Source organism: Talpa europaea (assembly GCF_964194135.1).
Source record: "Talpa europaea genome assembly, chromosome: 1".
Lineage (NCBI taxonomy): Eukaryota > Metazoa > Chordata > Mammalia > Eulipotyphla > Talpidae > Talpa > Talpa europaea.
The window spans coordinates 97,819,909-97,964,087 of record NC_140073.1 but is presented as its reverse complement, the minus strand read 5'-3'; positions in this window follow the sequence as shown (position 1 = coordinate 97,964,087).

Here is a 144,179-nt window from a genome sequence, read left to right as displayed (position 1 = left end):
TGTACTATTGCCAGGCTTTCACATTTTAACCAGAAAGTCATTAATTATATGTAGCACGATGCTGCAACTATCCACCAAAGAGGAATATACATTTAAAGTCAGTTCATCACACTCACCTGTTGTATGACCAAACCAGTCTTCCTCACTGAATAGCAGAATGTTCTCCCTCTAGCAAAGTGGTAGTAATAAGCGATAAAATGACCAGGGCTACTGTGAACTTCAAATGGTGTTATTATGTCAAAATAAAGCCAAGATGGAAGAATCCAGAGAAATGACAGATTTTGCCTTGGTGATAATAGTTGATTTTCTATGAAATCAGCTATGAAATCTTTCTATGAAAGCATTGTCATAGGGCTGTTATTATTAACTTAATACTGGAAAAAAGCTGCAGTCTTTTTTCAGATGGGAAAATCCTCACAAGGCACTTACTGAGAATTCTGAAACACAAACATTATTATGACGGGTTTTGTTTTGCATGGATTTTCCAAAACTGAAAATATAGGAAAAATAATAAACTTGCCAGAGTTTCAAAGATAAAGAGACTTAGTTTTACACTTAAATGAAAGTGAATTTACTTTCTGGGAGAACCTTGGTAAATACCCACAATCTTATTTTATTATCAGATATCTAGTTTTCCTTTCTTTTTTAAAGACAAGGCCATAAACTTCTTCAAGACAATGTCCCTTTACATTGACTGATGGTTTTCAAAAGATTAAGAAATCCCAGATATGGAAAATATGACAGAACAAGTCTTTATTTGTTTTTTATTTCCCCACCTACGTGCAGAATAGTGAACAAATAAGTATTAATAATTCTTTGGCGAGTCATGTGAAATTATAAAAGATGCACTTTATGGTGAACAAGAAAGGGCATTTTATAGAGGGAAGGACACAATCCACCATTATTAGACATTTATAAATAAATTGTTTTGAAGATGGTGAGTTCAGTAACTTCCTTTGCCTTTGCTCTCCACCTGGGAACTCTGATATATGGTGCCCAAAAGAAAGTTCTTCATGACTTTTGTCTATTTTATATACAATTCAGAATCACCCAATCACCAGAATGACAGGTTGAAGGCATTTTACTGTCTCTCTCACTTTATAAATTTTTCATTAAATCAGAGAATACTGGAATTAGAAGAGATCTTAATATCCATCTAGCCTTAACTCCTCCTTTTATGTGTGAGTATACTCTAAGGAATGAGGTTCAAGTTCTGTCATCTGGAAAACAAATGAAACCTAGAATCTGAACCTCTGATATCTTAACTAATGCTCTTTGATTTCTCCAAGTCATGTTCATTTGAAGAAATATTTAGTCTATTGAGGAAATACTGGTTTACAACACTGTAACTGTTTTAGGATCATAGGTTCAGACCTCTTCAGCTGCATGTTACCATATCACACACACCCCCACCACCCCATTCTCCCTTTACTCCCACCCTCATTAGCTCCCTCTAGTATCCATAGTACTGCAGTCAGAATAATAGGGTTTGCTTTGGTTTAGTTTTGTCCTTTTGCTTTATTTCTTTATAGTTCACATATGAATGAGATTATCAGTATTTGTCTTTCTTCTTCAGGCTTATTTTACTTATCACTATCCTTTCTAGTTCAATCCACGTTGTACTGAATGGTAAGGTTTCATCTTTCTATGTAAGCTGTGTCGTATGCTGTTGCGTATATATACATCCTTTTTAAAATACTGAAATAATTTTGGTTTATATAACTGAACATGATTCAGAGATATAAGATCACACCAAACAGCAAATTAAGCTGTTTTCATAACTTAGCTCTTGTAAATAGGGCTGCCGTGAACATAGGAATACACATATACCTTCACGTTAGTGCTTTTGGGTTCTTCAGGTCGACAACTAGGGGTAGAATTGCTGGATCATATAGTAGATTATTTTAAGTATTTTGAGAAGCTTCCATACTGTTTTCTATAGGGGCCTAACCACTCTATATTCCCAACTGCGACCACCCTTTTTCTCCACACCCTCACCAACATTTTCTTATCCTTTCAATATTGGTCATTCTCACAGGTGTGAGGTGGTATTTATTTTGCTTTTGATTTATATTTCCTTGATAATAATAGCTAATGGGTGTCTTTTTCATGTGCCTGTTAGCAGCTAATGTCCTTTTTTTTTTTTTTTTGAGAAGTGCCTTGTTAGCTCTTCTGCCCATTTTTTTATTGGGTTATATGTTTGTGCAGAAGGTTTTTAGTTTGATGTAGTCCCATCTCTTTATTTTTGTTTTTGTTTCCCATGTTATTGGAGTCAAGTCCCCAAAAGACATCCCTGAAACCAATGCTGTGGAGTATAAACCACATTTCTTGAGTGTACACTATCTGGAGAGTCATCAGAAGACTTACAACAAAGTAACAAGAAATCACCCACATTATTACTTTTACAGGGCATTTTATGTCCTGACATATGGAGAATGATTCAGCCATAACATCCTCAGTATTTTTTCAGTAAATAAGGACTTATTTTAATGTGAACTTTTATAATTCTAAAAATTATATTGCTGAGAGCCATTATCAATACATGTATATACAAGGGAAATGGTGGAAGTTTGTGCCAGGTAATTAAACAGAATTGGGGGCCATAAGTTTTACTGTCTAAGGAATCCCCAAAGCTTGGGTTGCTTGCTTTTATTTGCATTCTCCTGTGCACTTGATGCCTTCTTTAGGAGAACAAAAGACTTTATGATACCTAAATGGAAGATCTGAAATTGTCTATTAGCAAACACAAAGATCACAAATTCTCATTATGGCAGGATGAGAAGATAGTTCTTTGAGGCTTTTGGAAACAAGGTTAAGATGAGAAACAGTTTCCTATTATTTTGATAATATGACCAATATAGTTTATTTCTCTCTTGCCTAAATAGTTTGTGCAATCTAGACTTTTAATTGAATTTGTTTTATTAGGATTATTTTAAGTAAAAGAAAACTAATTATGTTCTTTTCCTGATTTCTTTAGGCTAATAGTATCCATGCCATTGATTTGAGAAGTGAGACAGTTAAATACACTGAGGATGAAACTGGCAACCATGTGGTTTTACAGTGCAGAATTATGTCATTATAATGATAAAATGTAGTCTGTTCAAAAGAGCACAAATTTATAAACCTCTTATTAAAGATTTTAAATTATATTACATAAATCTCCATTTAGCAGATTAAAAAAATGAAGGCTCAAAAATGCATTATTGCACACAGTTAATTTTTAAAGGGGGAAAATAGATGTCTTTCTTGCATTCTAATGCTTTTATCTTTGTAGCTCTGTAACAATAGGATCATTATTGAATCATAGATTTGACAGCGTTCTTGCATAATTTGTCATGAAATTATATAGGTTCTATGAAACATATCCCCATATGTGGCATCTTTTCTTCTCCGCCCTGACTATATGCCATCCTGAACACCACTAGCTTGGATGATCTCGGTAATCTTATTTTTCCAGTTCATTTTGGGGACAATGATACCTTCATAAAAACAAATAAAGCAAAGAACACTGGACCTGTCATTCCTTTTCTCAATGGCCAACTTTTAATTTACATTTTTCCATCATTGTCACATTCCATTTCTTTCTCTTTGCTCCTGTAAACCTTGGTCATCCTCACAGACAGTCTCACCACTTGGTAAACACAGTGTGTTGTTCTATCAAAACGCCTCACTTAGATGGTTCCTTTTTCCTGGTGTTTCCATCTCTGCCTTTACTTTCAAGGTCATCATTTTGGATCCAATTCAGATATCAAGATCAATCGTTATTTCCATCTCACCACACAGAGGTAGCTACTCTTTCTCTTTCTTTAGATTTCAGTTTCTTTTTCACTCCTGTAAAACAGCACTTGTAATGCTTTGTTATGTTTTAATTTTCTATTTAATATTTGCCTCAACCATAATACAGTTTTATAGTACTTTTTTCTCTCTTGAGCCTAACTTTGAGCAATAATACTGCATTTTTGTTGGCTGGGAGAAAGAAGGGAGAAAAGAGAATAAAGTATATGGGTGTATGTGCTTCTAGAGACTCTGGTAGATAAGGAGCTGAGGGGATAAAACAACTGCCCTAAATGAGTTTTGAACTTTTTTAACCATTACATTGGTCATTGTTCTTTTCAATGGATGATAAAATAAGAAATTAATTGTGAATATGAGCATTTCCTGTTCAAATTATTTAATTCATTAATTTTGAATCTCCAACATGATCCTCTTTAAGCCAAAATACCTTTAAAAATAAAATAATAAAGCCTTTCAAGAAAGTTGTTAACTTTGGTTCTCAAGTTCACTTATATTTTTACATTTAGTCTGTTTCCTGTTTTAGTCTTTGACTTTCAGTGTTTGACAGACTATATATCTTATATTACAAATTTTATGGTCAGAATCCAGGCCCTGGCTTCTTAACAGATATTAATAATCACACTGGAAACATTTTTCTTGGTCCAATGGCAACCTTGTCACTTTGTAACCAGGAATAAATAGAACATTCAATTCAGTCTATGTGCTCATTTGGAAGCTTCCAGAGAATAAATCAGGTTTTTTTTTTTTTTTTATGCGAATAGCTGAGAGGAAGTGGAATGCTTGTGGAAACTAACTTATGGATTCAGCTGTTAATTTATTGCTTTATGATGGTTTCTATTGAATTATCTTTAGATAATAATGACACGAAAAGGATTTTTGTGCATTTTAGGTCATAAGCTTAAAATAAAATCAACAGGCTCTTTTTATATTTTATTTGAAATTTTTTACTGAACTACCATTGATTTTCATCATTGTTAGTACTTTGAAAGTATAAGCTCTCCCATTTCAGGGGCTTAATATCACTTGTGATTGACAAAGATTCAGAGACATAAGACATTCTCCCAATACTGCACCTTTTGTCTTTTTAAAAGGGGGGATAGAACTCTACATAAAACTGGTTCAAAAGGACCAAAAATAGCCATATAACCTCAGTGGATCCTAGTATTAATTCTTGAGGTGTGGTCTTGAAATGATTTTCTTATAGCTCTTCCCATCACACACAGCAAGAAAAAAAAAATACATGTGTGGAATCCTAATATTTAATAAAAACAACACAAGCTGACCTTTAGTGAGAAGCCTGAAGGGTGGTGCCTGCTACTTGTTCATAGTAGGGGTCTTGGAGCACCTTCTATATTCCTGGTGCTCCACACAACACAGATCTCAAACCATAATTCCAGAACTGATCAAAGTTAGGGAGGAAGGCAGAAAACTTTGCCATCAATTTCTAAAAACACATGCTCAGCTCGCCTTCCTCCAGAGATTCTGATTCTTTGCTTCTGGTGTGGCATTGAGACATAGGTTATGAATTCATTCCCCAAGAGACCCTGGACTATTCTCTCCTCTGGCTCCCTAGAACTACTTACTGGTCCTGAAGTTTTTCTCTAAATGCAACCCTTAGACTACATGCATCAGAATCACCAAAAAAAATTCAGGATTTTGTATTTCCTCTTCTACACCTACTAAACTAGTCTCAGGGACTTTCCCCTGTACACGGAGCACTGACAATGAAGAGGAATGTGGACAGATGTCCTTTCTCAGACTTAGGAGTAGGTTAAGCAATGAGTTTTTTTTTTTTTTTTTTTTTTTTTTTTTTACAAAGGGTGTTAGGTCTAAGTCATCTAGAGCCAAAAACATGACATTAAAACTCCCAGGCACATTCAGGACACTTGTCATTGCTCTCCTATCACTCAAAAAGCACAAATGTCACCAGACATAAGCCCTGTACTTTTTAGGAAGGCATGGACCTTTCTACAGTCTGGCCTTTGCCTATCAGAATTATTGGAGCATGGAGGAGGATTCTGCAGTCAAATCCTCTACCACTGAGGCATAATTTCTGAGTATGACTCCCATGGAGGAAGCATAGCACGATGGTGCTAAACTGCAAAGGCAGGTGCAGAATCATGAAGTTGGATGCAAAGCATCCAAGAAAGGCCAGTAACCCTCCTGGTTTCCATTCTCATTTTTTGCCTTGTATCTACTTTAAATTGATTCATATAGGGTAATGACCCTATATGCATTTATGGCCACCAAGGGAAGAATAATTATTAACGAAATTGAGGAAATGAAATCATTTCTCATAAAGATTCTATTTCTTATACTAATATTTTAGTCATGCCACTGTGTTTATATGCACAGATAAAGTTATCACCAGTCATGTGATGCAAGTTTATTGGACAAATTTGGAAACAGAATGTATAAGATAATTTTGTCCAGCAGTGATAACAATGACATCAGTGGCACCACTGCAGAACCATCTTGTAACTAAGAGCATAGAATCTATGCTGGGTTACCTGGCATTGAATGTTGCCTCCAGAAATTATGTGTGACTCTGTGAAAATTACTTCACCTGTGTTTCAGATTTAACTGTTAAGGTGGCAGTGACAATAACCATCCATTAGCTGCCTCATAGGGTTTCTAGGAAGGTAAATTGGTTAATATTTATAAACACCTGAACAGTTCCTAGTCTATATAGATGCTAACGAAGTGTTAAATTATTAAACGTGTGTGAAAACCAGTCTTTGTTCCTATGTGCTAGACACCATCTAATGCTTTGCAAGCATCTCATTATTTAACTCTCCTGATCAATTTATGTAAAGCAAAGCACAGAGACCTTATGAAACTTACCCTGGATGAACTCAAGAAAGTCAGTGGCAAAGTCCAAATGGCATGGCATACACACTTTTAACTTCTGTAATGATTAATATGCTTAAAATTCCAAGTTTTGCTGGCAGAATTCTGATTTGACTCTTCTAGATGATTATTATATATGATTACGGTAAGGGAGGATAAGAGGGGCAGAAAGAAGAGAGACTACTGGGGAAAGAATGATGAAGGCAGTTGTTACTTCTCCAGTCTCCTTTTTCCTATTTCTTATTAACTACATGGGCATTTCAGTATTAAATTTTCCCTATGAATTTTAATTTCTTTAGAAATTATGATTTGGACATATTTCTGCAGTTAGAATTATAATTCCTTTGGTCTTTGTGTTTGTTACCTTTCTTTTTTTTAAGATTTATTTATGCATACAAGAACTGGGGTACAAGCCAGAGATGCGGGGGTGGGAGGATCCACCAGAGACAGAGCCGGGAGCAGAACAGGCAGACTGACTGAAATACACTGCTGAGGGGAACAATGGGAGAGACAGGAGAGGTCTGCTACACCATGTGGGTAGCTCCTGGCTGGCCAGGGATCGAACTCATGCTGCAGAAGCTGCAGACAGCTTCACAGTGCTGTACTTAACCCCTTGCGCCACCAGGGAGGCCCAGTGTTTGTTACCTTTCTATGTAGCAGTTGAGAGGACTCCATGTGATATGATATTCTTACATTCATTCCTTTGCTTTTAGGGGAACACTGTTGGGTGAGTTCCCTGATGCCACTAACTAGAGCCAAGGGGAGACCAAGCTTCCCAGAGGCCAGTTTGACTGAGTGCCATGCTTTGCAGAGGGTTTAGTCCCCCTCCAGTTTCCTCTTTCTCCCATTCCCATGAGCTGAGATATGGCCTCTTGAACAACCTTCCGGGAGAGGCAGACCCAGCCTTCATTTAGCATTAAATGACATTACTTCCTCTCACCCTGTATTAGTCATTTGCTCATCCCCTTCTTTAAAGTGTATGAACAACTCTGTTTGCATCTCCCTGAACTTCAAAAAGATCTTTGTATGCAGAGCTTTACAGAGAGGCCAATGATTGTGGGATCATTTATTTATATTATTATGGCACAATAGAAGTCACTTCGGTCTTTGAATATGTTCCAGTGACTCATGATATTTTTTCCGATGTTTTTTGACCTCTGCTCCTTCCATATTCTCCCATCTCTGATAAATTTGCTTCAAAACCACAGAAAAACCACAGCTGTGTTTGTTGACGAAGTACTCAAAGAATGAAAGTAACTGTGTCCACAAAGAATCTTCAAAGGAGATAAAATTAGTTCTCTGTTGTCTACATGCATCCAGATACTAAGGGATTCCGGATATGAAAGTTGTCATTTCTTGTTTGAAAAATATTTTTGCAGGGTGAAAATTAGAAAAGTTACAGAGACATCACAAAGATCAGCAAAATTATATTTTTTGTTATTAATTAGATTATAGCATTACAAATGAGATGGCACACAAGTCATAATGAAAGCATGGTAGAACATAATAAGAAATTAAATGTATTTAAACATTTAAGAGACAAATATGATTATCATAATATAAAATATTAAATGTCAAAATCAACAAAAAGATGTAGAGTTAACAAAAGAAGACATTGATTTATGGAAGTCATGCAAAGTATTCCAGACCTCCAGAGGGTGCTATTGCATTTATACAGAAATAAATTTAATTATGTACACATTCTCCTGAAATAAAAAATGAGAATTTTGAGCATCTCTAATTTGTTTCATATAAAACAAGGACAGAATAAATAACCATAGCAATAATTTGTCTTCTAAAAGATTGAGGTTTTTCTCACTTGCCAAACCTGTTCTTTTTTTTTTATAACCTAAAGATCATGTTTTGAATAAAAGAATGAAAAAAAATCAGATATTTATATTAACTTTCATTTGAGCAAAATGAACTCTGCGTTAGTCATAGACGTTAAACTGATTGTATGTTCAGAAGTACCTTTAGGAATTTAATGTTTTTAAGTTTTGAGTATCAAAAAATAAATCACAATAAAACTGTTAAGAAAAAGATGCAGATTTTTTAAGTGCAAGTAAGGCTTTAACCTATATCAAATAATTTTGCACTGTCATAACTTAACATTTTATACATACAGTGTGAGTGATATTACCTACAAAGGAAGTTGAGGCAGAGAGGCAATATAAGTAAACAGTTAACTGGTTCTTTACATTATTCCAAAACAATGTGACAACAGTGGATGTATATATCTAACAAGATTTTGAATTTGTATCAAAGGTTTGCAAAACTGTACACTCAACTCTAATCTTCAGATATATTTCAAAAAAAAAACCAGACTCACTTTAAAAGAAGTAAACTTTTTTGAAATATTTTTTGAAAGTCACTGACATTTGTTTTGAGTTTTGATCACTATCATGAATTCTCATCATATTTACAGAATTGAGTTATAATTTTTAGATTTATTAGTTGCTATTAGAATTTTATACAAAATTGCCCCAAAATGCAATAAAGAAAAAAACTTTAATTGTTTCCTATCTTTAGATTTCTTAAATCTGCTTTAAAAATCATTCTGGCTGATAAAAAAAATGACTGATAAAACAATTAGTTTACCAAAAGATGAATTGTTTTCCTCTGAGGTTAAAAAAAAAGTACCAAAAGATGAATTGTTTTCCTCTGAGGTTAAAAAAAAGAAAAGAACTAGCACAAACATTCAACTCCCGGTAACATTAATTAATGACAATAGAACAAGAACAGTTGAGTTATCAAAATGTTCCCAAATTTAAGACATTTTTATCATTAAGAGAAAATAATACATTTGGGGTAAGTGCAGGATTATCTATTATTATACTTAAATTCCAATGTTAATAGGAATCCAGGGCAGCAAATTAAGCAACATGTTCGTTGAAAATTGAGGATATTGCTAGAAAATTTGTGTAACACATAAATAACATTAAATGACAAATGCCATTTTTATAACATCCTTTTCTCTGGAGCACAATCTAGCATAGAATACATTCTCAACATTTCTTGGAGAGTTGAAGATATTAATATCCCCTGTGGATACATGAAAACAAAATAACCAGCACAGGAACAAAAGGAGAACATAGGGAGGCAGATGGGTGGCAGTTTCCCATGTTTGTGGGTGACTGTGAACCCAGATGGACCTGTCAAATGTTTAACTTGAGCTGATCTGGATAACATCAGTAAGGGAAGTTTCAATTAAATAGGCTCATAAGTAGAAAAAGAAAACAAAATATAACTTTCTTTAAGACCCAGGCTCACCGAATATTCTCATTGGAACCTATAAATCATTTGATAGAGAGATCTTGAGATTATGCCATTTAAAGAAAAAATTTAATAATTTAGAGGACAACCAGGGAAAAGGGCCACTGGTACAGGACAGTGGCATGCTAGTGACAAATCACTCATATGAGCTTTTGACCTTCTTACCTTTTTATGTTTTAATATGTCTTTTTGCAGGGTGGGGTGCAGGGAGGAGTATGGCATAACAGCACCTAATTGTGGGTACTGTATTCTTCATGTTACTAAAAAACTGTTAGCACTGCATATTACTTGGGTCTTTAAACTGAAAATAACACTTAAGAATAAAAATAGCAAATAGTATATTTGTTACATTCACGACCTTGAAAAGTCTCCTTGAGCCTCACTTTCCACATTTCCCAAAGAAAAACACCTGTTTAAACATTAAACGTAGTCTAAATGAGCTAATATATTTTAAGTATTTGGGAACTGCGAAGAGCTTAACTATATTAGTCTAATATTGTGGTTTATTTCAGGTGAGATCCCAGACATCTTTTAAAACACTAGATTTTCCTTCGTTTCTCAGAAAAAAGACAAATTAGTAGTTGAAGAAATAGAACAGTTTATTTGAATCTCCTGGATTAAAATCAAGGATGGAGTGAGTCTTGTCTAAGAACTGTTCATTTAGTTTACGTGTGGATGATGAGGAACAGCCGCTCTTTAACAACACCTTGCCTGGAAGAGACACCACAATTCCTAAAATCACCACTGGATATATATGCTGTCTGAACCTAATGTACATTTGACAGTCTGATTGACAATGTTTCATATTAGAATCTTTGTCTACATCTCAAAAATCAGTGCAGGTAGTCTACTTTGTTATGTTATAGGTTCAGCAGGAATGAGTCCAAGACAGAGATATTGTAAAACATCAGCTCTTACCTTTACAACATTGACTTACTGGTTTCAAGTCATCCCCACCTGGAAGAGAATTATCTCCAGAAAAAAAGCATAGATTTCCAAATCCAGTGTTTAAACAAATGTGACCTTAAAAATTATAAAAACATTAAAAATTAAATGATGATATGATCCAGGAAAAACTGTAAGATTGCACCCTAATTTGTTGAGCCTGTTTCCTATGTCTAAAAGAATATAGAAAATCACTGTGACCCTCTTTAGATACAGGAGATGGGAATGCATGTGGGCATAACATACCAAACCAAAAAGTGGACTATTAAAAGACGATAATTTTGAAATGAGAAGAAGGTAGGGGAAAAGATGGTGGTCTCTGAGCCTGAACTTCAAAGTTCTGACCAGTTTTTTCTTAGTGTGGACTGTGGGCAAATATACACCTTTTGTAAACCCCATTTCTTATCTGCTAACTCATGGTGGTGTTAAAATAACATTCTGAAAATTTCTTTACAGCTCTTAAATACTCTGACTCTATGACCCAGGGGTGTGTGTGTCAGGTGCTCTTGGTTTAGAATGAAATGGAAAGCAAGTTGCAGGTTTATAGTAACACAGAAGGCAAAAACTGAGTTATTTAGGGCAATGAAATAGGTTGGCAATGAATTTTATCAAATGATTATTTGAATTCTGTTTTAAGCATGAATATATGCAAACTTATGCAATACCTTTAGCATCCTTTATTAAATAACAAGAATGCATAAATTTTAGTGAGTCTCATGTACTATTTTGTAAAGAGATTTTTTTTTTAAACTTCTAAACTTCTCTATTCAACCATGTACAGATACTGCCTTTCCAACTTCATGTGTGGTGGCTTTGACCAAAGAGTATTATATATAACTTCCTCTGCACAAACTTAAACTATCTATGGCTTAATAATACAATAGCATTGTTTTATATTTTATTGCCACAGATCCCTTTATTTCAGCATGCTGTTTTATTGAAATATATGCTAAACAGTGATTTAAAATATGCATAAAAGTTGCTAGATGAGAAAGTTCCTAAACTTTTCTGTTATATTCAGTGTGTACAAATCTCAGTATAGATTTATACTATTGGTTAAAATATCCCAATCATATCTTAAATCCTATTCATTTATGAGGATTAGCTATTCAACTAATTCAGCGAGGTAGGATTGCAGTAATTGCGCTAGTCCTTTACTGAAGACTGTATCCTCAGGGAAATCTCACAGCAGCTCATCAACTTGTAAACATTAGCAGTCAGTCTGCATCACCCAGTCACATTCTCCAGGCAGATGACACCTTCCCTATGACACTGGAAGTACCTTTATTTCAAGTAGAAAGAATCAGGGTTAATATTTTCTTAATTTATTTTGTTTGGATGATTTTCCCCAACAAAATTCATTGTCCTAATATAATGAATATAGCAGACATGTGTCTCTGCTAAAATGGAACCAATTGGCTTTGCTCGGTCCTCTCCTCTACCTAGATCAGCAACTTCTGAGGCCTAGGGAAAAGAGAATGCATGAGAGGCTACTATTTGATAGGAAAAGGGGAGTTTGGGGGAAAGTAGCATCCTCAGTCTTGCTGCTCCTTTATAGTCTCTGAATTCAATCCTAAAATGATTAGTATAACTAAGGTTGTCTAAACATTGTCTGCCTTCCTTTGTTCTTTTGACAAATTTCTCAATAATGTAATGGCTTCTCTTCCTGTATTACTCTTTCCTTTTCTCTTTTTAACCTAAAAAAATCTAGTTATGACCCTTTCTTGTTTAATAGACATGTCCTAGTCACAGACTAGATGGTCTGTCCTCAGTTCTCAACACTGGCTTTTTTTTTTTTTTTCCGCTTTAGACTTTGTTGGCTATCTGCTGCTAGAATTTTTCTAGATAGGACACTTATCGTCCTGACTTTCTACATCTTTGGTCTCTGATTTTCCATTTTCTTCTCATTTGTTCTTTCTTACTCTCTTACAAGCAGGCATTTCACCACCTCTTCATTCCTATTCCTATATTTTCTCCTTGCTAATTTCACTAATGAATCACCTCTGTGTATGACATTTATCCTCGACTCCCTCCTCTCTCTCTTGCTCTTGCTCTCTCTCCCTTGTTCTCTCTCTCTCATCTGTGTCTTCCTCTTTTTCCTTTTCCTCTTTCTCCTCAGCTTTTGAATTTCCAGTTACATGTTCAACATTTTGACTCAATATTTTACTGACACTTGAAACTTTCACCACCACATCCATCTATAAACTAATCAACTGTCCTAATAAACCTTTCCCTCTTAGTGCCTTAACTTCTATTAAATGGGTTAACCTCTCCTTCCAGTGGTATCATCTTGGCTCCATAGACCACATGTTGGTTTCTGGAGTTGTGCAACCTAACAATATTTTGAAATAAAGTGAAAAATATTGGTTTGTGTCACTTTCATATTGGTTTCTCTGACCAAAAGTTGTAGGATTTTTTTTTAAGCAGTTTTTCAAAGGAGTCAGAGATCCAAAGAAATCTTAAGAGCTATTGGTGCACCACTGAGTGTAAGCATCTGTTTTTCTCCTGTGCCGCCTGTATGTATACACGTATATTAATAAGAACTCACAAATTCATATTTTTACACTCTTTTTTGATCACTTTGTTTATTTCCTGCTATTATAGACCAGGATAAATTATCAGTTGTTGGCTTGATTTGGCTTAATAATGGAGAATTAAACAGAGCTTTTTTTGTTCAGAAAGGAAGCATAGATTACAGATCATGATTTAATATATAGGCTTATAAAGTCACCTCTAAATTTAAACATATATAAAATCTTATTTTTATTTCCAAAATATAATTTAGTTATAAAAACCTGTAATGTTTATGTACAGGGATAGTCTAGTTTTGTATCTATCTCAAATCAGGAACTCCTGTAAAGCTGAAAGGTCAATTTGAAATATCTAATTGTTTGACATCAGATGAATGAGGGGAGATTATATTCTCAACCAATTTAATCGTTTTAATTACCAGGGTAATAATTATAAGGAAATATATTTGAGCCTGTGTTTGAATGAATTAGATTTAACATCAAAAGTTAAATCTGTTCTCTACAATAGATTCTGTTCTCTATGCAGAGACAAATAATGCTCCTATTTGGTGGTTTTGCCTCTTAGATTTGCTCCTGAGGTTTGATGCCACATAGATATAATTGTGATCAGAAAATTAATTACACCATTGAGTTCTTTACTTCCTTTTGTTTTGAGTAATTCTGCTTTGTATTGACACTTAATCTTTATCACTGTATGAAATAAAGGTTATGAATTGGACTTCATCATCTATAAATTAAGGTATTTATTTTTTCTGTGCCAGGGACTGTGTTAGGTGTCATACACAAAAAAGAACAAGAAAATGTTCCTGCTCTTAAGGAACACAGAATCTAACAAATATGTGCACGCCTTACAAAATATTGCTGTATTTGTACTAGTATTATTAGTACTATTCTTCATTTTTAATGATTACTATACCTACTCTCAGCAAAGGGCATTTATAACTTTTTTTATGATAGCAGAGATTACTCTAAAGGAGAAATAGTGTTCTCTAATATAAGCAAAGTTTCCTTTATAAAGGTGGAGAAACGTCAATTTTCTCCTTGAACTTCTACCCCCTTGTAATCAGGAACTAATTAATTAATTAGCTAATATTTCTAAAGTGCATTGAAGATGAGCAGTTTCATACAAATGCTAAGTATTTTAAAGCCATGCGTTGCCTCATATACTAGACAGGATTTCTTAAAGTTTGGAAAGGACAATTTGAACAAATTGCATTTCATCTAGATGAAAAAGCTAGGCATATATTGAAGGCAGGGGGTAGGCGGAAGTAGGAGAAGTTGGAATGGAAAAGTGCAAATGTAATCAAGAGAGGGAGAATGATCCTTTACATTGCTCTCCATTTATCATTATCATAAAATGAAAGGGGTGTGTGCATTCTGCTGATGAAACTCCTGAAAAAACAGAATACAAATTTATTAAAATGATAACACTTTCTTTTCTCATACTTATGAAATTGATGCAATTGTCAAGGCATCCCAATAGAGGTGATCATTTTATAATGCTCTTGGAACTTAATTCCAAAGCCAAAACATCTTATTTGGAACCCACATAATCTAGATCTACACTGACTAAATTCATGAGATAATTATCAACTCCTTCCTTTATCATAGATTTTATATTCTAGGACTAGGGGAAAGGCAAAGAAAAGAGGAATTGAGGGTAATGCCCTGTACTGTTCAAGGTAGAAATCCAAGACAGACCATTTATGCTCTATAATGTCAGTTTTTTAATGTAATAATTTCTCAACCCGATAAATTCCTCAGATCCTTTATTAGGCTGATACTTAGTTTTGTGATTTTTAACCCTGAGTCATACAGGAAATTCATTTCTCCTAGGAATTATATTTGTTTTGCTAGAGTGATGCTGGTTACTTTGGAATCGTTCCTTCTCTTCCTTTTAAACTGATGAGACAGGCATTCCAGAACATGAGAAGTAGAGGTCAGTGAGAAAGCATTACGATTTAACTGTTTCACCATTCAGGTATTAATTTCAGTGTTTTTAGAACATTGCTGGTGTGTGTTTGTTTGTTTTTCTTTTTTTCCCTTGCAAATATCTGAGGAACAAGTCTGACCCACAGAACTTACTTAGCTAAGGGGTTTGTCTTAACTCATTATCAGTCCCGGTGGGCATTGCCAAGTGGGGGGATATTATGTGCCCTTTCACCTTCTCTAGAAGAAGAAATGATGGTATGTGAGTAAAAACAATCATACCTCTCTCTAGCTCACTTGATGTGGAGTAAATATTGTCATTCAATCTTTCTTACCTCATCTGAGACACAGAGAGAGGTGAGTTTGTTTTATTATAACCTATCACATAAACAGGAAACCACAATTAAGCAACATTTCTGGACCAATATTGACCTATTTATAGAATTTTTATAAAGATAAGTTCTCTGCTGGGGACAGACAGCCCCAGATTTTAATGCAGCTTGTCTTGTAGTTTTGTCTATTTCATTTTCCTTCTTGCAAAAAACCAAATAGCCATCAATCCTGAATGAGATATGAGATGAAATTTAACAAGATATCTTTCAAGACACTTGTATACAGGACAACCCTAGGGCCGCCCCCGTGGCACAGTGGGTTGAGCACAGCGCTGTGAAGCTGTCCACAGCCTCTGCAGCGCCGGTTCGATTCCTGGCCGGCCAGGGAGATTCCCACATGGCGGGGCAGATCTCTCCTATCTTGCCCGCTGCTCCCCTCAGCAGTGTCTGGTCTTACTGCCTGTTCTGCTCCCCGCTCTGTCTCTGGTGAATTCTCTCACCCTCCCGCACCTCTGACCTGTACCCCAGTTCTTGTATAAATTAAAAAAAATCTTAAAAAAAAAGGACAACCCTAAATAATTGAGAATGGTATCAGTGGTAAAGGTGATGGGGGAGGGAGGGCAGTATTGTCTTTTTCTCTTCTTGCTGCTTTCACCATAACCAAAATCAGTCATACAAATCAAAATATGAATCTGAATTCAGGGTCTTTAAACTTTCATCACAGGGCTTGAGCTATTCCATTCCAAGATATTTAGCCATCAGTGACAGCATGAGTTAGGCCATGGAGACGAATACTTGTGCACAAACCATCAGAGCAAGTGGGGAGCCCAGTCCCAGAGAAAATCAAAATTCAAATGTCTAGTCTAAATGGTAAACAGAGTGGAAAGAGAAATAACAAGCTTACTTTGGTACCAAGGAAGATCTGTGAAAACGTCAAATTCCTTTGGTCATCCTGTTTCTGGTGTTTGGGTATGGTAGGCTGTCTAAAGGTTCAAGTCTAAGGCAAACAATATTTTCCTGTTCCTGTAGGTGTCCTTCTTCCTCATCCTACAAAGTGGTGGCTTATTTATCTGGGACCTCCTGTAGTTTCATTCCCTTTGGTAATGGCCTTTTCAGGAAGCACCTGCACCTTTTCAGGTTCCTTCACTTGGAATTTAACACTGTAATGACAGCTGGCTCATCAGATCAATTTATCCTGGTATGTTCATGAATGTTCATATGATAGTACATTGTTCCTCTAATGGAAAAGGAATGTTTTGAAGGCAATGCCTAAATACATAAGAACATTATATCCAAATTTTTATATAGATGAGGACTGGGCTGCTCTTATAATCCTCTAACAGAGGATTATACTTAGTAAGAAATTGAAAGAAGCAATGTATCTACAGAGAAGTTGTAAAGGAAGTAGAGTCCTAAAGTCAGTTTTCTTTGGTTTAAACCCTTGCTCTACCACTTAGTAGTCATGTGTCTTTGAGCCAGATGTGCATCCTTTTTAGGATTCAGTTTCTTCATCCATAATGGTTTATATGGTTGTTCTGAAGAATGAATAAGTGATTTAATTACCTGGAACAGTATCAGCTCTATGAGTTCATAATTATTACAGCTAGAGAGGAGGACATATTGATTAAGGACTTTGGCTCTGGCATTAGACATATGTGTGTTCAAATCTAAGTTATGCTCTGCACAGGAGTTTGAAGAAACTACACAAACTCTCTCAGTTTTCTCATCTTTAAAATGGATTATGAGATTAAATCAAATGAGACATATAAAAGATTAATGTTAACAATTGTTTTCCCATATCCCAGTTTGCTCTACTGTTTATCCACATAGTTCTGTTATGTCATGGGCTAATGATATCTGGATGGAAGATGTTTTCATATTCATCATATAAATATGCAGACTGAGAACATTTTGACTAATAGAGCAGCACCAAGTGTTATGTGTGCAACGTTTTTCCTTGATCTCTTTCTTAAGAGTTTTATAGTTAAAAAAGAAATAAATTGAAACAAAAGCTTTTGCTACCTAGATGTAAATTAGTGTACAGTAAGGTTTCTCAGGTAAAGATTTATTCCCATTTGTAGAGATCGCATATTTCTGGAAAGTTTAGGCGTCTGAGCCCTGTGGCATGTTTTTCAGCAGCTCCTGTAAATGTGATTACACTCAATCTTCGTATTGAAGTTCTCTATGCAAATGGAGGAGGCTCTTGCCTTGAGAAAAATCTTTAAAAGTTGCAGAGCTCCCCAGAAGCAGAGGTTGGGAGGGAGGCATGCTTTGTGTCATACACATTAATTCAGTTGGCACATTACAATGTTAAACTAAATGACATTATTACAAAGCTGTGCTAAGAAGTGTTGACAGGTCCATATGGTAATTTTACAATGTATAATGAACACACAGACTCCTTTCTTGCAGAAATTTATAGTTCAAATCTATACCCAGGATATCCAGTTTTATTTCTAGAAACTTAAATTGACTTATTACGATGTAGTGAATGTATAAATTAGTTCCAGTAGTTAAACTGAAACATTTCCCTACAGACTCAATTAGATTCATTAATCTGCTGTGTAGACCTGTAAACGGCCCATTGTTCTTTTCCCCCCAAAATGTCAAAAACTATTTCTTGAACTATAAAATATTTCCTACAAAAACTGTTTTAAATGGTCAGAATTATTGTATATTAGAAACCCAGAACTACAAATTATCTTATTTCACTGGTACTTTTTTTCCAAAGAAAAATAGGGTCTAGCCCTTGCCAAGTAATTTACAGGATACAGTGCTTCATCACACCGAAATGCACTGAAATTAAGAAAAGATCATCTTTTCCCTCATTCTACTGGATAAATCAGCTGGCATGGGGCATTGTGTATGTTCCTAACCCCACAGCTTTTTCATTTGAAAACTTTTGTTTGCGTGCTCCCTCTGCGTGGCATGTGGCAGCTTATCAGTCCATTGCGATGCTCTGTGAAGGCTGAGTAAAAGGTGCAACCTGTTAATGAATTCCATTTCAAAGGATGCACACCTGTGTCTTACCCTTCTCAAAATACCATCCTCCCATCCTCCGTGTGACAGCTAGGGAGGCCACTGCGCAGCAAAGCTTTAAACAGTTTTTTTTTTTTTAAGTTTCTGTTGAGGAATTTAACAACAAGAAGTCCAAAACTTGTTTCACTGATTGATGAAGGTAACTGTTTTTACTTACTGCACGTTACTTTTTGCTTCTGTGATTTATTAAATATTATTTCTTGTTTGATAAACATTGCAGCTCATACCTTTGACTTTTTCATAGCTCAGCTTTAATAATCTTTATAGTCTTGCATTTAATGCTAACTTTGACTATACTTTTGGAGCAGACATGAAACTGTTCCATTTTAAAGATGAGAAGGGGCTGCTTGTGTCTTTCATAGATAGACTCATACTGATGAGGTCAGAAATCGAACTATTTAATACTCATTAGGCAATATATAATAGAAAACAATGCCAGCCTCTTAAGGGGAACAAAAAAAGTCATTTTTTAAAAAGTTATGTGGGTGCCTCATAAGGCAAGAAATGAGAAAGAAATGGTCCTTAGGAGTGATTTGGAAACTGATTCAGATATTGTCTCTCCTCTCTTTATAGCTATTTTATTCTTGTCAGTTACTTCAATATCGCCTTAGCTTTCTCTACTTTTCTGGTTCACGGGGTGGACAGTCTTGCTGAGAGAAGCTTCCAAATTTTTCCACTAAAGAATTGATCTTGTCCCATTTCAATCCCAGTTTTAGAAAAAGAGGTACTGATCGGTCCAGATTGCTTCAGTTCTTACTCCTGTGGTGGTTGAATGTGAGTAGGGCATGGGAGGGAGGAGGGAGGAGTATAGGAGTGTTCCACATTGGACAGGGAGATGTAAAGATAAGTTACACTAATTAGGTGATTGGGAAGAAAGAAAAAGAAAGGCAATTTCCAGGAAATGATGGTGGTGCTACATAGAGGTCACTGTTGGACTGGATAGCTACATGTAATAAATATCCACCTAATTTTAAATGTTCAGCTTAGAAGGTAATTGCATGTCTTCCTGTTATCTCCAGTCCAAGATTATATAGAAAGTTAGAGCAGTAGGTGATCCAAAAGTAGAAATATTGGACTTTTCCTCCAGGATGATATTTCCAGTGAGAAATATAATGTTTTGGAATAATCAGTTTCCTGTTCACAGTCCCATGTTCATCTGCTCACAGGACACACACACTTTTCCTGCCAATGTATAACATAACATTTCCTTTCCCCACCCTTTTCATTTCATTAATATGGAGGTGGGGATGGGGTGTGCCAGATTCTTCTTACAACATATTTCCTCCTAATTTTTCAACTTATCACCTCCCTTCTTGGAATCCTAGCTTTTCATGACAAATTGAAGAGTTCTTGCTTGTGCAAATCTGCTCAATGCTAATATCTGCACCTGCACTTCTGGGTTGCGCAAAGCGACCACACATGCAGAGTGAGGGTGAATTTCCCACATCCAGGAGGGACAGGCAGTCTGAAATCAGCAAAACCAGCTCAAGCATTTCTTTGCCCTTCCGATTTGATCATTGCCTCTGTTCAGGCAGCCTTTCTCATGGCAGAGCACATTGCATTTTAATTGAGATATTTGATGAATGACCTGTATATGTCTGGCACTGTGCTATGTACTTTTAGAGATGCAAAATAAGTAATGAACTGTTTCTGCCCTCAAAGAGACTGCCACCTTGAGGGGTGACAAGCTAGTCTTTCTAAGAATTATGATGTACGAGAAAATGAGATTATGACAAATAAACATGGGAAGAGTAATCAGTAAAGGCTTCTTAAAAATGGATGTGAAGGATGGTTAGGAAATTGATAAAAGAAATATGTGGGAAATCTTAAGTCCACTGGCATCCTTTTATTTAGGGCCTGTTCAAAAAAGAATAATCTTAAGTGGAATATAAGTACCGAAAGTGTAGCAGGAATGTTCGGAAGGCAATTAAAGAGAGGGAAATTTGAGTGAGGGGAAATTTACTCGCATCACAAGGGTCAATGAGGGAAGAAATGAGAAAGGAGTAAAGAAAGGGTAAGTGGAAACAGAACTTAATGTTGAACTGGAGCCCCTGTGTAGTGCTGCTTGTTTTACCGGTAAATTCAAGTAATGTTTCTGAAGGATCAGTCATTTTCCAGGAATTACCAGTGTCTTTCCTGTCCATTGTGGTAAGTTATCTCGAAGGGACTGGTATATAGCATAGCTGGGCATTGAATCTAGCATGCAAGATAGAAAAGATAGAAATGTCCACCAGGACAATTAAAGAAGGAGGTAGGCAAGATCTCATGAACTGACTTTCTTGTGCACTGCTTTGATTCACCCCCTTTCTTCTCTAGAGTCCTTGCCCCACTAGGTAGCTCTAGTTGGCAGGTTAAAATTAAGGACCCTTCTGCCACAGAGATTTGTTGATGATCCCTATAGATTCATCATTATGTCTGACTTAGTTATTCTCTGTTTCTCTGTTTCTCTTGTCACATTTTATGTTCTGTTCCTATCACTAGATATTCCTGCTCAGGCCACTAGCTGACAATATTTCTCTATAGTTCTCCATTCAAACTCTCTATGAGAGATGATATGATTGGACCATGTCTTCATTACCACCTCTATGGCAGGAAGCTTTGAACTAGAAATCTAGACTTTAAACCAGCCTTTGTATAGGATACTGTAGCTCTGGTGCCCACTATGATCCAAAAAGCTGTAACCAAGATAGTTGGGTCATCGAACTTGACCTTCTATTATATAGAAAGAATTGTTTAGAAGTGGCTTGATACAAACAAGGAGAAAATGCTAAAAGAGAGCATTTCAGACATTGAAATCAATGCAACATTTTTCTCAGACTGCCCCCTCCCCAAAAAGCTGAACTCTGAGAATTGTTATCCTTTGTGAAATGAGAGTACATTCCTTAAGCGAAGGCACATTTTTTCTTTGTGTGTTCCATCACAGTAATTGGTCCACAGTGATGCTTGATTATAGCACAGGGATTAAAACACAGACTTTGAGTCACACAGCAGTATGCTTATTCCTAGCTTGGCTGCTTGTTTTCTGTATGACTTTAGTAAGTTATTCATTTTTTTAAATCTCTTTCTTTACTTGTAGAATTGTTGTTAATATTTAAAAGGGGTTTTGTAAGGTCGAATGAAATAATAAGCATATAACAAATGATTGATTTTTAAAATAAGTTGATATTGCCTTAAGATTAATAGATGTGCATGTACAAAATTTACTTGATAGATATTAACAAAGAAATAAAAAAATTATCTGCACAATGATTGTTTCAAAGACACTGAATTTCTTGAAATTTTGCTTTATTAAAAAATTGTGCTGTTCAGCTCCAGAATCAAGGGACCAAGAGAAAAATATGGTTAATACCCTATTTACTTTACAAAGAGGATAATCTAAACAGCTCGTGCTTGAGAAAACATACCTTTTCTATAAAATTTCTAAAAGAGTTTCTATAATTCTTAAAAACTTAATGTGCTAATGACCACATGTAAGGATGAAACTGAATGTTAATGGCATGGTAGGTTGGGCCAAGATTTTATGCATAAATAAATTATAGTGGCACATTTTAAAAATGATTACAAACATTGAAGTGCAAAGTTCATAATACAAATTAATCACAGTTTTATTTGCGTGTTTAAAAAAATGTCATTGATGACCTTTCAAAAGTGAAGATAAGAAAAAGCAGTAATACTTGAATTTGGGGGAAAAACATTAAATATAATCCCTTTCGATACATAAGTACATTTGCATATCCAAAGCCAGCTTCTCAACAGTGCTGGTTTGTTTTTTTTTTTTTGTGAATGATCAACTCTCTAATTAGCCAATTATCATTGCAAATAGAGAAAGGGACAAAAATCACAAACTGTTAGTAACTTAAAATAGAAATCTACATCACTACATCTGAAAGAAGAGTTTAAGTAGAATAAGAGGCGCTCAGGATCAGAATGAAATTGTTTTTAAACCTTTGCTGAGATAAAAATAATGTTTTACAATGTGGTGTCACTTTTCTCTGAGTAATGAGAGCAATTTTTGACATCTGCATGACTGTTAGAAACCAGTGTGTGTTACCATTTGTAAAATAATACAATGTAGCTTTGAAATTTTTCATAACCTTCATTAAAAGTACTCTCAAAATATCCCAAAGCTATTTATGATTGGTTTATTACAAATATTAACTATTTATTACAAATATTAACTGCAGTCAATATATCTGGATCTCCAAATAGTGAATGAGGCACACTGCTAGCATTTGGAAACCAGTTGGAAATATTGCTGCCTCAAAATGTAGCTAAGAAGAATCAACAAAAAATTAATACAATAAGCCATCTGCAGAGTTCATTCACAATAGGAGATGTTTTATAAATAAGTCTGCTTTGTTACCAAATATCGACAGGTGATATCAATCAGAAACAAAAACTGATATACGATAGACTATAATTCTGGAAATTATTCCATGCTGATGGCAATCATAAACACAAATATAGTGTTATGTGTAAGTATAGAAAATACATTTCTGGATAAGAGTTTTGTGAGTATTCCAATGCATTGCTCTAAGACAAGTAGTTGTGGTCTTTTTCTGTCCATTCAGTGGATTATTATCTCCTAAAAGATCTATTGCCTTGGTGGATTGAGGAATGGAGAGTCTTCAAATGACTCTTGGACACTAGCTCTTCCTATTGAGAAACTAACGCCATGTTTGTACAACCAATCTCAGTGATCTGGTCTCTTGAGGTAAATGGGTCTCTTGAGGTAAATGAAAACATTGGCCTTCTAGAATTGGCCATGTTATGTGTTGCATAGTGTGAGTCAGACCCTAGACATATCAGGCCCCGAGTGAATCAACAAAATGCAGCTCCCCCATGTGTATAACTGAAGTCTGGACTCAAGTGAGGAAGATCCATCAAAATACAGTTCACATACAAACTCAAAGCCCTGCAGCAGCACAACCATCTAAGGAAAACATATCACTTGAAATGTATCATTTTTTTTTTTTTAATACTATGGTGGTTTAAGTATCTGGTCTGGTCTGGTTGATTTCCTTTTTTTTTTTTTTTTAAAGATTTATTTATTTATTTATTTATTTATTTATTTATACAAGCACTGGGTACAGTTAGAAGCACGGAGGGTGAGAGAATTCACCAGAGCCAGAGGGGAGAGCAGAGCAGGCAGACTGACAAAGTACACTGCTGAGGGGAGCAGCAGGCGGCAGGAGAGGTCTGCATGCCATGTGGGATACTCGCCCGGCAGCTGGGGATCGAACCGGCGCTGCAGAGGCTGCGGGCAGCCTCGCAACCCAGCGCTCAACCGCTGTGCCACCGGGGAGGCTCACGCAATGTATCATTTTTAATTAAGCATGGAATTATTTACTTTGTGGAAAATGCTTTCTTGCAAAGCAGCTAGTACTGTAAGGATTATTAATTTAAAATACTAGGCAACTAATCAAACAACGTAAAATCTGGACTCCATAAGTGTTTTCTCTGTCTTCTGATAATTTACTTTACAGACACCAAGCATAAACTTTCTCAACTTTCTATAGTATTCACTACAGTTCTGTATTCGCCTTTAAATTGTGATTTTTTGCAGACAGGTGTCAGTCTCCTCTCACAGCCTAGTGTAGTACCTTGCATGTTGTAAGTAGGTACACAAAATTGTTTATTGAATGAATATGTTTTATAATTTGCATGTCTTACTTTGTCAGATGGTTTCCTCTTTTCTATTTACAGCATTTGGAAGCCTAAGAACGGCATTTCCAAGAATCCCTCCCACCATCAGAGTCCTGGTTAAACTCCACAATAAAAGGTACCTGCTCAATCTTTGCTCTAGTGGACAGATATAAGCTTCTGAACATCCTACTGAAAACTGCACAGCTTAGTATTGTAGGTAGTTGTGATCACACTGGATTCTTGCAGACCTCCACTTCCTAATTTCCTGAATTTCTGGAGTGTATTGATTCTAATTTCTTATATCAAATTCCTTTTTGACTAAATTTTCAAGAGTAATTTATGGTTTCTTAAATACTGATTGGTATACTTGAAACTAACTTTTTTCCTTCTGTTTATCATTGCTACTGTGTCCCCATTAAGAAAAAAATATCCTCTGGGCCTCCCTGGTGGCACAAGGGGTTAAGCACAGCACTCCGAAGCAATCCGCAGCCTCTGCAGCACAAGTTCAATTCCCGGCCGTCCAGGGAGCAACCCACATGGCACAGCAGACCTCTCCTGTCTTGCCTGCTGCTCCCCTCAGCAGTGTATTTCCATCAGTTTGCCTGTCCCGTACCTTACTCTGTCTCTGATGAATCCTCTCACCCTCTGCATCTCTGGCCTGTACCCCAGCTCTTGTATGCATAAATAAATAAATCTTTAAAAAAGAAAAATATCCTCAAAAGTTTTGACTATATTCCAGAATGTGACCTGTATTGATAGAAGAAATGTCATCAACCTCAAATTCCAATTATGCATTAGAACTCATTTCCCTTACCTTTTAATCATTTTACTGCATTTTTTTGTTGTCAAGTCTCTGAAAACTATTTAATATGGGAGGACAAATCTGTTAGTCACAATTAATCTATAACAACCAGAAGTGCAAGAATTGAATTTTCTTTGGAGGGGAAAATATCTCCCTTTCTTCCTTCCAGCTTCCTTCCCTCTCTCTTCTCCCTCTTCTCTTTCTCATTCTCTACCTCCTGCTCTTCCACCTCCTCCTCTTCTATCCTCTTTTTCTTTCTCCTCCTTTCCTCTTGCTCTTTCTCCTCCATACCCTGTGATCCTATGTGCTATGTTAAGTGAAAATCAAAACCATAGTTTAATGATTTATTGTGGAATGGAGAGATTTGTGACAATGGAGAGTAATGTGTTTGGTATATTTGTGTCAAAGCTTGTTGCTCCCGGAGCAAAGTTGTTATTGCATACTTAAGAACAATCAAAACTTGGCTGAGACAATGGGGAAGGGGGCACTACTGATTTTTCTCCTGCAATTGAAAATCTGAGAAGCCTGGTTTATGAAACTATGGGAATAGTACTCCTGCAGAGGAAAGCAGGCTGAACTGTTTTGGGCATGGACAAATTCTGTAGACTCCAGAGTTGTGATGCCCAGTGCCTAGTTGAAGCTTTTTCCCTCTGCATTTCAGTCATTTTCTGATCCTCAAGCCTCTGTAGAATTTTTCTTAATTATCACATCTGTTTTTACCTGATTTTCTCCTGGATTAAACTCTGCTCAAGTTGTCATCAGGAGACTCCAGGATTCTAGTTGCACTCAAGCAAAGGTGGTTTATGGTGATCGTATGCCAACTCTCAGGAGTGGAGCAGAGAATTAGAGAATGACTGACTGCGAACATAAAGAAAGGGGAAGGAGCTGGTGGAATATATGTAAGCATTCTCAGGCAGACTTGGTATGGATGGAAAAGGCAGAAAAACATGGCCTTGTATTTGTGGGAGAAAGGGTAGAAGGTCAGTGTTATGTTGATTAAACATCAATTCCCATAGGCTGAAGCATTTGGTATATTTGGAACTCTCTTAAAAAAAAAGTGGTACTAAATGAAGTGCCTTAAGTGTGACTATGTAGAAATAGACAATTCTAAAATACCTGAAAATAACTGGGTCTTCTTCAAACAATTTATAGATTTCCTTATTGTTGCTAAAACAAGTTTATGGCATAATTTTCCTCATTTCCTCATTTCCTCATTAAATTACTTTTATCTGTGATTCATTTTCATAAATTTATAGACTAAATCTGGAATGTTGGTAGGGATTTTTAAATTTATTGTTAGAACATTACATACATTTCGGGTGTGCGTCACTGAATTTCAACATTGTATAGACTCTTTAAGTTCATCATCATAAGTCTAATTCTGTCCTTTATCATATAAATACCCCCTTCCTCCCTATTTAACCACTCCCTCCCCCTCCCCTTCTGGTAACCAATATTGGTATTATATAGACTGAATTTTTTCACAATACCTTCTATATGTGGAGATACTCGGTGAAATAAATACTTAAGATATTATACTTTTTGGTAGCCTTTGTATTCTTTTTTATTAAACACTTATATGAAGTGGTCCATACAAAAATCTCTATAAAATTAATAGTAGATCACCTTTCTGGGCTAGATCCAGTGCAGTCAAGTTTCAAACAATATGAGTTGTTGACTATTTGGGAGCAGAGGCAGAGATGTGAAAAAAAAATCCATCTATGTAGAGGTTATTCAGTTTAAGGGTAATAGTCATTCTTTTTAAGAAATTGTAGATAGGAAGGCTTTCTTTGAGGAATTAAATGACAAATTTTTCTTTTTAAATATTTATTGGATAAATTTCAAGGTCTTATTGCCAGGAAGAGAAAGTAGGAGTCATTCTTTTACGTCCTTTATTAAGCAAAGTAATGTATCTGTTGATAAATCTGCATTAATCCTGGATTTTTATTGAAACTCATCAGATTATATTTAAATTAATGCAAGACAACTCAACAAAGGATAGTTTAAGGATCCAGGCATTTTCCCATAGGTTTATTCAGCTAGTATTTTCTAATTTCCATGATATTTATCCTGATGAATTTGTATTATTTGTTATAACCTTTCTTAAAGTTAATGCACAGGAAGAAATAACTTTTTCTTTAGTAGAGGGATAGATCAGAGGAGCTTGATAAGCTGGCTCATCTCTGGAAGGTTGAGTCCTGAAGAGTGTACTGTTTCCAAAGGAATGACAGGAAGGACACATTGCACATCATTATTTCTTCCACTTGTACTGGGAGTGATTTCCAAAAGTGAAAAAACTTGAACACACGCATAGAAACTTTGAGTCATTGGACATTTTTGCCTTTGACTGCCTACTTAATCCAGGAAGAAAGTGAACATTCATGAGTCAGAGCCCTTAGCTTTGCCGAGTTCACTTAAAAATGACAATGGAATATTGTAGAAAAAGAATTTACATCAAATAATCTGGAAAATATTTGAAATAAACCAGAACTTGGTCATTCCTACTCTCCCTCCATGTGGGTGTGAAAGATAGAATTGTTTCAGTATAATCTATTTTTCTTATATAGGAATGAGCCCAATATCACAGGACACTGAAAACATTCCATAAAATGGGCTATTACAAGATACTGAAGAAGTACTCAAAAGGGAGCCTAACATGCCCAGTAACTAGATAAGTCAGATCAGTATAACAGCAGTACCTTAATGAGATGGTATCCTATGTTAGAGAAATGTGTAGATCCCTTCTTATAGTTCTCTTTATATTTCACCTTTGATTGTGAAGAAGGGTCAAATAGGCTTTATTGTCTATACATTAATATATTTATGCTACAAACATTTTTTTATCTGTGATTAGAATATAATTAGTCTCACCATCATCAAGTGATCCTCTTTAAAACTAAATATTCATTAATCCAATATTCATATAAAATAGCTGTTGAGTACTCTGAAGAGAAAGAACAGAAGCTATGGGAATAGCTAGGAATCATACCTAGACACAGATTAAACAGTCTCTTATGAGGAAATATCTAAAGTCTTAGAAAAATAACTAAGTAAATGTAGAAAAAGTAGAAAGGGCATTAAAGACAGAAGGAACCACGTGTGCAAATGCTTTTTGTGGAGAAATAAAAGATTAATAGTTCAAATGGAAAACAAAGAGTAGAATGGTAGCTATAAACAAAAATTGATCAATAATGAGAGTAAACAGAGTGGTTTGAATTAGTAAAAGAAAGTTTGGCAGGGTACATAAAAAAGCAATAAAGACTAACTATACATTGTTTTCAACCAACACACCTTAAATGTAAGGACATAGGTTAAAAATAAAGGTAGGAAAGCAGCAGATATTACTAGAAATAAATAGGGATTTTTAAAATTATAAAAGGATAGCCATTCAGTAAAGTTAAGTAATTCTAATATTCAATAATCTTGATAAGCTTCTAGGTAAACAGAGCAAAATTGACAGAACTAACCAGAGAAATGGATAATTCCAGAAATACAGAGGTAAAATTTTACCACATCTCTCCTACTATCAATAGTACAAGTAGACCAAAAATGTACTGTTGATATAGAAAATGCAAACATCATTAACCCATAACCTAATTGTATAAATATAACTTTGTCCCCAAGTAGAGAAGAATATACATTCATTTCAAAGCATAAGGAACATTTACTATAATTGACCATATTCTGTGCCATAAAGACAGATTTTTTTTTAAGATTTATTTATTTATTTATTTATTTATACACGCACTGGGTACAGTCAGAGGTGCAGGAGGGTGAGAGAATTTACCAGAGCCAAAGTGGAGAGTAGAACAGGCAGAGTGATGAAGTACACTGCTCAGGGGAGCAGTGGGCAGCAGGGGAGAGCTGCGTGCCATGTGGGACCCTTGCCCCATGGCTGGGGATCGAACCGGTGCTGCAGAGGCTGCGGGCAGCTTCACAACCCAGCGCTCAACTGCTACGCCACCGGGGAGGCCCCATAAAGACAGATTTTTAACAACTTTCAAAGGACTGGCATAATTCAGAGTATGTACACTGACCATAGTGGAATTGGGTAGAATAGCTATCTATTAAAACTATTGACAGCCTTTTTCTTTGTTTACTGCAAGAGGGAATTAAAATTAAAATATTATTGGGTTGTCAGAAAAGTTATGACACATTTTTGCTTGAAAGTTATAGAAGAAATATGTCATGACTTTTTCCAACAACCCAATAGTATAAAAATTCTTTAAGGTAATTTAACCAACAACTACCCTCTAGAGTTACCCTGATAAGCAGTCTCTTCAGCCCCTGGGTAGGTACTATACATATTTTTCTTAATAGCCAGTTGTAAAAGTTGGAGTTATACTGCCAGCTCAATTCAACATTCCTTTCATTGACAAGGAAAAGCAGACCTCCTGAAAACTGAGTAAGTTTATTATTTGAGACATAAAAAAAAAACCTATGAAGGAGACTGCAGCTAAATGAATTTATGTGAAGTATTCCTAACCAAGTAAGAAACATCAAATGAATTGAAAATAGAAATTTCCTGTATGAAATACCTAACCTCTGAACATTCTGATTCATTAAGTCTGTAGTGGAAACCAGGAACTTACATTTATAACAAATGAGTCCTGTGGCTAGGAAAGATGGGAGAAAAATTTGACTATAAAACTGAGCAGCATAGTATTATTGTTTATTTACTACCCTATTTCACTTATAAATCTGCTTATTGATATGCTTTTTCCCATTTCACTCATCAACACACTTACTCATTCCCTTATTCATTCATACCTTTTGATCCTTGATCATGTTCCAGATATATTACTGGTCACATAATAATGGACATGTCAGCCTTTAGGTAAGGAACAATTTGGTAAGGCACAAAGACATGTATGAGTTATAGTAGATAGAGACATATGATATGCAATCATAGAAATAGGGCACTCATTATGTTTGTACATATTTTTTAATTGTATTAATTTTTATTAAGGTAATATTGGTATACAACACCATATGTTATTCAGAGGATGTTTGTACATATTGATTATAAATGCATTGCTGGTTTTTGTTTTGAATACCTCACCGAACTTCACCATATATATGTATTTTGAAGTTTGGCCATAGGGGTTGTTAAGAATGCCTATGTTCCTGTTCTTAGATCACAAAAATCATTATTTTCATTACACATATATTTTTCTAAATCATAATAGCAAATCTTTTCTATCAAGGTTTATCTTTTCTATCTTTGCCTTCATTTGAAACCTGCTATGAATTTACTGTAACAAAATTGATTTCCAAATGAACAGTCAGCTTCTTTTAAGAGGAAAAAACATTCTACAATCTCTTAAATTGCTTTCTAATTTTTTTCTTGGTATTTCTTGCCTATATAATTTCTTTCATTAAATTAATTTTAGGATCCAATACTTTAAAATAAATGACTTAAAGGGAAAAAAATTCCATAAATTAAAAAATGAAAGAAAAACTGAGAGAAATTTCAACAAAATTATTTTTAGAAGTGGAATATACCTGATATTCACAGATGATACTGGAGAAAAACCTACAACCTGGGAAGCTAAGCAATTTAAAATTGGGGATTCCCCTAAGCACTTTTGCTAAATCATGTCACTTGATTTTCTCCTCTGTCTAAATGAAATTCTTCAAGACCTAATTTTGTCTGACAAGGGATGTCTGTCACACTGCTAAGCATTCTGCATGTAGTTAAGCAGTCCTTGTTTCTAGTCTATTTGTTGTTCTCCAGTCACTCCAGATGGATTCAGTAGTGAATAGGATGTCCTATGAGCTGGAAATCATTACAGCTGAAAGCATCAAAGACTAAATTAAACAGGATTGAATGCTAATATTTCTGAGCAAAGAGAGTAGAGCAAAGGAAATGAGAGGAACGTCAGTCAGCATGACTTCTGAAAAATTGAAACTACCTAGTTTTCAGACCATCTATAGCAAAATAAGCCATTTAGACTAAATAAAAAACCATAGGTTATCCTAGCTAACTTTGAATTGTATTTTTTTTTTTCCTAACAGGCTTAATTGCTTGACCAATGGACTCTCGGCTTTTATTTGCTGGGCTGCTCTGCATAGCATGTGGATGTATAGAAGGTAACTCGGTACCACTAAGTTCTATGCTGGGTAAATAATAAACTGTGATGGTTAGATGTTGGGCTTTCAATTCTGGGAGGGTAAACATCTATGAAACTCTGATTGATAAGAAAGCAAAGTTATAAGAAGTAACCATTCCACTGAGGATGCAATAAAGGGCAAAAGAAAGAATTAGTATATACCTTTTCTTTCAGCAATACTTAAGTGTATCTACATCTCTAAGCTAGGTAAGGAAAAGATTTAAATCCATGAGAGACATGGAATTTAATAGAGTTGCTTAACTAATTCTAAAATGAAGAGAAAGCATGTTAATGTTCTATAATGAGATCTATGAACATACACATAGAAGAGATGTATACAAAGCACAATGAAATAAAGTGTTGTTAAGAAGGAAATGTTTGTGAGAGAGGTGGATTTTGAGGCTTTGAACCTCACCTAGAAGGAAAAGACTTGGATTTCTGGAAATCAGGAGGAGAAAGTGACTGACTTGATAGTATTTTCATGTTTGTTGGGTGTTTTCTTGAAACAAATTTGAAATACCTACATAAAATTATGCATTTCTCGAAGTACATTATTCTTGTAACCTACTTTGTAAATAGTGCCTAGGACAATGGTCTCACTAGGATAGAAAATAATACTCTAGAGCTGATGAGCACTAGATGACAGGGGTACCTAAGGCAGCAAGATATCCTTACTTGCTCATGACTGACTGAGCTGATAGTCATCATAGGAGATGTTAACACTTCCCCAGGTCTCAAAGCATTTGACTTAAACCTTTGTGAATTTTGCCATACCTCATACCAACTATGAAATATTTGAGTTTTCTTTAATCAACTCATTAATTTAAATATTATTAATTTGAAGGCATTTAAATAATACATTTAGCTGTTATTTAAATGCTTCAAAACAGTATAATCTGTCACTGCCATGAGTCAAAGTAACCATGAAAACAAACACATAAATGATATAATAAATTTGAAAATTAAAATTTTAAAGAAACTACTAATAAATATTATCAGTTTAGTTCTCACAAATATGTTTGTAAATAAAAATATGGAAACTATCAATTGTATAATAGCCTAGTGTCACTTAACTAGATGGTATTTAGTACGGTAGAAAAAAAAATGTTTCCATCAGTAAGTTATTGAAATTTTCTTGTTTTGAGGCTAACCAGGAATGAAAATTCCATCTCACACATATATCCACTGAGAAAAAGTAAGATATTTTATCCCATTCTTCTGATAATTTTAGACATGGTGAATTAGTTACTAACCATATTGATATGTCAGTCTTTTCAGTACAATCATATTCCAAGAAATGGGAGATAAAGGAATCTCCCAAACTTTTTGTTTTAAATCTTTCCTATCATGGACTGGTGGAAACAAGCATTCCTTATCCATTAACTTTTACCATTTGGTTTGGAAGACTATTATCAATTTTTTCCTTTTTTAAAAAAAAAATTATTTATTTATGCATACAAGAGCTGGGGTACAGGCCAGAGCTGTGGGGGGTGAGAGGATTCACCAGAGACAGAGTGGGGAACAGAACAGGCAAAATGACTGAAATACACTGCTGCGGGGAGCAGCGGGCAAGTCAGGAGGGGTCTGCTGCGCCATATGGGTAGCTCCCTGGGCCAGGATCAGACTTGTGCAGCAGTGGCTGCAGATACCTTCGTAGGTTGTGTCTTAACCCCTTATTTCCTTCATAATAGTCGTCATATTTCCAACCTTGGAGTCAGTATTGATCTCTCTCCTCTTCCCCATACCTCATGTCCAATACACTAGAAATTTGGGTGACCCCCTTCCTTTGATATATGTATTTTTATTACATTTTTAATTGCAAATAACATCCCAGTTAGTCTCCAGACTACTCCAGTATTTAGTATAATTTGATAGGTGGAATTTATTTGTCAATTAATAAAATCAACAAATTTATGTCCTGATACAATGGAAGTCAATGGACATGTTCATAAGTAAATGAATTTATCAGAAAAAAATTCACTGTGGTTTGGTCTATAAATAGGGAATTTACATCCAATAGTTAGAAATCTAAAATAATGCTTTGCATTACTATTTTCTCCTTACTGAAATGATATTTGATTGATCTATATTCCAGCAGACATAATTTATATCATTATGTTGTGCCTCAAAAATTAAACCATTATTATAAATGCACTGTCAGCCAGTTTTTAGATCAGTTGTCCACTAGTAGAAATAGGCCTTCATAGAGAGAATATGGAGTGTAATAAGTAATGCTCAACACATGGGATTGAGAATATAAACACTTTTACTTCTTTGTTGATATCATTTTGATAAACACTTTAATGAGCATTATTAATATAACCTAGTTTTATTGTTTAACTACTCACTTAACAGAGAATGAATGTAGTATGTGATTAAACATTACAATATAATTTAGTTCTTTTAAGGAGTTTATAGTCAAAGTTTGCTGCCTCTTGTGTATCTTTTGTCAAGAAAAGGTGTCTCTGATAAGTAAGTCTGGAGTCAGACTTATGACTTTGACTGTATGAAATTTACTATAATAAAAGAAGAGAACTGGTGGTTTATGGAGATATTTACAGACAATAGTACTATAAATCTAGCTAAAAGTAATCTCCATATTTTCTGCTCAATGATAGTTTAAACAGCATTATATCACTGTAAGTGATTTTAATAAACTTTTTTTTTTTGATTTTAATAAACTTTTTGCAATTTTACAGCATTGAATGAATTTAAGAAACTCAAACAAGAAAATTATGTTTAGCTTTCCATGATCAAACCATCATCTCAATCTCTGTCATATATGTATCTGTCTGTCTATCTCAAAGCAATGCAGTTAGTTCTAATTGCCTTGATAGATCTGTTGGTACCAAGATAGTTTGGAACAATTTCTTAACAGAATACTTCCCTTACTTAAAATATATCTTGCTGATTGGCATGGGGAAAAGATTGTAGACTCGTAATTTTAATTTTAAAAAGATTGTCATGTACAATTGCATTGCTAGAAGGAAGAGAGAGGTCATTCACCAAAAATCCACAGTCCAGTTGCCTCACATACCCAAGGCAAGCCTCCTTTTATACATCCATTAAAAAATGTCTTTTAAGAATTACCTTGTGGTCAACAGGGAATGTAAGAGGCTCATTACATTCAGGAAAACAGAGAATCTCCATGGCAGCATTGTAAGAAAAGCAGTTCTCATGACATTTAGCAAGGGTGAGTAAGGTAGACCTTTTTGAAGCTCTCTGATTTGCAATTTAATTTAATTACTATTTTAACCATAGTTGAGAGAGGCAGAAGAATTTGTTGACTAAAATAACTGGGATCCTAATGAGTGTCACAGTGTTTATTCCAGGGAAATATCTTTGAAGATATTCAAAGTGTTAAAAATAAACAAAGTGGTCATAATTTTTGTCCAGATAGCAACATATTAAGAACTTCTTTGGCAAGGGGAAGGAACACAATGGATTGTAGTGGTGAACTATGGGTGTCTTGATGGTGGGTGTGGTGTGACAATGAATGAGGAAGCTAGAAATGGATTCAGTTAGGATAAAGGTGCCCCAACCTAGGTGCCTCAAGCCCATTTATCAGACTAACTGAGGAACAGGCAGTTGGAATCAGGGTGCCTCCAACCAGTTGAATGTTCAGAACATCAACATAATAATGCTATGCCAAAGCAATGGATCAAAACTCATTTCAAGAAAGCAGGGCAGGTAACCTGGGAGACTCAGTGGGCCTCAATAACATCAGAGATCCCTATGGGCCTCAACCCAATCAGCAAGAGACATATCACTAAGACATCCAACAGCCAAACCCCACTTGCCCATTACACCCATGTAAACACCTACGTCTTGCCTCCTAAGTGGAAGCCCATTTGAGACTCCTCTCTTGCTCAGAGAACTTTCCTGTCCTTCTTCTTATCTGTCAATAAACTTTTTGCTTTTCCATCTAACTCTGGTCTCAATATTAAGGTATTTCCTCCTCGAGACAAGAAACAAGAGCCCTCTTGGGGTCTAGCTCCTGGGCCCCTCCTGAAAGAGGAAATCCTATACCTCTAAAACACAAACAGCATTGTAAGCCAGTGTTGCTTTTATAAAAGCAGGATTTCTGTGGTAGTTGTATGTTAACTTTTAGAATATGTGAAATGAATTTCTGTTGATCTTGGAAGCTTATGCGTTCTTCTAAACTGTACATTTAATGGTGTACTGATGACAAAAAACCTTCAGTGGCTCACGCACAGCTTTAATGATGATGTCCCGTACAACCTGGTCTTACTTGAAGTATTCTAATCTACGTGTTCTTTCCTAAAAGTAAATTTACTCAGGTACTGACGTCAAAAAGACAACTCTATCAATGTCACCTTTGTGTCAGCAAACAGATTAAATGCTTCTAATATACAGCGTAATGACATTCTGTATGGTCTAGATCACATTTGTGATAGTCTATTTGATACAGTTGTAAACCTTGGAAGAATATGCCTGCCTAAGAGAATAGCTTTTTTTTCTAGTCTTAAACATGTTACAGTTGCCAGTGTAAATCACTTGTCAGTTTATGGCAAATGTAACAGTGTTTTAATCTGTAAAAGGGGAGAAATAAAGTACAGATAATCTTTTTGGCCATTTTCTTGGCACCATCACACGTTGGAGACTGACAGGTCCTTCACTTGAGTGACAGGTGTCCTTTGAAATGCCTGTGAATCAGTATCTGTACAGACTGTTGAAATGCATATTTCCATCCTTATCTAAAGAATGGATGGGCAAGATAGGTGCTGTTAACATTGCAAATAGCTCCAGAATTATTCATTGTCAGCTCCAGGCAAAGAATAGGCGGAAAGTTTTATTATTCACCATGCACAATAGCAGGATGCTTAATGATTCTCAGTTACCTTGGCAGAATTGTCTGTCGACTTCAGGCACTAGCAGTGGGTGACACAGGTCTGGCCAAGTGTTAGAGCAAGATCATACATTCTGGTCCCATTTTAATTTCTAATACATTAATCTTTCCCTCCCAGATGCACAATGAATATTCCATAGACTCTTGTTTGTCAGAAGCTGTCTGGCTTTCATCTATTCAGGTGGTTTCATTGACTGTGAAAGCGTGCTTCAAAGGCCTGATCAGTCAATGACAACTGTCTCACAATAGCATGGAGTAATGCTTCCCTTTTTTCTCTTCAGGCATCTGATAGACAACTTTGACACCTGATCTCTGGGGACCTTATGGAGTCACTCAGAGTTCTTAAGAGACTTCCCTTACTTTATCATTCCAGAAAGAATTGTCACAGGTGAATGTATCGCACTTTCTCAGGAGCTGAACCTGACCCTTGAATCCATCTCATTTGCACTGCAGGTTTCACAATGAATTAGAATGGATTAAGTTGGCTTAATGCTGTTTTACAAGCAAGCGGAAAGCACTGCACCATTCATTTTTAATTTTAATCCTTTGTCTTAGCCTGCTAATTACTATTGTTTTAAGTTCATTATCCTGGCATGCACATTGTTACTAGTTGGAGGGTAATGCTTGTAAGCAGTGTCCTTACTTTTACAGGTACTGACCCTTCAATTGTCAAATTAGTCCATGTCACTGCTGAGCAGTGGACCCTGTAATCTACAATTCTGTCTTTAAAAAAAATTTTATTCTCCTCTTGTCTGTAATTAATTAAGCAATAACCCCACTAAAGCATCTTATGCACCCACTCAAATTCAGAAACATTAAATGGAAGAGGAAAAACTGGGAATTGGATTTGTGACTTTTCTAGTTTCTCTGACAATGCTGGGTCAGAGGAATTCTATGATACTGTAACATGTTTTATATGTAGAGTTTGGAAATTTTGACCATAAAAAACAATCTAAGCTATATTTTCATCTCACTGTAACACTTTTCAAATTCTTCATTAAGTACAGTTGAGATACTACAATGCTGCAGTTGAGAACAAAATTTAAGAAAGAAAAGACATTGCTAAGAAATGATTTGAAAAGATGAACCAGCTACAGAATTCATGAAACTCACTTCTCATAGCGATTGAAAGTGTTTAGTATAATTTCTATTTCAACACAAGCCTTCTCTGCACAGTGTCCTCATGGAGGTTAGCCAGATCTCAGAACAATTTTTCATAAAGGGAACGTTACAATTTCACAATTGTGAAGTTCTCGTTATTACAAAGTTTATATTATGAATTGAAATCCTCCTACCTTGGTCATAAATTCTCTGTTACTCCATTTTTTCTCATCTCCTTCATAGGAATTTAGCATTGAGATGTCAGCATTCAATGTCTCCACCTACCTTCTCAGACTACTTCTGTGAGGTTTTCATCACACTGCTCTCTGAGATGTTTTTGTCTCTGAGTTCCATACTGTCAACAATAGTGGTTTCTTTGTTTTCATTTGCTCAAAGCCTCAGGAACATTTAACTGAGTGGGCTACCTTTCCCTCTAGAAATATTTTCTTTCCCTCATTTTAACTACGTTATAATATCCTGATTTACCTCAAATGGCAAGAGTTTATCTTTTTTGATTGATGAGTAATATTCCATTGTGTATATGTACTAGTCATCTATTTTGGGACATTTGGGTTGTTTCCGTATCTTACCTATTGTACATAGTGCTGCAATAAACATAGGAATTCAGGTATCCTTTTGAATTAATGTTTTTGTGTCCTTTGGGTTGATCCCTAGTAGTGGAATTGCTGAGTCATTATGGAAGCCCCATTTTTAGTAGTCTGAGGAACTTCTACATAGCTTTCCATCGTGGTTGGACAAGTTTGCATTTTTTCGTATACCTAAACATGTCTGTTTTAAAAAGAGAAACTTGATGTTATCTACAGATAAAACTTTTAAAAGTTGACAAAGAAGATTTCATAAAAAGGAATTACATAAGATTATTTGACAAAAAAAGCAAAAATTGGCTTATTAAAATGAAAAAATCACTTTTGATTATTCCCTTCTCATTAAAGTCTTCCTCAATGCCATAGGACTCTTTTTCCCACAATATGTTCTGATTGTTCTTATCAGATGTCCAGAGCAGGACTTTTCTAATATGTGTCCTTGATATATGGAACTAAGGTCAATGGAGGCTTGTGGTGTCCAGGAGAAACTGGTACCAGATTATCTAGATTTGGGATATTTCTAAAAATAAACTTTTTATTGGAGAAACCAATTTTAAGTCAGGGTAAACATCAAGAAGCAAGATCTTGTAATACTATCCTCTCCTCCTTATGTGAACCCCCCCCCACTTTCCTTGATGCCTCAGGCCCTTAGCACAGCTTATAGAACCCAGTTTGTCCCATTTTCCTTACAATTTAAAGCCATGTAATTCATCATAGATACATTATTAAACTTGGTATTTTTCTCCTACTAATCTATTTGATGTTAATTTGTTCATCCAGCCTCAAAGGAACCCAGAGCGTAGGCGAATGTTACCCAGGTGCCTCAAAAAGTCTAGTTGGTTCCATATTAGTTATTTTCACCCTTTATGCAGTTGCTCAGATAGCATTTCCCTCACCTGCAATGTTCAGCCCATCAACAGTGCTGTAAATTCCATCTCCAGAATTTGTAATAAGCTGCTATTTTTTTCAGTGTCTCTATTGCTGTAATCCCTGTACAAATTGCTATGATCTATTGCTTAAACTGCTGAACTACTGTATTAAATGATCTCATTCAGTCTTTGTCCTCTTCTAATTTTTCTCCAGATGGCATATAGAGAGATCTTTGAAAAATTTAAATCAGACCATATCAGTTTTCTTCCAAAACTTTTCACTAGCTTTCTAGTGCTTAAAAAGGCTTATAGAGGGACTCCCCGGTGGTGCAGTGGTTGAGCGCTGGGTTGCGAAGCTGCCCGATGCCTCTGCAGCACCGGTTCGATCCTCGGCTGCTCCCCGGCCACCGGAGGAGGGTCCCACATGGCGTGCAGACCTCTCCTGCCGCCCACTGCTCCCCTCAGCAGTGTACTTCGGTCCTTCTGCCTGCTCTGCTTTTCGCTCTGGCTCTGGTGAATTCTCTCACCCTCCCGCGCTTCTGACTGTACCCAGTGCTTGTATAAATAAATAAATAAATAAATCTTTAAAAAAAAAAAGGCTTATAGAGAACTACAACTCTTGATACATTTTCCTTACACCACATCCTCAGCTGCTTTGAAACATATAAGTTCAGTTTTGCCTCATACTCTATACACTTACTGCTGTCTCTATCCGGAATGTACCCTTCTCTCAAACAGGGTTTATTTAGCTCCGATGTCATCTCCACATAGAACACTTTCCCAACTACGTCACAGAACCTCCCCACATCTTCAATCATTTCATAGTCTGACTGTTTTAGTTTTATTATTGTATTAATCACTATCTTACAGTTTATTTATTAAATTGATTTATTTATTCAGTTGTAAGACATTGTCTATCTGGTTCACCATTATATTTCCAGAGCCAACATAGTGCCTGGTCAATAGTATGGGCACAAGTATTTGATGAATAATGAATTGCATCCCTGTAGGGAAAATGGAGTGGCTCATGCTCTTTTGTGCCTCTCACTGCTACCTTCTACAGCTACCACCTGTGCCTGGCTTTCCGTAGTAACATGTTGTATGAAAAGTGGGATTGCAAGCATGGGGCATGCACACCTATGATTACAGACCCCTGGACCTAGAGAGCATGCTGTATCCACATATGTAAATACAGAGATTGGGCCTTGTAGCAAGAGATAAAAGGGGCTTTTCTGCTCTGGTGTTCATGGCGATGTCACTTAGAGGCTAGGAGGCTCAGTTGCTGCCTCCGTGCCTATTGGTCTGTCCCCTGATTCAGCATTAAAGACATATTAGAGATACTGAAGGATCCAAAATTCTCTTTTCTTCTGTGTGAATCAACAATGAACCTTTCCTGCCTGGGATGGTTGCACAACAATCCCCTTTAAGAGTTATTATTAATATAACTGACAAGTTTATTATTAACATATTTTTCTGTGAAAGCTTATCACTGAAGAGTCCTTTTCAATTTTTCCCCATTGTTTAGCATATAGAAATTAATCCAAAACAAAGTCTAGAAATATGACTGCAGAATTGAGGCTACTAAAGGGGCATGGTGGAGGCAGGGACAAAGTGGGGAAGGGTCCCAATGGTGTATGATAAAGGGATGTGGGTTCTATGGGGTGGGTGGGATGTGGTGATGTGCTGAGCAGGTATGAACCGATTTCTTGGAATCACATATGATGCTGTAAACCAATGTTAACTCAAAAATAAGTAAGAATAAAAAATTAAAAGATTAACTAGAAGAAAAAATAAAACCAGAAAAAAATACACTGGGAAAAAAGTTATGAGAATGAAAATATTGTTTAGACAGGATATCCAGTAAGCCACAAATGTTTACTAAAGCTCTAGTAAACTAGTGGGAGCATTTACAGCATATCCTTGAGGCCTTGAGTTTGTGTCATAATCAATAATGTGTCTTTTGATAACTCTTCTTAGTTGCAGAAATTCTGAAAGGACTGAACAAGTAAACAGTTCTGGAGTTTAGTGAAAGAAAGTACTTGGATTATACTTAAGAACTGAAAAGGGACACGGGGTGAGCAGAGAAAATGGGGTAGAGTATTTGGAAGAAGAAAGGAGTGAATGTTAGGAAAGTAAAGGGAAAAAATTATTTGGGGAATCTTGAGGAATCTAAATTGTAGGGACACTTTGTTTTCTGAGGAGAAACTAGAACTGTATTTGAAAGGTAAGATAAGCCCATCTGAAACGTTTAAGCAAAAGGAAAGGGACACCATTGGAAAGGGGCAGCAAGGAAGCAAACAAATTATATTATTGGTAATTGCCAGCATGTGTGAAGTGGTTTGCACTGTGTCAGGCTTATTTTGAAGCCCCTTCCTGCATTTCCACATCCGAGTTCCATAACAATCCTAGACACAGGGACTCTTTTTAATCCTTGTTGTAAAATTGAGGCAGTAGAAGTTTAGAAATGTTAAAGAAATTGTGCAAGGAAACTAATCATTTAGTGACAAAAACAGCATCTTGACCCTAATCTTTCTGATTCGAAAATTCATCCTTGCCGAACATTCTTTTCAACCTAAATCTAGCTTTGGAAGTTCCCCCCACAGGTTTTCACAGGTCTCTATTTAAAATTTGCTGTTGAGTTTCTATGGGTGCGTGTGTGCGTGCGAGTATGTATTCACATCTCAGTGCTTCTATTTGTAATAACACGTTGGATTTATAGGGTCTGAGGTTTCCTTGGCAGGCAGCCATCTATTCTCACCTTCTCAAGCTTGTGGCTACAACAGTTGGCGTTCCATTTTCCTGCCTGCTCTTTTTAGACATTTCTTCCATCTGATTAGTCATTTAAAATCTTCCTGCAGTGTTTGTTGATCCTCACCTGTTTGTTGCTTTTCCTGTGTTTAGAGGTTAAAATGTTATGTTGGTGCAAGTTTAATAAAGCCTAACAAGAGATGAATCCACACATCCATTTGAACTAAGCAGATGGCAAAGCATAGTTTAAAAGTTGAATAGCTAAGTGGTGTGCCTGCCTTGAAATAAGGGGGGTAATTCAATGTATTCAATTTAGAGAAAATGGATGCAACATAAAAAGTTAAAGCCCAATTATACTAAGTGGTTAATTATTTCAATAAAAATTTTTTAATTTGTTAACTGTGATCCAGTGTCTAATTAAATTCTATCAAGTCTCATTATTAATTTGGTCACTACTGCTAGCAATAACATTTTACAATAATGCTATCACAAAGTCATGGGTGGTCAACTTATTTGTGCCTTCTGATGGATAATAGAATGAACAGGCTCACCTGGGCCACCTGGATTCCCAATTTGTGAGAATCAACAATCTGAGTCAAGAATAGCAGGGACTATATTTTAGAGTATTCAATTTACCTGAAAAATCACTCATAAGTGCTTAGTAGATGTGAGTAAGTGAAAGAAATGCTAGCCCCTTAAAGTGCAAGTAATCAACATGACTAGAACAGCTTTATTGGATAGAGATAGACTTACTTTAAAAAATTGTCACTTGCTTACTTGGGCACTAATTGGTATCCGCTTAGATCACTGTTTCTTTTTAACAAACTCCTATACACAAACTCCTCTACAGCTTACAAAATATGGCTTGAAAACTAAATTGTGGCCCTCATTTCAGCTCTAGTAGTGAAAACCACTTTTATTCGCTCCAAGCATATCCTTGCCAGGAAACTGGAATCAACAGTTTCCTAAGTCCCCATATGTACCATCTTTTTTTCTTTCTGATAAGAACATTTCTCATCAATGTCATCTATTTACTTTATTGTTGATTTCCCACAAACTTTGATGTCTTTGGTATCAGAATGAAGGTCTCCTACCTTAGAATTTTTCCCATAAATTTTCGAGAGACTCCAAAGATGTCAGTGAGGTTCATCTTCTCAACTCAGTTATTTTCTCTGTCCCACTTTGGCACCTTCCTCCATAGCCAATGAAAGCTTTACCTGTGAGAAAACATGAAATCTATCACTCAACTGTCATTGCTTAACCTCTGCCACTGCATCCCCTTTTTATCTGAATTCTTTGTCCATCCTCTCTGAGTCACTTTGCCTTTCATTATTTTAGTACTAACTTTACTTACCTCATTTGGTATTCAGATAAATATTTTAATGAATTAAACAAAAGTATCTTCCTGGGAATTCTTACAGAATACCTGATCTCTCTAATTTTTCCCAGTTAAGTTTTTTCAGGAAATGTAGGAAAATTCTGTGATTATATAATAAAAAACTTTAATTATGTAAATATATGTGTGTGTGTGTGTGTGTGTATTGATCTTCTAGCCTCCTAAAACTTTCTATTCACACTTTGGTGCATGTATAAGTTGATTTCTTCTCCTACACTGCAGATGTGCTTCTCCCCAAAATCACCAATGACAAATTAACATGAACCTTATATTGACTTGCAACTAGTCAGTCAGTCTTTCCACTGTGAATTTCCCCCACTTTAACTCCCACAGTGCCACTCTTTCTGCATGGCTTTCCCATCTTCTTTGCTTTCCTATCTCATGTTTCTGGAGGCTCTTAATTTGTCCACCTTCCCTTTAATATTGGTGCTCCAAGCAACATATCTTTGGCCCATGTTTCTTCTCAGTACCCATTTTTTTTTTTAAAGATTTATTTATTTATTTATATAAGCACTGGGTACAGTCAGAAGTGCGGGAGGGTGAGAGAATTCACCAGAGCCAGAGCGGGGAGCAGAGCAGGCAGAAGGACCGAGGTACACTGCTGAGGGGAGCAGCGGGCAGCAGGAGAGGTCTGCACGCCATGTGGGACCCTCCTCCGGTGGCCGGGGAGCAGCCGGGAATCGAACCAGCGCTGCAGAGGCTGCGGGCAGCTTCGCAATCCAGCGCTCAACCGCTGCGCCACCGGGGAGGCCCTCAGTACCCATTTTTTGTGAGTTTGGATGTACATCTTTTTCTTGAATTACTCCTACTATTTATATGCTAAAGATTTTCCTACATTTCTGACTTTTTTTAATAGACTCATCTACTCAGATACCCACTGAACATTCACATTTCATGTTCTATAACTATCCTAATCTCTACTTGTGAATACCAACTTCTTTATTTACATACCCCACTTCCTCTCTATTATAAATCTCTAAACCTGGCTGGGGTTCTTCCCTCATTGGGAACCTGATATTCCCCTATTTGGATATTAGTACTATCAGCTAGTCAATATCCCAAGTCAGAATGGGAGGTACCTAGAAAACTTCTCTTTGGACACTTTGTCAATATAGCTTCTTCTTTCTTCCTCTTCATCACCTCTGTATCTCCCCTGCCACTGTTTAACTCGGGTTCCCTGGATTTTTTTTTATCAAGTTACTCTAGTGACTTTCTCTAAATTACCATATCCTTGCTACCTTGCTCTACACACTTGTCAGTCCGTCCCGCAGGCCGACGGGGTTCAAGAGCATGGCGGAGGGGCTGGGCATGAAAGACACATAAACGGTCTGGTTGCAGGAAGCAGGAACTCTCTTTATTACCGAGGAGCAGGGATATATATAGGAAAGTCTGCACATGCGCTTTACATGGCCTGCACATGCGCTTTACGTGGCCTGCACATGAGCTTTACGTGGATCTTATAACATCCCGTTATTATTACATCAGCTTTTGCTGAATCATACTTGAGTGGAAGCAACCACTACCCCAGGTCCCTCTGCTGGTGAGCCCTGTACTAACAGCAACCCCGTTTTTACGTTATAAAGAAAAAAGGGGGGAGATGCATCGGGGCCTGTCTTAGGTTGTGGCGGACGTATTCACGTGCTTACCCGTCATGGCCACCCACCACCAGATTCCTAGGTAAGGTAGTGGAGCTGTCTTAGGTTGCAACGGATTACACCGCCATCTTACCCGTCACTGGCCTACAGGTGGTCAAGGGCAATATTGACCCACACGCCAGTGTCTGCAGTCTGCAGTGTCTGCAGTGCGTAGTAATGGAGAGTACTGTACCTGTCGCAGAGCCAGTCGTAGGGCCCTGCGTCTTTGGCACTGGTGCCACAGGATGTAGATGACACCCAGACAGAAGAGGACCACACCAAGGAGTGATATGGCTCCCCCCCCAAGGATTTGGCCAGCCCCCAGGCTTTAGAGAGCCAGGAAAGGGCTTGATCAGGGTTAAATACCATGGCTCAGGTATTATTGATGGTGAGAATTTGATTAGCCAATTGAACTGTAAATTTGAGAAAGGTTTGGTTCCATGGGCCGCACAGGTACTCATTAAGGGTATGAACCTGGGAAGAATAATTGGAAACAAGAGCAGGGGTAACACATGTGAACACATATGTAGGAACACAGGGGATATGGGCAGTTAGAGTCAATAAGTCTATTTCTTCTTGTAGCAAGGAGACTTGTTGATTTAGTTGAAGTATTCCAAACGCAAGGTGATTGTTGATAGAGTTTTGAGTGAGAAAGGCGGTGGAGATTCGTTCCAAGAGAAGGTTGATGGTGTCCGCGTTAGCCACAGAGTTGGACAGAGCTAGGCCGCCGACCACCTCGGCCGCAGCTGCCAGCGTCGAGAAGACGGAGATCAAGGCACCATCAACCAATGCCGGACCTGCTTGTCGATTTCGGATGATTACCTGAGAAGTAAACTCAGACACATTGACAGGCATAATAACGACCTTAGGGAAACGCATGACAGCAAAGGAATTGCTGAGGGTTCTGGACCAACAAGAGGAAAGGTGACAGCTACAATTGAGGGAGGATTGATTGTTGAACGATAGATTGAAAGACAGTATATAAAAAGGAGACAGGACGCAAACACCTGCTTGAACAGTAAAATTAACTTTGGAACTGAGAGTGGCATTGTCAGAGAGAGTGCTGGGATGGTTAAGATAGGTAGCATTATAGGAAGGGAATTGCAGAGAAAACAGCCAGAGCGAATGGGATTTTGTCCCTCAGTGGTGTGGGGGTCTCTATGGAGCACCATAGGCACAGAGGGGGGACAAGGACCAAAGAAGGAGAGACCACCTTTTGTCCAGTTTATGTCAGTGGTCGTCATTATAGTAAGGGGAATGCAAGGGGGAAAGGTGATATTCTGCGGGGTTGCGGTAAGATGTAGGAAGGTAAAACAGAACACTGATGACAAATCAATAGTAGAGGGGCTGGTAAAGTTACTAGCGGAGGTCAAGGGTGTAGAAGGGAGTTCAGTGGTGGAATTGGTAGACAAGAATGACAGGAGAATACCCCCCTTTCTGGAAACCGGCAGAAGGAAAGGGGGATTAATAACTATTGTCCAATGAATCATGTTGCAAAGGAGGGGGGGTACTTGCAGTTGGAGGTGGAAGAGTAGTAGCAGGTGGAGGATCATTTTCAGAAGGTTTGGAGAGCGCCTCTTCGTTGGGTGGATCAGAGGGCAGACTATGAAGTAAGCGAGTCAGCCGAAGAGGGATCCGTCTACTAGACTCAGATGTCATTGCTCGGTTCAAGCAAAGGTATCCAGATAGTATCATCTCTAAACCTAAGAATCTATGAAGCACTTCCTCAGAGCTAAGCAATTCGAGGCCATGGCTCTACAGGCTGCACCTGAAGAGTAATATTGTACAGTAGTCTTTTCTCCTTATTTAAATAAAAGTTTGTATTGTGGTTGGGATTTTGAGGTCAAATTCTGGCTCTGCTACTTAGCAGTGGTGTTTTTGTATAGCTCATCTCAGTCTGACTCATACATGAAATGGGATTATTACCTACCTCATGGGTTGTTGTGAGGGTTCAAACTAAACGAATGCATGGAACACATTAAAACATTGATTATACTCTACAGGATCAAAGTGACTAGCAATCAGTACTATGTGAACATGGTGGTTAATATGGAAGTTCTCTGAAATAGCATTTCTTAAGATGTAAGGTTTGATTGAATTTCACTTAAGTATCACTGGGGACTATCACCCTCTAAATATTTTCTTATCATGTTAAAAATTTGTGGCTCTGCTAGTCTATTCTTTAACTTATATCTAGGAAAAAAAATGAGTACACGGGGATGAAATAAGTAGCAGATGTATGCAGAGAACTAATCTATATGACGGCTAGGTGAAAACACTTCTTGCCTATTTTTTAAGATACTTTATCAAATACACGTGAACAGACTTCTTTAGATTATGGTGAAACTTATTATATTAATTTAAGTATGTAGATAGCCTTTTACAGCTATGGTAATACAGATAGAGGGATATCAACTACAGACATAATATGTAAAGAGAAACTCTTAGGTGTTTTCCTCATGGGATGTTTGAGAAGGGCTTGAGGAGGTGAATTTTGAAAGAGCAGAAGTGAGGGACTGCACAAGCCCCCAGAAGTCTGTATTAGAGCCGGGGCGGGGGGGGGGGGGGGTTGAGCGGAGGGGCGGAGGGGAGAGTGGGAAGGGAGGGATACCGCCGATTTTTGTTTAATGGGGGTGGTCTATCATAGGGAGGTGGATGGTCTGTATTGTCTTCCACATCCCCCTCGTCTGAAGAGGAATCTACCCCTAGTTTTAAGGATTGAGAAGGGGAGGTTTCCGTGGCCGATCATGTGGTGGGCGTAGTTTCACTTTCGGACTGAGCCGCAGAGCGCAATGCCTCAGCTGCTAGTTCACAAGCAGCTGCTCCCCCGTCACTAAGGGCATCATGAATGAGTTGCCAGACAGAAAGAATATGGGGGGGGGGATGGTTTGGGCTCTGTAAAGTTCTCTGTGAAGGAGGAGGTCTGCCTTGACCTTCTTCCAATTGTCTACAGAGACGGTATCTTGTTGTAAAAACCATTTACTGGTGTTTGCAAGAACAGAAACCAAATTATGAAGGGTCTGAACCTTGACTGGAGTTCCGTAATTTTTAAGGAAAAGTTGCAGGGCTCGAACAAGTTGGCCCTTGGACATGGTATTGGCCATGATGCCGATCACTTACCCAAACCTTACCTTACTGATTGATCAGTCCCTCAGAGAATCCCTCGTACTCGTGCCCCACATTGGGCGCCACTTGTTGGTCCATCCCGCAGGCCGACGGGGTTCAGGAACATGGTGGAGGGGCTGGGGATGAAAGATGCGTACACTCACTTGGCTGGAAGCAGGAACTCTCTTTATTACCGAGGGGCAGGGATATATATATATATAGGAAAGTCTGCACATGCGCTTTACATGGCCTGCACATGCACTTTACGTGGATCTTATAACATCAGGTTATTATTGCATCAGCTTTTGCCGAATCATGCTTGAGCGGAAGCAACCACTACCCCAGGTCCCTCTGCTGGTGAGCCCTGTACTAACACAGATTGATGCCATATAATTTTGTTACTCCAATAATTAAAATCCTCTACAGCTTCCCTGTTGGTTGAATAAAGGTTAGCTATATAAAGTTTATAGGTAAAGCATTCAATTATCTGAAACTTCCCTCTAACTTCCTTTCATATTAATCCATCACTTTAATATTTAAGCCACTTTGGCTACAAACCAGTCCTTATTTGCGATCTGTACTCTCATCACTTGTGTTTCTTGTGTTCTTCTATCCTTCCTCCCATTTCTGTCAGGGTAACTCTTAACTATCAGAGGTCTTTTGAATAACCCGTTATTTGCTGCCATTACTGTATGTAATTATCTCTATTGTAATTTTATCATTTTTATGGACTTTGAGTTTCTTGAACACATAAATGGTAAGCTTCATGTCAAAGAACTTCAAATAATGCATAGTAGGCAATATGTGTGCAATTAATATAAATATACACATAGACAAAATTATAAAAATTAGGTGGACATTGTGCCATTTATCTTTGTGAATGTCAGCTTTGGAATTATGTAATTCCCCAAGGAATTCTGTGCCTATTACTAGGGAATTTAATATGAACTTAATTGTTTTGCTTTACTCATCACAACATCTTCATTTTCTAATATCCCCACTACATTTAGTTACAATCTTATTCCATTAATTTTAATGGGAAAAATGCTTAGGAGAAACACGGAAATACATTCCCCACTGGTAACACTCCTTTTAGAAATTAACATAAATTGAATCAATATTCTAGTAAAAAATAATTAAACTCTTCAAATTTGAAAGAAAACAATTTACCTAAACATCCTTGATCTTCAGTAGATTATTACATTAGCTCTTTTATCAGAAATGATAAGACTCAAGAAAGACTAGCTTATGACTTCGTAGAGCTCCTACTCACACTTCCTGAAGACTTTTCTGAAAATGTCTACACTGAAGTCTTACATCCTTTGTCACAATCAGCAAAGTCTGTTAATAAATGATTTGGCAAGTGCATTTAAATTTTTACATTTTCTGTGTTACAGTCTTCAACTGTATTTTCATAGGAGAGTTCTAATGGAAATACAAGATCTTAGTGGTCTTTATTTTGGGATGTTTGTGCCAGTGCAGGATACAGACAACCTTTTTTTAACAGAGTGATGTTGACACACATCTGCTAAAATATATTAACGTTTCCATCTCAGCTGACTCAGTTGGCAGGAACAAGCTCACTTCTCTTTGTGAATATAGAAATAGGGAGGGGCCACTCAATTGAAGAGAAGCATTTTACAATTTGTCAAGATATGTATTCCAACACTTATTTTAAGAAATAAGTGCTGGGTCCAACTTGAACTAATTAGCTAATGACTGCTTATCCTTTACTATTAAGCTTCAAAGCAGCTCTTAACTAAATGAGCCAATTATTATATTGCCATGTATTTTTTTTATTCCTTCCTGTTAAATCATGCATTTGGTGTTATATAGAAGTCTTATGTGTATTAAAAAATAACCAGTATGTATGAGCTTATGAAAGGAAACCTCACTCAGATTTTTAAAAAGCAAATGAAAGCCTTCAAATCTAACTGGTGCCATATGGTACACTCAGAAACACTTGTAAAAGGAAACTTAAACCTTGAATATATTAATGATTTTTTTTTACTGAAAAAAAAAAAAGCCTCTTTTGCATCTTTGCATCTGAAAAGACTTCTGAATAGGGCATTCTGGAGCACTTTTTGTACAAAAATGTAAATGCAGTAATATAAATCTTGTATTAGTTTTATTATCATTATGTTAATAAATAATGCGTGGTTTTGAGCAAGGCATTAACAACGTGTATTAAGTATTAGGATACTACTCTTAGGATAAAAAATACATAAAGATATCCATAGCTGACATATTTGCCTTCTATCTCAAAAACTCTTTACTATGACCTTGATGTAAAGACACAGGTACAACTAACCAGTTGTGAGATACACTAATGTGCCTCTAGAGGAGTGAGTCTTGCTCCCCTGCCACTCACTTTTTTGCTTCCATGTGAAATCTCTTACTCTTGATTGATACTAATATGTAAGGCATCTACGAAGGAGCCTGATTTGATTTTCTTTTCTTAAAATGCAAATGTGAACCACCACCGCCCACCCCGCAGCAATGGAAAACAAAGGATTGTTAGGTTAATGGAGTACCTGTATTGTCAATGTGAAGCTGGGCCATCATTTATTAAAAACAAGAGTACTTTCTCAAAATCTTAGATGAACACTCTATTCATAAATATACTTACTTATTTTATATATCACTACACACCTCTCATTTGTTGAGATAATGTATTTTCTTAGTATAAAACTAAGAAAATTGTATGGCACTGGATTTTTCTTTTTTAGGTCTACCTTAAGCTGTGAGTTTGTTTTGCTGTGGAAAGTAACTTAGGGATCAGCTGGAATGAGATTCTGACAAAGGAGCTCAGCATAAACATCAGCTCTTATTTCTGTCTCACTTTCAGCTGTGATCACTGAAATTATCCTTATTCCCCTTTTTCCTAAGAGTTTCATTTTTACTCTTGATGCTTTTAGAATGTGTATCATCCAAGACTCCAGGGATATTTTCCCAACTCTTATAAATAATGATTATTTTCTGAAGTGAGAGACAATAAACACCTCCATATATAAAGTAACAGAACATTTCGATGAGTTTCTACTTTTCCCAATATTGGAAGTCAAATCTTTATTTTGATTGTTTCTTTGGGTAGCAATATGATTTGACTTTAAATGAATTGTTTTTTAAGATAATTATTTTGCATATATTAAGTTGTACATCTTTGAGGAGATACAAGAGGCTAGTATTGAAAAATGACCTTGAGAATGTTAATTTTGATCTAAAAATGTTTTTTATGAAGCAGTGGAAAGCAAGTAGCAAACTATTTATTTTATTTAATCATATGTGTGCCTCCCTTATTAGCTAACTATATTTTTAAGGTATGAATGGTTTAATGAACCTGAAAATGGAATAGCAATTAATGATTGATAAAAATAAAGCATCAATAAAATCAATATAATAAATTACATAATGCCATGGACAAAGTAACATTATACTGTTTTTTTGAGGGAATTTCAATCTGTATTGAAATTATATTTCTAAAATTAGAATGTTATTTATTCACTAGATATAGAAATATAGATGTAGAAATCTAGCTATGACTACAAAAAAAATATTCAATTTTTAGGCATTTTGTAGTTCAGAATTTGTTCATGAAACCATAAAGAGATATCAGCAGGTTAAATCTGCTTTTCTGATGAAAGTCTAGAAACCAACATTTGGAATTATAATGTAGTTTAGTTTATATTGCAAAAGGTTCAAAGTAATACATGTTTATGTAAAACAAAAACAATAAGCAGGGGATCACTTGTAACAAAAATACACTAATAGCTAAGATTGCTAAACTCTCTAGAAAAGTGACTAACAGAGGTTATGGGGCTTTACGCGGGGAGAGACTGAGGGTACGAGAAGATGAAGGATGCAAGAATTCATTGTTTATCAAATGTTCTCCAAGTTATCCTTCAAACCCTACCGTATTATGACTCAAACAGTAAACATAGAACAAGAATATAGAGGTCTCACATTGTGTGGGAAGTGGCAAGAACTCTTCCAGTGAAGGACTGGTAAAGTATCAGATGATCAGATGAGATTTTTGGGTCCTTGAGGGGTTATCCAGGCATACAATCCTCTGAGTAACTTATTGCTATGAATGGTCAAATAAGAAAACTTAGAAAAGGAATCTTTCCATGGCAGGAGTAATGCAATGGAAAACTTGTAGGTAAAAATCTTGTTTCAATTTTCTGGAAAATGACTAATGTCTAAAAGGCACACTTTTCTCACTGCTGTACTCGCAAAATAGCAAAGGAGGAAGAAGAAAACTTCTAAATAGAAACACACAACTAAATGAATGAGAAAAATAGGAGGGCAAAGATCAATCAGATGCTGATATCAGTAAGATAAAAGTCATTTAAAGAGGAGTTTTAGCTATGTCCCCACTCTGTCTCTGGTGAGTCCTCTCACCCCCCACAGCTCTGGCCTGTACCCCTCTTCTTGTATGTAAAAAATTAATAAATCTTTTTTTTTAAAAAAGGGTTTAGCTATGAATATATTTGTCATTATAGAGAAGCCTTATTTCACCACTACCAAATAGAAATCTCTTGGATGAGATGAGTTCACATAGACTATTTTTTCTTTATAGGAAAATTCATTCTGAATTTGTGTAGGACACATGTATAGGAAATAGTATGACCATTAAAAATCCCACTTGTTTCTGATGTTCAACTTACATATTAAAATGGAGGGCCTTCAAGAGTCTTCACAAATATATTTAGAGGTAAATCTAAAGTTGGTTGCAATTCATAAAAGATTAATGTCCTGGAAATTGAAGTGGAGTTTCATGTCCTTTCACCGCCAAATATTTTATATTAATCATATTATAGAGCGCAGAGTAGGTTGAATGTCTGAAATGTATCAAAAGCCTTTATTTTCAAATAATGCTTTGTGAAACACAATCACATAAGTATTTGATGTATTTTCTCTTATTTTTTCTAATTCTTTTATTATCAAATTGAATATTTCATATCGTGTTCTTTTTTTTCCACTTGTTGAATCACAAGCATTTCCAAAATACTACAGAGTCTTGGTAATAATGATTTTTAATGGCTAACCATCATTAATTTTTGTGGATTTGTCACAGTTAACATGTGTATTATAATTGGAATTTTTAATTATTTTCATTAAAAAAAATATTTTCCTAAGCTATATGTATACATAGTACATTCTTTAATAACTGTAGTGAGAATAAATATATTCATAAAAATTTAATTATTGGTCAAAGGGCATGACTTGCATTTAATTTTTAGTTACTTTTAAAATTTCACAAGTAATATGTGAAATTCAGAAATGATTAGCAGATTAGAAGTTTTAAAATTCCATATGATTATCTCCTTTTGTTTTCTGTCTTATGTTCTCTCCTAATTGGTATCTTAATTTGTGTCATTCTTTCCATTTTCAATGCCTTAACAGGCATACACACACATATAAAGATAATGATTTTTGTTGCATAAATAGAAATGTTATATAACTTACTATATTTATTTAATAATATATCTTAGGTGTATTTTCTGGTTGTTATATTTCTTCTAAATATTTAAAAAATGTAAAGAATCCAAAATCTCATTCAGAATCTCTGTAGTACATTTATTTTTATTTCCATGTAAATAAATAATATATATAATGTAAAAATTCCAGAAAGTTTATGTATAAGCAGTCCCTTCCAGTCATCCTCTTTCCCTTCCTTCCATATAATAAGTATTCTTAAAAATTTTCTGTAACTCTTTCCAATTAAGAAAAATCAATTGCATTTTAACTTGTTTTGAAAAACTAATTCTCAGCAATGCTGTAAGTAATTTTTACTCTGTGTCAGTATTTATCATACAAGGAAATATGCTGTAAATCAGGTGAAGATGTTGGATTTCTGAGGGATTTATTAGGTTATGAGGGGGAGATTTACTCCCAATTAAGACAGATTGGGCTAGCATTCTAATTATTAATAAGGTCTATTTATGGTATAGAGAAGCAAGTAACATAACTCCCAGAAAAATGACTTGAAGAGAACCCGTAAGGGGAAGCTGCCAGCTTACGAAAGGGTTATTCATTCTGAGACCTGCTGGAGAGATTAAATCTATGAAGGATGCTCCTAGTTCTGCCTTCAATTAGATTAGAGGCCATAAAACAACTTAGGAGTGTGGTTTTCACCAGAGTAAATGTAAAGGACAAAGGGCAAAGGGTAATTAGCTCCTGATCTGGAAAAGCTCATAAGAGAAGGAAATTCTAGTAAAACAGCTTTGCTTTGACCATTTCAGTAGCATGTGTGTGTGTGAAGCAGTATGTGTCCATAAGGAATAGAAGTCTGTTTTTATTAGAATACTACATGGCAGGTCACAAACTCAAATAGCCACATGGGCATGTAGTCACACAGATGAGAGAAGGTGGACTGAACTGGTGAATATAAAAGCACAAGCACCATCCACAGGCATAACTGACTTCTGCCATTTGGCTTAAGAACAAAATATGGTCTGAGGTTTCCTATGTCATCTGATGTTTTAAGAGTTCCAGAATTAGAAATGGTCATGTGCAGTCTACTGTGGTATAAATGTTGGTAATTATTTCAATCAATCTGTGTTTGTGTGACAAACCCAAAAACTTCAGGTTGGTACCTCTAGCACACTACTTAGGACAGCTATACAATGTGAAATCTTTCAACCCAAGGTAGCGTAAGAGGACTCAATTTCAATGACAGTACTTCTTATTCATTGTTTTTTCAGTGACAATTTATTTACTTAATATTAAAATATAATGTATATTCCATATGAAGTGCCAAAGTAACAGGGACTTAACCAAGATAAGATGGATAAGATGTGTTTCTTCCTCTCGCATTATAAACCTAAGCAGTCCAGAACTAATATGGTAGCTCTGCCTTCCTCCAAGCACTGCTTCCATTTCATGACCAAGATGGCTACTCCAGCTGCTGCCATCAAGTTATCATATCAGCATGCCAGGCAATGGGAAGTGAGAAAGGAGAAATGGAAGGTGTGCTCATTCCCTTTGAGGATATGACCCAGAAGTTTTACATGCTATTTCCATTTACATACATTTGGCCAAACTTACTCATAGTCATCCAAACCTAGCAATCAGAGAGACTAGAAATGTTAATATTTTTGTTTGGCACACAGGTCCATCTAAAGTTTGGTGGATCTATTTCTAAAAGAAGAGGAAACATCAGCATTAGATAAATTCTGATAAAAAATGTTTTGATGTAAATGTATATTTTCTTTCACAAATAGTTTAAAAGCCTGTAAGACATATGCTCTTTTTTTTAATAATAAATTTTATTTTTATATTCCCCATACAATTGCAACCCCCTTATTTTGATCCCAATCCCTCCCCTCCCACCCCCTACCTCCCCATAGAGTGTCTCTGGTTCATAGTTTTTTGTTGATTTTGATTTTCACTTTCTTATAGTTATTCATTTTCCTGGTCCCCTATTTAAGTTTTCTAGATTCCTGCTATGAGTGAGACCATCCGGTATTTTTCTTTTTCTTTCTGGCTTATTTCGCTGAGCATGATCCCTTCTAGCGCCATCCATGTTGCTGCAAATTGCATGTGTTTATCTTTTTTGAATGCTGAGTAATATTCCATGGTATATATGTACCACATCTTCTTGATCCAGTCATCTATTTTTGGGCATTTGGGTTGTTTCCAAAGCTTAGCTATTGTAAATAGTGCTGCTATAAACATAGGGCTGCAGGTGCCCTTTGGAATGTATGTTTCTGTGTTCTTTGGGTAAATACCTAGGAGTGAAATTGCTGGATCATATGGAAGCTCTATGTTTAGTAGGTCCAGAAATCTCCACACAGCTGTCCATAGTGATTGGACCAGTTTGCACTCCCACCAACAGTGCAGAAGAGTTCCTTTTTCTCCACACCCTCACCAACATTTGTTGTTGCTAGTTTTTTTAATATGTGCCATTCTCACTGGTGTGAGATGGTATCTCATGGTAGTTTTGATTTGCATTTCCCTGATGACAAGTGATGTTGAACATTTTTTCATATGCCTGTTAGCCATTTGCATTTCCTCTTCAGAGAAGTTTCTTTTTAGCTCTTCTGCCCATTTTTTGACTGGATTATTTTCTTTGTTTTTGTTGAGTCTCATCAGCTCTTTGCAGATTTTTGTGATCAGTCCTTTATCATTAGTGTTGTGTGCAAAAATGTTCTCCTAGTTGGTGGGGTTTCTCTTTGTTTTTGTTATTGTCTCTTTTGCTGTGCAGAAGCTCTTTAATTTGATGTAGTCCCAGCTGTTTATCTTTGCCTTCACTATCACTGCTTTGGGTGATGTGTCTGTAAAGATGTCTTTGATGTGAATATCCCGTAGTGTTTCGCCTATATTTCCTTCTATGTATTTTATGGTTTCAGGTCTTATGTCTAGTTCTTTAATCCATTTTGAGTTGATTTTTGTGTGTGGTGTGAGGTAGTGGTCAAGCTTCATTCTTTTGCATGTAGCGACCCAGTTTTCCCAGCACCATTTATTGAACAAACTTTCTTTGCTCCAATGCATAGTCTTTGCTCCTTAAGACATATGTTCTTGGGCCTCCCCAGTGGCGCAGTGGTTGAGCGCTGGGTTGCGAAGCTGCCGGCGACCTCTGCGGCGCCGGGGCTGCTCCCCGGCCACCTGAGGAGGGTCCCACATGGCGCGCAGACCTCTCCTGCCGCCCGCTGCTCCCCTCAGCAGTGTGCTTCGGTCTTTCTGCCTGCTCTGCTCCCCGCTCTGGCTCTGGTGAATTCTCTCACCCTCCCGCGCTTCTGACTGTACCCAGTGCATGTATAAACAAATAAATAAATAAATAAAACATGCCTCTTTAAAAAAAAAAAAAAGACATATGTTCTTGAGTATGGACATTATCCAAGAAAAAAGAAATAGTGGTGAAAAAATAAGGACTGGAAATATGATACTTACATGATTTCAGAGGTTTGGCTCAAAACTTGGTTGGCCTTCTCAACAAAATGATGCTCACTCTAGGGAGAATATTGTGGAGAAGATATAGCCATGAATTGGCCACTAATCCTGGACCCATACCAATTTCAAAGAATAAGAGGTTATGCTATCTATTCTGTCAGAGCCAGCCACTTCATGAATAGGGGACCAGACTGAGAAAAGCTTGGCCAGCCCATAAAATTACTGCCTGCATGCTTGATGAATCACCCAACTGAATCACCCATCATTAGGACATGAATTGCCTAAAAAAGAAAAATCTAAGTCATCATAGCACCAAAACTAACCACAATATCAAGAGCAGACATGGGAACCAATCTCCTACCAAAATAAAGTCTCAAAACATTTCACTATATATTGCTCTGGTTAACTCAGGGAAGCATAAGTTTCCAGCAGATTGATCCAGTATCACTATTTATCCATTCTGTTTCTGTCCCCTACTAAACCACCAAGATCAATTTAAAATGCCAATTCATTGCAGACAATTACACAGGAACAGTCTTGTACCTCTTCATATTTTCCTCTTACGCAGACATTTAATCCCATTTTATTTTCCCTTAAACCATCTAATAATTTTTTACTTTCAGATTTTGACGTCAACCTTCAGACACGTATTTTCCTTTATTTTTGCTATTTTTTTTTAAAAAAGATTTATTTATTTATACATACAATAACTGGGGTATATGCCAGAGGAGAGGTGCAGGGGGTGAGAGCATTCACCAGAGACAGAGTGGAGAACAGAATAGGCAGATTGACTGAAATACACTGGAGCAGTGGGTGAATGAGTCAGGAGAGGTCTGTTGCACCATATGGGTAGCTCCCTGGCCAGGGATTGAACTTGTGCTGCAGTGGCTGCGGACAGCTTCATAGATTGCATCTTAACCCCTTGCACCACCAGGGAGGCCCTATTTCTGCTATATTTTCACTCAACTTTTCTTGTTTTCATTACATTTTAAAAATAGGTTTTTATCAAAACATGGCTTTGAATTTTCCATTTTCAATCCTCCTTCTAAATCTCTCAGGAACTCTAGAACAACTTTTATTTCGACTTCTGACCTCAAAATCTGATATTTGTCTCACTCTGTCAAGCCTTCATCTTTCTTAGGGGGAGGGCAAGTCTCACTGAACCAGAGATCATGCAAGTACCACAATAGTATTACATGAGGCATCAAAGAGAGCTTTAATTAGGATGATGACAGAGGCACTGGAGAGAAGGGAGAAATGTGGAGGGCATAAATTAGAGGTAGAATAAAAAGACCTGGTTACTGAATGATTATGAAGAATAATTTGAGGGGGTGTTAGCAAGTGACATATAGGTACCCAGGGACCCCAAACTGTTAAGGGGTATATGCTCTAAAAGGTGTCCAACCAACTGTTGCACAAAGGCAAAGGAAGCAGATTCTGTGTGAAAGATCTTTAATAGAATCAATGTGCATAGAGAGAGAAGAGAGGAAAGGATATTACTAAATATTTCCCCAATAAAACTTCCCAAGTTACCCATTTCCTCATAGACAAATGCCTAGCCAAATTGAGTCATCCCCGAGAAGGGTCACTAGGACTTAAAAGCTTGCCCTAAGTCTAAGATACCTTCTGGCAAGGAACTATAAGAAAGGGCTTAGGTAGTTCCTAGAGAGCTACAGCAAAAGCAAGGTGCCCACTTCCTTCTGTGTTACATAAGTCCACCAGGTCACTCAATTCCATCCCTAGTACTTAGCAATTCCCCGACTCAGGAAGTGTAATTCATGTCGTATGGGGAATTGTAATCCATGTTGCCTGCATATGAGTGGGGACAGGGAAAATGGTGCCTCCCCTTCATGGAGGTGTATCTGTAATTGGAGGATTCAAACAGGGCAGTGGAATTTCCAGCATGGCAACAGAGGAAATGATGGTTCATTAACAGATTAAAGGATTCAAGAAGGCAATTAATGGTGAGGGTAAAATGTTTAGTTTATAATGTAAAGCATTGTTTGGTCCTTAAACATATAGTATGTCTTTCTATTGTTAACTTTATTTGTACCAATAACATCTCTAAAATATATGCTACTTAATTTCTAGTAAGATAAAAAGACAAGGCAAATATTATCATGAGATTTTTCTCTCTGGCAAATGGTTTCTGATAAATATTCTTGGTAAGCTTAAATAATTGTACAGTCAAATAAAATTAAATCCAGGTTTACGTAAGGAAAGATATAATTCAAAAGTATTATTGCAATAGGGTGAAAGGGGCATCTGTGATAAGAAAATAGGTACTATTTATTGCAATAGGAAGAATATTACCACCATTACATCTGTAAGCATCTCAAAAGTCAGCAACTTTTTTTTTTTTAAGTGGAGTGGAGGAGTAAATAAGGATGGACAGAACCAGGTGTCAAAGATATGATGAGCCCAGGAGCATAGTTGATCAGGAAATGTTTTTCCTTAAGATCACCAGAGGTAAGCTCACTCTTAGAAAGGCCTATGAAGGAGGGCTTGTTCCACTGTTCCGGTACTCAAGGGTGGGCTAAAGTCCGTGGGGTAAGGAAAAGAGAAATGTGACAAAATTTGGTCATATTAGTGGGCATTGTGTCCAAATTGGTGGTAGAAATAAACAGTACATCTCATTATATATAAGAAAAAGAATAGGAATTTGAAGGGTCTGTGTCTAATTTTGTTATAGGTAAATAAAGAAATTATTCAGGATTCTTATCTAACTCATATGAGAAAGGGCAGTGACCCATTTCCTAAGATACAAAAGAATGGGGTTAATTTCTTGATAGTTGTTGCTTAACTGCTCAGTAACATTTCAACCTGACCATTCTTTTCATGAAGGAGTAGCTAAGCAAAAGTTTTATAAATGTTTTTCAAAAATCAATAATTCTGAAATAATTCTGAAATGGTTGAGGAACTAGAAAACATTAGGTTTTCCCATTTGAGCGACAAAAACACTGAAATTTAAAAACAATATAAAGTTACTGTAATAATGAAATGAACTTTGACCCTCATATGTTTTCTCCATAAATTTATATTGCCCATTAATTTATTTAGATGTTGCCTCTCCTTCCTTCTCTTTTGTTAAATCTCTTTGGATTGTATTCTGACTCTCACCTCCTGAGATATTTGCATTCTCTATTGTAGTTACAAATAAGCCATTTTAGAATGCCAAAACGACCATTTACAGTGGAATGTCATTGTGATTTACTGGTTCTGTGAGCATGTTTTCTTGGTTGGGGAAGGAAGGTACCTCTTGTACATCACACCGAACTTGGCCCCTGCACTCAATAAAAGCTCATTATGGAAAGATTATAAACGTATGACAATACATTTTAAGTGAGATGCAATGATCCATAAAATTGGTGTGGCTAATTAGCAGATCAAATCTTTAAGAACTGAATGTCTTTAATATCATGCCGTTGCTTGATTCTATAGGTATTTTACTATTCACAAATATTTAGTAAAATTAAATAATAGTATAAATAGTCAGTGGGATTAAAGCAACTGTAAAATGAAACCAAATAAAATGAGTTTATTTTGTTAATAGAATAAAGAGAATCCCAGTGTTAATATAACATTACACAAAATCTAAAGCAAACATCATCTGAATCCCAGCCTCATTTCACATGTAATTAACCTTTCTTAATCAAGCTAAGCATCCCTCACACCTCCTTCTCAACTGCTGTGCATACATGTCTCTTCTTTCATGTGAATAGAAGGCAGGCATCAATTTAGAGCCCCTCACACTGTACTTCCAGAGCAACATCATCTTAAGAGTATTTTGAATACTGATCATTTCCCCTAATTTCAAATGTATATTTTATTTATTCCAGTAGAAATAAGGCATTTGATGCTAAAGGATAATATATTTTGATAGTAAAACATCTTCAACTATTGATCACAACTAAGGTAAACATGTATATATTTTAGCCATCTGACATATCTGCCTGATTTCTGGTAAATGCTCACAATTTGGAAAAAAATGATCTCCTTTGGGTGAGACCCTTTCTCCTATCTCCAGGGATAGAGCATATCAACTATGCTTTGATCAATCCATAAAGTCATTCACCTGGCCCCAGTGATTTATAAATAGGTAGACTCAGAACTCAAGTTGCTCCAGTGAAGGTGATTATATAGGCAAATGTGATAACTGCTGGGAATATAATATCTCTTCTGCTTGGAACTTGAACCTGAGAGGCTGTGAGACTGTGGCTGCTGTAGTCATTCTGCTACTACACAGATAAAGTAGATAAAGTTAATACATGGAAGAGGGTCAATAAAGAGTAGGGAGAAACCACATCCTTATGATGTAATTTAGATTATACAGATAACCATTCCTAAAGCCAGTTTTATTAAAGACTTCCAGTTACATAAGTCAATACTTTTTTAAAAATTTTAGTTTAGACAGTGTTTAGTGTCAAAACCAACAGAGTTCAAAATGATACATCAAGGGCCTCCCTTGTGGCACAAGGGGTTAAGCAGCATCACTATGCATGAATAAATAAATCTTTTAAAAAAAAGATACATCAGGTCAATATAGTAGTATAAGTAAACATCACAGTAGTAGTATAGTTAGTATAGTTAAAATCACAGACCGAGGGATCATACAAACATGAATTCTAATTAAAATCCAGTCATTTACTTTCTGAATATCCTTTGGAAAATAGCTTGAGCTAAGGACATAGTTTTCAGTATTTAAAGGGTTTATAAAAAGTTTGCTGTAAAAAATTGAATTATATATAAATTATAGACAAAAGGTATTAATAATAAATGGTATTTGTTTCTTTTATAATACTGAGTTTGCAGTGATTTTATAAGAGACTAAAACCTATGTAGGTAGTATTACAGCTATACTGAATTTCATGCAAGATGTAAATATACTCGGGCCTCCCAGGTGGCGCAGCGGTTGAGCTCTGGGTTGTGAAGCTGCCTGCAGCCTCTGCAGCACTGGTTCGATCCCTGGCTGCTCCCCAGCCACCAGAGGAGGGTCCCACATGGAGCGCAGACCTCTCCTGCTGCCCGCTGCTCCCCTCTGCAGTGTAATTCGGTCCTTCTGCCTGCTCTGCTCCCTGCTCTGGCTCTGGTGAATTCTCTCACCGTCCTGCGCTTCTGACTGTACCCAGTGCTTGTATAAATAAATAAATAAATATTTTTAAAAAAAGATGTAAATATACTCTTAAAGTACAATCCTTCATGTAAATGGGAGAATCAACACAATTATATCTGATAAAATTTCTTTCCAGCTAAAAAAGGTAACAGGCGATAAAAAGGGACATTATGTAAAGATTAAGTGATCAATACATCAGGAGGATATAACATTCATCAATATATATATAAGTACCAAATGAAGCAATATCAAAATATATAAAGCAACTATTAATGAACCTAAAACAGACATTGATCACACCACATGAGTAGTAGGATACTACTATTTCCATTAATGGACAGATCAGACTACACAACGAAACCAACAAGGTAGCAATAAACTTAAATAAAATTAGACCATATGAGTTTAATAAATGTTTATAGGTCACTGCATACCTAAAAAATTCTACATTCTTCTCAAGAGAACATGAAAAATTCTTAAGAATGGACTACATGTTGGTTCAAAAAACAAGTGTTAATAAATTCTTGAAGATTGAAATTATGTCAAGTATATTCTCAGATCACAATAGTACCAAACTAGGTATCAACCACAAGAGGAAGTGGAAAAAATTTCAAGTCTGTGGAGACTTGCTACATGCTATTGAGTGACTATTTGTTTAATGAGACAATCAAAAGATAAAAAATAGCTGGAGAGGTAAGTTAAAATGAAGACATAAACTGTGAGAATTTATGGGACCAGCAAAAGCAGCACTAAAAGGAATATTTATATCAATACAGGCCCATGTAAAAACACAAACGATGTCAAATAAATAATTTAAATGTACATGGTAAAAAACTAGAAAAATAAGAATAGAGCAAAGGAACCCAAAAGTCAGTAGAAAGAAAGAAATAATTAAAATTAGAGCAGAAAATAAATTAAATATAAATTAAAAAAAGCAAAATGTCAATTAAACCAACAGCTGATTCTTTGAAAAATTAAAACAAATGAACCTTCTCTGTAAGAAGACTTAGAGAGAAAAACGGGAGAATTCTCTAATAGAATCAGAAATGAAAGAGGAGGGCCTCCCTGGTGGCACCAGGGGTTAAGCACAGCATTATGAAGCAATCTGGAATCTCTGCAGCATGAGTTCCATCCCCTGGCCAGCCAGGGAGCTACCCACATGGTGCAGCAGACCTCTCTTGTCTCGCCCACTGCTCCCTTCAGCAGTGTACTTCAGTCAGTCTGCCTGTTATGTTCCCCACTCTGTCTCTGGTGAATACTCTCACCACCCCTCCCTCCTGCACCTCTGGCCTGTACCCCAGTTCTTGTATGCATAAATAAATAAATCTTTAAAAAAAAACAATTATTACCTCACAACTGTAAGAGTGACTACTAGCCAAGAAAGAACAAGTGTTAGAGGTGGAGAAAATGGAACTCTCTACACTCTGGGTGGGAATATAAATTGATGCAGCCTTTTGGGAAAGCAGTATGGAGATTCCAGAAAAAGGTAAAATTCCGTACAATCTAGTTATCCCACCTTTGGGTATTTTCCCCCAAAATACTAAAACACTAACTTGAAGTGATACATGAAATCCCATGTTTATAGAAGAATTGTATACAATAGCCAAGAGCTTGAGACAAAATCCGTGCCAATCAAGAGATGACTGGATAAAGATGTGGTATATATACAAATGGATCACAATTATGTTATACAGGAAGATGAAATTCTGCCATCTGCAACAATTTGGATGGATATAGAGGATATTATGCTTATTGAAATAAACTGGACAGAAAAAGACAGACACCATATGATTTTACTCATGTGTTATATAGGTAGAACAAACACAAATGAACTAAATAAAACAAAAATGAACTTTTGGACTATAAGGTCAATTAGTGGTTATCAACAGCGAAAGGAGAAAAGAGGTAGGTAAATCAGGTAAATGGGAACAATTGTACAGTGAACTATAGAATTGTGTATTTCTCAATGAATGTAATGTATATACAATACACATGTTAATTCAAAAAAGATGAAAACCTGGATATACATGATGTTCTAATTAAATGCAAGATTGAATGCAAGTCAAATACCAAAATCAGGAGTCAAAGTGATACTTCAACAGCCTCACTGAAAGTTGGAAAATTATAGTAAATGCTTTAAAAATTCTGATGAAAAATATGTCAGAGTTTAAATCTAGCCAAACTGATATTTTGTGGAATAATGAAACTGAATGTATTTCCAGATATTCAGGGTCTCAAAAATTTTACCTACCACATGATCTTTCCAAGTAAATTATTTGGGAATGTAGTCCATTAAAATTATAAAAATCAACAAAAGAAATTAAAATCTAGATCACATTAAAAAAGAAAAAAAACAGATCCACACTGAGAGTGAGAGAAGACCCTAGGAGGACAGCAGTACTGCAGACTGGTGATCAACCACACAGTTGGAGTAGGAGGACTCCAAAGAATGCATCAAAGTTATGTCACCTTATGAATTTGTCTCTTGCCAGTCTGAGGATGCATTAATGAGAAGTACCCTGAAAAGCAAGCAAGCAAACAAACAAAATACCCAAGAAATTATTAATTCTGGGGAACATAAACATTGCACTCATAAGTAATTCATAGTCCATTATGTGGCTCAGCTGTATTCACATAGATATTTACATAGATAAGGTAATGTAAACAATGTAATTCTGTATTAAATTATGATACTGATACAACTGTATTGTGTATATGCTCTGTATAGGGAGGGGTATAGGAGTAGAAAGGAATGACAAGATGTAGACAGAGGAATGGAAAAGTGGAGAATGTAAGAGAACTAAATCTTCCTCTTACATAGTAGGAAGACAATCAGTGATACTCTTCATCTGAGCAACAGCATATCAGTTCATTTTAATCAGTTCATTTATTCTTGGTTACAGAACCATTCATATTGCAAGTTCCCTCAGATTCACCCGAGATGGCTGGCATCTCCTACTCAGAGATCTGAGTCCTATTTGATCCAAAACTATTTGACCCCTCTTCTAAAGTATTAATAATTCTAAACTGTTCCTTTTGTCCCTATAAGCCTCGTATTGGTAGCTACTTCTTTCAGTTACTACCTATTTCTCTTTTCTTTTTACCTTGTTAATTATTCTTTTCTCTCTAGTGAAACAATTGGTGAAATTTCTGACTCCTGACTAGACTCGGACTGCTAAAATACCTAAAACTGGATTTTTTTTTAAAAAAGCCTATACACATTCATTGAATAAGATTATAGAAATACCAACTGTAGGTTGTTTCCACCAGAGGTTTTATTTGTTTTGCTTTTTGTTTTGTTTGGAGCAGAATACTTAATTCAAAAAAACTCATGTGAAAACCCTGCATCTAAATGATAAAAGGGGAATTTCTCTTTTTAAATTAAATAATTAATGTTTAATTGAGGTAATATTTGAATACCCCATCAGATATTACCACCGTAGTGCATCTACCACCAAGTCACCCATAGTCCACCATCATAGTCCATTGTGCTTCCTTCCCTCTTTATCATACCTCTTCCCCACTCCCCCGCTTGGTGCGTCAGTTCTGTAGTCAGCTATTTCTTTGGTGAAAGCTGAATCTAGTTGTTAACCAGAACCTTACAATATAAGATATGTCCTTGAAAAACAATGAAATGAATCAGAAAACTTTTTTAACATGATCATGAAATGTGGAATATCAGTCTCAAAGTTTCATTCTTATTCTTAAAGATGTAGAATCCTAGGTGTGTGATTTACTAAACATTTGTTATTGTCTGGTGATAGCATTATTTATTGGTGTCACCAAATAATTATAATAATGTTAAAATGGGATGAAATATCCTACTCATATTTAAATAAGAATCGAATAAGAATTTAAATTTAAATATTATAATAAAATAATTCAAAAAAGCCAATCATTGAGACAAGAGGTTACTAGGGGGTCCTTGCACATAGTGAAATGGGAAAGGAATTAAAGGACAGTAACTCGGGAATATAGCAGGAATGTTCGGCAACCAAATATTCAGGCCATAAACTCACCATTTTATAGCTATTGAAACTCGTGGAAAAGATTGTTTCTAGGGGTCACTCAAACATCAGAATCTTATTGCTGAGGGTAGTTTAGACACACAGTAATTGCATCTTGTTTCCCAGTGTTTGTCTTAGTTTCCTTGTGTCCTACTGATCCATTGATGCTGCCCTATAGGCTGCCGACTTCAGTTTCCAGCGAAGAGCATGCTGGGATAAGGGCTTTGTTTCCTCAACTCTACCAATAGAGTGATGTTGCCCTGGAAAGTCAGATTTCTTGGTACTTCAAGTTTCCTGTGGCAATGGTTAATTATCCAACAGGAACTTTTATATCTGTAGGAGAATTACCTCCAAGCCTTGGAGTCCCTGCAATGCTCTTGTGAATCAGACTTGAAAACAAGCTTTGTCAAACAGCAGGGTTTGTCTGAATGTAGTTCAAAAATAGAAAACCTTTCAAAAGATTAGCAGCAACTGATGAAAGACAAGACAGTATCAAAATTATTAACAATCCCTTCCCCTGAACACTCCATTGAGTTTTACTATTGAGTATACCATTGCTGCTGAAATCTACTGGATTTTAGCAGTTTGTGTGGTTCAGAAAACATCTTTTCATTTCAGTCTTCTAAGCGCCAAGGAAAATTAAAATCCCTATATTCCCTAACATTTTAGAGATTATAAGAAGAATCTTGAGTAGAATATGGAAACATGTCTGCTTTTTACATGCCTCTGTCATATTAGAAGCAAGGTCATAAACACAAGCTCCCTTTTAAAGGAATATTCAGTTCCAATGACATTTTGGTACACAGTCTAACATGAAATCAGGCAACCAAGGTTTTGCAGGAATGGTGTACATGATTCAGTAGTAAGTTGTAGCTTGTTAAAGTGGCTTCTTAATGTGTGTTATTCTCCTGGAAATAGATTTCTTTAAAGAACACACGGAAATGAATTTTGAATTATGAGAATTTGTTCATATCTTCACCTTCCAAGTGTAAGTAATCTTTCACTTCACCTAAGGAATGAGAGTGGATTACTTTAGTTCTAAATGATAACTAGTATTTTTAACTCGTTTATGCATAACCTATAAACATAAAGACAGTGTTCAATAGTTAATTAATATTAGTTTCTAGGTCGTTTCTTATCATTTTCCAGTCTTTACAATAACCCTGTGAAATATTATAATTGACCTTTGAATATGGAAACTCAGCTTCCGGATGTTTAGCCTCAAGTTGCTCTAAAGGAGGGTCTAGATCTTTTTTTCCAAGATGCTCTAAAGAAGGGTCTGAAACTCTTCCCAAAGCAGAGTTCATTCTTTCTACCATGCTAAGATATCTTTATTTGATAAAAAACATGCAGGTTTAGATACTGATAATGCATTTTACTGTGTCTGAGGGTAATAGATAGCGAATTATATATAAAAGTTCAGTTAGTTCAGACTTCATATAATCTTTTTGGAAGAGATTTCCAGAGCAAGAGAAAATAAAATTGGGAGTAGGGAACCTAAGCTTTCTCCGGGTAAAGTATTTATTTGGGAATAGTGGCAGTAGTCAAAAAAAAGTGGAGGGGAGGAAAGTGAAGAGATTGATGTCTGAGAAATGGAATATGGGACTACAATTTTGAGAAAGAAATAGAAATTCCCTGAGAGTTTTATATAAAAATTCCTGTGTTGTGGGATAACTCTTAGAGAAATTTTCATGGCGGTTATCATTTTGGTACAACATAAAATCTATTTTTCAAAAAGAAGTTAAATTTCCTGTAATTAGTAAGTACATAGTAAATGAAAGTATATATAAACATTCTGAAAATAACTGTTTCCAGAGTCTATGCAATTGCTTTACATTTACTGTGAAATTTCACTTCCAGGAATTTTTTTCTTTTTCTTTTTTAATGTATTTTTGCAATGAAGCACTAGGGTGTAGGCCAGAGTTGGGGGGTCAGGTGAGAGGATTCACCAGAGACAGAGTGGGGAGCAGAACTGGTGGATTTACTGAAACACACTGCTAAGGGGAGCAGTGGGCAAGACAGGAGAGGTCTGGTGCGCTGTATGTGGGTTATTTTCCTAACTGGGGATTGAACTGAGGCGATAGGGTTGATATCGCTGAGATTTAACCCCTAGGCTACCAGAGAGGTCACCAGGAATTTTTTTCTAAGGAACATGTTAGTCATGTGGACAGCAATGTATGTGTAATGGTATTTATTGAAGTATTGTTTCTATTAGTGAAAAACTGGAAACAACCCAAATGTTCAATTTAATGGAAGTGTTTAAATGTATTATGATACATACATATGATGGAATAATATAAAACAGTGTGTTTGAAGATTTCTTTTTTTGTTAATTTTTTTCTTACATCATTGTCATCCTCATGGTTCTCCTGCCACCATATCACTCATGAACCATCACTATATTCCCTATGTCCTTCTCTCCCCTTCTTTGACCCCCACCCCTCCTTCTCCCTTGCTGTGTGCCTCAGATCTATTGAAGAATTCTTCATGGCTTAGAGATATGTTTATAACACTTACGTAAAGAATAGGAAAATAAAAGCAATGTGCATGATATGATCTTACAAATGTACTTTGAAAAAAAAGTTGATTTTTTTCTCAATACACCTTGACAGGTTTTTAAATTTCTTCATATCTGGCCAAGTTGAGATTTTTTTTTTTTTTTTTTGGGACCCTCGCTGGCGGCCGTGGCACGAACCAGTGCTGCAGAGGCTGCGGGCAGCCTCGCAGCCCAGCGCTCAACCGCTGCACCACCAGGGGAGGCCCAAGTTGAGATTTTTTTAAGAACCTCATTTTTAATTTGTAATAAAAGTTTACAACTTGATTGTTTTCCCAAAAAAAGTCAACAAACTGCAAGCTCCTGTTAATAAGGGTCTTAAGTAATAATAATGATAAAAATGGTATGATCGATTTTGGGGAAGATTATGCCTGATCATTGAGACATCATTGTTAACACTTTTCTAATTTAATTCAGCTTTTATAATCACATAGCAATTGAATATTTGACTGTGAAATACAATGTGATGAATGCATTCATTTTAATACAGTGAGTCTTATTTTTATTTAAGTTTAGGCAACCAAAGGTAATGCAGCTACTAATATGGCCCATTAAGAGATTTTAATTCTTTTAAGTTTAGGATTGGTGAGTTTAAACTTGTTCAGTTGCCCCTTTTTTTTGTCCAGCTAATTTGTCTTTTATAGTACAGGATATCCCCCTCTCTGCAGGGGATAAATTCCAAGACCATCAGTGGATGCTTAAAATCACGGATAGTCAAGAACCCAATATATTCTGTGCTTTTTCCTACATGAATACCTATAATAAAGTTTAATTTATTAGTTAGTGTAGTGGGAAGAAATATTGGTGTAAAGCTAGAGGCACAGGGGTGAAGGAATTCACCAGAAACAGAATGGTAACGGAAAAGGCGAATTTACTGAAATACCCTGCAAGAGAGCAGGGGTGAGAGTGGAAAAGTCTGTGCAAGGAGGAGAATTTATTTTTTTATTTTTTAAAGATTTATTTATGCTTATAAGAACTGGGGTACAGGCCAGAGGTACAGAGCAGGGGTTGAGAGGATTCACCAGAGACAGAGTGAGGAACAGAACAGGCAGACAGACTGAAATACACTGCTGAGGGGAGCAATGAGGGAGACAGGAAAGGTCTGCTGCTACATGTGGGTAGCTCCCTGGCTGTCTGGGAATCGAACTCGTGCTGCAGAGGCTGCAAATAGCTTCATCGTGCTGTGCTTAACCCCTTTCACCACCAGGGAGAATTTAAAGCTTTCTTTTATACTGTTTTCATGGCTTTCTAACTTAGGGTTCCAGTTTGTACCTTGGGATGTCTGGTCTAGGACTCTAGGATTCTGACCTTTGACACAGAAACATGTCATCATCTGCTTCTGCATTCCTGGAGCACATCAGCACTCTTCAGATGTTTCCTTAGCTGGTGTATTAATTTTAAGGATGTATGATATGAAAGTTAGACTAATTTCAAACATTAGCATCAAAAGAGATATTAACTCCGGGTTTACATTTGTGAGCATGGGGACCGGTCTCAAGTAATTTAAAATTAAGGGCATAAAATATTTCTGTTCATACTCTTTCTCTTTAAGACTTTAATTTTCAGGTTTTCTTTTCCCTATAACATAGTTGAATTAATTTTATGTGTGGATTGACCAGGATAATATGCTTTCAGAAAAATGTTCTTCCTTGTCTTAATTAATACTTTTGGTTCTCATCCCCTTTTCAGAGGTAGGGAGATTACCCAAGAGGCTCTGAAGTGTACTTTGCCTTAGCTGGAAGTAACAGTCCCAATATCAGAGGATAGCTAGTTCTGTCTTCCAGTGATGCAATGTGACTCCAGCAATAACAGAAGAACCAGTACTTGTTATGTATAAGAAATTGTACTTTTAACCCAGGCCTGTCATTTTGGAAACTGAGGGTTTGTGTGCCCTGTACCATCACTGACTGGTGACAGGGTCAGAAACTGCTCTTAAGCTTCTTGATGAGTTGCTCTCTTTCTCACACACTACTTTTCATTTTTGGTATCAGTTCTGTTAAAGTTGCCTTGAAACTAATTTTCAAGTCACCATATCAACAATAATACAAGCATTTTATCTCATACTACAGAGAAGAAACATGGAGTCAAAGGAGGAGACATTGAAAGAGTATGTAGACTGAGGACAACCATTAAGAAGGGGGTGTAAGCACAAAAGTGGGAGTCATTTAGGGTTTGAGGACCTAGGATCAGGGAGTCAATGGCTGTATGTGAGCAGGAGTGGACCAGAAAGATAGTGTAAGATCTGAGAAACCATCCACCACTGGGTTATGATGAAGCATGACGAGGAACAAAGAATTACTTGTGAGGTGAATAGATCTTAAGCCACAGATAGAGCAAACAGTGATGCTGCATGAAGGCCCTATTAGTATTCCTCAGTCTTGACTTAGAATTTGGCTTCTGTTGGAAATAAGGGGGAAAATTTCTCAGGATCAAACCTCCAACTTTGTTTCATAAGCAAACTGTGCCCTACCTCTCACTTCCCACCCCTACTCTGTTTCCAGGTAAAGGAACACATGCATGTAATAAACACAAGTGGGAAGCAACAGATTGAAAAATGATTATTTTGTTCATTTAGTGATTGATTGATTGAGTGATATAACTTGCTCTAACTTCTTTCAGTCTCTAAGAAGAAAACATGAAATTAGTGTCTGGCTCAGAAAAGGAGTTGATCCATCATGTAAATTAATAACAGCATGATCCATACTATGTTGGAATTATGTTTGGGTCTAATAACCACAAATATAATTTAATTCATTAAATTTATATTAATATCAACTGTGTGTGTAAACTGATTTTTATAACAGAAATTACATATGAAACAGTGGGTCCTTTTTCTTCTTATTGACACAAAAGACTAAAGGTCTTTTATTGACATCAAATAGCATGTTTCATCCCAAATGTTTTATTCAGATAAAATAGAACTCTATCATGTTTAAGTGATTTAAAAGTAAGTGGGATTTTATTGTATTAATTTTTTGTCTTTATTAAACACATACATTAAATTTTACTTTTTTTTTTCAGGGACAAGTTTTCCTCACTTTATCCATACTCTGTTCTCTAGTTTATTTGACTTCTGTAGGTGATTAAATATACTCTTGACAACGTAGGTGTCTGGGACCTCCTCTTGGGGGGAGAGAGAAAAGACAAAGGCCAGTTACATATCTTTAAATAGTACAGACATCTAAATTATGTCAATTACATAGTTCAATTGACTTCAATATCAGTAGATATTTCCCTGAACCTACTTTTTCCACTGATTGCAGGTCCTGAAGCTAAGATGACTTTCAAGCCCCCTGAAATTAAGGAAAGAAGAAACTCCAGCCTTTGTAGGAAGTTATAGCTGGGACACTTCTTATAAGTATTAACTGATACAGTGTTTGTCCCTAAATGGTTTATTGAACTATTTCATGATCCTTGACTCAGGAGAGAGTTTAAGTTTAAAAAAAAAAAGTCTTTTCCTAAACTTTTGTGTTTCAAAGTTTAGGTCTTTGCAAAAATGGAAAGGATTTTGAAAAGACAATATATTTGGAAATATATGATGATTTACAAGAGGTACTTCTTGACCCAAAATTGAAAAGTTTCCAGAGGTTGGAAGAAGAGGGGTAAAGCTGGAGAGCAAGAGATCTTAGATGTTGCAGGTGTTCTTAGCATTACAGCACAGTTGTTGTTCTGAGGCAAGCTCATATAGCTAATCAATTCTTGAGGCCATACTCAGCTTTCATGTTCTTTTCACTGTAACTCGAGTATGTAATTTTTTTGTTCAACTTAGGGAAAATTTGAGAGTAAAACAAGGGCTATTTAATAATTATACCTGGATAACAGACCTGGTGCGTGGCTTATGGTTATCTTACCTATAACAAACTGCACCAAAGAATTATATTTATTTTGATCTCTTATATGCTGACTTTTGTTTTCTACTTGATTCTGGCTTGGTGTGATTTTTTTTTTTTTGTCTTTATCATTGAGGTTTGGTTGTTATAGTGGGTCTCCATGGATTTCCAATACAATATGCTCTGGCTCCTAAGAATGGTTTTCCTATATACATCATCTTTTGAATAGACTTCTACCAATCAGTTGCATTATCTTGGCCAAGTTACGTAACCTTCTTGAGTCTTGGGCTAAATTAGTATAATGTGAAATATCCCTTCTGTGATTCTAACTCTACCTCTGCCTTGCCAACCTTACTCTACATCTTTGCCAGTGGTTTTTTGCTGATGCTCTGGACACTGACTCAGCAAAGACTGAGTCTTTTACTCAGTTAAACCTGCTATCCTTCTGGCCTTGAGCCTGACCTGCTATGGAATGTCAGTACTAATGTTTATTTATCAGATTATTAGTTTCTTGGCATATTGTTAGGATTGCTTAAAATACAGTCATTTCTATATAAATGGAAATGCTTTAACACTTTATCCTTTTTAATAATCAAGCCAAAGAAACTGCAGCCATCAAACTCTGGTGCAATCTCTTTTATTGAATGTGATAACATTACTGGGTAGCACTCAGTGTTCTTGTGGGGATTAATGCATGAAAATGCCATTTTGCATAACAATAATGTCAAAAGCATAACTCTGAAAAGGTCCATCTTAGTTATAAAACTCAAGCAGAGGATTGATACATTATCTTTTGAGAATTCCAAAATGCTTTGTGATTCTGCATTGTATAATATCTCTGACAAGATATAAGAAGAAAGTATTCCATTTAAGTCCACAGGTGCAGGTCTGATCCCAGAGCTCTGTTTCTGAAGTCATGTTTGTTTTAGGTAAAGGTCACCAAGAAATGCTCCTTTTGAAACTTCAGATATTAGAAGAAAATATGGCAATATTGGGGTGAATGACCTTTGTGTTGATCATTCTGTCAAGAATCCATAAATATAGGCACATGAGAAGAGACTTTGCTTATATTTACAGATTTTTAGAACAAAATTCAATATTTGGAATTATTGCCAACTGCATTTTATTTGACAAATGCATCAATGACATCAATATTTAAAGCCTTTAATATCACACTCTCTTGATTGTAATTCTGTTAGCAAAAATGCTATCCTCTTCTTTTTAGCATCAGGTAGTTGGAAATGCATAACAGTAAATGGCTCTCTCTCTCTCTCTCTCTCTCTCTGTGTGTATATATATATATATGTGTGTGCGTGTGTGTGGTTTTATTCTGACTTTCTGGATCATCATGATTCTTTATTTTGTGCTTCTGTTTATCAAGAAACACCATGTGAAAGTTAATAATAACACAATTTAGAGCAATAATTACATTTTTATTCAATAGCTGTGGGAAAACACTAGGTTGAATAATGAGATAAAAATGAGTGTCTCAGGCCTACAGGACATTAATCAACATATTAACAGTGTAGGGAAGCTGATTTGAGACTGTTATGGCTTAATTTGTCTCAAAATCACTATTTTTAATGTATTGCATAATGTGCTTTAAAATGTGTTGAACTGATCATAAGTAAGCATTAGATTTCAACAGAATAGACATGACTCCTTATGTCATGAGTTATCCTCTTTTTATAGTACACAGCATAAAATCGATATTCCTGAAACTCTGACATTTCACAGCTATCTTCAGATAAGGTTAAATTAATTCTTCAACATCTCTACTTAAATTTAGTGATAATAATAGAACCTATAAATGTTCATAATCCGAATTATCAAAATATATTTATTATGCATTGTTTTAAAGGGTTTTCACCAAAACGTTTGTCATCACAGTTTCAACAAATAATATTAATTTTCCAATCTAAGGAATCTTTGACCAGATTCAAATGACAGGAATTCAATTTCTAACCCTAGATGTTTACTTAATTGTTATTTAATTGTTATTTACTTAATGTTTATTTGATTGTTTGGAGACCTCAATCCTGCTTTAGGATACAGATATCACTGACTAACTCCTCCTCATCCTTCAGTTCTCACTTTTAAGATCCCTTCCAAAGGAAAGTACTTCTTGGCTTATCTGCCCCCAGTCCAGGCACATGGACTCATTCTTCCTTGATGTCCCAAAATACATTGCCTTTGATATTTCTTATTAAGTGGAAATGCAATTATTTGCTTATATGTTAGATCTAAATACTTGACTATTTGTTCCTTCAGAAGAAGAGTGTCTCTACCTTACTTTAATGACAGAATATTAGCACTGATACAGAGAAAATAATATTTATAATTATAATCATATATATAACTTCCAATGGATATTAATAGTTAAATTTAAATGCTGACTATAGTTCAATTTTTATATAGAATATTTCATACCTAAGAGGAGTATGGTAGAATTATAGAATTCTATTGAAGGAAAAAATTGCTCATTTTTTTAAGGAAAAACACAACAATAGCTTTTTGTGCTTAAAAAATTGAAGAACCTTATTTCTCGGCAGAACTTAGATGGAAAATCTTAAATAAGGAATATTAAGTTGATGAAAAGGAAGGAGGAGGAGGAAAGGAGGTGAGGAGAGTCAGGGAAGAGAAGAAGGAGGAAGAACAAGAGCAGGACAAGACAGGAAAAAAGTGTAGAGAGAAAAGGAGGGAAATAAAGGAGAGGACAAGGAAGAAGAAATAGCAATTTTGAGTTTTTCTTTATATTGGATAAGAACTTGGGGAGTCAGAGTCTGAAAGTTTGGGAAAGGGAGGGGAAAAGTCTTTATGGACAAATCCTAAAGGCGTCAGGAAATCAAGGTCTAGAGGAATGGACAAGTTAAGGGAAAAATTCCTGATGGTAGACAGTGGCTAAAGTATAGGTAAGACATAGACATCTAAAATTCAACATTATGTTGTTTTCTATTCGGCCCAGTAATCATTTCCCCTCCCTGTCACATTCACGATCTATCCTCAGATTACTAAAACATTATTTTTATGCCAAGAATTATAAAGGAAGAATATTATTTCATCCTCACCTGAGTGAGTGATATAAGACAAAAAAAGGTGAATATAGACACAGGGGAAAGATAAACTGTGGAATCAAGAATAAGTGCACAGGGCCTCCCCACTGGTGCAGCGGTTGAGCGCTGGGTTGCGAAGCTGCCCGCAGCCTCTGCACCCACACCCCACCGACCAGGCGAGGGTCCCACATGGCGCGCAGACCTCTCCTGCCGCACCCGCTGCTCCCCTCAGCAGTGTACTTCATCAGTCTGCCTGTGCTGGTCCCCGCTCTGGCTCTAGTGAATTCTCTCACCCTCCTGAGGTTCTGGCTGTACCCAGTGCTTGTATAAATAAATAAATAAATCTTTAAAAAAAAAAGAAAAAAAAAGAGTAAGTGGACAGAAAAAAACTGAGCTGAGGTGACAAAGAAAATAAAACCCTGATAAGCTTCTGTAGGAATATTGAGGAGAATGTTCCTCTCATACTATACATGTATAGTATATGTTTATGCATTTACATATGCATAATATTTGTACAAACATCTAGAACCTATTTCAGGGATTTTTCTTCAGATAACAAAAGAAGGGATCCTCTCAAAAAACTGGAGCACCACAAGCCAAACCTCCATTGAGAAGATGAATAGTGATGATGTAAAAGGACAATATTCAGAGCTGGCTCCTAGGTTTCTTTTACCCTTGCTTCTCTTTTCTGGTCCTGGAGTCACCATTCCTTCCCTGAGGGAGAGATAAATATAGCCTAAAACCAAGAAGTGAGCTGAGAATTTGAATGGATTTTAAAGTCCACAGAAGAAACATTTCCATGACAAAGCTTTTGCTTATAGGAACCACTTTCCTAAAAAAAAAAAAAAAAAAAAAAGTGTTTCAATTTTTCTAAAATAATTTGTTTGAAATGTCAAGAGTGCTTAAGATCAAAACTAAGTTTATTAGAAAATCATTTATTGGAAAGCAGTTAAGTGCCAGTTTTCTCACGATGACTGAAGCAATTGATGGGGAGGTGGTTGTAGAGAAACGGTGGTAGAGAAGATTCAGAAAGTACTAAGGGTGGTGAGAAAGCCTGGAGTTATATGCCCTGGCTGCTTCCTCTCCAGGGCCTGATCTCATGGCAAGAGGGTAACACCAGATCTCCCAGGTCAACCAAGAGGATCCAGTATTCAACATTTCTCTGGAGCACTGCAGTCTTTGTTCTATGTTCCTCACAGCTTCAATTGGTAGAATAGCTATAAATGTGGAGCGTCACTAGGAAACATACAGGTGGTGGTTTCATAAGGAACTATTTGTCTCAATTTGGGTCAGTGAAAACTGAGACTTTTCTCAAGACAGCTGGGCACTTACAAATCAACATAGGTTATTACAGAAAAATACTCAATTTTGGCTACCTAAGTAATGACTAATTTTTCTTTCCTTCAGTTCCCCAAGTAGGACCAGCCTGCTAGACATCACATACTAGACTTTTTTGTTCCACTATGAAATAAGCATATTATTTTTATTCTCTTCTTTTTTTTAATTCATTTCTACATTGATCTTGATTTTTTAAATTTCAATAGATTATTTTGTCTTCAAAGCTCTTTCTATTGTGTATTCCTTATGCACATTTATCCAATCTTCCTGGATTGTGCTCACAATGTCTTTTGCCTTTTTGCATTCCTTTCCTTTCTAATTGACCATATATTCAGATAGTCGTCTCAGCATGTTTTTATTGCTATGTGCCAGGGTATTTTTTTTTAATATTTATTTATTTGTTTGTTTTGTTTATACATGCACTGGGTACAGTCAGAAGCGCGGGAGGGTGAGAGAATTCACCAGAGCCAGAGTGGGGAGCAGAGCAGGCAGAAGGACCAAGGTACACTGCTGAGGGGAGCAGCGGGCGGCAGGAGAGGTCTGCGCGCCATGTGGGACCCTCCTCCGGTGGCCGGGGAGCAGCCGGGGATCGAACCTGCGCCGCCGAGGCCGCAGGCAGCTTCGCAACCCAGCGCTCAACCGCTGCGCCACCGGGGAGGCCCTGTGCCAGGGTATTTTTAATAGCTACAGTTCTTTTCTGTGACTCCATATTTTCCCACTTTCAGTAATTATGCACCTGTCCTCATCTTCCTATAACCACACTTTGATCATGCAATTCCTTTACTTGGAAATCTTTATTTTTTTTTTTTTTTTTTTTTTTTATAAATTTTATTGTTATATTCCCCATACAATTGCAGCCCCCCATTCTGACCCCAATCCCTCCCCTCCCGCCCCCGCCCCCCTAAAAGTGTCTCTGGTTCATAGTTTTTTGTTGATTTTGATTTTCACTTTCTTATAGTTATTCATTTTCCTGGTCCCTTATTTAAGTTTTCTAGATTCCTGCTATGAGTGAGACCATCCGGTATTTTTCTTTTTCTTTTTGGCTTATTTCGCTGAGCATGATCCCTTCCAGCGCCATCCATGTTGCAGCAAATTGCATGTGTTTATCTTTTTTGAATGCTGAGTAATATTCCATGGTATATATGTACCACATCTTCTTGATCCAGTCATCTATTTTTGGGCATTTGGGTTGTTTCCAAAGCTTAGCTATTGTAAACAGTGCTGCTATAAACATAGGGGTGCAGGTGTTCTTTGGAATTGATGTTTCTGTGTCCTTTGGGTAAATACCTAGGAGTGGAATTGCTGGGTCATATGGAAGCTCTATGTTTAGTAGGTCCAGAAATCTCCACACAGCTTTCCACAGTGGTTGGACCAGTTTGCACTCCCACCAACAGTGCAGAAGAGTTCCTTTTTCTCCACACCCTCGCCAACATTTGTTGTTGCTAGTTTTTTTAATATGTGCCATTCTCACTGGTGTAAGATGGTATCTCATGGTAGTTTTGATTTGCATTTCCCTGATGACAAGTGATGTTGAACATTTTTTCATATGCCTGTTGGCCATTTGCATTTCCTCTTCAGAGAAGTTTCTTTTAAGCTCTTCTGCCCATTTTTTGAGTGGATTATTTTCTTTGTTGTTGTTGAGTCTCATCAGCTCTTTGCAGATTTTTGTGATCAGTCCTTTATCATTAGTGTTGGGTGCAAAAATGTTCTCCCAGTTGGTGGGGTTTCTCTTTGTTTTTGTTATTGTCTCTTTTGCTGTGCAAAAGCTCTTTAATTTGATATAGTCCCAGCTGTTTATCTTTGCCTTCACTATCACTGCTTTGGGTGATGTGTCTGTAAAGATGTCTTTGATGTGCAAATCACGTAGTGTTTCGCCTATATTTCCTTCTATATATTTTATGGTTTCAGGTCTTATGTCTAGTTCTTTAATCCATTTTGAGTTGATTTTTGTGTATGGTGTGAGGTGGTGGTCAAGCTTCATTCTTTTGCATGTAGCGACCCAGTTTTCCCAGCACCATTTATTGAACAAACTTTCTTTGCTCCAATGCATAGTCTTTGCTCCTTTGTCAAAGATTAGTTGACCATAAATCTGTGGGTTTATTTCTGGATTTTCTATTCGATTCCATTGGTCTGTATGTCTGTTCTTGTTCCAATACCATGCAGTTTTGATGATTATGGCTTTGTAGTATAGTTTGAAGTCTGGGAGTCTGATGCCTCCATTCCCTTCTTTTTTTTTCAGGAGAGCTTTGGCTATTCGGGGTTTTTTGTGATTCCATATGAATTTCATCAATAATTGTTCTATTTCTTTGAAGAATGACATTGAAATTTTGATTGGAATAGCATTGAATCTGTATATTGCTTTTGGAAGGATGGCCATTTTAATTATGTTTATTCTTCCAATCCATGAGCAGGGGATGTCTCTCCATTTCTTTGTGTCTTCTTCTATTTCTTTTAACAGTGTTTTATAGTTTTCTTTGTATAGGTCCTTTACCTCTTTTGTAAGATTTATTCCCAAATATTTGATTTTTTTTATTTCAATAACAAAAGGGATGGTCTTTTTGATTTCTTCTTCTTCAGATTTATTGTTTGTGTATAGGAAGGCTACTGACTTTTGCGTGTTGATTTTGTATCCTGCCACTTTACTGAACTGATTGATGAGTTGAATTAGCTTTTCTGTGGAGTTTTTGGGGTTCTCTATGTATAATATCATATCGTCTGCAAATAGTGATAGTTTGACTTCTTCTTTTCCTATTTGGATTCCTTGGATGTCTTTCTCTTGTCTTATTGCCCTGGCTAGGACTTCCAGTATTATATTGAAAAGCAATGGTGAGAGTGGACATCCTTGTCTTGTTCCAGATCTTAATGGAATTGCTTTCAGCTTTTCACCATTGAGAATGATACTGGCTGTTGGCTTGTCATAGATGGCCTTTATGATGTTGAGGTATGTTCCTTGTATCCCAAGAATTTCAAGGGCTTTTATCATGAATGGGTGTTGCACTTTGTCGAAAGCTTTCTCAGCATCTATTGATATTATCATATGGTTTTTATATTTCTTTTTGTTGATGTGTTGGATAACGTTGATTGATTTTCGGATGTTAAACCATCCTTGTGCCCCTGGAATGAATCCAACTTGGTCGTGGTGAATTATCTTATGGATACATTGTTGGATTCTGATAGCTAAAATTTTATTGAGGATTTTTGCATCAGTGTTCATTAGGGAGATTGGCCTGTAGTTTTCCTTTTTTGTGTTGTCCTTGTTCGGTTTTGGTATTAGTGTAATGTTGGCTTCATAGAACGTGTTTGGTATTGTCCCTTCCTTCTCAATTTTTTGGAAGAGTTTGTGAAGGATAGGCACTAATTCGTCTCTGAATGTTTGGTAGAATTCATTTGTAAATCCATCAGGTCCTGGGCTTTTGTTTTTGGGGAGGTTTTTGATTACCATTTCAATTTCGCTAATTGTAATTGGTCTGTTTAGGTGTTCTATTTCTTCTTTATCTAGCTTTGGGTGATTGTAGAGTTGTAGGAATTTGTCCATCTCCTCTAGATTGTTAAACTTGTTTCCATATAACTGTTCATAGTAGTTACTGATTATTCTTTTGATTTCTGCTGTGTCCGTTGTGATTTCTCCTCTTTCATTGATGATCCTGTTTATTTGTGCTTTCTCCCTTTTTTCCTTTGTGAGCCTGGCTAGGGGTTTGTCTATTTTATTGATTTTTCAAAGAACCAGCTCTTGGTTTCATTGATCTTTTGGATTGTTTTTTTAGTTTCAATTTCATTTATTTCTGCTTTGGTTTTTATTATTTCTTTTCTTCTACTGGTTTTGGGGTTTTTTTGTTGTTCTTTTTCTAGATCTTTGAGCTTCGAGATTAGGTTGTTTCTTTGCGTTCTTTCTTGTTTCTTGATGTGAGCTTCTATTGCTATATATTTTCCTCTTATTACTGCTTTTGCTGCATCCCATACATTTAGGATATTGGTGTCCTCATTGTCGTTCAATTCAAAAAATTTTTTAATTTCTTCTTTGATCTCCTCATTAGTCCAATGGTCTTCCAGTAGTGTGGTTTTTAATCTCCATGAGGTAGGAAAGTTCCTTGCCTTCTTTTTATGGTTTATTTCTAGTTTGATACCTTCATGGTCAGAAAAGATGGTTGATATGATTTCAATCTTGGTGTATCTGTTGATGTTTGTCTTGTGCCCCAGTATGTGATCGATCCTGGAGAATGATCCGTGTGGGCTTGAGAAAAATGTGTACTCCGTTTTTTTGGGGTTTAGTGTTCTATAGATGTCTGTTAAGCCCAATTGCTCTAGGTCTTTATTTAGAGCTTTGGTTTCTTTACTTATTTTTTGTCTTGTTGATCTATCCATTGTTGATAGTGGTGTGTTGAAGTCTCCCACTACGTATGTGTTTTCTCTGATGTCTGTTTTCAGAGAGGACAACAGTTGTCTGATATATTTTGGTGCTCCTTCGTTTGGTGAGTATATGTTAATGAGTGTTATTTCTTCTTGAAGTATTGTCCCCTTGATCATAATGTAGTGACCATTGGGGTCTCTTTTTATCTTTTTGAGTTTGAAATCTGTTTTATCTGATATAAGTATAGCTGTTCCTGCTTTCTTTTTTGGTCCATTTGCTTGTAGGATTGTTTTCCATCCTTTAACTTTGAGCCTATTTTTATCTTTTGTAGCTAAATGTGTTTCCTGGAGACAGCAAAAAGTTGGGTTTTGTTTCTTAATCCAGGCTGCAACTCTGTGTCTTTTTATTGAAGAGTTTAGTCCATTTACATTTAGAGTTAATATTGATGTGTTAACATCTGTATTTGCCATTGTGTTTGTCTTTCCTTTGATTTTATTTATTTATTCTTTTAATAACTTTTTTTTTTTTTTGGCCTTCTTTCATTGTTATTCGTCCCTCTGAGGTTCTGGCTTTAGGACTCCTTGTAGTATTTTTTGGAGTGGGGGTTTAGTTGCAATGAAATTCCGGAGTTTCTGTTTGTCTGGGAAGGTCCATATTCTTTCTTCAAAGAGGAAGGAGAGCTTTGCGGGATAGAGTATTCTTGGTTGGCATCTGTTTTCTTGGAGTCTGTTGACTATGTCCCTCCACTCTCTCCTTGCCCGTAGTGTTTCTTCGGAGAAGTCTGATGTCAGCCTGATTGGTTTTCCTTTGAATGTTATCTGTTTCTTCCCTCTTGCCAGCTTCATTATTTTTTCCTTGTCCTGGATTCTTGGGAGCTTTACTATTATGTGTCTTGCTGTATTTTTCCTTTCGTCGTGGAAGTTTGGTGTTCTTCTTGCTTCTTGTATATCAATTTTCAGCTCCTTCTTCACATTTGGGAAGTTCTCTTCAATTATCTCTTTGAATATTTTCTCTGTTCCTACATCTCTCTCCTCTCCTTCTGGTATTCCTATAACTCTTATATTTCCTTTCCTCATGGAGTCAGATAGTTCCCGAAGTCTTTCTTCGTTCTTTTTCCTTCGTACTTCTCTTTCCTTTTCTGTTTTGGTTCTTTTTATTTCTGTGTCTTCAAGATTACTTATTCGTTCTTCCATTTCATCTATTCTGCTTTCATTGCTTTTCCCAGAATTCTTTAGTTCTTCCATTAATTCTTTGATCTCCTGCATTTCTTTTACTTCCCTCTTTAGGGACTCAATTTCTTTCTTCTGACCATTGTTTTCCCTCTCTAGGGACTCAATTGCATTCTTCTGATCGTTGATTATTTTTCCCTTATCATTGTTTTCCTTTATGACTTCTGTCAGTTTTTTAATCACGGCAATTTTAAATTCTCTTTCTGGAAGGCTCAGAAATTCTTCCAAGTTATTGTCGTTGCAATCTGGGGGCTGGCTTTCTTTTTGTGGTGTGCTTTTTCTCTGGAGAGTTGCTAGGTTGCGTGTGGTTCTTCTCCTCCCTACTGTCTGTTTTCTAATTTGCCGTATGCGTTGGGACACTGTGTTGTTGGGACTTGCCGGCATCTTGGGTGGGCTTCTCTGTTCCCCTCTGGTTCTTCCAGGAGTCATCTGTCAGTTTCAAGCAGCCTTTACTGGAGAAAGGTCCCTGTTCTAAAATGCCGATGTGGGGACACACTCCCCTGTGCGCCTGGTCTGCCCTGGCGGTGGGTTCCTGCTCCCCTCTGGGCTTGGACTGCAGGCCAGAGGGGGTCTGGCGTGGGCGAACTTCCCCCGCTCACCTCTGGCTCCTGAGGAAGCCTTCTGCAGGTAGTCTTTACTGAAGAAATGTCCCTGTTCTAAAATGGTGATGTGGGACACACTCCCTGCGCTTCTGGTCTCAGGCACACTCTTCTGCGCGCCTGGTCTGCCCCGGCTGTGGGTGCTCGCTCTCCCTGTGGGCTCAGACTACTTGTTCAGAAGGGGCCCGGTGTGGGCTAACTCCCCAGCTGGCCACTAGCTCCTTCAGTAGCCTGTGCTGGGGTCAAGTCGCTAGGTGGCACCAGAGATCTCTCCTAGAGCCCTTGGGGAGCTGATTTTCCACCCCGTGGGACAGGGAGCAGAGCGGGGATGGTAGGGTACACCTCAATGGCTTTGGGGTGCTGTGTCTGCCTTGTGCCCCACCGTCGTGGGGAACCCACGCCCCTAATTTCGTGCCCCGGGTCTCAGTTCCAAAGCCCTCAGTTCCAGGACGCGGGCTGTAGCTCAGATCAGTGGCGCGGGAATGGCGCCTTTTGAATCCCGCTCCCCTGCCTGGGCGCCCTGTTCCTGCTCACTCAGGGAGGGCCTCCGCCCGGGTCTCAGTTCCAAAGCCCTCAGTTCCAGGACGCGGGCTGTAGCTCAGATCAGTGGCGCGGGAATGGCGCCTTTTGAATCCCGCTCCCCTGCCTGGGCACCTTGTTCCTGCTCACTCAGGGAGGGCCTCCGCCGTCTCCCCGCAAGCCTAGGTCGCAGGCGCAGGGCCCTGGGCAGCTGCAATCCGAGCGCTGCTTTCGCGCAAGCTTACCGGGCGGCCGGGGCTGTGTGCTGGTGCTGGTCTCCTCCTGGGGGGCGGGGCTCTCTTTAATGGCGCGTGGAGCTCACCTCCGCTGCGGATCCTGCAGGGTTCGCCTCAGCTCCCGTTCACGGGGTGTGGTGGCTGAAATAGTTCCTTTCCACTCACAGTCCCGCTTGCTGCATCCGTTTTTCTTGTTGGGCGTTTTGGTTTGTTGTTTCCCTCGTCTCTGCCGGTCGGAGAGTGCCGCCTCTGTGGGCGGGGGAGGGGAGCAGGGTTCTGCGCTTCCCTCCCTTCTCGTCCTCTTTTATGGCAACTTTCTTCTTCGGGCAGTTTGCTGGAGTCGTCCGTTTATCTTCCGTGTCCCAGTTCTCACTGGGACCTGCCGCTTTTCCTCCCTATTAACTTTTTTTAATGGGAGATCTTACTCGCAGCGTCTCCTCGCCGCCATGTTGCTCCGCCCCTCTCTACTTGGAAATCTTTAATGGATAAAACCCTGTTCTTCACTCTTCCCTTCCAGCATCCCCTCCTAATATGAAATATAAGCATACTGAGTCCCACATACTATTCTAAGATTCGGAGATAAAGAATGAACCCAACAGATAAAAATATCAGCTGGAGACAGTTTACATTATAGTGAATGGAGACAGCAAATAGGCATAAGAGTAAGTAAAGTATATAGTATTTCATAAAATAACTGCTAAAAATATAAATGGGGAGTATTTGCAATTTTATAAAGTGACAGAAAAGGCCTCATTAAGTAATTAAATTTGTATAGAGAGGCATGGGTTGAGAAATGAGTTCTTTGGGAATAGAAATTTTTCGGCAGATGGAAAATCCCTTGTGAAGACCTGGAAGCAATAGAGTATGATGGATATGTTCAAAAAAAAAGCAAAAATCAGTGTGGGTAGAAATGAGGGAGAGAGTAGAGGGATGTGAAGTCAGAGTTATTAGAGGGCCTTGGAGGACCTTGTCAAGAATTTGGTTTTCACTCTTATTGATATAGGAAGTATTGATGGATTTGGACATAGTGGCAACATGAACTTACTGTCTAGGAAAATGTTTGAAAAGAAAAATATTTCAAAGTTGAGAGTGTTACTGTGTTAAGTGCTGCTGAGAGACAAAATAAGGTAAGGACAGAGAATTGACCATGAGATAAACCATTAATGGTTTTTGAGAGTGCTGCAGATGAGACTTGATTAGAGTGGATTTAAGAAAAAAACAGCAAGAGGGAAAATTCGGGGCAGAGTGTACAGGAGTTTTGCTATGAAAGGGAGCAAAGAAATGGGATAATAGATGAATACATGATTGGGGTCAAAATCTTTTTTAAGACAGGAGATATAAAATAATTTTTCTGATGGCTATAATCCAATAGAAAAGAGGAAATAAATAAAGTATAACAGGAAGATATGCTGAACTAATATCATTAAGTAGAGGAGTTCCAGTACAGAATTAAGGGATTGGCCTTAAATAAGAATGTAGGTTGTTATTGTAGTGTAAGGGAAGGGGGACAGAATATATGGATACAGATGCCTTCAGTGGGTAATTGTCATTTTGTGATATCAATGATAAAGATGTTTCTGAATATAAAACCCATACAGCAAGGGAAATAGAAACAAAAATAAACAAATGGTTTGATCTCAAATTAAAAAGCATTTACACAGTGAATGAATGTATAAATACATCAAAGAAGACAGTTTCCTAAGCGGGGAAAAAATATTCATACATTAAACAACCAACAAAGATTCAATATCCAAGCAGATTTAAAAACCTTACTCAATTTAACAAATGAAAAAACCCCAAAACAATACATTTAATAACCGGTGGCAGATTGAAACAGATAAATGTTACTAGAAATAGAAAGATGTTCATCATAGCAGTTAATGTTCATCATAGCAGTTAATAAGGGAGATGTCTCCAGAGTTGTTCCTACTATGATATTTTGTTTCCAAAGTTCTTCTACTATGTATTACATACACACATTTATCCAATCTTCCTGGATTGTGTTCACAATGTCTCTTGCCTTCTTGCATTCCTTTCTTTTCTAATTTACCATACATTCCAATAAACTTCACTCTGTTTGTTTTTATTGCTTTGTGACAAAGTATGAGAATGGCACATATTAAAAAGATACCCCAACAAGAAGTGTTAGAGAGGATTTGAAGAATGAGGGACCCCATTACATTGTTGGTGGGAATTTAAACTGTAACAGCCATTTTGGAAAGTGATCTGTATTTATCTTAAAAAACTAAAGATAGAAATACCATATGACCCAGCAATTCCACTTTGGGTGATCTAGCCAAAGACCATGAAACCATTAACACAAAAGAACTACATGTTTTACAATGCTTATTGCAACATTATTCATTATAGCTAGGATATGGAACAACGTAAGTGTCCACTGATAGATAACTGTATCAAGAATATATGGTGTAGGGCCTCCCCGGTGGCGCAGCGGTTGAGTGCTGGGTTGCGAAGCTGCCTGCAGCCTCTGCAGTGCCGGTTCGATCCCCAGCTGCTCCCGGCCACCAGAGGAGTGTCCCACATGGTGCGCAGACCTCTTCTGCCGCCCGCTGCTCCCCTCAGCAGTGTACTTCAGTCCTTCTGCCTGCTCTGCTCCCTGCTCTGGCTCTGGTGAATTCTCTCACCCTCCTGCGCTTCTGACTGTGTCCAGTGCTTATACAAATAAATAAATAAATAAATAAATCTTAAAAAAAAAAAAGAATATATGGTGTATCCGTTTAATGAATACAATTCATCTGTAAGGAAAGACAAAGGCATTCACAGCAAAAGGGCAAGATGTTTAAGGGAATTATTATTTTTTTTTAAGCTTGCTCTCTCATTGCAAACCCTTCTGCAATAGCTCTTCTAGAAATCACTTTTGTATCTGAAGCCTCAGTACTTAGTACTTATTTTTCTATTGGTAAACAATTTAAGTATCTCAAGATTTAGCTTTTGAAAATCAGTTCTAAATCACCCATCCCCACTGATTATGAGGTAATGCAGGATGAAGCATCAGATAATGGGGGGTCAGGTCAGGACAATGGACCAGCAGACTCTATTCCTAGAAGGATATTTCTTTCCAGCCAATTCTACAGATATCAGCCTAGACAGATCTTGAGTTCTCTCATCTCTATTTTTTTAAATAGATCTATGTGATTTATTTATTTATTTATTTATTTATTTTTTATTAAATAATAAATTTTATTTTTATTCCCCCATACAACTGCACATGCCCCATTCTGACCCCAATCCCTCCCCTCCCGGCCCCCACCCCCCAAAAAGTGTCTCTGGTTCATAGCTTTTTGTTGATTTTGATTTTCACTTTCTTATAGTTATTCTTTTTCCTGATCCCTTATTTAAGTTTTCTAGATTCCTGCTATGAGTGAGACCATCCGGTATTTTTCTTTTTCTTTTTGGCTTATTTCGCTGAGCATGATCCCTTCCAGCGCCATCCATGTTGCTGCAAATTGCATGTGTTTATCTTTTTTGAATGCTGAGTAATATTCCATGGTATATATGTACCACATCTTCTTGATCCAGTCATCTATTTTTGGGCATTTGGGCTGTTTCCAAAGCTTAGCTATTGTAAATAGTGCTGCTATAAACATAGGGGTGCAGGTGTTCTTTGGAATTGATGTTTCTGTGTCCTTTGGGTAAATACCTAGGAGTGGAATTGCTGGATCATATGGAAGCTCTATGTTTAGTAGATCAAGAAATCTCCACACAGCTCTCCATAGTGGTTGGACCAGTTTGCACTCCCACCAACAGTGCAGGAGAGTTCCTTTTTCTCCACAACCTCGCCAACATTTGTTGTTGCTAGTTTTTTTAATATGTGCCATTCTCACTGGTGTGAGATGGTATCTCATGGTAGTTTTGATTTGCATTTCCCTGATTACAAGTGATGTTGAACATTTTTTCATATGTCTGTTGGCCATTTGCATTTCCTCTTCAGAGAAGTTTCTTTTTAGCTCTTCTGCCCATTTTTTGACTGGGTTATTTTCTTTGTTGTTGAGTCTCATCAGCTCTTTGCAGATTTTTGTGATCAGTCTTAAGGGAATTATTTATAGTAAAGTAAGACAATGACAAAGACAAGTACTGGGTATTTAGTTTATTATTTTTTTAATTTTATATATTTTTTACATCATTTTTCATTTTTGCACAATGTATGCATTTTCATCTTGGTTCTAGTCCCCATACAATTCCCACCCCCCGCCCCGTTTTGATCCTGCTCCTTCCTCCTCCCCCCCCCCCAGTATGTCTCTGGTTTATAGTTGCTTGTTGATTTTGCTTTTTACTTTATTATAACTAGTCTTTTTCCTGGTCCCTTATTTAGGTTTTCTAAATTCCTGCTATGAGTGAGACCATCCACAAATACTGGATATTTGTATAGCAGATGATTCAACAAAGCAAAATACTTGTAAAAACTAGTGGACACATAGCAACTGAGGATTCTGGGGATAAGAGAGAGGAGGCAGAGAGAAAGAGCCAAATGGGTATACAGGTTGGGGGTGGGGGAATAAAGAAAAAAATCACAGGAAAGATACATAAGCCTTGGAAAATTTCCTTTGGTCAATTTTTCTCTAAGCTTCTAAATGTGCTTTACTCTATACCCTGGGTGGGGTGGGGGGATCAATCAGAGTTGTCTGATCGGTATGGGACTATGAAGTAAGTGAAAAATAAAATTATTAATTTGTTGAGCCACTGATATTTTGGGTGCTCTTTGTTATAACAGCTAATGTTAGGTAAACTAATAGACACTTAAAAACTTGCCCATTTCTTTATGCAGATTAAACAAAAATGATATGAAAAATAGTCTCCATAATAAAGCAATTTCTAGTTCTACTTGCTTCAGATTTTCCTATGTGACTTATTGCTCAACCTATACTCTAACTTCTGGGACTTAAAATTCTTTGCAGTTTTATTACACCTAATACGCATTATTTTTCCTACATAAATAATTGTTGAATAAATGAATGAACAAGTGTGTATGCAACATGGAAAGTTACACTAATTTTATTCTATTTAATAATTTTTGCTTTTTTTTTCCAAATGGAAGTTGTAGGTAAAAAGCAGGAGAGTTTGTTTTCATAATGAAATGTATGCATGCTCTGTAGGCTTCTGCAAGGCATGTTTCATACACGATGAAATAAAACAATCCTCAGTCAGACTTGGATACTGAATTTTTTCTTGGCAGTTCACAGTGCCATATTTCTTCAATGGCAGTGTCTCTAAGCATTGCGTACTTTTGTTGGAGACCTTTGAGTTATGACATTTGCCTTTGCCCAAATATACTGCTGAGAACACAGGGCAATGTTTTCAAAAGAAATTCTATTTTTTCCATCTGGGAACAACATACACAGTTACTGGGAAAGGCATTGACAATGCAGATGCAACTAACTAGTGCAATCATCCACCCACTTCAGTTTTTATATGGGCAAATAGCTGTTTCAGAGGGTGATTAAAATAGAATTGTATTTCTTAGGGTGTTCTTATATTAGTAAAGGTGGAAAAGTCAGGATCTCAAAATACATAGTTATCAGAAAGTTTCTACTAACCTTCAACCTGCCAGGATTATCCTTTAGAAGATACAGATAGACTGACAGCCCACTAGGATGGAAAGGATATTAAAAAGGTATCTAGTTCATCCATTTACTTCTAGGTTGGATTGAACTTGAACTTTATATGGCCTATAAGTTTGAGAAAAATCGCCCATGATAGAGCACATGTCTCAGCTAACTCCCAAGTTGTAGAGTGGACTGTTTTCACTAATTTCTATTTCTTTCTTCTGTTTCTTCCTTCTTTTATATCTGAAGAGATTCCTTTTATCCTTCCCTCCCAGGCCTTCCTCCCTTCTTTCCTTTCCTTTCTTCTCTTTCTTTCTTTTTTGTTAAATACCCACACTGTTTAGATCTCATACTTTGTCTCTATGAACTTAGATTTAAATCTTTTATTTTGCTTCTGTGATTCAAAGGAGAAAGCTCTGTTTTCATTATTTATTGTAATCTTTGAAATGAATTTTCCTTATTTGTCCTAGTCTTCCAGGTCATATTTGATCTAATCAGGCGTATACGCCCATAGTCCTCCCCACTCATATTGCACACATCAGGTCTCTTCCACTGTGTGATAATTGGCACTCCTTGTCAGTCATGTTTCTCTAGTCTCCACAGAACCTTTCCAGGCAAGCTCTGCTACACATGACCTTATCCTTAAGACTCACAGCCTTGAAAGTTACTTAGTGAACATGGAAATCCACATATATAGAAGGATTTTGGACAAATCTCACTATGTATGTTCCATACTTTTAAATCTTTCCCTTTTGCTTTTCATTCTGTGATACTAGGTTGTCATCTTTGCTTCCCATTGTGATTTCTCTCTGTGCATGCAGTATTTTGTTCACTATTATACTGTTAGGTGCCTTACTTAGAGAATAAATATAATGCTAGCCATTTTCTTTATGCAGAATGGAGCAAATTGAGCTGGTGTCTACAAATTTATATTTGAAACATCTAAAAGTTTCTAAGATCATATCAAGTTACTTCAATATTTAACAACTTTTACTTCCTATAATTCATTTGTCTACATATATAGTTACATATATATGCACCTGTACATAGTATATATATATGAAATTAGTTTATTTTTATAGCCAAATGTGTGTTTCATTATACCTTGAATTCCATAAAAAACCTCTTATTAATTCCTTTTATAAAACGGCTGCCAGCGTCCGTGAACGATGCACAGTACCTGAATTGGTAGCAATTAGGTAGTTAGCAATGCTAATGTCAGGTGCCAGGCAAACTGGATGTCAAAAAAGACTAGCTTCACTTCACATTTGGTATGCTCTACAAAGCTGGCTATGGTTACCTATTTCAGAAGACAAAAGGAAAATGATGTTCAAAAACTGGCAGAGCAACTTTGGGTATGATATGCAGGAAAGAGGAGTTTCAATACTTGGCATTTGTGTCAAAAGTTTGAAAGAGGGAACATTTCTTAGAGAGCAAACAGTCTTGAATAATTTGTATTCATTAAGTTTTGTGCTTTCATTTTTGTTGAAATGTGCAAAGGGGTATATGTGAATCCCAAAATAATAAAAAGTTCATTGTATTTCTTTTGATTTTCATCAATTGAGATGTTTGTGAGTCACACTTAGCAATTTGCTATATACTTTCATGAAGGCTTTCAGTATCTCTGGTATTGCACTTCTCATTTCTAGCATTTTGCTTCTCCTTTTTATGGTTTTTCTCTCTCTCCACTTGCTTTGTCTGTTCATGCTAATGTCCTTTTGTACTAAGTTCTCTAATATGTTAACATAATCTGATAGTTCCCATTATCTGGGCCATCTCCAAGTCAGAATTTATTTTATTGTTTGATGTGGGGTTATTTTATTTTATTTCCTTTTTTGCTTCTTTGTTGTCTTAAATTTTTTTGATGATGTCCGAGAGTGTGTGTTTAAAGAAAAAAGCAGTTGAGACCAAAGTAAAAAATATGTAATCTTGGAACTAAGTATGGCTGTTCTGTTAGGTCATTAGTATGGAGGGTTAAATTATTCTAGCTTCAAATTTCTTCCTGTGATGGACACCTGCTCACTTGCTTAGACTGAATTTGTTTCCTCAGTATTTCTGTTCTGCCTTCACCTTCCTGTAGTTGCAGTGTGCCTGCGTGAGAAAGAAGGGTCCCTCTCATGTTTTTTCCCATGCTTTAGCACAGACTACTCCTATTGGGTACTCACTCCAAGGTTCATGGTAGGGAAGCTCAGTTATTCTGCTCCAGTCTTACTTCTACTTTGGGGGAAATTTGCTCAACATCTACCCTCCTTCCCCAACAAGCAACATCTTCCTTCTATTTGGTGCCGATTGAGATGCCCATAATTTTCCTGCTCTTCCTCTGAAAATTGTGCCTGTGTCAGTGGAGATTTTTTTAAGGAAGAAATGTGTTTTCTGCCCTTTCCCCAGTAGCAATGGTTTTTGCATGGTGTCGGTGCGGAGTAAAGGTCAGCTTACCTACCTCCTTCTCTTGAGGGAGCTCCTTTTTTCCTGGCATCAAGATAAGGGCTTGGGAAAGATGATGAGAAGGCCAGTGATGCAGTGAGAGAAGCTCTTACTTTTGTCTATTCATAGGTATCTTTTGCTTTACATGAAAAGGTCTAGTAGATGTATGATTTTCATCCTTTTTTTCTGTCTGTCATACAAATGCCACATTGTACTTATTTAAGGACTGGATTCCAAATGGGTTTCTTCAAATCTTCCACCCACCTTGAAACCCAGGCTGATTCTACATGTCTGTGCTACTGAGAAGGGTTCCATCAGATCTTCTAGACAGTAAGCCTCTGCAGAGAACAGCTAGGACATTTGTTCTCTATGTGTCTTACCCATATTCTCCTTTCTGTCAATGAAAAGTTTGGTGGACCTGTTGTTGTTGCCTAGTTCAACTAAATTTGAGTCCTAAAAAGATCAGGTGTGGCAAAATGTTACATTACTTGATATGCATTAGCTCTCTGACCTTCATTTGCAGTTTGAAACATAAACTGGGTATCTGATCAGAAGAGTAACCCATGAAAATTAAAAAGCAGTAATAAAATATAATACTTGACTACACAAAATTATGGTAAAAATCATCACACCTCTTCTTCTTTAATGTTCCTACCACTTACATATGTAAAATATATGCAGTGTGTTCATTTTAAGAAAACAGTTGATATTCTTGATATAAACCTTTGAAATGCCTTGGGAGACTGGTCTTCAATAGCAAGGGAAACAAAAGTAAAAATAAACAGATGGGACTTCATCAAGCAAGAGGAAGGAGTGGCTTGTTATTTTTGTTGATTAAAAAATATAGCCCTTTGTTTCTTTAATCTTTTATGTTTCTTTCTTATTGGTTTGTTTTCCATTTCATTTATTCCCACCCTGATTTTTATTATCCCCTCTTCTACCTACTCTGGGCTTTGTTTATTCTTCTTTCTCTAATTCCTTTAGGTGGTAAGGTTAGATTTTTGAGTTTTTCCTCTTCTTGATATTTACATGTATTTCTATAAACTTACCTCTTAGTATTGCTTTTGCTGCATGCTCAAAATTCTGGTATATGGTATTTTCAATGTCATTCATTTCTAGATACATTTTGATGTCTTTTGTTTCCTTCAGTGACCCAATAGCTATTCAGTAGCATGTGGTTTGATCTCCATGCATTTATAGTCATTCCATTTTTCTCCATGTCATTGATTTCTAATCTCATACCAATGTCATCAGAGATGACATTGTATAATTATGCTTTGTATAATTTCCGTCTTACATTTATTGGGATTTGTTTTGTTGGTCCACTGCTTTTACTCAACTGAGTTTTTTTTTTTCCTCTTTTGTATATTTTCTTGTTTTTACTTAGGGCCTGTTCTTTTAAGTTTAGATGAGTCCTTTTTGAATTTCATGCAATGTCATTTTAGTGATGATGAACTCCTTTAGTTTCTGCTTGTCTGGAAAGCTCTTGATTTCTAATACAAATCTGAGTGACAATCTTGATGGGCATAGAAGTCTTGATTGTAATTTTTTGTGTTGTTTTTCAGCAATTTGAGTATGTCATCCCACTCTCTTCTGGCTTGCAAATTTTCTGTTGAAAATTCTGTTAGTAGCCTTACGGGGTTTTCTTTCTATGTGGCTTACCATGTTTTCCTTGCTTCTTTTAGGATCCTTTTTTTATCTTTAGTTTTAGCCATTTGAATTGTAATGTTTTTTGATGTGGGTCTCTTTGAGTTCTTCTTATTTGGAACTCTCTGGGATTCTTTGTACCTAAGACATGTGTTAGTGTGTCTAGGATACCTGCCACTATAATTGCTGGACCAACAGAAGTAAGTGATAGCAGCAGAAGCTGGCAGTGTCAAGAGGGTGACTAGTTGCTAGAAGTGTGGTTAAGCTGCAGGAGTTGTAATGGGGTAGCTTGGCTGCTGGTAGTGGTAACCGCTATATGTGCCTCTGTGGGATCTGGTTACAGAAAAACTTGCAGACATGGCTTAGGCTATAGATGGGTCTTACTGGTACACTGAGCTTTGTGGACTTAGCAGACCTTGTGGGGATAAGGCTACTGTGATACTCATGCATTAGGGTCTCTGTCACTTTTGCTGCTGGGCATGCAGGTTGAGTCTACTGCTCCTTTGCTTCATTGGGCCACCTACAATTTTACTGTGGGGTTCTTGGGCCTGAGTCCACCACTTCTTTTGCTGGGGGGGATTTGCAGAGTTGGGTCTATAGTAGCTTTTGCTATTGGATGTTTAGACCAGAGTTAGATCCTTAAAGAGGTGGACCAGCTGGATCTCAGCCTAGCAGGCTTTGGGCTACAGGGACTCCTTGCTATCTGTTTATGCTTTGGAATATCCATGAGGTGCTTGCTGGCTATAGGTTTGCATCTTGCTTACTACCTGTCAGGTGATGCTTAACATGGACCTGGTCTTCCAGGGTGGGCTCTATTGATTGTTGACTCTTAGCTTCTATTAGCTTAGCATATTACTGTGGTGGATGGACATCTCTCATCAGGGATCTTTTTCAGTATTTGATAGTGTGAAGGCTGTGTTCCAAGATGGTGCCTACCTGTCACTCAACCCAAATTATCCTTTAGTGTTTCTTGCTTCCCAGGCCAGCACTACATGGATAGTATCTAGGATTCATTTGCGTATGGATTGGAAGCTATTCAGGCATGTGTTATTGCTTTAGGTCCAAGGGCAAGATGGTATACTTGTGGGCCTATGAGAGACTGGTTCTTAGTCTCTGTTTTTTTCATCAACTTTCCTGTACTTACTTCCCTCCAACCCTCATCTCTGTTTTGCTGGATCATTTGGTTGCAGAACCAGATGTTAGGCACAGCCTTCCATGGGAAAAGGTCTGCATCTTAGAAATGTATTCCAGTTTGGCCTCCTTGCCCCAGTGATGGCAAAAATGTCACTCTGTCTGTCCTATCTGTTTAGGTGTTGCCTTTTCATCTTTTGTTGTGGAAGCTCTATTTGTCCAGCTTTCAGTTCTGCATCTGTGCAGATTAGACCACATTCAGGTTTAGATTTGTTATGATCATGGGAGGAGTTAAACATAAGTTTTCCACATTCTGTCATCTTGGGCCCATTTCTCCCCAACTTGAATTTTCCTAAGCTGTATTTTCTAAATATTTATGACTATAGATTTGTGGGTGTGTGTATATGTGTTTGCATGTATGAATGAGAGGTAGCTATTACCAGACAAGGGATGTTTTGCATGTTCTTGAACTGACTTGGAGACACTAACCTGGCAATGGTATGCAAAATTAATTTGGGGGGTGGGCAGTTAGGGATGTTGCTGAGGCTGGAGGAAGGAAAGTCTACATAAGAGATGATCCATTTAATGCAGGATTGACATGGAAGGTCCAGAACTTAGGTTATGACAGTGTCAATTGATTTGAAAGGAAGTAGTCAAAAACTGTTTGATTACAAAAATTATAGGATGTTAAGCTCAAATGGCCCTTAAAGATAGACTAGCTTACAGTTATACATGATGAGATATGCTATATTTTTATTACTAGGATAGATGAAAGGAGGTTAGAGAATAGTGGAAAAGAGGGAGTCAAATATGACTAGATTTTGAGTCTAAAAAACTCTAATAATTATAATGTCATTATCACAAATGACAGTATCAGAAAAGTGTGTTTCTTAATGAATTCCATTCCAGATATGATATGAGAGACAGTTTGGAATAAAGAAATGGTAATGTCCTTCTTAAAAGTTTGAAATTGGGGGCTGGACAAATATAAACCTTAAGAAATATATCTGGGCCTCCCTGGTGGCGCAGTGGTTGAGCGCTGGGTTGCGAAGCTGCCCTCAGCCTCTGCAGCTCTGGTTCGATCCCCAGCTGCTCCCGGCCACTGGAGGAGGGTCCCACATGGCGCACAGACCTCTCCTGCCGCCCGCTGCTTCCCTCAGCAGTGTACTTTGGTCCTTCTGCCTGCTCTGCTCCCCGCTCTGGCTCTGGTGAATTCTCTCACCCTCCCGCGCTTCTGACTATACCCAGTGCTTGTATAAATAAATAAATAAATCTTTAAAAAAAAAAAAAGATCGTATCCCTAATAAAAAAATAAAATAAAATAAAATAAAAAAGAAATATATCTATGGTAACTGAAGCCATTAATGGACATTCATTTTCACAGAAATAAAATAATATGCAGAAAAAGTAAATAGTATTATAGGAAGCACCCTCATTGCTCTTAATCACCTTCCCTTTATTTATAGATAGATTTTATACATAAACATTGCCTTTAAAAAACATAAAAATAATCTAATAGCCACCAGCTAAGATTTTTATAATGTTATAAATATACTTCATAGTAATTATAAATTTTTAGGTAATGTTAGTATTATACTATGTTAATGGCAAAAGTGGTAAATTCTTGAAATTTGTGGTTCCATTGTCTTATCAAAACTACATCTTTCAAAACTGTAACTTGTTCAAGTTTGACAGAAAATCTAAGATTTGATATGCAAAAGCAAAAGGGTGCAAGAATGTGCAAGATATTATTGGACCTCTGTCTCCTGTTTACAAGCCTTACACTTATATTAAAATGTTATTGAACTTATGTTATTAGGTATACTAGAGTAGGCCTAAGTCTCTGATTCATTCAATTCCTATGCCTTACATTCCAATACTGTAGCAGTAATTTTTTGGTTGCCTCCATATGAGAAATGGCATCATCAATTTACCTGTTATTATGGAAATTAATATCGGTGATTTGGTGAACAGAAATAGAATAATAAATGGTTAGTTTTATGAGTCAGTAAAGAAAGAGTGTTAACAAATTAAAGGTAATGGCTAAAGTACTGTTTATATGCACTAGAGTTTGTTTCCTCAACACTATGGACCCCAAATGTGCATCAAACATCAAAATACACAAATTAGACTGTGTATATTCACTAAAAAAATACAAAAAATTAGAAAGTTAAATTTTTATACGTATAACTGTGTTACAACTTTATGACTACGTTTTGACTACTACATGGTCAACATTACCTCCTTAGGAGAGGATCTCTGGAGATGCAATTTCTAGTAAAAGTTGACTTGTTGACTTAAAGAAAAATATTCTTTAAGCTCTGAGATATATTTTATCCAGGGTTTGTTAGAATTTATTTCTTATATAAGAAAAAATATATTTTCTTTGAGGCACAATCTTTGCTACTTTCAGATTATTCAAAAAATATTATTGATTTAATTTTGATCTGGAATCCATGATGATTACTCTGCTTTTGAATACTCACTGATCCTTAAATAAATGATAGGGTCCAAGTTGTAGATCAAAATATATAAACAATCAAATTGTCCACCAACAGGTCAATTTGTGGTATGTCCATGTAAAGATATACAGCAAGTTCTACAACGATACAATTTTGTTCAAAATCATTTTGTTACAACATTGATTAGAAAAATGCAATCCTGGCCATTGTTAAATAAAACGATGTGATTTGAACAGGATGTTATTTTGCTATACATCATTTCATTTCAAGTTACAGTTCTAGGAACCTACCAGACAACATTAAGTGATAACATACTTTCTTAACAATAAAGAAGAACAAACTAATGATGCACACAATGACCTGGAAGAATCTCAAATAATAACACTAAATAAAAGAAGCCAAACTTAAACTATACTATATTGTAGTATACTGTAGTATATACTACACCATACTCTACTGTGTTATGCTATATTATCTCATTTATATAAAATCCTATAAAGATGCAAAACTAAACTAAAGTAATAGAACAAAAATAAGAACTTAGAGTCGCAAGGATATCTGGGATTTTATTGTTAGAATTGTGGTGATGCCAGTGAGAATGGCACATATTAAAAAAACTAGTAACAACAAATGTTGGCGAGGTTGTGGAGAAAAAGGAACTCTCCTGCACTGTTGGTGGGAGTGCAAACTGGTCCAACCACTATGGAGAGCTCTGTGGAGATTTCTTGACCTACTAAAGATAGAGCTTCCATATGATCCAGCAATTCCACTCCTAGGTATTTACCCAAAGGACACAGAAACATCAATTCCAAAGAGCACCTGCACCCCTATGTTTATAGCAGCACTGTTTACAATAGCTAAGCTTTTGAAACAGCCCAAATGCCCAAAAATAGATGACTGGATCAAGAAGATGTGGTACATATATACCATGGAATATTACTCAGCATTCAAAAAAGACAAACACATGCAATTTGCAGCAACATGGATGGCACTGGAAGGGATCATGCTCAGTGAAATAAGCCAAAAAGAAAAAGAAAAATACCGGATGGTCTCACTCATAGCAGGAATCTAGAAAACTTAAATAAGGGACCAGGAAAATGAATAACTATAAGAAAGTGAAAATCAAAATCAACAAAAAACTATGAACCGGAGACACTTTTTGGGGGGTGGGGGGCGGGAGGGGAGGGATTGGGGTCAGAATGGGGGGGTTGCAATTGTATGGGAAATATAAAAATAAAATTTATTATAAAAAAAAGAATTGTGGTGATGGTTATTTGATTGTAAATATATATGCATATGGCAGAACTCATCAAATTGATAGTATAGATTAATAGAGTAGATATTATAGAGGAAAAGATTAAAGAAATCAAATACATGATGTTAGTAATTATCCAAAGTAAAGACAAAATAAGAAAACAAAAAATATTAGCACAAGTCCCAAAGCATATGGACATTATCAAATGGTCTAATATACATCTCAGAAATGAAGGGAAGGAGATAGCTAAAATTTTGAAATAATAATGACTGTAGATTTTCCATATTTTATGAAAAAATATAAATCAAAAGTGTCAAGGAGTTCAACAAACCCTAACAGGATATAAATACAATTTTTTTCACAGAATAAAATTACATATCACATACAAAGGATAAAAGGTAAATATCCAAGGAGGAAAAATTAAGTAAGACATAACAAAATGGAATAACATCAAGTTGTTAAAAGAAAAACTCCTCTAAGAAATTTATGCAAGTGAAAAAATATTTCAAACATGATGGGAATGTGGCTGAGATGGTCACTCTCCTTTCTTTTAGTCATCATTGTAATGAATTTACTATCCAGTAGAAAAATACAAGAAAAATAAATAAAATTCATATAGAATGGAAATGAAGAATTAAGACTAGTTTTCTATGTAGAATATGTCAAAGAATCTACAGAAAAGTTAATAGTTTAGCAAGGTCACAATGAGTTTAGCAAAGTCACAACATACTATGTTAATACAAATAAATAAGATGTATTTCTACATAAGAAATAATTGGATATTGAAATTTTGAAAATCAATTTACAAGAGCAATAATAAACACAATATGCCTGGGTTTAAGTCTAACAAAGTATGTGTGCTGAATATTATAAAACATCACTAATAAAATCAATGAAGAGTTAAATGAATGAAGAGATATATCATGTTATGAATGGGAAGATTCACTGTTCTCCCAAAACTGACCTTTAGATTTAATTAAATTCCAGTAAAAATTCTAGCAAGATAATTTCTAGAAATAGATAAGCTTACTATAAAATTTACAATGAAAGATAAAAGAAACAATAATTTGCCTTCCACCAAAATAATTTTGAAAATAAAGACTTCAACTATAAGATTTAAACTATATGATTGCAAGAATTAATACAAAGTTACAGTATTCAAAACAGTGGGTATTAACCAAAAAATAGACATGTACATCAATGAAATGTAGTTGTATGTCCAAAAGTAGATTTTCACATATATGGTCAGATGCTTCTCAGCAAAAGTGCAAAGGGAATTCAGTGTTAAAATAATAATCTTTTCAAAAATGGTGTTGGAAAAATTGGATATCCATATGTAAAAAAATCAATCTAAAATCATAATTTGCATAATATAAACATTTAATTCAAGAAAATTATTATTGTCCTAATTGTAAAACCTAACACTTTAAAACATGTAGAGAAAACATAAGAAAATAACTTTATGACTTTGGATTAATCAAACATTTCTTAGTCATGACACCAAAAGCATGATACATAAACCAAAAAATTGTACATTATCAATTTGAAGAACTTCTACTCTACAAAAGACACTGAATGTATGTATGATTCCATTTTTATGGTATTTTTGCAAAGACAGAACTATGGGAACAGAAGGCAGAGAGCATTGGTTGCTAGGGGCTGGGAGTGGTGAGAGAGATTGACAAAAAAGGGAAGTCCAGGAATTTTATGATGTGATGGAAGTGTTCTATATTTTGATACAAAATTTGCATAATTTTTACTAAAAAGCATGAATTGTGCTATATGTAAATTATGCCTTTATTTTAAAAAGAAAAAAAATGAGGGGAAAGTAAGACATTTTCAGAAAATAAAAACCAAGAATAAACCTGCACTAAGTAAGGAAAATTAATAAACTTCTCACAAAGAAAATCTAGACCCAGATGGCTTCACAGGTGGATTCTCTCTAATATTTAAAAAATAAATAATGCCAGTACTACCCAATACATTGTCTGTCGATATACTAGAAATTTAAAAAACTATTAATTCTATTCACATTATTATCAGAAAGTATCAACTACATATGCAATCATATAGCAAAAATTTGTCAACCTGATACTTAAACTACAAAACAAAGTGAAGTAAGATAAAAATTGAAATAAATTGAAATATTCCATGCTGTGGATAGACAACTCAATATTAAGATGTCAGTTCTTTCCACACTGATACATAGATTTAATGCAACCCTGATATTTAAAAAATCTTAACAGACTTTTTTGTGGGGTAGAAACTGAATCTAAATGTATGTGGAATACAAAGGACCTAGAGGAGATGACAGGATTTTTTTTTCCAGTACGTTGATGTGACTGGTTACAGTTCTCAGTTTTTCAGCCAAACACTAATGTCGATGTTACTGTGAAGGTATTTTTGTAGATATGATAGCAACCCTTAATTACTAGGCTATAAGTAAAGGAGATTATCCTAGATTATCTGGGTAGGCCTCCTTCAATCAGTTGGAAGTAGACCCATGGTTTCACTGATGTATATATTTTGCTTTGGACAGCAGCTTCCTTGTTCCTAAATTTGAGCTTGTCATTCCTGATGGCCTACCCTACCGATTTTAGAATCACATAAACCAATTGCTCAAAATAAGTCTCTTAATATTTATCCATTACTTATTCTGCTCATCTGGTTGAGCCTTAACAAATAGAGATTCCAAGGTATTTTTCTAAAAAGAACAAAATTGGACTGCAGTACTCAATTAAAAATTGTACTATGTAGCTGCACTAATCATGTCAAGGGTATTGGCATAAAGGAAAGCATATAGATCAATAGAACAGAATTGAGAGATCAGAAACAAAATGAATTTTCACAGAGATGTCAAGATAATTCAATACGGAAAGGATTATCAACAAACAGTGCTGGGACAATTGCAAATACATATGAAAAATAACTTAGATCTTTTCCTCACATCATACATGAAAATTAATGTAAAATGGATCACAGAGCTAATAACAAGAACTAAAATTATAAAATAGAAGGAATCATAGGAGAAAGGCTCCATCACCTTGGATCGGACCAAGTTCATAGACATGATACCAAAAGCTGTCCAAAAAACCTAAGAAAATCATAAATTAAATTTCATTGAAGTCAAAATCTTTTACACATCAGAAAACACTTCATGAAAAATAAAAATACAACCAAAAGACTGTGAGAAAATATTGGCAGGTCACATAACCCATAAATGTCTTATATATAGAATCTATCAAGAGGTTTTATAACTCATGATAGGACTGCTAATAACCCAATTAAAAAATGGGTAAAATGTGAATAGACATTTCACCAAAAAATATTTAAGAGGGCCTCCCCAGTGGCACAGCAGTTGAGCGCTGGGTTGCAAAGCTGCCCGCAGCCTCTGCAGCGCCAGTTCAATCCCCGGCTGCTCCCTGGCCACAGGAGGAGGGTCCCACATGGCGCACAGACCTCTCCTGCCACCCGCTGCTCCCCTCAGCAGTGAACTTTGGTCCTTCTGCCTGCTCTGCTCCCTACTCTGGTTCTGGTGGATTCTCACCCTCCCGCGCTTCTGACTGTGTCCAGTGCTTGTATAAATAAATACATAAATCTTTTAAAAAATAAATAAATAAATAAATATTTAAGAAAAACACTTGAAATGTGCTCAGCATTAGGCATTAAGAAAATGCCTGTGAGACACTGCTGCAACATGGCGGCGAGGAGACGCTGCGAGTAAGATCTCCCATTAAAAAAAGTTAATAGGGAGGAAAAGCGGCAGGTCCCAGTGAGAAATGGGACACGGAAGATAAACGGACGACTCCAGCAAACTGCCCGAAGAAGAAAGTTGCCATAAAAGAGGACGAGAAGGGAGGGAAGCGCAGAACCCTGCTCCCCTCCCCCGCCCACAGAGGCGGCACTCTCCGACCGGCAGAGACGAGGGAAACAACAAACCAAAACGCCCAACAAGAAAAACGGATGCAGCAAGTGGGACTGTGAGTGGAAAGGAACTATTTCAGCCACCACACCCCGTGAACGGGAGCTGAGGCGAACCCTGCAGGATCCGCAGCGGAGGTGAGCTCCAGGCGCCATTAAAGAGAGCCCCGCCCACCAGGAGGAGACCAGCACCAGCACACAGCCCCGGCCGCCCGTAAAGGCTGCTTGAAACTGACAGATGACTCCTGGAAGAACCAGAGGGGAACAGAGAAGCCCACCCAAGATGCCGGCCAGTCCCAACAACACAGTGTCCCAACGCATACGGCAAATTAGAAAACAGACAGTAGGGAGGAGAAGAACCACACGCAACCTAGCAACTCTCCAGAGAAAAAGCACACCACAAAAAGAAAGCCAGCCCCCAGATTGCAACGACAATAACTTGGAAGAATTTCTGAGCCTTCCAGAAAGAGAATTTAAAATTGCCGTGATTAAAAAACTGACAGAAGTCATAAAGGAAAACAATGATAAGGGAAAAATAATCAACGATCAGAAGAATGCAATTGAGTCCCTAGAGAGGGAAAACAATGGTCAGAAGAAAGAAATTGAGTCCCTAAAGAGGGAAGTAAAAGAAATGCAGGAGATCAAAGAATTAATGGAAGAACTAAAGAATTCTGGGAAAAGCAATGAAAGCAGAATAGATGAAATGGAAGAACGAATAAGTAATCTTGAAGACACAGAAATAAAAAGAACCAAAACAGAGAAGGAAAGAGAAGTACGAAGGAAAAAGAACGAAGAAAGACTTCGGGAACTATCTGACTCCATGAGGAAAGGAAATATAAGAGTTATAGGAATACCAGAAGGAGAGGAGAGAGATGTAGGAACAGAGAAAATATTCAAAGAGATAATTGAAGAGAACTTCCCAAATGTGAAGAAGGAGCTGAAAATTGATATACAAGAAGCAAGAAGAACACCAAACTTCCACGACGAAAGGAAAAATACAGCAAGACACATAATAGTAAAGCTCCCAAGAATCCAGGACAAGGAAAAAATAATGAAGCTGGCAAGAGGGAAGAAACAGATAACATTCAAAGGAAAACCAATCAGGCTGACATCAGACTTCTCCGAAGAAACACTACGGGCAAGGAGAGAGTGGAGGGACATAGTCAACAGACTCCAAGAAAACAGATGCCAACCAAGAATACTCTATCCCGCAAAGCTCTCCTTCCTCTTTGAAGAAAGAATATGGACCTTCCCAGACAAACAGAAACTCCGGAATTTCATTGCAACTAAACCCCCACTCCAAAAAATACTACAAGGAGTCCTAAAGCCAGAACCTCAGAGGGACGAATAACAATGAAAGAAGGCCAAAAAAAAAAAAAAGTTATTAAAAGAATAAATAAATAAAATCAAAGGAAAGACAAACACAATGGCAAATACAGATGTTAACATATCAATATTAACTCTAAATGTAAATGGACTAAACTCTTCAATAAAAAGATATAGAGTTGCAGCCTGGATTAAGAAACAAAACCCAACCTTTTGCTGTCTCCAGGAAACACATTTAGCTACAAAAGATAAAAATAGGCTCAAAGTTAAAGGATGGAAAACAATCCTACAAGCAAATGGACCAAAAAAGAAAGCAGGAACAGCTATACTTATATCAGATAAAACAGATTTCAAACTCAAAAAGATAAAAAGAGACCCCAATGGTCACTACATTATGATCAAGGGGACAATACTTCAAGAAGAAATAACACTCATTAACATATACTCACCAAACGAAGGAGCACCAAAATATATCAGACAACTGTTGTCCTCTCTGAAAACAGACATCAGAGAAAACACATACGTAGTGGGAGACTTCAACACACCACTATCAACAATGGATAGATCAACAAGACAAAAAATAAGTAAAGAAACCAAAGCTCTAAATAAAGACCTAGAGCAATTGGGCTTAACAGACATCTATAGAACACTAAACCCCAAAAAAACGGAGTACACATTTTTCTCAAGCGCACACGGATCATTCTCCAGGATCGATCACATACTGGGGCACAAGACAAACATCAACAGATACACCAAGATTGAAATCATATCAACCATCTTTTCTGACCATGAAGGCATCAAACTAGAAATAAACCATAAAAAGAAGGCAAGGAACTTTCCTACCTCATGGAGATTAAAAACCACACTACTGGAAGACCATTGGACTAATGAGGAGATCAAAGAAGAAATTAAAAAATTTTTTGAATTGAACGACAAGGAGGACACCAATATCCTAAATGTATGGGATGCAGCAAAAGCAGTAATAAGAGGAAAATATATAGCAATAGAAGCTCACATCAAGAAACAAGAAAGAACGCAAAGAAACAACCTAATCTCGAAGCTCAAAGATCTAGAAAAAGAACAACAAGAAAACCCCAAAACCAGTAGAAGAAAAGAAATAATAAAAACCAAAGCAGAAATAAATGAAATTGAAACTAAAAAAACAATCCAAAAGATCAATGAAACCAAGAGCTGGTTCTTTGAAAAAATCAATAAAATAGACAAACCCCTAGCCAGGCTCACAAAGGAAAAAAGGGAGAAAGCACAAATAAACAGGATCATCAATGAAAGAGGAGAAATCACAACGGACACAGCAGAAATCAAAAGAATAATCAGTAACTACTATGAACAGTTATATGGAAACAAGTTTAACAATCTAGAGGAAATGGACAAATTCCTACAACTCTACAATCACCCAAAGCTAGATAAAGAAGAAATAGAACACCTAAACAGACCAATTACAATTAGCGAAATTGAAATGATAATCAAAAACCTCCCCAAAAACAAAAGCCCAGGACCTGATGGATTTACAAATGAATTCTACCAAACATTCAGAGACGAATTAGTGCCTATCCTTCACAAACTCTTCCAAAAAATTGAGAAGGAAGGGACAATACCAAACACGTTCTATGAAGCCAACATTACACTAATACCAAAACCGAACAAGGACAACACAAAAAAGGAAAACTACAGGCCAATCTCCCTAATGAACACTGATGCAAAAATCCTCAATAAAATTTTAGCTATCAGAATCCAACAATGTATCCATAAGATAATTCACCACGACCAAGTTGGATTCATTCCAGGGGCACAAGGATGGTTTAACATCCGAAAATCAATCAACGTTATCCAACACATCAACAAAAAGAAATATAAAAACCATATGATAATATCAATAGATGCTGAGAAAGCTTTCGACAAAGTGCAACACCCATTCATGATAAAAGCCCTTGAAATTCTTGGGATACAAGGAACATACCTCAACATCATAAAGGCCATCTATGACAAGCCAACAGCCAGTATCATTCTCAATGGTGAAAAGCTGAAAGCAATTCCATTAAGATCTGGAACAAGACAAGGATGTCCACTCTCACCATTGCTTTTCAATATAATACTGGAAGTCCTAGCCAGGGCAATAAGACAAGAGAAAGACATCCAAGGAATCCAAATAGGAAAAGAAGAAGTCAAACTATCACTATTTGCAGACGATATGATATTATACATAGAGAACCCCAAAAACTCCACAGAAAAGCTAATTCAACTCATCAATCAGTTCAGTAAAGTGGCAGGATACAAAATCAACACGCAAAAGTCAGTAGCCTTCCTATACACAAACAATAAATCTGAAGAAGAAGAAATCAAAAAGACCATCCCTTTTGTTATTGAAACAAAAAAAATCAAATATTTGGGAATAAATCTAACAAAAGAGGTAAAGGACCTATACAAAGAAAACTATAAAACACTGTTAAAAGAAATAGAAGAAGACACAAAGAAATGGAGAGACATCCCCTGCTCATGGATTGGAAGAATAAACATTATTAAAATGGCCATCCTTCCAAAAGCAATATACAGATTCAATGCTATTCCAATCAAAATTTCAATGTCATTCTTCAAAGAAATAGAACAATTATTGATGAAATTCATATGGAATCACAAAAAACCCCGAATAGCCAAAGCTCTCCTGAAAAAAAAAGAAGGGAATGGAGGCATCAGACTCCCAGACTTCAAACTATACTACAAAGCCATAATCATCAAAACTGCATGGTATTGGAACAAGAACAGACATACAGACCAATGGAATCGAATAGAAAATCCAGAAATAAACCCACAGATTTATGGTCAACTAATCTTTGACAAAGGACCAAAGACTATGCATTGGAGCAAAGAAAGTTTGTTCAATAAATGGTGCTGGGAAAACTGGGTCGCTACATGCAAAAGAATGAAGCTTGACCACCACCTCACACCATACACAAAAATCAACTCAAAATGGATTAAAGAACTAGACATAAGACCTGAAACCATAAAATATATAGAAGGAAATATAGGCGAAACACTACGTGATTTGCACATCAAAGACATCTTTACAGACACATCACCCAAAGCAGTGATAGTGAAGGCAAAGATAAACAGCTGGGACTATATCAAATTAAAGAGCTTTTGCACAGCAAAAGAGACAATAACAAAAACAAAGAGAAACCCCACCAACTGGGAGAACATTTTTGCACCCAACACTAATGATAAAGGACTGATCACAAAAATCTGCAAAGAGCTGATGAGACTCAACAACAACAAAGAAAATAATCCAGTCAAAAAATGGGCAGAAGAGCTTAAAAGAAACTTCTCTGAAGAGGAAATGCAAATGGCCAACAGGCATATGAAAAAATGTTCAACATCACTTGTCATCAGGGAAATGCAAATCAAAACTACCATGAGATACCATCTTACACCAGTGAGAATGGCACATATTAAAAAAACTAGCAACAACAAATGTTGGCGAGGGTGTGGAGAAAAAGGAACTCTTCTGCACTGTTGGTGGGAGTGCAAACTGGTCCAACCACTGTGGAAAGCTGTGTGGAGATTTCTGGACCTACTAAACATAGAGCTTCCATATGACCCAGCAATTCCACTCCTAGGTATTTACCCAAAGGACACAGAAACATCAATTCCAAAGAACACCTGCACCCCTATGTTTATAGCAGCACTGTTTACAATAGCTAAGCTTTGGAAACAACCCAAATGCCCAAAAATAGATGACTGGATCAAGAAGATGTGGTACATATATACCATGGAATATTACTCATCATTCAAAAAAGATAAACACATGCAATTTGCTGCAACATGGATGGCGCTGGAAGGGATCATACTCAGCGAAATAAGCCAAAAAGAAAAAGAAAAATACCGGATGGTCTCACTCATAGCAGGAATCTAGAAAACTTAAATAATGGACCAGGAAAATGAATAACTATAAGAAAGTGAAAATCAAAATCAACAAAAAACTATGAACCAGAGACACTTTTAGGGGGGCGGGGGCGGGAGGGGAGGGATTGGGGTCAGAATGGGGGGCTGCAATTGTATGGGGAATATAACAATAAAATTTATAAAAAAAAATAAAATAAAATAAAATTAAAAAAAAAAAAAAAAAAGAAAATGCCTGTGAAAACCAACTGCATACCCCCTATATTGCCCATATTAAAATAATTAAATAAGAAAAGTTAAATATATGGAAAAATTATACCCTCATTTGTTGCTCAAGTGAATGTATAATGGTATAGCCAAACAGTTTGACTGTTTCTTAAAAAATTTATACCTAAATTAGCCTTATGTTCCAATGATTCTACTCCTATGAATCCAACCAAGAAAAATGAAAACATGAGTTCAACAAAGACCTCTATCTACACCAAGATTCACAACAGAATATTCATTATTCCTGTAAAAGCTGGAGACAATTCAAATGCCCATTACCTGGTGAATGGATAAGCAAAATAAGTGTACCATAACATAGAATACTATTTCACACGAAAAGGGAATGAAATATTGATTTATGTTACAACATGGATGATCTCATAATCATACTATGGTAAAGAGATTAAATACAAAGTATTAGGTGTTTTGTGATTTTGTATATTTGAAATGTCCAGAAAAGCAAATTTATAGAGATTGAAAGCTGATCAGTAATTTTCTGGGACTAAATGTGGGAATGGAATTGGCTTCAAATGACTGAGGAATTTTAGAGAGAATGCCAAATCCTAACTACTAGGACCACTGGAGAAAGTCTATTTGAGGAATTTTAGAAAGTAAAACTAATGTTCAAAAATTGGATTGTGATGATGGTTACACAATTCTACAATTTAAATCACTATAAACTTAATAGTAGGTGAATTTTATGATATGCACAATATTGCCTAATAAAGTTATAAAAATTATACATAAATAATTATGCTATGTGTATAAATTTGATATGTTTAAATACTTATTCTAGTTAATAACCTATACTTTTATAAGTATAAGAATCTATATGGGTAGAGACAGGAGGTAAAAAAAATGTTAGCTTGGGGGCCTCCCCGGTGGCGCAGCGGTTGAGCGCTGGGTTGCAAAGCTACCTGCAGCCTCTGCAGCGCCGGTTCGATCCCCGGCTGCTCCCCGGCCACAGGAGGAGGGTCCCACATGGCGCGCAGACCTCTCCTGCCGCCCGCTGCTCCCCTCAGCAGTGTACTTTGGTCCTTCTGCCTGCTCTGCTCCCCGCTCTGGCTCTGGTGAATTCTCTCACCCTCCCTTCTGACTGTACCCAGTGCTTGTATAAATAAATAAATAAATAAATAAATAAATCTTTTTTAAAAAAAAAAAACCTTTAAAAAAATGTTAGCTTAAATTCTATGTTTTGCCACTTAAGAATGTATTTTAAAAAATGTATAAAAGAGTTAAGGATATGCTTTGGTGTACTATTATAGCACTATTAAATTCTAATGATATTTATACATCTATTTGGTTGCAATGTAGTTACTATATAGATTTTTATTATACAAATTTATTGGTTTAAATAAATTACTCCATATATGCTAGATTTAGATAATTTATAAAATAACATGGTCTACTTTATTTTCAGCATTACATCAGGGATGTTTTTCCATGTTTAAAATTTTCCACCTAAAATGATGTATTGTTGATGTATAATTTTCCACCACCATATTTTAAGGATTCCTGTCAGATATGAGTTAATTATTGAAAACAAAATTTTGATTACTTCTGTTTGGCTTGATTTTTTCCTAGCTAATGGTTTCTAAAACCTTTTTATTGACTATTTTAACTTTTTCTGTTCATCTAAATGCTATCTTTATGCAGAAAATGTTAGATTGAATCATATGAAATTGCTGGGTTTATAATACAAAAGCAGTTAAATATCAGAAATTTCATAAAATTCAGTCTAAATAATACCTCAGGACTATTTATTCTGCTCTTTTAACTTCTCATTTCTCCCTTTATTATATACTAATCTCATTAGTGGGTTCATTCATTCTCTCCTTTACTTCCCCTTAAATTAATAACTCTTTTCCCCATATGTTATTCACAGTAGTTTCTGAACTAATCTGTCAGTTGCCCCATGTATTTCCTTTTATTTTAACTCAAATTGTGATACACCTTTAAGTCAATGTGGAGCAAAAATGATGTGTTTACATTTGCTGAGCATTTCCCTTTATATTATTTGTCTAAATACAATTTTATGGATTCTATGCTCTCCATAAATTTCATATTGAGGTTATTTCCCAGCATTTTATAGTATTTGTTTCTGATGTGAATGAATGTTTTTCATTATATTTTATAATGATTCATTACTTGTATGATACAATAATTGGTAACTTTCATTGAACACATTCTACTTGCTGGCTACTGTTCTGTAATGCAATCTACACAACATAACTGTGAGGCAATTGAAGGTGAGGAAATAGAGGTATACAAATTAATTAACTTGTATAATGCCATGACTAGTAACAATTTGAATGTTAGTAATTTAACTACTAGGGTCTAATTTAAGATCATATATTTTTTTTATTTATGTAGTATTATTTTATATCCTTTCACATAATTAAACTTTTCTATTCTAGTATTATTTCAGGTATTGTTTCATGTTCTCAGTATACTTCAGTTATTTCTGACATTATGGAATTAACCTCTCATTTGTTCCTGTCATCCTTTCTCCAATGAACAGAAAAAGGTTGCTTTATTCTTCCTGCCACATGGGTAGCTTTGTATTTGAAGAAGGAAAGAAAAATATACCCTCAATTTTAATCAAACTATGAAGTTCTTAGCTGCATTATCAGAGACACACATTAATCTGTTTTTGAACTAATGAATGTACACTCCTCGATTTTACACCAGTGTTCTCTTACATAATATTACTTTAATCTAAAATACATAGGCAATATTCTGTATTTTAAATAAAATCTATTTATTCATATATACCTACTAGCCAAAATTGTTTGAATTTACTTTATTCCAAAAAGCACATAGAATATGTACAGCCTTTATTCACATAACCCCATGTGCTAATTTACATATGTTTAGTAATCAAAAAGTAAAAAACAAACTATACTCAAACATCAACATATGAGAAACTAGTTACTAAAAAAAAAAAAATCTTCCTAACCAGTTCATGAAAACCTATTTTTATAAAAATTCTAACAATTTACAGTAAATAATTCTGCCTACCCTTTGGGAGTATTAGCTTGTAACTTATTCCTTAAGTAGTTCAGATGACAATATGGAAGAAATTCATCTATGTGATTTAGATGTGTGACAAATCCAAGAATTGACAGAACCATGTAAATCATGTGTATTATCATGCCTCATCTGAATGTCTCTACAACATATACAAGTTGAAGGATTAAGTGTGAGAAGAGCTTTCAAAGCTGACTTGGTGCTGGCGCTGTCTTGACACTGATTAAGACACTGACAGAGTGCACAAAAAAACCATTTGTTGGCATGACATGTCAGATGGATGAAGAATCAGGCTTTGTCTATTGAGTTCAGTTTTCTTTCAAACTGACTTTCAGATCAGCTGCAGTATTTTCAGAGGGAAATAATACATTGATTTTTAATATGGGAATTATGCAAAATACATAGTAATGAAAACTTTTTAAAGAGGCTTTTCTATATAGCATTAGTAAGCACAATGAACAATGTGCATTAATCTGAGCAGTGTTTCCTTCCATCTTCTACTTCTAAGAGTCACTTTTTAAAACAGCAGCTCCCATTAGAAGGCTAATTTTCTTTCTACCCATGACTAAACTGTGTGGTGAGGTTTACTTTTGTTTGGAACTGAAAAAATAAATGATGGAAAATTGGAGCTAACAATATGTTCTGATTATTCCTACGGTATACAATATTCTCTGAATGTGACAAACCATGTTTATCCCACTAGGGAGAGCAAGTCAGAGGGAGAAGAGATTCCCTGTGAATTACTGGCATGTGTAGTGCTATTAAATAGCCATTTTATTATTCTCCCTTGACATGGACATATTTTATTTCATTTCTAAGAATTCAGATTTTCATATGCAAAATATTACCTAAAATAATATTGGCTACTGGAAATAAAAGTTATCTGGGGCAGTGGTTAAGACCATTGGGTCTACCAAGTATTATGTTCCCCTTGTTACTATTCTAAGTCGTGTTTTGTTTTGTTTTTTATTGCTTCTGAGATGTTTAATGTAGTCAATTCTCCATGTTTCTGTATTTTAAAAAATGGAAGCACAGAGTAAGTTATGATTATAGAAAGTCAAATTCTTTGGTTAAGAAAGGGTACATCATTATCATCACATGTGCCTTGTATCTACTGTATTTCTAGCTTAAGACTAATGTTGATATAGAGCTGCACTATTCAGTATGGCTTTCTATCCCAGCCTAATAAAAATACATAATATAAGAAGTTATTGCATTAATATCTGCTTGGGGTAAATTGCTTATGTCCATAGAAGAAAAAACTTTTCTGAAAGAAAGAAGGAGAAAAAGAACAGGCCATAAATACTCTCTTTCCTATTCCAAATTGAAGTGAGAAAAACCCTAAGATGACTGAGTTATTTGTAAAATTTTTGATCAGATTAGATAGTAAGACTAGGCACTTAACATATGAAACCTGATTCTGTGGCAAAATACAGAATAAATCCAAATAATTAAAAAAATTATAATATTTAATTTAGATAGATAGGACGTAGGAAAGTTAAAAAAAAAAGAATGACTTTAATTAATGGGTGGTATTATTCTCAAGCTGTTGGGTATATATCCTGGAATTAAAAAAGTAATATATTGGTGTCATTGAGAAATTGGGAGTTTTTACAAGAAAGTTTTACAAGTTTTTACAAGAAACAGGATACATGTAGATGAGGTTAATTTAAAAACTATAGTTCTGAGCATGAATTGCAAGTAATCATGATGTAGTAAACACACAAAAAATTAGTTCTATCTAGTGAAAAATTCTAGAAATATATATTCAATAAAATCCCAGATTCTTCCATTAGACTCTAATATTATTTATCACTAAAAGAGTGCATGGATTCCTTGAGAAAATGGGCTGAATCCACATCTTGAGACAGACATTTACAAGTTGAGTAAGGAACATTTTGTCATACCAAAACAAAGAAAGAAAGACTACTTTGAGGGTAATAATGAAACAATTCAGGAGTCTACTTGAAGTTATTTTCAGTAGCCCAAATTTGGACAATTTTGCATCAGTAAATGTGGTGCAACACACAAAGGATTGAAATTAATCAAGTTATTTAAATCAATGAGGTCATACTAATATTTAAAATATAACAGTAAAACATCATTAGCCTCTGAAAACAACTAATTAGCAAAGAAACCAACTAATTTTTAAAAGTAGCAAATCATAGCTATTTTGCTATTTTTCTATGTAGCTTGCACCTCAGCATATCCAAAGAGTTGAGGAGAGAATTTTGTCTTTATTGAAGTTGTTCAACTAAATTGGTGAAGGAAAGATTTAACTAAAACATGACTGTTTTCATATCCTACAGAAATAGTGATTTTAGGCCAGAGGTCAGCAAACTTTTTCTGTAAAGTGAGAATGAACCTAAATCCAATCTAGGCTCTAGGCTTAAATATCAGAGGACGAAAGAGCATACCAATTGAAATAAAGTCAATCTCTTTTCAGATCCTGACACCAATATGTTATATATACATTTGTGTATGTTTACATGGATACATACAGAGAGATGTATACTTGTAGGGAAATTTTAATACTAATTTCTTATGTTGTGATATTAATATATTGTTGCTAATTGTTAAGTGAAATATGGTGCTATATTTACATTTTCAGATAATATCCTTTTATAACAAATTGCTACATGTGAAATATGTTCTCTGGTTTGCTTCAAAATAATCTAGAAAAGGGGGAGAATGAATGAAGCATAAAAACTGAATATGAGTTGGTAATTTAAAATTGAGTGATTAGTAAACTGTGGTTCATCAGACTGTTTTGTCTCTATGTATTTATGTATACAGATATATATAAGAAAAAATTCCATAATAAAGAAAAATTTTAAAGCAGAAGAATATACTTAATGACATATAAATTTCAGTTCCTTACCTGGAAGACTTTTTGAAATTCCTTTATTTGAGGTTTTCCTCCTCCGTTGGCATTTCTTTGTATTTTTCTGTTGCAAACTCATACCTTTGCCTTTGACTATTTCCTTGATTTTCAAAGCTGTGTAGACTCTATCTTATCCAAATAAAAGCCATCCTCTTAAACTTGAAGTTATTCCTCATAGTTCTTGATACAGCAAGTTCATCAATACTGCAAAATAACTCTAACTTATTTTATGAAAGCAATGTCTGGAATTTAATTCTAACTTCAAATTCTTTTCTAGTTCATGATGGAGGACACAGTAACCCTGATGGAGTTAGAATGACAATTTAGTTGACTGATTATACAGTTACTTTAATAGCATTGTATATTATTTAATTAATTATATATTATTTAATAGCATTGTATAGAAAAGTATAAGTTTATCATATCAAAAATGGGACATACTCCTTTTTATTAGGCTTACTGATTCATAAATACTTTTATGATCTTTAATCAGTGGAGGTGGAAGTGTAGTTATATGGCATTAGTGAGCTTAATACACAATAAACAAGGAGAAATTCCCCCCCAAAAATCAATGAAACTATATTTTAGGTTATATAGAAATATTAAGAACTTTCCAATATACCTTTATCCATTATATACCCAAGTATTCCTCTATGATGGAAACATTTTAATTTTATAATATATTTTTACCTATGAGTTCACTCTTAATTTTTCTAAATTTTTCATAAGAAATATCACTTATCTCCTTAAATAATGTTTTCTTTAGGATTTCTGACTTCTTTGTTCAATCTTCATAAAATACTTAAAATGGGTTTATGTACATACTGAGATGATTGTGATTGTAGGCGCAACAGCTATCCTTTATGAACCATGCTTCAGGCACTTTATATACACTCATTAAATTTTTGGACACTTAGAACAATCCTAGAATGATGGGCTTTCTATTATTTTGTATTAAAAAACTGACACTTAGAGAAGGCAATTAATAGTCCTGAATTTTTAGTCTTTAATGAAGGGTTATGTTTGAGTTTCTTGGGTCCATGTTCTCTCCAGCATAAAACACTATGAAAAATAACTTAGGCCCTGTGTCAGAAACCTATATTATTATGGAGACAAAACCCTCCAGCCTAACATCAAATGAACTGTTCTTTACTCCAAGTGGATGTCATACACTTACATAATACTGGCAGGCCAGTGGCACAGGATAGAGAAATAGAAATGATACCAATGCTCTGGAATGTGCATTCCACTGGAAATGTTAAGATGATATTCTCAGTAAAAAAAGGATCGGTTTGAGGTGACCTAGCAAATGATTTCAAAATACATGCAGGTTAAATTAATCTGAATTCAGAAAATGTAACAGATGAGAAAAAAATAAAGTCAAGAAGAATAATGTGTCATCTAGATATTAGAAAAAATATATTACAAATAGATTATATTTTCTATGAGGTTAAGAACTTCTTGTTTTTAATATATCTTTGAACACATTTTTCTTAGAGAGTCATATATTTAATATCTTGGTATGTGGTTTCACCCACATAAAAAGTCTTCAAGATAAATTTGGATGGTTATGTAGTCAGATTTGTATTTTATTTATAGTAACATTCTATGGAAGAAAAGATCCTAGAACTTAAAATCCAAGAATGAAAATTTGGATCTCATTCTCTTTTGCAAGATAATAGTTGTAGGGAGTTGAATTCTCTTGAAAATCACAAGTTTTCCATAACTACAGTTCAGATGAGTTGCAACCTCCAGGGCAAATCTACATATTTAACAGTTATTAATTGTACAAATATTCATGCAGCATATCTCATTGCATAGCTATATTTCATAGTCTCGCAGTCTCCACTCAACTCATACCGAATGTGATACTCTCAATTTCTCTATATTCTTTCAGGTAACAGGAGTTCTGTTTGCCTGAAACTCACTTTCACCACTCCTCCATGGCCTAATTCCTCCTCTCCTTCAGAGCTCCACTTAGACATTATTTCTTCTTGGTAGCTTTTGCAAACTTCTTGCATTAATTTATGGCACATGAAAGGATTTCTATTGATAAATATGAACCTAGTCTAACTCCTCTGTCATGGTAAGGGTTGGATCTCAGTATTTGCCTTATTCTCTTTCCTCCAATCATGGTAGCTAATGTTTGTACTTTTTGAATTTGCTGAAACAAATCCCAACTGCTTGTCAACAAAAAACAAGAAAGAGTTGTAGGGTTTTCATGAGGGAAACACTATTGTTTCAAAGAGGACACTATATATTAGGAAAGCAAGGTGAAGGCTGGTAGCCTAAGTAAACAACTTAAAGTCACTTTGTATGCTCTTTCCTTTAGTGCCATTGAACTGTACAGTGGGACTGACCTCTAATCTCAAAAGTGCATCCAAGGAAAGGAAAATCAGAGACTTGTGCTCTGTTCTTGGTTTGATATCAGTATTGATAATCCTAATCCCAGTCTAACATGTTTATTTGAGGAAGTTTGTGGGGTTTTTTTGCAGGGTTTTAGGCCTTTCATTCAAAATGGTTTTTGCTGTTACCCATTGGGCATTGACATGCAATAATTGCTGTACCAACTGTTAATAGCCAAGATTGTAAAGTCAGCTATTTGCTTAACTTTTCATGGCTGGGAATCTGGTAGTAGCTGCTACAATTACAGCCCAAGTTAGAACCCTGTTAGGAGTAGGGAGTTTCTAATGAAGTAAAAAAAAAAATAGATCATGCAAAAGATAGAAAAGTCCACAGAAATGATAAATATGTGCTTTATTTAATGAAGGACATCCTCTGACTATATTTTCAAAACAAGGAGATCTTTTTTCTTTTTCAAAGGTCTGCTTAAAGAAGAGAATTGGTTGCATGAGCCATCCTAGATGTTTAAAATGGAAAAAGTCAAGCTTATATTTTTGTGTGTATGCATGTGTGCTTTAAGCATTTGAAACATGTCCTCTGTAGCACTGCACTTCCAAAGCTGAATGAGATACCCCCTCTATATGCTTCTATATAGCATTTGCACTTTTACCATCATAATATCCATCACATAGAGATGACCTGATAATTTGAACTCAATGAAGGAAGGAATCATGTAATTGTTTATTCTTTTGTCTTCAGTGCCTAACACAGGCCCAGATACAGAGTGAGTACTCAGTAAATATTTTGAATGAATGTCATATCTATTACAAAAGAGAATATGGGTGTCCTTTTTACCATTCAACATATTCATGTAAATTATTTATGTATATTTTTGTGTATCAGAGATATCATTAATGCTATCAAAAACACAGGAATTTAAGAATTATATGACTTTCACACAAATGATAAAGCCAAGACTGAGTTATGCTTAGTGCTCTGTTTACCCATAAAAAAGATTCTCAGGAAGACAAGAGAAGTCTAAGTATACTTTACAGGCTATTCAACAATATATTTCTGCAATCTCAGGTGGCAGAAAACAACAGCAAACTGATACTTCTTCAATTAATTCTAAATTAAAAAGACAACATGAACAGAGATTTTTATAGCAGAGATCATAGTCAGAATGCCCTGGCACCAACTGTCTCAAGATTAGATCAAGGGCAGATTAAATGCCCTGATGAGTCATAATTCAGTGACAAACCCATCATAGTACATTTTTCTTCCAAAAAGCATTTTTGAATAGGATGTTAGTGTACAGAGTCCAATTTTAGAAATAAAAGATTGAAAGGTCATTCAGTCCTTCCAAAATGACCTGAAACTTTCTTCTTTACAATACAGCATATAGTATTTTCTTTGGTATAGTTTTGTTTTTTGTTTTTCTTTTTTTTTTTTTTAAATGTTAAAGGTTGGCTCTAATTTCCACTGAAACTAATTTCCGTAAATTTGGCTCATCATTTCTTTCAGAATAAAAGTCAAAGAATGTAATTCTTTGGACCTAATGAGACCTGCCCCCTTAGTTATATCACCAACCTCTTCAATTCATCTACCCCATCAACCCCTTTTCCTAGCCTCCTTGTCCTTCTTTGCACATGCCAGCCATGCTTCCAGCTCACAGCTCTTCACTCTTCCTGGAAGTTTCTTCTATCATTATTCTCTTGCCAATTTCAGATCTTTGCTGGAATATCATCTCCAAGTGAGGTCTTCCTTATCTACCTATATTGGAATCTTGATTCAGAACCCTTCATCTCACTTATTCAATTATATTTTTCCATAGTACATACCACTTTCTAACAGTATACAAATTACTATTTATTATCTTTAGTCTGAGATTCTACCCATTAGAGTGAAAGCACCATGAAAGAAGATAATCTTCCTTCTCTCTCTCTTTGGCAACTAGAATAGCAGTGTTTGGCATAAATATAATAGTTATATATTAAAAGTAAGGTGTGTAGGGCCTCCCTAGTGGCTCAGCGGTTGTGCACTAGGCTGCGAAGCTGTCCGCGGGCTCTGCAGCACCAGTTTGATCCCCCGCCGGCCGGCCGGCCGGCCGGCCGGCCGGCAAGGGTCCCACATGGCACAACAGACCTCTCCTGCCATGCCCACTACTCCCCTCAGCAGTGTATTTCGTCGGTCTGCCTGTTCTGCTTCCCGCTCTGGCTCTGGTGAATTCTCTCACCCTCCTGAACTTCTGACTGTACCCAGTGCTTGTATAAATAAATAAATCTTAAAAAAAAAACTTAAAAAAAAAAGTAAGGTGTGTAGCTTTAAAAGACTTAAAGGGGTTGAACAACTTACTGAAATGTTTAATTAAAAGAATAGAATTTTATGTGCAGTTTGATTGCAACATGTAAAAAGAAATTTATAAAGCAATCAAATAAAATTCTATATATGGCGATTTAAAATAAAAATGAAAAATTATAATTATAATAAAATTCACAACAATAAAACTCACAGAAATTGAGGTGATAGGGCTATGAATATTTTTCCCAACTTTGTGCAAGGTATAAATCTTTAAAGAAATATTACTTCAGTGTTTAAAAAATAAACATGAGGAAAAAGCCAAATAAATGTGTAAAATAGCTTTGAAAATTCTTCCTGAAGAAACCCAGAGATTTTCAAACAGTTTTCTATGACCAGTCCCAAGAGAATGTAAATGTAGGAAATTTTCTCTTTTATGTTTCTTGAGAATTTCCTTTTAATTTAGATAGAATTGAGTCTTATAAGTTTATGGTTCCTTGTCTGCAAATCCAGTTAGAGATCATTGGCATCTTTGATCACTTACCTTAGACCTGAACCTGAATGGTTTGATTTTGTTCTTCTCTTCCTTTTGAAATTTTAACAGGAGAACTTAATTAAATTGGAGTGATTGTTTTAGCCACGTTTAGTTGTAGAAAAAAGGTGTCTTCAGCAAAGGGAGTTTCTAGGCTAAACAGAAGTTACTCATATCAAACTACATCCTGTAAAGGCAACTGCTGTCCAATTTAATAGTGGGACGGTTTTAAAATAAGCACATGCCTTTGACACCAATGACAGTTAAGTATTGCTAGATTTTAATAAATGTACCACTCATTATTTATCACAAGCAGTTTAAATTAACTTGGTCAATTAAGAAATGATAACAAGTAAAATAATTTTGCAGAGAAGTCTTCCATTTTACACCTTTCCAACTGCAACCCACATGCCGTCAAGGCAACCCTTTTAACTCAATGAATCCATAGTCTAGGTAAAATGACTATACTAACAGTCATCCTATAACAACTCTCTGCATTAGAGTCTATTTCAAGCATATTTATCATCATTATAAGGAGCACTGGATTTTAAATAAAGCAGATTTATGTTTAATTCCTTCACCAGGTAACATGTGGGATCTTGGACAAATTACATAACATCTCTGAGTCTCAGTTTTCTCATCTGACACGTAGGATTTATATAGACCTATATTGCAGATTCTTGGGAGAAGTTATTCATAGTATATTTTGCATAGTGTCATAAAAATGTTGAATTTTTAATAAGAAATAATTTCCAGTATTTTAAAAGTGGTTAATGAATCAGATGGAATAAGATGAGGTTATTTCCTTTGTATGTACAGCTAAGAATTCTGCTCAAATGCACATATCATTCCTAAGGTCAGTTTTGCTTTTACATACACATATACAAACACAGATTATAAACTTTTTACAAGGTAATTTGACGTTCACTATTTTATAATGTATTGTTCTATTTAAAATTTATGAAAAGTAAATTTTGAAAGAAAATGCAAATAAGGCCCTTTTTGAAAACTCATGGATTGCAGATTCTTTGATTTGCACAGAGTAGTTAGAATGGAAAAAAAGGACAAATTTTCTAACCTAATCTAGGTATAGTTAATTTGCTGCTGCCTAGTTCAATAGTGACAATAAACAGTTTTGTATTAAAGAGAAAGGTTATAGGGCCTCCCTGGTGGCGTAAGGGGTTAAGACACAACCTATGAAGCTGTCCGCAGCCACTGCAGTACAAGTTGGATCCCAGCCCGGGAGCTACCCACATGGCGCAGCAGACCTCTCCTGCCTCGCCCGCTGCTCCCCTCAGCAGTTTGTTTCAGTCAATCTGCCTATTCTGTTCCCTGCTCTGTCTCTGGTGAATCCTCTCACCCCCCACACCTCTGGCCTGTGCCACAATTCTTGTATGCATAAATAAATAAATCTTAAAGAGATAGGTTATATATGCATATATATGCCTATATATCTTATCTGCATATTCATATAATGTGTGGGCTCAGTTTCACCTATATATTTATAACTGAGCTCACAAAATTTTAAAACAGAGCACGATAAAGATAGGAAGCCATTCCATTCATTATCCCTCCCTATTTCTCTGACATGCAATAAGTACCTATGTCTATACTTACAAGTAACTAACAAGGAAAGACTTCCTTCCTCAGCCTGCAGAACTCAGCCATTTTTTCTTTCTTTCTTTCTTTTTTTTAAAGATTTTATTTATTTATTTATACAAGCACTGGGTACAGTCAAAAGCACGGGAAGGTGAGAGAATTCACCAGAGCCAGAGTGGGGAACAGAACAGGCAGACTGATGAAGCACACTGCTGAGGGGAGCAGAGGGCAGCAGGAGAGGTCTGCACGCCATGTATGGGACCCTCACCTGGCAGCCGGGGATCGAACTGTTGCTGTAGAGGCCGCGGGCAGCTTTGCAACCCAGCTCTCAACCGCTGCGCCACCAGGGAGGCCTGATACTCAGCCATCTTAACCTTCCTTTTCCTAGGTTTTTTTTTTTTTTTTTTTTTTTCCTTTCTGGAGAAATCACTGTCTGGGGTGGGGATGTGTCTGAACCATACACCTCATACTTTCAGGGAACTACACATGAGCTTAATCATCTTTCCTCTCAGAAACCATCTATAATTTGTTAATTTTCCCTCAGAAAATGTTTGGTGTTGGTTATGGTCCCTCCCTAAATCTCTTCTTTATCTCCTGCACAGTTACCTTAGAGTAGTCCTTTCTCCCCTTAGCAACTCCTTCCATTTGTGAACACAGAGAGAAACATTGGCCTCAGTTGTGGCTCATAAGCATTCATGATACACATGTAATAATGAGTGAAGGAGAGAGTCTCTGAGCGAATGGAAATTAGACACAATCACAAGGCAGGAGGCACCACTGAGCCCTTGAGTGGGTCCAGGAGTCCCCTTCAGAATTTCCTACACCTACATCCTCATCCTCCTCTAAATTAAAGCTGCTTTTCTCAAGCGCTGGCATATTAAAAATAATCATTTTCAGTTTTACTATTTTTCTGTCTTTTGTTTACTAGTATGAAAACAGCCTTAATTTGAATAGGTTTTCTATGTAAATGTAAAAAGATACCAACAACATTGTGTCTTGGGAGAGGGAGAAGGTTGGCAGAGTCTCCTCATCACCATGATGATATTGTTGCTGGAGAATAATGCATTCTGAGTGCCACATTAGTGACTTGCAAGAGAACTCTCAGCGCATAACCTGTACTAAATGAGGAGACTGCCTGTATACGTTGTTTGAAACCAGCACAGCTCCATTCCATTAAGCATCAGAAACTCTGCAACTTTGCATGTAAATAAAGCAAATTATTCTCCAGCCTAAAAAAATTTGCAGCAAGTATCTACTCACTTTTGGATGTTCATTTATTTTCCTTCACCTGGCAAAAATTGTTATACAAACTGGTTACTTTTACCAGAAGGATAAATTAATACTAATAAAAATAGATGGGAGCTGCACAGAGAATGTGAAAAGTCAAATTTAAAGAGATCTATAACAAAAAGTAAACACATACATATACATAGACATCTATATATAACATCTGGCTATGAAATTTCTGAAGAAATTTCAAAAATCAAGAAATGAAAATAGTCTTAAGAAATTAAAAAATATCTACAGCATATTAATGAGAATTTGTGTATCTCCTTGAAAAAAACCTGTGACAGTAACCAATGGTGATATCATGATACCTCTTGTTATCCCAGCCAGGATCCAGACATAAATAAAAGTGGGGGATAAACATACATATAAAAGATATTTTAGTTTTCCCCACCAGTTTAAGCATTCCTATTTAACCAAACTGATTAAACTATAATAGTAATATCTATTTGAATCATTTTGGATTCATTTTGAACCAGAGATAAAAAGCTGGGAACCATTATTATTTATAACATGAGCATCATGCTGCAAAATGTCACTTGAATCTTACTTGAATTATATTTCCTATGTGAAAGTGAAACGACCACACAAGTTACTCTAAATCTACAGTGCGTCTGTGTCAGCACTCATAAAGACAGGGAAAAATTTGTCTCTTTCATTTCCATATGGAAAAATCAACAACCTTACAGATTTTTTTCTTGTTATATTTTGGAAGAAATGACATCCACCTCCCGTACACACACACACACACACACACACATGAACACACACAGACACAATTATGTTGCTGGCCTCAAAGGTCAATGAACACATTCATGCAGAAAGACATGGGTGACTATAGGGAACTGACTCTTTCTTATCATAATCAGGCCTTGCATATTTTGGTCTGGAGAAATTTGCACAAGGACATATTCTTTTACAGGTAATAGTAAGCAAATTCCTTAGGTTCAAAGGGGAATTCAGTGAAAATACAGTCTAAGGGAACAATGCTGTCAGCAAGGTTTACCTGGCAGTGCTGTTTGTGTGTGGTGGCAGACCTGCACAATTGCTTTTGCCACCTATGTGCCCCTCAAGTGCTGCCACTGGAAGATTAGTTTCCTTTGCTTCAGGTATGAATCTGCAGAAGCTGATAGATACAATGTGACGAGATGTCACTGATGTGGGAGAGATAAATGTCAATTTGATTGTGATGGAGGGAGGACATTAATGGATAGCTTTATTTGTCACTTTGAAGCATACTGATGTTGTAGAAGGAATTGAGAAAGTCAAAAACTTTGCTTTTGCTTCATGGATTGTGGATCCTTATGAAATATGTTTGCATTAATATAATGTTGCAGCTAGATCTGTCTTAATATGAACAAACAGGGAGGCTCAAGTTCCATTTCGTTTTAAAAATGCTTTTCTACAGTTTTGGGCTCTACATGCAGTTTGGAGGCTTTGAATGGCTTAATGTCCACTCCCTTTGCTCTGAGGGTAGATAGGGAATAAGTTATATGACCTCATATGTGAGGAAAACTAAACTGACACAAAAATTAAAATAGAACCCTAAGTTTGTGTGCTCCACCTAGCACTCTGACTGCCCAATTTCTCACCTGCCAAGTGGTGGAGATATTAATACAGCCTTAACTCACTGAGTTTTTGTAAAAATAAAACAAGATGATTTATATGAAAGCCATTTGTGGGCTTTCAGCACTAATAGAATTTTCTTAAGATTTTCCAAAATGAGTACAAAAAGTTCAAAATAATTTCTCAAATTTGTATGAAGAACAATGTTGAATGAGTCAAGCAGGGTTTTTTTGCCAGGCAAATCCTATAAGGAAAATGTAAACATTAAACACAAATTCCCTTCAAATCCTACTTTGACAATAAAGATAACATTTGGCATAATGATTCCGGTATTCTAAATCACAAAGGCAAAAATAGAAGAAAATATCAGTTCATAAATGCAGATGTGAGCTACCTCTCAGACTTCAGGACTGCAATGATTTATTTTACATTTAGATTTACTCTTGCAGAAATTCATTGCTCCTTACTGGTATTTCATTTAGTGAGAATTAGTTAATGAATAAGAATGGTGCTCACCTTCCTTTCATGAAGTAAATTTTATCTCAAAATATTGGGAGCAAGATGAACTTGCTTTGTCCTAGTCCCTAAGAAAACATGTACCTTTCTTCAAATATGTTTAGCTTCCATTCCAGCAAAGGCAAAATAATTCAGAATAGCAGAAATGGTGATTAATTTCATAGGGAGATAAAAGTATAATAAATTTCTAAACTGGTTCCGTACATCTGCCTTTGTACTGGACATTTCTAAATTCCCTTCTTAAAAAGAATAGGACTCTCACTTGAGAAACAGAGGAAATTAGAGATGGAGGACAAGCCTGAAATTACTATCCTGGAAACAGTGGCAGTGGCACTCCTACATGAATAAAAGTAATTAGTTTAACATGGTGTCGCCTCCTGACAGTTTTCTTTTCCTTTTTGATGTAAGCAAGCCCATTTCCTTCACTGTCCTAACTCATCGCAGGCGTCATTAGAACCACAAAGCACAAACTGCTGGATTGTCTTTTCTGCCCGATTCAGCTCTCTATTCAGAGACTTCAGCCAGCCTGCAGGCTCGCGGCATATTTAAGCATTCAGCGCTAGGAAAGAGTGAGCCCCTGTTTTATTTGTTCTCATTCTAAATCCTACATGACTCCGATTACATTGCAGATGGCTTGAAGCTGTCAAGGATAAATACAAGGGTTAAAGAAACCAGTTGTCACTGGGAGTGGACTACAGAAAGAGCGAGAGTCTAAAGGCTTCTTTGTTAGCCCATCACCGAAGTGTCTTGACTCCATTCGAATTGTGTCTACCTTCAGAGTTTCTAGGTGAACTCTTCCCGCCCTCTGTTTTCTTTTGTTTTGTTTTAGTTTGTGTCATTTTTCTTGATGTGGAAAATTTCTGTGTCCTGAAGAAATGCTTTCACCTGGGAGTGAGGTAAACACACTGTACCCTGTTTTGCCAAAAGAGGGCAATGTTGCTGTTCAGAATTTCTCATTCTGTTCCCTGGGACCTGGTCTCCAGACCGGTAAATAATCGCCCCTGTCTCTTCCCTTTCACCACAGACAAGTTTCCACATGTCTATGCACTCTGTAGTTAATCAGGACTTTGTAACTATCTGTCCTACCTATTAACTGCATCCACTCCCAAATTGTTTAAAGGTTAACACATTTCACTCCATGCATGACTGGCACTCACAAGCAAAATGCTGTTTCTGAAATTCTTAAGTCTTCCTTTCCATTTGCGAGTGATGGGCAGGAGGTGAAACAGCCTCTTTAGGAAATAATTGAAAGACATTTTTACTACACCCCTATTCTCAAATATTCTGTTTGAGTGTGTGATCCAGTCATGGGCTTCATAGGTAACCAAACTAAAAATAAAAGGGGAAAAAGAAAAACCTGTTCATTTGCAGTGGATTTACTTCAAAATTATGCATTTTTTAGTTAAAAAGTGATTCAAAATTAGCACCAAGCTGTTGATAATAATCCTGATAACTGGCATAGAGCTTATTTTGTAGGGAGTGGGGGATTGGATTTTAAATGCTTTGATTTTAAATCATTTACCCCACTGTGAATTCAGGTTTTTATATAAGTTGTTTACTTTAAAACACTCTAAATTAGTGAGCTTCCTTTTTCTTAAAAAATTGTTGCATTGTTCCCTTTGACAGCTTATTATAGTAATAGATTGCTTCCACCAATTTTTTTTATTTCTTTAAAAATCATAATTTAGTTATTTTCTGGAAGCACAATTTAGATTTTCAATGGAAGGTTGGTTTGAGTAGCAGAATTCCTGGAGTTTGGGTTTTTTTTTTTTTTAGCCAAGGAAACAACTCTCAGTCTTTATCAACACTCTTGTTTGTGCTATTGCTCTCTGAAGCAATTGACAATTTAGCTGGACCACCTTAGAGTGCTACTAGAGCAAACTACTCTTGTATTTAATAGATCCACGATAATAAATCCAGTAAGTCCTTTTCTTACAAATGCATGTGTGTCCATGTATGTGTTTATACACTTTGTATGTACACACACATGTTTTCATTTTGGTTTTTCAGTTGAGTTATATTTAAAGTTCATTCAAAGAAAATGGAGACATTTTCCTTGAACATTAGACATTGTGATTTCATTTTCTAGAAACTGCAGCCAGGTGTTTTATCAGAACCAACAGTCTATAAATATGAAAATTGCAGTTACTAAAATTAAAAATACACTAGGAGAAAGGAGAATTTAGGATGGAGTGGCAGACTCTTGGAGCAACATTAGTCTTAGATGGGCCCCTTGGTTTTTTTTTTTCAGTTTCTGAAGTGGTCCGTGTTCCCATATTTAACTGGGTTTGAAAGATTTAAGTAGAATTTACCATCTCTGGAACATCAATAAAACCCATAGAAAGCTGTGTCTGCTGTAGGTGGTTCCAGGAAATCCTTATTTAACATTGACTTAGTTTACTGTGGCTCGGCTTTTTCATTTCTTCTGAGTTAAAGCTCGCCATCTCATTTCTGCTTCCTTCTACATCTGTCAGTATATGTACATGAGAAAGTCTATGTTATTAAAAGAATAATAACCATATTGCAGGTTTCTGAACCCAAGATTGTATTTTCTTTCTCAAATATTCATTAAAAAATATAGATTGTATTTTATTGAAAGTGCTCTTTAATGAATAGTATTTCTGTTTGCGTACAAGAAGGAGCTTCCAGTGCAATTCCCTGACAGTAATTGTGGTCTGAATTGAGAACATACAGTAACAGAGTACAGTTAATGGCCACCCTGTGGATTGAGTGCTCCACTTTTGTCATATCTGGCTACTTTTTAAAATGCAGGAATTAGTTAGGCCAATAAAGAGTTAATTGTGTTCTTGTGTCAGGAAACCCTCATTGAGCAGAGAGAGGAATTCTTTGTCTTTAATGCAAAACAGAAATTTCAAAGACCCTGGCAGATGATAATATATAAATAGTAACTGAGCATCTATTGTGTATGCGTGTGTATGTGTGCACACGCGCTGTGTATAATGTAAGAAGGGAAAACCCTCCAATAAGTCAGCACCAATGTTAAGGAGTGCTGAATGAGTCCGTGGCCCTTTTCCATACGGCTAAAATAAATAAACAGAACAAAGCACTTTTCTAGCCACACTTCATCTTTCTACTTCTATCAGTTAATTTCATCTCCGATCACCTGATTTTTTTGCTAACATGTAAAAAAAGCACTTTGAAGTAAATAAATGGCTCCTTTGTGTGAATATGGACCTCTCCATAAGGGCCAGTCCAAACAGATATGTTCATAAATAGATTAAAATGAAAGAGATCAGGATTACAAAGATAAAATAGATGTGGGTGTTTGTAAGATTTGGAGAAATTGGAAGCTCATAATTATTTAAATTTTCTGATTTGTTAGAACTTGAGGAAGAGTATTTGTGTTTGTACAATTTACAAAATATGTGACACACATGTACACACATGCACACACACACTCATAGTGATCTGGATAACATCTTTGCCAAAGGGAATTTGCTCTGAAAAGCAAAAGCCAACATAAGCTAGAACAGATATTTCCTAAACCTATCCAGGCTTTTGTGAAAAGAAAGATAATATGTATTATCAAAAGTCTTCTTGGAAAGCGAGAAAATCCTTTACAGGTGGAGCATTTGATAAAATTCCTCAGCTAATATTAGGGTTCCACACTGAAGGTGAACAGTATATCAACCGACTAGCATTGCTCCAGCACCACCTGATCTGTCTAGAAACACATCACTAAAGATATTTCAGTTTCTTGTAAGTTTCCACAGCCTGTTTGGTGACCAAAGATTTACACCTCCTGTGTGGTGCTGGATTTGCAAAACCATGACGTTTTATAGTATGTTTGAAAAATCTGAAACTGAGGTTATCTTGAGGACCTTATCATTATAACAATGTGGAAAATTCAGTTACAAAAGCAGTTATTTAAAGAACTTGTCCACATACTGGTTTTCTTAATTTTTTTTCTCTGAACTGATTTTGTTTTCCTTTCAGAATTGACTACTTGATTGGACAGCCTAAATTTTCACGCTCTTTTCAAGAGTAGATCTCGCCAGGAGCACACTCTCCTTGATATGTAGCACAGGTAACCCTATTATTCATGTTTGAGCTGATAAATTAGAAGAACATGCACAATATTTGTTGTGATGAAAAGCTTTTTGTTTAATAGTTAAAATATTTTTCAAGCAGCTTTTTTTCCCTACCTAATGGTGCAATTTTATTTTGGGTAAGTGAGTTTAATTAGTAAACCAATTGATTTTTTTAAGACCACACTTAGCATGATAGAATCAGCATGGAGCAAATCAGATTGTGTTCTCATACTTCATATGCATAGTGTCCAGTCAAATTCTGATCTTCCAAACCACAGGGCTGAGGGTGAAGCAGTAAAAATGTGACATTATTATGTTGATGGAAACCTGAAGTCTTGTTTGGACCTTTCACTGCATCATGTATGATATAAGTATTGGCTGCACTGGAAATAAAAAAAGTATAGCAAATAACTCACACAGGTAACCATACAAAGTGTCCATTTGGTGGGCAAAGTGGAGTACTTTCCAAATTCGGAGCAGTACATTGCACCAAAGTAAATTTTAGGTTTGTCTGTACCTTTTTGAACCAGCATTCATTGGCAGTGAAAGTGTTAAATGAGATGTGAAAACTTTAAAGAATGTAATTGTGATGTTTCAAATATTTTGGCATAGAGCCTATTGATGTCATCATTTCCATCTTTGACCAATGGTATAGGTGTTTGCTCATCTCACAGTTCTTTTGAGACAATAGTATTTTTAGAATTGAAATGGGCATTTATATTCTATGGTATATTAACTAGATGTGTGAATTGATGAGGAAACAAAGAGAACCAATATAACTTGTGACTTATCAGAGTTAAGAATAGGTCATAAACAAAAATTATACTTTTCTTCAGTATGATTTAGAAGGAAAATTTCAAAAAGATGTTGCAATAGAAGGGGAAACTATATATGTGTGTAGGGTATGTATATAAAAATATATATATACATACAATTTTATTTTATTTTGTTTTTGTTTTGTTGTAGCATTAGTATTCATGCTTGGAGTCATTTTAAATTTATACATAGTTTACAATTTCTTCCTCAGTGACAAATACAATGTAGGATGCTTTGAAGTACTGTTATCATAGTGATCATTGTTTTTAGAAATCATGGAACTTTTTTTAATACTTTACTCAATTGTCCTCAAAAATCTTCTCTCACAAATTCAAAGTGACAACCCAGTACTACATTCATTCATATAGGTGGGTTTTCACTCCAGCCCCATCCTTTGTGAATAAATGTAAGTAACATCAATCAAGTGTGTGTGGATGTTGTTACTGTTAGTGTTATTTTATTTCTAAAAATATAATGATAAAAAAGTGGAAATGACCATATTAATTTTATTACTTGTAGCAGTTTATACACACTTATGAAGCAGAACAAACATTAACTATCAATACCAGTTGTCTGTTATAAGTAGGTATAGAAACAACAGCAAATAAAACCTATTGCAGTTATTAATCAGTCCTTCTGTCAATTTCTGCTCCAGACTGTTGTGATTTGAAAATCCTGTGCAGGACATTTGCCTCACAAGCAACAATAATATGTCAGCAGCCAGAACCCATGATGCCATTTTCCTAAAGAAATTTTCCTTATACTCCAAGTATTGTCTGTTCACAGTAACCTAAAAATTCACTCTTCAGGATTCTGAACACATACCCCAAAAATTTATCTGGGCATACAGACTTAGGAAATCACTGCTAAAAATTAAAATGACACTTAAACATATGTGTTTCCAGAATACAAATATACCAGTATCTGGTATCATGGAATTAAGTGAGGGAGTTATAACTAAAGTATGTAAACTTGCAGTGATCTTTATTATCAGCCATATACTAATGAGCACACTAGCATGATTCCCATTTGCTAAATTTGTTAGTTTATATGATGGTTTTCAGGCTCAAATTAATGTTGTGCCAATGAAATTATAACTTGAAAATTGAGCCAGATTTCCTTTAATAGAGCTTTATTGAAGTAGAAAAACAACATTTTTAAGTGTTTAGAAGAGGCACCATTCAAGAGATCTGAGTGCATAACTGGGGTCCAGGACTGCTGTGTCCCAACATTATCATGACATTGTCTCGTGTGATTTCAGGTGGCTCTCAAAACTTTTCTGTGTTTTCATGCTCGTAAATAAACTGAACTAATACTTGTATGTAAAACATTCTACCATCTCTAATAAAAGGTGCAAGGAGCGCTATGTACACCTCTTCAGTTAAGTACAAATATACATTGCCAATTATATAAAAATAATAATAATCAGAGGATTACTCCAGATGGAATACAAATCAGTTCCTAAAATGCTACGTTGGATAATATTTAACCTGAAATACAAGGTTTATGTAAAATAATTTAATGCCTGGTCAGGTGCTGAATAACACAGTGATTATTAACCATCTTGAATAGAAATATATTTATATAATGCTTTATTCTTTCCAAAATCTCTTCATTTACATCATCTCAAATCTAGCACATATCTCAGCATCACATAAATTATTCCTTAAAACCTATCTATCTTGGCAGCCTAAATCGCCTCCGTTGTTTCCTCAGCTTTTGAAACTGATTCCATGAGCTACAGTGAAAATCCAACTCATAACTTTACAGGTTAAACTCATATATACGTTTATGGTGGGGATTTATTTCTGAGAAAATGTATTTCCCTAACAGTTAGGCAGGGAGGCAATCAAGTTCTAAGTAGCCACCCAGAGGGAGTGAGGGCTAGCTTCTGTGTTTTGTGTTCCCTGGGTAATACTACGAACAATGAACAATGGTATGATGGCTATGCTATCTTGACCTGCTTATCCTACAGGATAATCAGTCACATGGTTTTAAAACTTACATTTTTGGTAGGGAATCATACATTCTTATTTGCATTTCATCTAAATTCATCGCTTGCCCCTTGCATTTCCTACCATAAAAATAGAGCAAAAGTTCCATCCAAAAATACATCATCTGGGGTACCTAGGCAGGGAAATCCCTCTTTTCCTCCTACATTGATCTCTGTCATTGCTGTCTGATGGGTCAGCCAGAGATCCTCATGGAAACAAATGCTTACATGACACAATTGGTGGGTTTTGCTGTTACACTCACTGCAGGGTTGCTTGTTTCTTTGTTTTGATTTTGATTTTTACATTAAGAGAAACTTGTTGACCTCTTAGAATTCAACAGCTCGTGGAAAACAGTCAGGTCTCTCAAACAGAGATATCCAGGAGACATAAAAATAACTCAATTTTTTTTCTTTTCATTTCCTGTAATTTCCCTCTTTTACTCAACCTGTTTTTCTTCCCTTTTTTGTAATTACAGTACCTACATCCTAAATTTGCAAAGAGGATTAAATTGGTTGATACATGCAAATTATTAATAATAGTTACTGTTACACAGCAAATTATCAAAAATATTTGGTTGCATTATTTTTTAAAAGATTTATTTATTTATACAAGCACTGGGTACAGTCCGAAGCACAGAAGGGTGAGAGAATTCAGAGCCAGAGAGGAGAGCAGAGCAGGCAGACAGACAAAGGACACTGCTGAGGGGAGCAGCGGGTGGCAGGAGAGGTCTGCGCACCATGTGGGACCCTCGCCCAGTGGCCCGGGATGGAACCAGCGCTGCAGAGGCTGCGGGCAACTTCGCAACCCAGCGCTCAACCGCTGCGCCACCGGGGAGGCCCTAGGTTGCATTATTTTAACTATGCAATATATTAGCTTCCTAGGACAGCTGTAACAAAGTACAGCAAACTGGGTGACTTCAAACCACAGAAATGTATTATCTCCCAATCGTGGAAGTTGGGAATCTGAAAGAAAGTGTTGGGTTGTGAAGGGGGACAATATGCTCTCTGAAAACTCTAGGGGAGAGAAGTTGACTCTTCTTGGATTCTGGTGGTTAACAGCAATCTTTGGAGTTCCTTGGATACTCCTCCAATGTAGGAGTCTTCTTGTGGTTTTCTCCTTGTGTTGCTGTCTCCGGGTAGCAGTCTTTTTTAGAAGAACACCAGTTCTGTTGGAGTAGGGACCTACCCTACTGAAGTGTGACCTCATGTTAACTTTAATTTCCTCTTGAATGACCTTATTTTCTAGTAAGATCATATTCTGAAATACTAGAGTTAGAACTTCAACAAATCTTTGGGGGGGGGCATAAGTTAGCCTATAACAATATTCCATTCCTCTCTGCAAATAGCCTGAAGCTGAAATTGTCTTCACTCCACAGGCAGTCTGATCCTTATCAGCTATACCCTACTTCCTGTAATGGAAGAGTTTTAAAACCAGGAGTTTTAATTGATTATTCCTCCTTCTTTTGTGCCCCCTTTTTTCCTATCAATTATCAGATCCTAATGGGGCTTCCAAATTAATATCTCTTTACTAATTCTCATCTGTTTGTCCACTGTGACCCCTTTTTTCTGGAACTACTCTTGTTTTCTAATTGCTTATCTATCTATACCCTCTCAAACAGTCTCCACAATATAGTTAATGATCACTCTAAAGATAAAGCTTGATCATGTCAAGACCCTGCTTACAATATTTAATGACTTTTAATTGACCTCAAGATCAAGTTTCAATGCATGTCCATTTTATCCTTTGAGACACACTTATCATTTTTGTTCTCTCGCATCTTTTATCACTTGTGATTCCTCTACCTCTCACTCCTTTCTCTCCTTTTCTGGCCTTTGTATAGTTCTTCAATGTTTGTGTCCCATACTTTTTGGTCTTCCCTTTACCACCAGTTAATTACTTCTCTTTTCACAATAAATTTAGACCGCAAATCCTCAACCAGTTTTCCATAATTAACCCACACTCTCAGTCAAGACTGAATTAAACACCATTCCTATGAGCTCCTTGGCATCCCATAACTTTTACCAAAAATAATACATTTTACATTGCATTGTTTTTTTCCAATTACTTCACTGCTCTCCACACTAGACTGTAAATTTTTGGAGGACAGGGCCTGAGCATTATCTATAACCGTATTATTGTATCCCCAGACTAGGACATTCATTCATTCAACAAATACTCAAAAACTACCCTTCACCATTAACTGCATTACAATACATGATGAACAAAACTTTTTTTGTCTTGTGCTACAAAACTTGATGTACTTTGAATAAAATACAAAAGTAAATAAACAATTATACAGTCTAAGTAGACTTTATAAGGGTAATACAAATTTTTATAGTCTCAGAGAGTTAGGCATGAATAATACATGAAGGAGACCTGAAAGATGAAATGAGTTGCCCAGATAGAGTGGCGAGTGTAAGTGCCAAGAAAAGAAACAGCACATGAGGACCAACCAGTGAGAAATGCAACAAAGTGAAAGAGGCCAGCAGCAGAAGGCAAAACAATCTTAAAATCATTTCAATTTGTGTTAAAATGTTTTTACTTATATGAGCACACCAATACCTGATATCACAGAATTAAGCGAGGACGTTATAACTGAAAGTATGAAGTTATAACTGAAAGTAACCTTGTGATGATCTTTATTATCTGCCATATATTAATAAACAAAATAGAGTGGTTCTCATTTGCTGCATCTGTTATCTCATGGGATAATTTTTCCTAAGAAAATTGAGAAAATATCAGAGTATTCAATTGTAGAAGGATTTGTGCATCTATATTTCAGATGTGTCAATTTTGTAGAAACTGAATCAGGACAAAATTGAAACTTGGATGCCAGTTACTATTCAGGTGAAAGGACATGGAGGTGTGGAGTAGGGGAGGAAACAATAAGTCAGTGAGATGTCAGGTAGCCTCGATGAATAATAGGAAGTAGAAAAAGAGAATTTGGTGATTGTAATAGAAAACAGTGAAGAATGACTAATTTTTGGACTGGATATGCTTTGATGACATTCATTGAAATGAAGTATATGATATAAAGTACAGATTGGGGACATGTGGAAAATGATCATGCAATCCTGAATGTGAGGTAGGTGCCTGCATAATGGCCTAGAGGGTGTGTGCAGAAAGTAGTATGAAGGAACTGATTGGTTATGTTTGCATATTGCTCAAGGAAAAAAATCTTTACTAATGGTAATGATTAGTTTATTCATGTTACTCTACAGATTCTCATCACTGGCTAGACCTTAAAACTACAAAGGGATCATTTTTTTTCCTCATGAGATCATTTAAAAAAAAAAAAAACTATACCCAATCTTCGTTCCTAAACATTCAGATTTAATTGGTTCCAAGCATCAATATTAGTATTTCTTTAAGGTTCCCCAGGGAATTCTAAAATGGAATTTGGTATTAAAATTACCACTCTGTGTTAAAACAATAACAGCAAAAAGACTCCACTATCTATAGTGTAGACCAAAAAAAAGAAAGAAAAGCAAAAAGTCCCTGGACAATTTCTTGCAGGCCTTCTTTCGACCCTTCACAGATCCAGTACCTCCTACTTCCCCAATGAACTGAAAGCGATGCACTTCTATGCCTTTACTTGTGTTTCCTTCCCTGCTAAAATCACCTTCCTGACCACTTCTGCTGAATTCCCATTTACTCTTCAAGGTCCAATTCATATGTCGCCTCTTCTCTGAAGCCTTGCCCAACCCCCATCTGGAGACAAAATTAATCTCCCACATTTATCACATCATATCATAATTATTTGATTGCATTTTAACTGGATCATTAGAAAGACAGTATTGTGCATTCTTGGAAATGTCAATGAAAGAAGGAAAAATGAAGAGCATAATTACAAGGTTGTTTTCTTCACTTTAAAAAAAGGCAACTTACATTTGCATAGCATTTTCATAGACATCTTATTTAATCCCACAGAAACCTTGGGGATTATGCATAAAAAAGAAAGCATTATTTCTCCCCCTCAATAGTAGTGATTCTCTGCTCTGTTTTTCAAAAATACCATTTTTTTTAAAAAGTCCCTTAAATAGGTTTGCAATATTTTCTTGTTTTACTAAATATACAACTAAGTGCTTGCTGGGAAATTACATTTTGAATATGCTTTTAAAGGACATTTGAAGTTGAGAATGAGCTTGTGCCGGACGTCTTGTTTGTGCCTATCAGTCTACTCACAGCACCATCCTCTGTGCTCTCTGAAGAGTCTTCCTGACTGACTGTACAAATGAATGAGGCCCTGGCCCTTTGGCTTAAGGGTATGTGATCACAAGTGGACAGTCAGAGGAATGAAGAATGAAGAAGTATGTTACTGCCAAGGGTGACTGTCTCCCTTGACTGAATGGCATTTGGTCCCCTTCCGGAGAATCCTCACCCTGAAATCCCACCCCCACCCCTGTAATCCTCAGGCATTGAACGGTATTTAAAGTGTTGTTATAGTTACGTGCATTATTACTAGAGTCTAGACATTGCACCATGTTATCACTTGTGTCTCCCTTAATTCCTAGACATGCTGTTCTATATAGTACCTTTATTAAACTCTCTTTGAACTATCACATTTATTTATTTATTGCTGATTGAAATAATTTTACTCTTACTTTAGATATATTATACCCTCCCCAGGAAATATTTATATCATACTTGAAAAGAAAAAAATTCACTCATTATTTCATTGACTCATTTGTTCTTCAGTAAATCTTTATTGATCCAGGTAATATGGTAGGCATAGGAAAATACAGGTGGCAGCTAAAATATAGAGTCCCTGACCACCTAGATAATAGAGGACATGCAGAATAAAAGGAATATATTGTGCTGAATTTTTAAGTGTCATAAGAGCAATTTTGGAAATAGAAATGTTGTATATTATGTATGTACTATAAATGAGGGATCATCAGCCTGTCAAAGGTAAATAATTGACATAAAAGTGATTTCTTCAACCCATAGAGCCTCCTCTGATATTTAGTAGAAATATATTAAATAATTGGATCAACTTGTGAGTAGTTAGAGCAAAGTTTTCAATTATGTTTACCACATATGACAGTGATTAAGAGCATCAGCTTTGGAAATAGGAGTACATAATTTCAAATCTTGCCTCTAACTCTATAATGATAACCATATAATTAGTCAACATTTCAAAACTGTTTTCTCCTCTGGAAATCCTGAAAACTAATATACCTTCATCCAGGATATTTGGGGTATTGTATGAGTTAATGTATATGCAGTACTTACTCTGGAGTCTAAGTACAAAATAAACTGTGCCAATTATTGTTATTGTATATTATTATTATTAAGACTAAGATAACAGTTTAATAAAAACTTAGTAACAACTGAAGAACATACATACACTAAATGAATTTATGTTGCAAGAATATCAATTACAATGGAGTTTAGCTTTGAATAACAAAAAATGAAAAGATGAAAGATATTAAATATGTTACTTACATATTTTGCATATATGATAGACATTGTAAGAGCCTCTTTTTGCAAGATTGTGGCTATAAAGAATTTTAAAGTAGGTAATATTTAATTGATGGACAAATGAAGCCATCTCAATTAATCTTTCCTTAGTGAACTCCCCTAATTTACCATTGCTCTCCATTCGTTCTGTAAAAGATAGTGACTGCCTACAATAGGCTGAACATTTAGGCTAAGAGATAACTATCTAGATGGACATTCTTTTGGTTATGATGTGATATTTCATTGTGGTTTTAGTATGCATTTCCCTGATGATAAGTGATGATGACCAATTTTCATGTGCATGTTGACCATTTGTATATCTTATTTAGAAATGTCTGTTTAGCTCTTCTGCTAAATAGATTGGTTTATTTATTTTCTCTGTTGAATTGTGTGAATTCTTTGCATACCTTAGATATTAGTCTTTTGTCATGTGTATGATATGCAATTATTTTCTCCCACACTATGGAGTGTCTTTTCATTTAAATAAGAGTTTCTTTTTAATAATGCTGTGCAGAGCTTTTTAGTTTGATGTAGTCCCATTTGTTTAATTTTGCTTTAATTTCTCTTGCTATTGTGGTTGACTCCCCAAAGGCATTACTAAGGCCAATGTCTCACAGTGTTTTGCATATATTTTGTTCTATGCATTTTATGGTTTCAGGTCTTATAACCATGTTTTTAATACATTTTGAGTTATTTTTTTGAGAGGTACTTGTCTAGTTTCATTCTTTTGTATATGGTTTTCCAGTTTTCCCAACATCATTGTTGAAGTGACTATCTTTTCTCCATTGTATACTTGTGGCTCTTTTGTGATCAGTTAACTTTCGTACAGTATGGGTTTAATTCAGGGACCTCAATTCTATTCTGTTGATCTGTGTCTATTTTTATTCCAGTATCATACTATTTTGATACCTGTAGATTTGTTTCTAGTTTAAAGTCTGACTGATACCATTCATTTTTTTTTCTTTCAAAATTTGACTATTTGAGGTCTTTTGTGATTCCATTTATTTTTCATTAATGTTTGCTCTATTTCTATGAAAAAAGACTTTGAAACTTTGAGAGACTGATTGAGTCTGTATATTGCTATGTGTAAGGTGGCCACTTTAAATTACAATTTTTTGTGTTGTTACTATTTTTTTACACTGATGTCTTATTTGGTTTCCCTATATTCCTGGTATAGTGAAACCATCTGATATTTTTCTTTTTCCTTCTGACTTATTTCACAGAGCATAATTCCTTATAGCTCCATTCACATTACTGCGAATGGCATGAGTTTATCTTTTTTGATTGCTGAATAATATTCCACTGTGTATATATACCACATCTTCTTGATCCAGTCATCTATTTTTGGGCATTTGGGCATTTTTGGGCTTTTGAATCTTTTGTGTCCTTTGCAACAAAGCAAAACCAGACAATTATAAATCAGAGACATCCTGCAGGGGAGGAGGAGGGAGAGGGATCAGAGGGAGGGCGGGAAGAGCACAGGGGACTGAGGTAATGGTACACAAGAACATTGGTGAAGGAAATCTATGGGGACTACACCTGAGGGGATGGGGGAGGCAAATATTGTTTTAAAATGAACAGTGATGTAAAATGAAAAAAAAAAATTTTAAGTTAAAATAAAAGCATTCAATACACATTGGAAAAAATAAATAAATAAATTACAACTTTTCCAAACCATCATCAAGCAACATCTTTCCATTTCTTTGTGTTTTATATTAATAATTTTCCTTTAAGTAATTTCTTACAGTTTTTCTTGTAAGTTCTTTCACACCCTGTTAGATTTAGTACCATGTATTTAATTATTTTTTGGTATGATTGCAAAAGGAATTGTTTTGTTGATTTCTTTCTCTTCTAGTTTTTTGTTTGCATATAGAAATACAACCAAATTTTGTATATTGATTTTTAAGTCTACCACTTTATTGTACTGGTTTATTGTTTCTAATAGTTTTTTAGTGGCAGATTTCAGATTTTCTATGTAAATTTTCATGTAATCTAGAAATAGTGATAGTTGCTTCCACTTTTCCAGTTTGGATTCCTTTTATATCTTTCACTTGCCTAGTTGTTCTAATTAAGACTTTCAATACTATATTGAATAGTTATGGTGAAAGTAGGCATCCTTGTCTTATGCCTGATCTTAGAAGAAAAGTTGTCAGTTTTTCAACATTGAATATGAAGTTTGCTGTGGATTTGCCATATATGGCCTTTATTATGTTGAGGTATGCCTCTTATAGCCTCATTTTATTGACAGTTTTATCGTAAGTATGTGCTGGATCTTTTCAATTGTCTTCTCTGCATCTAATGATATGACCATGTGATTTTTGTATGTCCTTTTGTTGAAGTGGTGAATTACATTCATTGATTTATGGATATTGTATCATCCTTTCATCCTTGGAATGTCTCCTACTTGATCATGAATTATGATCCTTTTAACACATTGTTGAATTAAGTTTGCTAAGATTTTAGTGAGATTTTTTTATAAGTTCATCAGGAATATTGGTCTGTAGCTTTCCTCTTTATGTGATGTATTATGTCTACTCTTGGTATCATAGTAATGTTGGCCACAGAATGCAGTTGGAAGTATTCCTTCTTCTCTAATATTAAAAACAAATTGAGAAGCATAGATATTAATTCTTTAAGGGTTTGGTAAAACCATTAGTGAAACCATTTGGCCCTTAGCTTTTTTTTTTTATTACCGTTTCAATTTCCTTGCTTAAAATTGGTCTATTTGGGTTGTCTGTTTCTTCCTGATTCAGTCTCATAAGGTTAAATGCTTTTATGAAATTGTCTGTTACTTCTGTGTTATCCAATTCATTGGCATAAAGATGTTCGTAGTGTCTCTCATGGGCCTCTGTATTTCTGAGATCTCTTTTGTAACTTCTTTGTCATTTCTGATTCTATTAGAATTTTGTCTCTTTTTTTCTTAATGAGCATTGCTAGAGGTTTGTCCATTTTGTTTATAATCTCAAAGAACCAACTTTTGTTTAAATTGATCTTTTCTACTGTCTTTTATATTTCTATTTTGTTTATTTCTGCTCTAATTATTATTTCCTTTCTTCAAGTGGCTTTTGATTTCATTTGTTTATTATTTTTTCTAGTTCTGTAAGTTGTGGGGTTAAATTATTTATTTGAATTCTTTCTTGTTTCTTAAGACAGGCCTCTTGCTCTATGCTTCCCACTTAGTATTTCTTTTGCTGTAGCCTATAATTTCTAGCAGTTTGTGTAGTCATTTTTGTCTCTCTTCAGACTTATTTTTATTTCTCCTTTGATTTCGTATTAACCCAATACTCTTGCAGTAACATCTTGTTTAGTCTTCACAGTTTTGAAATGAACCCACTAGCTTTTGTGATTTTTAATTTGATACCATTGTGATTAGAGAAGACTAAATAAGACTTCAGTCTTCGTGAATTTATTGACAATTGTTTTGTGACCCAACATGTGATAGGTTCTATTATTTCTTTAAATGTTTTCTGTTCCTCCCCATTTCCCCTAGTGTGATACCAATTACCTTTATGTTGCTTTCCATAATAGAAATGGATTATTCTCATAGTGCATCTTCATTTTTATTTACATCTTGTTTTTCTCTTTCTTCTCCCACTTTGTCTTTTGTACATTACTGCTTTTGAGGTATTTATTCAGCACTCCATTTGTCTATCTTCTTCTATAACTTTCTTTTGAAATCTTGATCTCGTTCATTGGACTCTTCACATACTGAATAGCTGATATTTTCTTATTTAAAGCTTCAATTTCTATTTTCTGCTCATTGATTTTATTTCAGATCTCGCCATTTTTTTCTGAATTTTCTTATATCACTTTGATCAGTTTTTCTAAATTATATCTCTTTGATTTGCCTTTTGAGTTTTCTTGTATCTCTTTGAGTTCATTATAGAAATTGTGCACTCTTTATCTGATAAGGAGATACAATCTTCCACATCTTTGTGATTAATTCTAGAGAATTGTTCTCACCTTGTGATGTCATTTTCCCTTTAAATCTCAAGTTGCCAAGTATTATATATTTTGTCTGCCTATTTTGCACTTTAATTTCCCTATTTTAAAAAACATACATCCGTAGTTGTAACTTAGAGAGTTGCATTAATTTTACTTTTCCCACAGGGTGCACTTTGGTTTGATTTGATTTGATCTTTTCTTGGCCTTTGTAGGTTTCTGTTTCTGCTGGGACCTGTTTTAATAATTGCTGGGTCAGCAGGTTGTGGAAGGAATCTGAAGGTACCAGCTGCTGGTGCTAATGTGCTGGGGTGGGTGATGGACTAATGTTTGCACCATCACTGACATCCCTTCTCTTTGGGGTTCAAGATTTGAGACTTGACAGTCTATATGATGTTAGTGTGCTTCACAATGTAAGTACCTGCCCTGAGGGATGGGCAAGGGTGACTGCAGTCAGAAGCCTTCCTCTGTTCTGCTCCTTAGTGGAAAACCGGCCAGCATGCAGCTCCCCAACTCCTTTGTATGATTTCCCCTTCTTTCAGTGGTGTGTGCCACCAGACCATTTATTCTTTTCCTGCCCAGGAACTCTGACTAAGACTTCTTCCCTACTGTCTTATGCTCCCCACCTCCAGACTGAAGTGCCCCATTGTTTCTCTCCACCTCCCTTCTGTTCAACAAAGTGTGAATCTCCTTAATGTCTCCTCTGTACAGCCATTTTTGGTCTCTGATGTACAAGGGGTATGTCAGTTTTGCTCCAAGCCATGACCCTCTCTTGATATTTTGTCTCTCTCGACTTAACTGTTATATGTTCCTCTGCTACCATCTTGGTGATGTCCCTGACCTACTATTGTAAAGCCTCCTTACACTTAGTTGTAGTCACAAGGCTAGCTTCTTCCTAGGTTTTTAAGAGCAGTCATGCCTTCTCAGGCTCTTTCTATACTTTCAGCTAGATATAGATGACATTAAGACCCCGAAGAACAGTTGAATAATAAAATGGAAGGAGACTGACCGCCACATGAAGAATGATCACCCACTAATCAGAAATATATCCATTGTTCTATTCATTTAATTAGCAGATATTATTGAGAACCCACTATGTGTCAGACACTTTGCAGGGTGCTGAGATTATATTAGTTAATAAAATAGACAAAGTTCTTACAATCAAGGAACCAGCTGCACAAGCTTTTAAAATGTCCATTTTCTCAAAGTGAACCTAAACTCTTTTCAAGAGCTTTGTTTTCCAAACATCTGTGGACATAATTCCAAGTCACAAAAATATTACATAGCATCACCCAATAAATCCAAATCAAAGTTTACCAAAAAATACTGCACTTTGCTTTTAAAAGTGCTAGGTACACTGGTAGTTTCCATTCTGTCCTACTCTACTATATTCTAACTTAGTCCGACCCTTCAGTTCACTTTCCATAAACCAACATCCATATTTTTGACCTTTTCAGTATCCTAGCAGCCTGATTCCTTGATCTCCATTCTAATTAAATTGAGGCTGCTTACTTAATTTAGCACTTTGGAACCGGACACATAAGGATTTGAACTTCTACTAGATCATTTTCTAGTTGTATTCCTTTTAAAAATCTCCTATCCTTCTTGAATTTCAGTTTCCTTATCCATAAACTTAGGAAGTTTAAACATAATTCGTAAACCTATTGTGAGAATTAAATAAGCTCACAAAGTCAGTCAACAAATAATCTGCTATATCATGTGATGTTTTGATTGTAAAGAATTCCACTTTCATGTTCGAAGACTAGCAAAGAATTCAGACGTAAATCCATTTTTAAAAATTAGTAAAAAGAGACATATATTGGTTCCCATGAAGTTTAGATTCTAGCGAAGGCCTCATGTATTAAATATTGTGCAAAATGAGAACAAAAATGCCAAGAAACTCACACTAGGCCAAACCAGATTAAACTAGTTCTAGCAGAGTAGTATACACTGAGGAAACGTAGAGGTAAATTCAGTAGTAAGTATGTCGGTCTCATTTCCTATCCCCATTGCAACACATATAAATGAAGTCTGGACATCAGACTCCCAGGGAAAGGCAAATCCTTGTGGAGCTTTTAAACTGAATAATAAAGGAGAAATTAATGACTTGATCATAAAGATATGAATGACCCATAAATATCACATCACAGAACCCAGGCCCAATCCTTACTTTGCAAGGCCTGTGGTTTTGTTTAGAATAACACAAGTTCCTCTTCTGTCATGATCAGGTTGTTGTCACTTAATGTTTACCAATGGGGCTCAATGAATCAAGGGAGAGCAAAGCTTTCCCACATTAATATTTCTGGTTGAAACTGGGATCCAAGCTATGGAGTTGACCAAGATTGTCTTCAGCAGTGGGCCTTGTGTTCACAGAGCTTTGTAGGAGAACTGCTCTTTTTCTTACATGAAAACCTTCAGGAAATCAATCTTTTGTAAGTTATCCCTTACCTTCCAGTCATGCTCCTGATCCTAAAAGGTGACCTCTAATCGTGAAACTACTCTGTAAGCAGTTCTCACCATTTAACCTATAGCATCTGAGGAGCTGGTCCCTGCTATTCCCATAGGAAATATTGGAAGACAGTGGGGCATTCCAGATGACTGCTTCCAGTGTCCAGATCATGTCCATAGAAGCAGATAGACATTTGTAGCATTAGTCTTGGTAGTACATATTGTTCAAGCAAGTTAAATTTAAAAAGGTCAAGTGCTAGCTAGGACCAATAATGTTGCTCCCAAAGCCCATTCCAGTGATTGGAGGACTTTTTGGGTTTTTTTGTTTTGTTTTTAAAGATTTATTTATTTATACAAGCACTGGGATACAGACCAGAGGCATGGGAGGATGAGAGAATTCACCAGAGATAGAGCAGGGAGCAGACAGGCAGAAGGACCGAAGTACACTGCTGAGGGAAGCAGCGGGCGAGACAGAAGAGGTCTGTGTGCTATGTGGGACTCTCCCTGGCCGGCTGGGAATCGAACCGGTGCTTCACAGTGCTGTGCTCAACCTGCTGTACCACTGGGGAGGCCCAACTTCTGTTTTTCTGAAGCAAGGATGAATTATATTACATGGGTTGCTTAGCCTTGGGAGCTATGATCCATTTATGTTACTCCCTAATTCAGAACTAAATCTTATATTTTAGATTTACAGTCCTGAGAACTCTAGTCCTAGGAAAGGTCCTAACTAACAGGATCAGTCACATCCCTGGGCAGCTGTTGCCACTTTTCTCTGTCCAAACAGTGGTTATGGCTCTAATTCCTGCTTCATATGTGATAATCTCCATTAGATCATGAGCCAAATTCTCAGAATCTCCTTTCTGACATTGGTCCACAAGCTAAGTATTTACTTAATGATTATAGTTCTCTTTGGCTCGAAGATTTATTTATATTTTTCTTGCTTCTGAGTATTTCTTTTTAAAAATATTTTTCAATCATTGTTTAATTGTTGGAAGGGTGTATATGTGTGTGGAGGTGTTTATATATTCTTATTGCATAAACTCATAAGTCACTTGCATTGAAATCATTCATTTTATATGCAACTTATTTTTATACTTCTGTATTTCTCATGCATCCTTCTGCTTTCTTGTCTTAGTTCCTGGCCTTTTATTTTTCTAAATGGGTGAGAAGGATATGGATTCATTCTGGATTCATTCTATTCAGATTCTATTAATTTTTTCCTACTTAGCACTCAAGTCACAAAGCATTCTTTGTTTCCAGTCAGAAGTAATGACCCTAGCTCTGACTTCATAGTATACACTATCTCTGTCTCTTTGAGAAACCTTTCAATATTCTTAGGGTCCACTACTGTTTCAACACTTATATTTGGATCTAATAGAAGTATAACTCATAATTTGATGTCTTGTTTATCTTATCTGTCCACTTATGCATATGACTTATTTCTCAGATTGAAGTATAAATTCCTCTTTCGTGTCTCCCAAATGGCCTTTTATACCAAATTGATATTCACTGAATTGATAGAAATTGAATGAAGGAATAGTGTTATGAAAAAAAATCAGATGATATAGTTTCAGCCCCACTAGCTGTACTTACTTAGAGTATTTGACCATACTTTATATGTTTTGAGTTCTCAGGTTCTAGAAATGTGATCTATTATGTAGCTATAATCAACAAGTAATTGTGGAGGATGATAATGGTGATATTTTTATTGTAATTTTAGTCAACTAAGTGTGCAGAAACTCTGAACTTTAAAATCATCTAATTAAAATATTACATAACTCAAACTGTGGGATTAATTTAATAAGCAATTGTTTTTAAAGAATATCTGTTTGAAACCCAGATAAAGTTTTCAGTAGGGTTATATTCTTTTTAAAACATCTAAGTATACTTTATTTCTCTTGCTGTATTTTCAGAAAAAAACTATTTTATATTGCAGTGTTCTTGATTTCTCCATAATTTCTGCAGATCTCAAGAGTTATACACATAAGGCAATAGAAATTTTTAGATTTAATACTACTGATTAAATACTTTTCAGAGAACAGAGGTTTTATAAGATGAGGAAAATATGTGGGTAAGATAATTGAATATAGTTATCCTAATCTTTCTACACATTGCTTCCAACCTCATTGGCTTTTATTCTTGCAGCTTGCCTGAGACCAAAGCACTTACCATTTGTTCAGTCAAAATTTAATA